The sequence below is a fragment of the Oncorhynchus keta genome, chromosome 36 (assembly GCF_023373465.1).
Source record: "Oncorhynchus keta strain PuntledgeMale-10-30-2019 chromosome 36, Oket_V2, whole genome shotgun sequence".
In the NCBI taxonomy this organism is placed as follows: Eukaryota; Metazoa; Chordata; class Actinopteri; order Salmoniformes; family Salmonidae; genus Oncorhynchus; species Oncorhynchus keta.
The window spans coordinates 3,279,594-3,401,371 of record NC_068456.1 but is presented as its reverse complement, the minus strand read 5'-3'; the positions used below and the strand labels follow the sequence as shown (position 1 = coordinate 3,401,371).

Sequence of the window (121,778 nt, the reverse complement as noted above, 5' to 3'; positions counted from 1 at the left end):
AGGTCGCTGACCTCCTCCCTATAGGCTGTCTCATCGTTGTCAGTGATCAGGCCTACCACTGTTGTGTCATCGGCAAACTTAAGGATGGTGTTGGAGTCATGCCTGGCCATGCAGTCATGAGTGAACAGGGATAACAGAAGGGGACTGAGCACACACCTCTGAGGGGCCCCTGTGTTAAGGATCAGCGTGGCGGATGTGTTGTTGCTTACCCTTATCACCTGGGGGCGGCCCATCAGGAACTCCAGGATCCAGTTGCAGAGGGAGGTGTTTAGTCCCAGGGTCCATAGCTTAGTGATGAGCTTTGATGGCACTATGGTGTTGAACGCTGAGCTGTAGTCAATGAATAGTATTCTCACATAGGTGTTCCTTTTGTCCAGGTGAGAAAGGGCAGTGTGGAGTGCAATAGAGATTGCATCAGCTGTGGATCTGTTGGGGTGGTGTGCAAATTGGAGTGGGTCTGGGGTTTCTGGGATAATGGTGTTGTGAGCCATGACCAGTCTTTCAAAGCACTTCATGGCTACAGACTTCGAGTGCTATGGGTCGGTAGTCATTTAGGCAGGTTACTTTAGTGTTCTTGGGCACAGGGACTCTTGTGGTCTGCTTGAAACATGGTGTTAGTCAGGGACAGGTTAAACATGTCAGTGAAGACTCTTGCCAGTTGGCATGTGTGCGTAATTAAGATTAATAAACTGGCGACAACCAGCAGCAGTGAGGGGAGCGGGAGTAGACTTGACATGGATTTAAGTAAAAACAGTCACTCAGAATCATTGTCTTCTTGGTAAGCAACGCCAATGTATATTTGGACTTGTGTTTTAGGTTATTGTCCTGCTGAAAGGTGAATTAGACTCCCAGTGTCTGGTGGAAAGTAGACTGAACCAGATTTCTTTCTAAGATTTTGCCTGTGCTTAGCGCCATGTATTTTTTATCCTGAGAAACTTCCCAGTCGTTACTGGTACTCAGTATTTGTTTTATTGGATTTGACCCAAACACTTTGTTAAGTGGAGCAACACATGGGAACCCAAGAGCAGACTCAGATGAAGAAACGGGGATAAATGAACCAAAATATTTATTGTTACACAGGGAGATATGGTGTGCAGCTCCGGGGAAGCTCGGTTGAGTTGCAGAAAAAAACAGGTGTGGAGACTGAGGTTGGAGTTAGCCGAGTAGAACAGGGTAAATAGGTCCTGAGGGGAATCCAAGGTAGTGGTGAGGAGTAAAATCCAGAGCAAGGTGGTGAGATGTGGAACAGGAGCTAGAGCAGTAACTGCAATGAGAGGATAAACAGAGCCAGGCAGAGTAACAGGCGCTTGAATAATTATAAACGGCTAGAATCATGAACTGACTGAGCAGAGATTACAAAAGGCAGAGAGGTAGTGGCAGGACTGAGTATTTGTAGAGGCCTTGATTATGGAACGAGTTGCAGCTGGTAGGGATCTGCTCTGACTCCAGCACACCTGTCTCCAACCACACAATCACACAGAGAGGGAGAGGGAGAGGGAGAGGGAGAGGGAGAGAGAGAGTGTACAAGGGGAGTAATTGCAGGTCAAGAAGACACCGGATGAACACCAGAGGGCGTAGCAGGAGCAGATGTGACAGTATTCATGACAAAATGTTAATTGCTTTGCCAATTTTTTTGCAGTATTACTTACTTTAGTGCCTTCTTGGCAAACAAAATGCATGTTTTGGGATATTTGTATTCTGAACAGGCTTCATTCTTTTCACTCTATCAATAAAGTTAATATTGTGGTGGAACTAGAATGTTGTTGATCAATCCTCCATTTGATCCTATGACAGCCATTACACTCTAACTGTTTTAAAGTCACCATTGGCCTTATGGTGAAATCCCTGATCGGTTTCCTTTCTCTCCGGCAACTGAGTTTTTTTCCCGGCAACTGTATCTTTGTAGTGACTGTTTAATAGTGATTTTACCCAAATCAAAATTGCATTTGACTAAGAATTCCAGACCACCAACTTGTTGTAATATTAAATTAGGGAATATATTCCAAATGCAATCATTATTTCTTCGATCATTTTGGATCTCTTTGATCTTAAAGATTCTGTTAGAGGTTTTAAAATCTAGAGCATTCAACACTCACTCACCTCGGGTGTTATATACAACCTATTCTCTTAAACAATTAGGTTTATTCTTCATATCAATTTAAATGATTTTGTATAAACCATTTTAGTTACTGACAAAGGAACATCTAAGGCAAGGGAAGTATAAACTAATCTGGACTAACCTTCAGATTTGGATAAAGGTACAATTACAATCTCTTAATAACCAGGAGTTAAATCTCTTTACAATTTTATTTTACCTTTATTTAACTAGGCAAGTCAGTTAAGAACAAATTCTAATTTTCAATGACAGCCTAGGAACAGCCTTGTTCAGGGGCAGAACGACAGTACCTTGTCAGCTTGCAACCTTTCAGTTACTAGTCCAACGCTCTAACCACTAGGCTACGCTGCCTCCCCTATCTACAATAGGAGATACATTTAAATTGTCCTTTTCTTTTTGATCTTTGCAAACTTTAATTCCAAGATATGTTATCATGTCCTTTACAGGAATATTACATTTTGAGTTCAAGTCACATCATTTCAACGCTCATAATTCACATTTCCTATTATTCAGAAGAGACTTGATTGGGCCAAGATACACGAGCAATGGATATTAGACTGGTGTAAATCTTCCTTTGGTTTGATGAGTCCAAATCTGAGATTTTTGGTTCCAACCGCCGTGTCTTTGTAAGACGCAGAGTAGGTGAACAGATGATCTCCGCATGTGTGGTTACCACAGTGAAGCATGGAGGAAGAGGTGTGAGGGTGTGGGGATGCTTTGCTGGTGACGCTATCTGTGCTTTTTTTAGAATTCAAGGTACACTTATCCAGCATGGTTACCACAGCATTCTGCAGCGATACGCCATCCCACCCCGTTTGCACTTAGTGGGACTATCATTTGTTTTTCAACAGGACAATGACCAAACACACCTCCAGGCTGTGTAAGGGCTATTTGACCAAGAAGGAAAGTGCTATATCAGATGACCTGGCCTCCACAATCACCTGATCTCAACCCTATTGAGATGGTTTGGGATTAGTCAGACCGCAGAGTGAAGGAAAAGCAACCAACAAGTGCTCAGCATATGTGAGAACTCCTTCAAGACTGTTGGATAAGCATTCCAGGTGAAGCTGGTTGAGAGAATGTGAGAGCGTGCAAAGCTGTCATCAAGACAAAGGGTGGCTGGCTACTTTGAAAAATCAAAAATAGAAACACTTTTTTTGGTTACTTCATGATTCCATATGTGTTATTTCAGTTTTGATGTCTTCACTGTTATTCTATAATGTAGAAAATAGTAAAAAAAATACATAAAAACTCTTGAATGAGTAGGTGTGTCCAAACTGTTGACTCGTACTGAATATACATAAAATAAAGATTAAATAAAAACTAAGTGGTGTAGTTTTTCTCAAGTGCAAAAAATGTTTCATGAAAACTAGTCAGCTCTCGTTGAATGGCAACAAACAGTTAATGTTCCCACTCTAGTTAGGAGTAGTACTGTTGACCAATCACTGACGAAGGGGCGTAGACTTCGGCAACTGATACTCGACTTGCCTCAAGAACATTTTTGGTGTGCTGGAACAGCTGAAAAAAAACCCTGCCGAAGACCAAAACGAACAACAAAAAGTAATAGTACTGTATATGCACGAACAGTTTTGACTGGCAAGCAACACGGTAAGCTTTAGGATGGAATCAGTGTAGCCAACTGTGTGATTGATCGTCAAAGCTTAGCTTATGTAAAAAAAAAAAAAAGACATATTTATGAAGTATGTGTAGCTAGAGAGGCCTAATAGGAAAAGGGGATACCTTGTCCGATAGTACAATTTGTGTGCTCATAATGATGATGGTGATCACTAGAAGTACTGTAGTAAAACAGTAATAAATGTGGTTTTGTGAGAATCATTCATTTGCTTACATCAACAACAGTAGGCATGGTTAAGGTAGGCTAGGCTACTACTAGGCCTATAGCCTAATCTAATTCTTCACTGGTCCAAAAAGTTGTACCTGACATGAACTGGAGCTGTGGATATTCTACTCGAACCGAATGATTAAAAAAAAGACCCGACCAGATCGGACCTGAGTGACAAATGAAACGTTATTCAGCTAATTTGCCCTACAATATGTAAGCCATACAAAGCTGTGGTCAGGTTCGGAGGGGTCCACTCGAATATATCAGCTCTACAACATAGACCTGATCCATGACAATTGACAACTCAACCTGACTTGGACCGGAGGGACAACTTGAATTTTGGACCCTCATGGTACACTAACCCGAATACTGGACCCAGGACCAGAACAGGCCCAAAATTCTAACTTGTCCCTCTGCCCTGGGTCTCTTTTTTTTGTTTTGTTCTTTTGCACAACTTTTTGGACCCTTGAAAACCTTCACCTTCTCATCATCAATTGATACATAAAAAAAAATAAAAAAAAGCCATTTTGGTGGTGGCTTGAGGTACGACATGGCATTGCATTATTGCCAAAGACCAGCCTCTTTCCAGAGATTACATACCTCCCCAAAACTTATTCAGAAGCTGAGAGGGGCAGATGGAGGGAGGGGGACCCTAAATTCGGTCCCCTTGTAGTGTGGTAGTCTGTCATCATTAGGACATTCACTGCTGCTCTGGAGGACTAGAGGGAATCACACAGGCTGTGTGCATGTCAGGAACAGACTGAGATAGCGTGCTCATTAAAGGGAGAGTGTGTGTGTGTGTGTGGGGGGGGGCTGGGGGCTGGGAGAGAACACTGCTGTGCCCCAGCGAGCTCAGTAACCACCGCTTACTGCTGCTCTGTAGTTGCCATGGATACAGTGCCCTCTCTCTCTCATGGGTATGGAGGGATGGGGTGGAGGAGAGGAGAGGAAAGAAGTGACTCTGGCTGCTGCCTCTGCGTCATATTTATACCATCGGAGAGCTAGCTGTCTCCATCCCTCCTCATCATCTCCGGGATCCATTTCATCTCTCTGTTTCGCTCTCTCTCTCTTTTTCTGGCGGTCTATTTTTCTTTGCGGTTGACCTGGTGGATGTTATAGTGAACTGACTGGTGTTTCTACAGCCAGCCAAGGACAGAAGACTGGAGGAGACAAAAGGGGGGAAAGGTAAGCATGGATGGCGTGTGTGTACATGTGCCTGTTTGTGTAGTGAGGTGCCAAGTCGACAGACCGACAAAGAGGAGAGGTAAAGATTTTTTTTTCGTGTTTTTTTGTTGTTGTTTTTTTGACCTCACCCGAGATGTACTGGGAGATGGATGTCATGCCCCTCAGGCTAGACTATGCCAAAGTCCTTATTTTGTGTGTGTAAAATGTAATGTTCATAATGAGTGTTTGTTTACCTCCAGAGGTCAACATGTTCTTCACATGTTGTGTGATGCCTCTGTGATGAGGTGTGATGCCTCTGTGATGAGGTGTGATGCCTCTCATTCAGTTGTGTTTGTGCTTGACTCCTCCTCTGACATTACTGTTGTGCTGTTGCTGCATGCCTTATGACAGAGAAAGACAGAGCGACACCATCTTTGTTTTCGGAGAAGCTGCTTTCGGAGGGTGAGTGACAGTGTGTGAGTGTGAGCGCCAGTGTGATCAACATTGCCTGTTTGTGCAGTCAGTGGTGAAGTGTATATCTCTAGGCTTAAAGCCTACCTGGTATATAAACAGGAGCCATTTCTCCAGAGCTGCAGTGGAGACAGACACACAGACGTACTGTACTGTACATGCAAACAAAAACACACATACAGACACAGTGTGTGTGTGTGTGTGTGTGTGTGTGTGTGTGTGTGTGTGTGTGTGTGTGTGTGTGTGTGTGTGTGTGTGTGAAAATACTCATATCTGCCTTTGTTCTCAGTTCGCCATTTCAAAAACAAGAGTTCTACTGCCAGCTGAGAATTCTGTTTTGGTCTGGCTAGACTGAGAGAGAAGGGGAGAGAGAGAGAGAGAGAGAGGAAACAGAGTAGAGAGATGTGAGGACTGACAGTAAAAATGCCTCAGGGAGGGTGGCGATAGTTCCTCGGAAATGTGTCTTAACAGCATGTATGACATTCAGCTCTGATGGCTCGGTCATCGACACGGCGCTTGATAGTTTGTAGAGAATGTCGTGTCCCACTTGACGTTTTTGTAAAAATGGTTGTTGTGTTTTTACTCAACGCATTCATCCTGACTGACGGATAACAAAGAGCTGTAGCTTTGTGAAGAGGAGCCCCACTCCTACTGTGTGTATATGTGTGTGTCACTGCGAGAGTGTGTGTGTGTGTGTGTGTTAATATCCTCTCCTCACCATTCTTGATGTCCCTAAGATATGATGTAGTGGAGCGAAGGAAGAGTAGACATGGGGCTCAGAGGAGTGTGTGTCTGTTTGTCTGTCTGTGCACGTGTGTGTGGTGGACTGTAAGAATATTGGGTTTCGAGAGCAGACATGCTTGATGGAGAGGGGAGGCTAAAGAGACGAGAGCGCTAGCGTGTGTGTGCATTTTCTATTTTTTATTTCGCCTTTATTTCACCAGGTAAGCTCGTTGAGAACAAGTTCTCATTTATAACTGCGACCTGGTGTGTGTGTGTGTTATTAATTAATTTTTATTTATATATATACATACAGTTCAAGTCGGACGTTTACATACACTTAGTTTGGAGTCATTAAAACTCGCTTTTCAACCACTCCACAAATTTCTTGTCAACAAACTCATGTTTTGGCAAGCCGGTTAGGACATCTACTTTGTGCATGACAGAAGTATTTTTTCCAACAACTGTTTATAGACAGATTATGTGACTTATAATTCAAGTGGGTCAGAAGTTTACAATACACTAAGTTGACTGTGCCTTTAAACAGCTTGGAAAATTCCAGAAAATTATGTCATGGCTTTAGAAATTTCTGATAGGCTAATTTGAGTCAATTGGAGGTGTACTTGTGGATGTATTTCAAGGCCTACCTTCAAACTAAGTGCCTCTTTGCTTGACATCATGGGAAAATCAAATGAAATCAGCCAAGACCTCAGAAAAAAAATTGTAGACCTCCACAAGTCTGGTTCATCCTTAGGAGCAATTTCCAAACGCCTGAAGGTACCACATTCATCTGTACAAACAATAGTACAGAAGTATAAACACCATGGAACCACGCAGCGTCATACCGCTCAGGAAGGAAGAAGCCACTACTCCAAAACCACCATAAAAAAGCCAGACTACAGTTAGCAACTGCACATGGGAACAAAGATAGTTTTTGGAGAAATGTCCTGTGGTCTGATGAAACAAAAATAGAACTGTTTGGGCATAACGACCATCGTTATGTTTGGAGGAAAAAGGGGGAGGCGTGCAAGCTGAAGAACACCATCCCAACCGTGAAGCACGGGGGTGGAAGCATCATGTTGTGAGGGTGCATGCTGCAGGACTGGTGCACTTCACAAAATCGATGGCATCATGAGGAAAAAAAATTATGTGGATACATTGAAGCAACATCTCAAGACATCAGTCAGGAAGTTAAAGCTTGGTTGCAAATGGATCTTCCAAATGGACAATGACCCCAAGCATACTTCCAAAGTTGTGGCAAAATGGCTTAAGGACAACAAAGTCAAGGTATTGGAGTGGCCATCACAAAGCCTTGATAGAACATGTGTGCGAGGAAGGAGGCCTATTATTATTAATGCTACTCGGTTACACCAGCTCTATCAGGGGGAATGGGCCAAAATTCACCCAACTTATTGGGGGAAGCTTGTGGAATTCTAGCCAAAACGTTTGACCCAAGTTAAACAATTTAAAGGCAATGCTACCAAATACTAATTGAATGTATGTCAACTTCTGACCCACTGGGAATGTGATGAATGAAATAAAAGCTGAAATAAATCACTCTCTACTAATATTCTGACATTTCACATTCTTAAAATAAAGTGGTGATCCATACTGACCTAAGATGGAATTTTTACTAGGATTAAATGTCAGGAATTGTGAAAAACTGAGTGTAAATGTATTTGGCTACGGTGTATGTAAACTTCCAACTTCAACTGTATACACTACCGTTAAAAAGTTTGGGGTCACTTAGAAATGGCCTTGTTTTTGAAAGATAACTGATTTTGTTTTGTCAATTTTTAAAGTAACATCAAATTGATCAGAAATACAGTGTAGACATGGTTAATGTTGTAAATTGCTATTTGTAGGTGGAAACGGCAGATTTTTTAAAATGGAATATCTACATAGGTGTACAGAGGCCCATTATCAATGACCATTACTCACTCCTGTGTTCCAATGGCACGTTGTGTTCGCTAATCCAATTAGCTAGTTTTAAAAGGCTAATTGATCATTAGAAAACCCTTTTGCAATTATGTTAGCACAGCTGAAAACTGTTGGTCTGATTTAAGGAAGCAATAAAACGGGTCTTTCTTTAGACTAGTTGAGTATCTGGAGCATCAGCATCAGCACACTCATGTACTTGTCCTCTTCCTCAGTTGTGCACCGGGGCCTCCTGCTCCTCTTTCTATTCTGGTTAGAGCCCATTTGCGCTGTTCTGTGAAGGGAGTAGAACACAGCGTTGTATGAGTTTTTTTCTTCTTCTTTTCTTTCAAAAACAAGGACAGTTCTAAGTTACTCAACTTTTGAACGGTAGTGTGCATGTGTGTTTGTGTGTGTGTGTGTGTCAGAGGAGGCTGGTCGGAAGAGCTATAGGAGGACGGGCTCATTGTAAAGGCTGGAATGGAATTAATGGACCTGTATTAAACACATCCCAAAAATATGGAAACCACACGTTTGCCTCCGGTCCATTGATTCCATTCCAGACGTTACAATGAGTCCGTCCTCTTATAGCTTCTCCCACTGTGTGTGCCTGTGTGTCTCCCTTGGTCTCCAGTGTCGCAGTGCTCCAGGAGGGCTTTTGCATTTTTAATCGATGCTGACTGTAGTGATTAACACTGCTGTTCTACACACGGATGCAACAAAAAAAAGAGGGAGGACAAGGGAGAGAGTGAGAGGGAGTGTTTTTGAGGTTATTCCTATTTACACGAATGAACATTACAAATGGACACTCAAATCAATGAACTGCACATCAAGGCCACCAATTAAAATACGAGAGCCGGCACTGGCTGATCAATGTTTGCAAAGCACATAGCCTCTGCGTGACATCATACATATAGAACAAAAAACAGGAGATTTCCCCCGTCTGTTGCCCTGTATAGTCATGTTGTTGCTCTGCACAAGCACTGATACGTTTGCCCTGTATCATCATGTTGTTGCTCTGTACAAGCACTGATACGTTTGCCCTGTATCATCATGTTGTTGCTCTGTACAAGCACTGATACGTCTGCCCTGTATAATCATGTTGTTGCTCTGTACAAGCACTGATACGTTTGCCCTGTATAATCATGTTGTTGCTCTGCACAAGCACTGATACGTTTGCCCTGTATAGTCATGTTGTTGCTCTGTACAAGCACTGATACGTTTGCCCTGTATAGTCATGTTGTTGCTCTGCACAAGCACTGATACGTTTGCCCTGTATCATCATGTTGTTGCTCTGTACAAGCACTGATACGTTTGCCCTGTATCATCATGTTGTTGCTCTGTACAAGCACTGATACGTTTGCCCTGTATCATCATGTTGTTGCTCTGTACAAGCACTGATACGTTTGCCCTGTATAATCATGTTGTTGCTCTGTACAAGCACTGATACGTTTGCCCTGTATAATCATGTTGTTGCTCTGCACAAGCACTGATACGTTTGCCCTGTATCATCATGTTGTTGCTCTGTACAAGCACTGATACGTTTGCCCTGTATAATCATGTTGTTGCTCTGTACAAGCACTGATACGTTTGCCCTGTATCATCATGTTGTTGCTCTGTACAAGCACTGATACGTTTGCCCTGTATCATCATGTTGTTGCTCTGTACAAGCACTGATACGTTTGCCCTGTATAATCATGTTGTTGCTCTGTACAAGCACTGATACGTTTGCCCTGTATAATCATGTTGTTGCTCTGTACAAGCACTGATACGTTTGCCCTGTATCATCATGTTGTTGCTCTGTACAAGCACTGATACGTTTGCCCTGTATAATCATGTTGTTGCTCTGTACAAGCACTGATACGTTTGCCCTGTATAATCATGTTGTTGCTCTGTACAAGCACTGATACGTTTGCCCTGTATAATCATGTTGTTGCTCTGTACAAGCACTGATACGTTTGCCCTGTATAATCATGTTGTTGCTCTGTACAAGCACTGATACGTTTGCCCTGTATAATCATGTTGTTGCTCTGTACAAGCACTGATACGTTTGCCCTGTATAATCATGTTGTTGCTCTGTACAAGCACTGATACGTTTGCCCTGTATAATCATGTTGTTGCTCTGTACAAGCACTGATACGTTTGCCCTGTATAATCATGTTGTTGCTCTGTACAAGCACTGATACGTTTGCCCTGTATAATCATGTTGTTGCTCTGTACAAGCACTGATACGTTTGCCCTGTATAATCATGTTGTTGCTCTGTACAAGCACTGATACGTTTGCCCTGTATAATCATGTTGCTCTGTACAAGCACTGATACGTTTGCCCTGTATAATCATGTTGTTGCTCTGTACAAGCACTGATACGTTTGCCCTGTATAATCATGTTGTTGCTCTGTACAAGCACTGATACGTTTGCCACAATAAGCCATTTCAAGAGACCTATGGTTTGTCTCCTTCTCTCTCATGTCTTTCTCCGCCCACCAGTGTTGCAATTTGCATATTAATGAACCAACCAGTGCACTCTTATTTCCTACTTCCTGATTCTCAGAGAGCGAGAGAAAGTGAGGGAGTTCCGATCCAGTTTTGTTTCATTATATTCCCTGTTGTTCTACACCTTTTTTTTTTTCACACTCTTCTCCTTGTTTCTTTCTCTTTGCACGTGTCCAGTGTGTCCATGCGTACGGAGGGAGGACTGAAGGCAGCTGTTTCCAGCAGAGCAGAGACCTACAACATGTGAGAAGATGTCTGTTGGAGGCTGCGCTTGCCCGGGTAAGTCCACCCATCTCTATCTCTCTCTCATGTGACCTCTCGTGTCTTTGCTGCTGTAAAGGTTTGATGGTATCCACATATTTGTTTAGAATGTACTGTTAAAAAAAAGTCCAACTGGACAGTTTTTTTTTTTACTGAGTCAATATTCAGGGTACTTTATACTGTATCTCACAACAACTTACTAGCTGTTACTAACTCACATCTGTACACATATGTGGCTTTCCCCCATGTTGAATGAGGTACAGATTGTAAACAGCTTGGGAGCAATGTTTTCTTGCTGGGACAAGTTTAGGCCAGTGAAGCGCTCCTGCGCCCACAGAACAATCAGGTTCCTTATGGAGGGAGGTGGGGGTGGGTCGAGGAGGAGAGACTGAGGGAAAGAAAGTGAGAGAGAGAGAGAGAGAGAAAGGGATTAAGAGGGGACACACAGTAACTCAGTGGTCCTGTTTGAAAGCTAGTTTGTTTACATTCCTGTTTGATGTTGCACTGATGGATCCTCCCCCTGTGTGTGTGTGTGTGTGTGTGTGTGTGTGTGTGTGTGTGTGTGTGTGTGTGTGTGTGTGTGTATTTGGCTCTGAGTGTGGGCTGTGCTGTGGAACACTGACATGACTACATCCTAACAGTCCGTGAGAGTCTGATCTGTAAGTACTGCAAGACAGATCTCACTGCTCTATCGTGGTGGAGGTAGTCACAGCCTGGTAAAAATAGAACGCACGTGTGCTAAATTACACCCCCTTCGCACCCTCTCTCGCACATGCACACACAGGTTTGATGGTATCTTTCCCCTCTCATGTCTCTTCCTCTACCACTCTCCTCTCTTTACCTCTCCCACTCACTCCCTGTTGTCTCTCTCGCTTTCTCACTCTCCTTCGCCATCGGTGGCACCAGCTCATGCAGAATGTCACATGGTCTGCCTCCTTGATTGAAGGGAAAAGGACTTGACGCAGAACTAAGATGGCAGACAGGGGGAGTGAACCGATCCACTCTTTCCCCGATAGATTGGTACTGCCTCTGCTGACTGATACCACTCTCCCATTTTCACCGTCCCCTCCCGTCAGAAAGAATGCAGTCCCCCAGGGATGATGAGAGGTACAGATTGTAGAGAGGAGAGGGAGGGGAGAGGGGGGGGATGCAGAGAGGAGAGGGGGATACAGAGAGGAAGGGCTGGGATACAGAACAAGAGGGTGGGATACAGAGGAGAGGGGGATACAGAGAGGAGGGGGGATACAGAGAGGAGAGGGGGGATACAGAGAGGAGAGGGGGATACAGAGAGGAGAGGGGGATACAGAGAGGAGAGGGGGATACAGAGAGGAAGGGGGGATACAGAGAGGAGAGGGATGTAGAGAGAACTCAGGGGGATACAGAGAGAAAGAGGGGGATACAGAGAGGAGAGGGGATGTTGAGACTGATGGGGATACAGAGAGGGAGGGGATGTAGAGAGAAGAGGGGGATACAGAGAGGAGAGGGATGTAGAGAGAAGAGGGGGGGATACAGAGAGGAGAGGATGTAGAGAGAAGAGGGGGATACAGAGAGGAGAGGGATGTAGAGAGAAGAGGGGGGATACAGTGGAGAGAGGGGATGTAGAGAGAAGAGGGGGGATACAGAGAGGAGAGGGGATGTAGAGAGAAGAGGGGATACAGTGGAGAGAGGGGATGTAGAGAGTCTGAGGGGGGGATACAGAGGACAGATGTAGAGAGAATCAGGGGGGATACAGAGAGGAGAGGGGATGTAAAGAAGAGGGGGATACAGTGGAGAGAGGGATGTAGAGAAGAGGGGGGATACAGTGGAGAGATGGGATGTAGACATGAAGGGGGATACAGTGGAGAGTCTCTTCCTGTAGAGACTCTCCTCTCTTACAGTGGACTCACTCCCTGTTGTCTCTCTCGGGGATACAGTGGAGAGAGGGGATGGCAGAGCTCATGCAGAATACAGTGGAGAGCCTCCTTGATGTGAAGGGAAAAGGGGGATACAGAACTAAGATGGGAGACAGGGGGAGGGTGGGATACAGAGGAGAGCCTGGGATACAGAGGAGAGGGTGGGATACAGAGGAGAGGGTGGGATACAGAAAGAATGGGATACAGAAGAGGGATGGGATACAGAGGAAGGAGAGGGGGATGAGGAGAGGGTGGGATACAGAGGAGAGGGTGGGATACAGAGGAGAGAGGGGGGATGCAGAGAGAAGAGGGGGGGATACAGAGAGGAGAGGTGAGATGCAGAGGAGAGAGGGGGGGATGCAGAGAGAAGAGAAAGGGATACAGACAGCTTTCGATGTGCAAGGAGAGAGGAGAACAGAGGAAAGTTGGCACGAGCCACTGACTGGGGAGAGGAGAGGAGGAATGAGAAATGGGGTTTTCTACATGGTTGAAAATTAGATGGCAGGTAAACAAAGTCACTCAGTGGAACACAATCCTTCCAGTGTTCAGAGAAAGCTTCGTTGTGACGAATAGGTGAGAAGAAGAGCACAAAAAGATGAACAACAACATCCTTCAAGCATTGCATAGCTTTATTTTATAATTAGCCAGTGAGGTATGTGGTTTAGCACTGAAGGAGAGGCAGCCTATGGTGAGTAATACAAGCAAAGAGACAGCAACTATTTGCTGTGCTTTTAAATTCCATCTCAGTGGATCATGTTTGTGCGTGCGGGGACGGTCACTCGGCATGCCCATGATTGTGCCCGGCCTCAACAACCCCTGCTACCCCATATAGACTCAGTAGAAGGGACAGAGTAGATATATAGGCTCTCACTCTTTCTTCCCCACTGTCTCCCTCTTTCAGCTTCTAACTACTTGCTTTGTTTGCCGTTCTGTTGGCCTCCTTGTTGCTATCGCAACCAGTGAGCAGCTATGACAATTCTGACGGGGCTTGTGTTTTGAGAACCGTTTGTATGTAACTAAGGGGTTATATAACGGTAACTAAGTCTGAGCTTAAATCGCTTTTTTTCATCGCTTACCCTTCTTCATTTTTTACTTTTCCACCATAAGTGGACAAACAAAGTGGACACACACTCCAACTATGCTGTTTCTCTGAGACCTAAAACCTGGAGACGTTTAAAAGATAGATTCACGGGGTGTGTGTGTGTGTGTGTGTGATTGCGTGTGTATGAGAGAGAGAAGTGTGTACATATGGTCTTTGCTTGTCGAGAGAAATTGTCAGTGACTTTTTGTACAGTTCACCTCAATCACTTATCTCAGTATCTTTATCAGGGTCCGTTTTCATTTGCAAGTACAAGTCCGAATCACTCTATTCAGAACAAGCGTGATGCCTACCAGGGCGTGGGAGTCAACGTCCATCCCTTCAGGAAGTGAATTCAAATGTCATTAATGAACGGACAAATCATCTTTAATTCAATGATCATTAACAGCTATTGGAGGGGACATGTTGTCATCTTACAGCAGGGTCATGATCAATAGGCACCAATCGGAAGAAAGTCGACAAACAAGGACTAACCTGAAATATCAATAACAAACACTAATCCCAATAACAAATGATACATTTTCGATTCGCATTACAAAACCTTTTAGATTGGACGCCATACTAATACTCATCCCCGAGATGTGTTTTGCTGAAAGCCTGTTGGCCAGTGAAGCACACAGTGACGTCCATCATCAGCTCTGCCTAACCTTTTACAAGACACATGCGTCAGGCTTCTAGGGTAAAGGTTAGACTTGTGAATGAGACTACAGTGGGCCCCCTTTTCAGCGCGGTCTGTCTGGGTTTGAACCTGGGCCGTCTGAGCTTCACTGTGAGTTTTCCATAGGGCCTTCAAGGTTGTAAATTCCATCAGCATTCCAGTTGAATACAACTAAGTTATATTGAGCATTCTGATATGATCTAGAATGGTTTGATGAAGCAGAGCACAGTAAGTAGATATTCAGGACGATCACAAGAGGACGCCAAAGCATCCGTTTCATGCGTGTCATGATTTCTAAAATGCACTATATTGCCAAAAGTATGTGGACACCTGCTCATCTAACATCTCATTCCAAAATCATGGGAATTAATATGGTGTTGTCCCCCCCTTTGCTGCAAAAGTAGCCTCCACTCTTCTGGGAAGGCTTTCCGCTAGATGATGGAACATTGCTGCGGGGACTTGCTTCCATTCATCCACAAAAGCATTAATGAGGTCAGACACTGATGTTGGGCGATTAGGCCTGGCTTTCCAATTCATCCAATGACGTTTGATGGGATTGAGGTCAGGGCTCTGTGCAGGTCAGTCAAGTTCTTCCACACCGATCTAGACAAACCATTTCTGTATGGACCTCGCTTTGTGCACAGGGCATTGTTATGTATGCTGAAACAGGAAAGGGCCTTTCCCAAGCTGTTGCCGCAAAGTTGGAGGCACAGAATCGTCTAGAATGTCATTGTATACTGTAGCATTTAGATTTCCTTCACCGGAACTAAGGGGCCTAGCCTGAACCATGAAAAACAGCCCCAGACCATTATTCCTCCACCAAACTTTACAGTCAGCACTATGCATTGGGGCAGGTAGCGTTCTCCTGGCATCCGCCAAACCCAGATTCGTCCGTCGGACTGGCAGATGGTGAAGCGTGATTCATCACTGCAGAGAATGCGTTTCCACTGCTCCAGAGTCCGGCGGTGGCGAGCTTTACACCACACTAGCCGACGCTTGGCATTGCTCATGGTGATCTTAGGCTTGTGTGCGGCTGCTTGACCATGGAAATCCTTTTCATGACGCTCCGGGCGAACAGTTCTTGTGCTGACGTTGCTTCCAGAGGCCGTTTTGAACCTAGTAGTAAGTGTTGCAACTGAGGACAGACTATTTTTAAGCGCTAACAGCACTTACAGTTGACCGATGCAGGTCGAGCAGGGCAGAAATATGACTTGTTGGAAAGGTTGCCTCCTATGGCGGTGCCACGTTGAAAGTCACTGAACTCTTCAGTGAGGCCATTGTACTGCCAATGTTTGTCTATGGAGATTCTACGGCAGTGTGCTCGAGTTTGTACACCGGTCAGCAAAATAGCCGATCGAATCCCAAAATTTGAAGGCTTGTCCACATCATTTTATATATATTTAGTGGCCCCTATAGCAACATAACCATAACCAACGCGTGCTTAACTGGAGTTAAACAGACAGGGTTGGCTTAGACCTTTGACAACATGTCGAGGATTTCTTCTCAAAATGTTTATTGAAAACACAAATACATTTGCACAACGAGCACTTGTTGTCTTTCAAGTACATTATTACAGTTTTGGTTAGCTCGGTAGTGGATGTTAGCCATATTAGCATAGACATGGCATCAGTCAAAACAAAAAATGGCATCAGGAACGAGATGAGACGAGCCACCTACACTTCCCCACATGGTAGCTTCTTGTCATTATTGCTAGCTATCTGATTCATATCAATGTATCTCTCTACCTGGCCATATCTATGCACGCACATCATTTCCATGACGTACTTAGTCAACCCGTATATTGTACTGAACACACAATGGCACAGTGGAGGGCATAGGGATTACTGGCTTTAACAGGCTGTGCTGGCATACCAGCACATTGTCCTGCTGTTTCCAAGAACTCGCTCACGCACGGGTGCAAGCTTGCACACACACACACACTCCCGCAAACACACACACACACGTGCACACTTGCATGCATGCACACGTACAACCATATTGTTTGTGTCTTTCTCGGTCTCTGAGATAATCCCAGCAAAAGAACCACAGAAAGGGCAAGTTGTGTGTGTCTACAGTATTCTACATTCTCAGCCTGATGTGACTTTTATTCACCAGTGATGTACAGTTCTCGGAAAGTGCATTTTTTTCCACCAATCTACACCCAAGTCCCTAATGATAACAAGTAAATAAAAAATTGTTTTTGCTAATTTATTGAAAATAGAGCTATCCCCATTTAGTCGATTGTTTTGTTGATGGGCTGTTGGTCGACCGAGATTTCTTTAGTCGAGCAAAAAATATGTATAATGTGGGGCAAGACATATAATGGGGTGCAAGACATCTGTATGAAAAATTACTACACTACCGTTCAAAAGTTTTGGGTCACTTAGAAATGTCCTTGTTTTTGAAAGAAAAGCACTTTTTTTGTCCGTTAAAATAACATGAAATTGAACTGCCTAGAAGGCCTGCATCCCGGAGTCTTCACTGTTAACTTTGAGACTGGTGTTTTACGGGTACTATTTAATGAAGCTGCCAGTCGAGGACTTGTGAGGCGTCTGTTTCTCATACTAGACACTAATGTACTTGTCCTCTTACTCAGTTGTGCACCGGGGCCTCCCACTCCTCTTTCTATTCTGGTTAGAGCCAGTTTGCGCTGTTCTTTGAAGGGAGTAGTACACAGCGTTTGTATGAGATTTTCAGTTTCTTTGCAATTTCTCGCATGGAATAGCCTTAATTTCTCAGAACAAGAATGTCCTTCTGTAGCTCAGTTGGTAGAGCATGGCGCTTGTAACGCCAGGGTAGTGGGTTCGATTCCCGGGACCACCCATAACGTAGAATGTATGCACACATGACTGTAAGTCACTTTGGATAAAAGCGTCTGCTAAATGGCATTTATTATTATTATTATTATTATTACTGACGAGTTTCAGAAGAAAGTTATTTGTTTCTAGCCATTTTTAGCCTGTTATCGAACCCACAATTGCTGATGCTCCAGATACTCAAGTAGTCTAAAGAAGGCTAGTTTTATTGCTTCTTTAATCTGAACAACAGTTTTCAGCAGTGCTAACATAATTGCAAAAGGGTTTTCTAATGATCAGTTAGCCTTTTTAAAATGATGAACTTGGATTAGCTAACACAACGTGCCATTGGAACACAGGAGTGATGGTTGCTGATAATGGGCCTCTGTACACCTATGTAGATATTCCATAAAAAAATCAGCCGTTTCCAGCTACAACTAGTCATTTACAATTTACAACACACTATTTGTGATAAATTTGATGGACCAAAAAAAATGGCTTTTCTTTCAAAATCAAGAACATTTCTAAGTGACCCCAATCTTTGGAACGATAGTGTATATTTATAATAATATTAACCCTTCTTTTTTTAATCTCCTTATTGTTATTGTTATTATTTATTGTTATTATGATCCTCATTATAATAATAAGTAATGTCATTGTCATTAGCAGGCTTAGTATTGCAGCTCCATATGAGCCATTCATGATTTGAATTGCAATTAAGCATTTTAGTAATTAATAAATAAATAAATAAATAAAGTGACCCTTGAATAATTAGCCTTAACACATAAATAAACCGTTCCATGTAGCCAGGCACTGGCCAGGCACAAGCAAATCAATTGCGTCCCTCTAGTTATTTGTGCGTCTTAATTTTTTTCATCAAACAGTGCGCTTAAAGCATCAGACAAGCTCAGGGCATATAGTTGATTTGATTAAAACACATAGGATGTGTCTATATGTTGAAACATTTCGACCAAACGATTGGTCAGATGACTCTGTCGACCAATATTATTTTTTTTTGTCGGGGACAGCCCTATTTGAAAATGAAATACAGAAATATAATTTACATGATAAGTATTCACACCCCTGAGTCAACATGTTACAAAAGCCTTTGGCAACGACTACAGCAGTGAGTTTTCATGGATAAGCCTCTAAGAGCTTTGCACACCTGGATTGTACAAAATTCAAAAATTATAAACAGAAATACCTTATTCAGACCCTTTGCTATGAGACTTGAAATTGAGCTCAGGTGCATCCTGTTTCCATTGATCATCCTTGAGATGTTTCTACAACTTCATTGGAGTCCACCTTTTGGTGCCTTTTGGCAAACTTGTGTTTATATTAATGAGGAAAACAAAATAATTTGAACCATTTTAAAACAAGGCTGTAACGTAACAAAGTGTGGACAAAAATCAAGGGATCGGAATCATTTCCAAATGGATTGTACAATATGTGCATTATTATTAGTTGGCTGTCGATCATTGCTAGACAGACATTTTGAAGTCTTACCATAGAAGTTCAAGCCGATTTAAGTCAAAACTGTAAGTAGGCTATTCAGGAACATTCAATGCCATATTGGTAAACAACTCCAGTGTATATTTGGCCAAGCGTTTTAGGTTATTGTTCTGCTAAAAGTAGAATTTGTCTCCCAGTGTCTGTTGGAAAGCAGACTGAACAACGTTTTCCTTTAGGATTTTGTCAATGCTTAGTTAGCTCTATTCCATTTATGTGTATCCTAAAAAAAATCCATTGCCAGTGACCAGCATACCCATAAAATGATGCAGCCCCCACCATGCTTGAAAATATGAAGTGGTACTCTTGTATTCAGGACATAAAGTACATTTCTTTGACACATTTTTTACAGTTTTACTTTAGTGCCTTATTGCAAACAGGATGCATGTTTTGTAATATTTTTTATTCTGTACAGGCTTTCTTCCTTTTCACTCTGTAGTTACTCACAATAATAACCTAAATTATAATGTAATTAATACAAGACTAACTGTTTTAAAGTCACCATTAGCCTCATGGTGAAATCCCTGAGCAGTTTCCTTCCTCTCTGGAAACTGAGTTAGGAAGGGACGCCTGTTTCTTTGTAGTGACTAGGTGTATATAACTTCACCTTGCTTAAAGGGATATTCTATCACATTTTTAGGAAAGACCCAGATGCAGACAGTGTCGAAGTAACAAAAGTGTATTACTAGAACAGGGGGCAGGCAAAACGACAGGTTGCGGGCAGGCAGAGGTCAGTAAATCAGATCAGAGTCCCAAAGGTACAGAACGGCAAGCAGTCTCAGGGTCAGGGCAGGCAGAGGTCAATAATCCAGTGTGGTGGGACAAGGTACAGGATGGCAGGAAAGCTCAGGGCAGAAAGAATGGTCAAAACCGGGAAAACAAGAACTAGAAAAAGTCAGGAGCAATGGGGAAAAAACGCTGTTAGGCTTGACAAACAAAACAAACTGGCAACAGACAAACAGAGAACACAGGTATAAATACACTGGGGATAATGGGGAAGATGGGCGACACCTGGAGGGGGGAGGAGACGAGCACAAAGACAGGTGAAACAGATCAGGGTGTGACATATTCAATGTCTGCTTTTTTTTTTTTTTACCCATCTACTTATAGGTTCCCTTCTTTGCGAGGCATTGGAATCCTTCCTGCTTTATGGTTGAACCTATGTTTGAAATCCACTGCTCGACTGAGGGACCTGATAGATCACTGTATGCGTGGGGTACAGAGATGAGGTAGTCATTCATACATCATGTACACAGAGCAAGTCTATGCAACTTATTACGTGACTTGTTAAGCAAATCTTTACTCCTGCACTTATTTAGGCTTATCATAATAAAGGGGTTGAATACTTATTGAAGGCGCTGTATCAAATCACACAGTCTATTATTGAGTTCCACAGAAAAAAAGAGAGGAGAAGCTGTTTTTCATCCGGTCCAGTAGAGGGGGATGCTTTTTCACAAGTCTCTCGCTTTAACCTGGAAGAGAGAGGACACAGAGAGTCCGTGTTGCATCGTCATCGGAGGACATGACAGTGTACATCAAAGTGGGCTATAAGGCTATAAATATTGAACAAATAAATTGCAGTACACAACTTGAATTTGAACCCTTTACATGAATTCATAACAATTTTAAAGAAAGAGTTGTGCATGAATTTGCAATGTATCCATTGTAAAAATTTCACGACCTAATATGCAAACCATGAAACCCAGCCCGTGTCTACCCTTGTACTCTCATGGGATGTAAAGACATCATCACCATTTCAGGGTGCACTTGATTGATCATTTTAATCACACGTCTTCATCATGATTAAAATGACACAGTCACCACTTCATTATTGAGATTATTAACATTGATTGATCGGATAAGATAGAGACTGGCCAAGATGGCGATGCTCCAGCTAGACTTAGAGCGTGAATGGACCCTGATGCTTGTATTATGTGTGACTCTGAAGCCAGTCACAGCTACGAATCATCAAGTCTCTCGCTCTACCTCTCCACCCCTACCTCTACCTACCTCTTCAGAAGGCAACAATTAGTGAGGCGTGACTGCCTCTCATATGGAACAAACAACAGGCTGGGAATTAGGCTAGTAGTGGGATTCTCATTATTGTTTCATTAAACAAGAAAAAAATATGCTTTCCTCTGCTCCTTACAGTCCCCCTCTCCTTCCATCCCCCTCTCCTTCCATCCCTCCTAACTTTCTTCCTTCCTAGCTTTCTTCACACCTTTCCTCCCTCCCTGACCAGACCACTAAAGAGTAGAGATTGGGTGGATTGGGTTAACACAGATTAGTGATCACTGGTCATGAGTGAGTGTGTACTAAGACGGAGCCCTGTTTGCCATCTAGTGCCTGCCTTTTAGGACCCCCCAAAAATATGTAAAAACATTTGAGAAAATATTGAATTTGGCCTTTACTACTATAGCCCAGATAAATGCATTAAATAACATATAAATGGCAACAAAAAAAAGACGGTCAATAAATAAATCGTAAGAATCAACGTTTAAACCGATACCGTTTTACCTTCAGACGAGTAAGAGCAAAACAGAGAATCTACCCTTTTCACGATTGGGGTCTCGTTAGTTTGTAGCCCAAACGGTTCGGATGCTACAAACTGAAGTTGGCACATCGACGGTGCAGACTTCAGAGTCCCGACACTTGTGGGGGTTCGAGAGCAAAACTGTGACCAACATCGTGTTTGTGAGTCTCGCGAAAACATCCGTAGCATCTGAACGGTTTGACCTATAGAACTATTATGACCATTCTATTGACAGGGGTCAATAGAATGGTCATAATAGTTCTGTAGGTCAACCCGTTCAGATGCTACGGATGTTTTCGTGAGAATACCGATTTTTCAGGATGTCTCAAGGTCTGTCCAACACCGCTCTAGCTCTGCCACCTTTCACGACATCGGCGCATGCGGAGGATTGAGACACATCCAATGCAAAAACAACAACAATATCTCTAGCTTTAATATGTTACTTAGATTGATACACCAGTGTGTTAATTGACTCGAGGGGGTTAAACACAGAGGGGAAATGTGTACAGCTGTCCCGACGCTCTGTAACCATTAATAATCACTGCGTGATTAACCTCGAAACTCTACTTTCATATCGCCACGAAATAACTTTACAAATACAAAAGATCCACTTACTGTGCGACATTTGAACACATATTCCCACAAAGATGTTTTGCGTTGCACTTCCTGAGCTAATTGAAACTCTGGAAGGAAAAAAAACAACATAGCAATCAAGGATAAATTGTTTCTAGATACAGGATTTCACACCAAATCAGCTCCGCTATTCATCAAAAGAGAATTTTTGGCCCTGACGAAGACATGGTCACCCCACAAAAACACTGCTACTTCAGCTGCGCTCTCTTCATCTTACTATGTGTTCTCTCATAGTCTGAGAGCATCTGGTTGTCATGGTGGTGGCATAGGGCTACTCATTTCTCCTAAGTGGAGATTTTCTCTTTTCCTCCACTCATGTCCATCTCCTCATTTGAATTCCATGTTGTCATCTATCGCCCACCAGGTGCCATTAGAGTTCCTCAATGAGCTTGACACCTTGATAAGCTAATTTCCTGACGATGATTCGCCACTCATAGTACTGGGCGACTTCAACCTCCCGACGTCTACATTCGATTAATTTATTTCCCAGTCCCCTCCCACTTAAGGCAGGCCACTTTACTATATGCTGTTCGCCTCCTAATCTCACTGCAACCACCCTCCAGGTCTTTGATCACTACTTAGTTTCCTTTTCCGTCTTGCTCTCCTCCAGCCCCTACCAAGATGGTCAAGTGTCGTCGCAATCTTAACTCTCTTAACTCTCGCCCACTGCTCTCTCCTCTTATCCAATCATCTCTCCCTTCTGCTAAATCCTTCTCCCCTCCAGTCTCCTGATTCTGCCTCTTTGATCCTACTCTCCTCCTGTTTCGCATCCTACGACTCTCACTGTAACCTTTCCTCTCAGCCGGCTTGGCCCTCTCCTCCTGCTCCGTGGCTGTGACAACATTGTGAGATCACAGAACATAGCTGCGGGCAGCTGGGCGAAACTTCCGGAGTATCTTTCTCCATTTAAGTTATCATCCTTTCCCTACCTTCTCTTCCAGCTGCTAAAGCCACTTTCTACCACTCTAAAATATCAAGATTCTGCCTCTTTGCCACCTTCTCTCTTCCTTAATCCTCCAACACCTAATTCCCCTCCCTCTCTACAGATGACTGTCAACCACTTTGAAAAGAAGGTATCCGCTTCTCATTCACTCAGCCGATTGACTATTGAGTCCACTGGTCCCTCTCACACAAAACATGCCTTGGTCTCTTTCTCCCCTCTCTTTCCAGATGAAATCCTGCGACTAGTGATGTCAGTCCATCCGACAACTTGCACATTCAACCCAATCCCCTCTTCCCATCTCCAGACCTTGTCCTACAGTTAAAGTCGGAGGTTTACATACAGTTAGGTTGGAGTCATTAAAACGTATTTTTCAACCACTCCACAAATTTCTTGATAACAAACTATAGTTTTGGCAAGTCGGTTAGGACATCTACTTTGTGCGTGACAAGTCATTTTTCCAACAATTGTTTACAGACCGATTATTTCACTCATAATTCACTGTATCACAATTCCAGTAGGTCAGAAGTTTACATACACTAAATTGACTGTGCCTTTAAACAGCTTGGAAAACTCCAGAAAATGATGTCATGGCTTTAGAAGCTTCTGATAGGCTAGTTGACATCATTTGAGTCAATTGGAGGTGTACATGTGGATGTATTTCAAGGCCTACCTTCAAACTCAGTGCCTCTTTGCTTGACATCATGGGAAAATCTTTTAGAAATCAGCCAAGACTTCAGAAAAAAAATTGTAGACATCCACAAGTCTGGTTCATCCTTGGGAGCAATTTCCAGATGCCTGAAGGTACTACATCTGTATAAACAATAGTACGCAAGCATAAACCCCATGGGACCACGCAGCTGTCATACAGCCCAGGAAGGAGCGGTCTGTCTGTTAGAGATTAAAGTACTTTGGTGCGAAAAGTGCAAATCAATCCCAGTACAGAAGACGCTGGAGGAAACAGTTACAAAAGTATCTATATACACAGTAAATACGAGTCCTATATCGACATAACCTGATAGACCGCTCAACAAGGCAGAAACCACTGCTCCAAAACCACCATAAAAAAGCCAGACTACGGTTTGCAACTGCACATGGGGACAAAGATGGTACTTTTTGGAGAAATGTCCTCTTGTCTGATGAAACAAAAATTGAACTGTTTGGCCATAATGACCATCGTTATGTTTAGAGGAAAAGGGGGAGGCTTGCAAGCCGAAGAACACCATCCCAACCGTGAAGCATGGGGGTGGCAGCATCATGTTGTGGGGGTGCCTTGCTGCAGGAGGGACTGGTGCACTTCACAAAATAGATGACATCATGAGGCAGGAAAATTATGTGGCTATATTGAAGCAACATCTCAAGACATCATTAAAGCTTGGTCGCAAATGTGTCTTCCAAATGGCCAATGACCCCAAGCATACTTCCAAAGTTATGGCAAAATGGCATAAGGACAACAAAGTCAAGGTATTGGAGTGGCCATCACAAAGCCCTGACCTCAATCCTATAGAAAATGTGTGGGCAGAACTGAAAAAGTGTGTGTGAGCAAGGAGGCCGACTAACCTGACTCGGTTACACCAGCTCTGTCAGGAGGAATGGGCCAAAATTCACACAACTTATTGTGGGACGCTTGTGGAAGGCTACCTGAAATGTTTGACCCAAGTTAAACAATTTAACAGCAATGCTATCAAATACTAATTGAGTGTATGTAAACTTCTGACCTACTGGGAATGTGATGAATTAAATAAAAGCTGAAATAAATCATTCTCTCTCTATTATTCTGACATTTCACATTCTTAAACTAAAGTGGTGATCCTAACTGACCTAAGACAGGGCATTTTTACTGGAATTAAATGTCAGACATTGTGAAAAACTGAGTTTAAATGTATTTGGCGAAGGTGTTTGTAAACTTCCAGACTTCAACTGTATATCTCACTTCCCTCATCAACTCCTCCCTGACCACTGGCTGCATCCACTCGGACTTCAAAATGGCTCGAGTCTCTCCCCTCCTCAAGAAGCCAACAATAGACCCCTTTGACGTCAAAAACTATAGACAGGCATCCCTTCCTTTTCTGTCCAATAACACTTGAGCGTGCTTCCTCTGACCAACTCTCTTATTATCTCTCCGAGAACAATCTTCTTGACCCTAACCAGTCAGGCTTCAAGACGGGTCACTCAACCGAGACTGCTCTTCTCTGTGTTACGAAGGCTCTCTGCACTGCCAAAGCTGACTCTGTCTCTCCTCTGTTCTCATCCTCCTTATCCATATTAGATCTCATCATCTCTCTTTCCCTCTGATACTGCCTACAATGTAGCAATACGTGCTCCACGGCAATAATCACAATAGTCTTATTCAACCGGCTGTGTCCCACCCTTAATCTAGTAAAAAATTGCCTGCTCTCTTCTGTCCCTTTCTGCCGCCCTCCCCTCCACGACTTTCCTCTGTGCTTTGAAATAAATGCCTGCCCTTAGTATCTCTTTTCCATTGCTCCTGTCATCTCTGCACCATCACTGTCCATATCAGGCTTTTTGCCTCTGCTTTGCTCATTGAAATTTCAACATCCCCACTACTAAGTGCTTGTTTAGCCAGTACATCAACTGCCTTGTTCCCCTCCACCCCCACATGGGCTGGGATCCAAGTAAATCTTATCTGTATACCCATCTGTCTAATTGTCAATGGGTTTGTAGTACCTCAAAGCAGGTCTTGTCTGTTACGTGACCTAAAGGACTGCAGACTCATCAACACTGCACATGAATCAGAGCAAATAACTACTTCTGTCTGTCTTGACTTCCTCCACCCACTGCAAGGCCAACAGTATGGCCATCAGCTCCGCCATATATCCAGACAGATTATCTGTAACACGTTTTCTGACTTCCACTCCACATTCCTGCACGGCAAATGCTGACCCAGTACGTCCTGTCCTTGGATCTTTTGATCCATCTGTGTAAATGCCACAAAATCCTGATACACAGTATCCAGACTTCTCTTAAACAAATCAGATGGATCAACACCCTCCCTATCTTTATATAGTCTCTACAACACTTCTAGATCAACTACTGGAGGTAGGAGGGGCCATGGTGGATTTACAGGAATAGCTACCGTTGGACAAAACTCCCTTCCATTACAGTCCCATCTCCTTCGCCTGGGTATTACCCCACACACCCAAAGCTTGTATTCTGTTCTCGCTCATGTTCCTAGCACGCCCGTGAAATCCCTTTCGTAAGATGAGACAACCCATGTAGGTTGACCCAATAATTAATTGCCAGCTGCTGTCTCCTTATTTGCAATGGCATATCCCAACATCTCCACCTGTGGCGCAGCCACTGGAGAGGTGCGAAACGCCCCACTACATATTCCCGAGCCCTTGCCAAAGTGTATGACATCTAGCCTTTCCAATGAGGTCCGGCCTTCGAACCATACCCTTTACTGCCATAGTCTATTACAGATCAGATCAATGCAACACACATGGTCCTCAATGAGGAACACCCCCCACTCCTTCCCCGTCAGACAGCGCATCACATTTAGCACCTTCTTACACTTTCCCACCACTCTTTCAATGTGTTTTTACCAAGGTCGGTCTGGTGTCAAAATATACCCCGAGGAAGCTAAATGACCCCACCTGCTCCAAGTTTCTTCCATAAAAACCTCAAGCATACCTCATCTCCCATCTTCCTCCTGGTAGAGAACACTGTCTGAGTTCTCTACAGAGAACCTGAATCCCCACATGAATGCCCACCGTTCTACCTCATCATTTGCATCATTTCTCTTCTGCAAATAGCTACCTTCCAATATCCATCTGTACTTGAGAGTAAACATTATTGATCATGATTGAGAACAACAGAGGACTAATCACGCTCCCCTGCGGTGTACCGTTATCCACCAGGTAGCTGCCTGGTATATACTTCCCAACCCTCACCGGGACAGCTACAACAGTCTCCTTGTTCACCTGAGTCTTCCTGTCCTCTGCTTCTAAGCAGAGCACTGGTTCCATAGTTCCCCTTCCCTTCCTGAACCCACTCTGATGTGTCGATACTAGCCCCCTGCTCTCCAGGAAGTAAGTTAACCTCTACATAATCACGTGTTCCATAATCTTACATACATGTGATGTTAAAGCTATTGGCCGATAGCTTGTTGGCCTCGTTGGGTCCTTCCCTGGCTTACGGATTGGTACCACTACGGCCTCCTTCCAGCTTCCTGGTAGTTTCCACTCCTCCCACACTCTATTGTACAACACCAATACATTATCCAGTGCCTCATCACTAAGATGTGATAACATAGCACACCTCAGCTTTCCCAGGTGAGGTTAACCCAGCCTTACTTATTGCCCTTTTCATCTCTGCCATGGTAAATGGTGCATTCAAAGCAGCATTTACGTCCTCCCTCCTATCCAGGTGCCCCTCCCTCATTCACCCTCTGACCCTCCTCTGACAAATTGTCCGAGCTATGCACTTCGACAAACTATTTGGCCATCGTCTCTGCCTTCTCCTCATCTGTTACTGCCACATCCTTCCCACTCCTCAACACTGGATAATCCCACTCTCTTCTGACCCCTCTCATCCTCTTAATCATCCCCCACACTTCTCCCATGGGTGTCGCCCTTCCAATTGTGTCACAAAACCCGTCGCCAACGTGACCTCTCTGCCTGACGGATAGTTCTCCTCGCCTGGGCCTGCTGATACTGAATCAGATGTTGGAAGTTATGCATCCTGGTCAGTACTCTAGATGCCCTGTTCCTACTCCTCACCATTGCCCCTCACTCCAACCATGGGACGGCTTTCCTCCTCCTCCTTACTCATAGGTATTGCCTCAGCAGCTACAGCAACTGGAGCTGTTCTCACCCAGTTATTCATACGATCCACATCCCCTCTCTTATCCACTTGAGCCATCACTCGCTCCCTCGGCTCCTGAAACTGATCCCACTTTGCCTTTCAAAACACCCACCTGCCTACTCCATCCACAGACACCTCCTCCTCTTCCCTCCGGTCCTACTGTGCATACTATGGGGTAATGATCACCCCTTACAGTGGACTCCTCCCATACCCCACAGATTCCTGCCATTGCACTATAGATACCAGAGTGAGGTCCAAGGCCGACTCTCTCTATGGCTACATCAATCCTGGTCCCACAACCATCATTCAGGCACATCAGATCTTTCACTTCTTTCCGATTTTACATTGCTGGTTTCAGGGTGGGTGAAATGAGAGTTGGGTGCTGTGGAATTGGTGAGGGTAACCAGAAGTGGTCTTGTGATTATTGTTTGTGTTTCTGCTGGTCAAAGGGAGAAGGCGCTCCGCATTATACGAATGGGGGAGAGAATTGTGAATTGTTTTGCCTTCAAGAAAAGGGTGATTACTGGGGTAGCAGTAAATGTAAAAGTTTACCAACTTGAAGGGGAATATTCCCGTTGTTTGTGATGCTCGTCGTTCGGTGTGAAGCAGACAGGGTAGCGTGAGTGGTGAAACGGAAGAGTCGTCCTCTGTTCTTTTGAGCTTTAAATGTTGAGTCTTTTCCCAACAAAGTGATGTTAGGATATACACTACAGTTCAGAAGTTTGGGGTCACTTATAAATGTCCTTGTTTTTGAAAGAAAAGCTAATTTCTTTGTCCATTTTAAAATAACTTGATCAGAAATACAGTTTCGACATTGTTAATGTTGTAAATTACTATTGTAGCTGGAAACGGCTTATTCCATAAAACAAAATATCTACATAGGTGTATAGAGGCCCATTTATCAGCAACCATCACTCCTGTGTTCCAATGGCAGGTTGTGTTAGCTAATCCAAGTTCATCATTTTAAAAGGCTAATTGATAATTAGAAAACCCTTTTTCAATTATGTTAGCACAGCTGAAAACTGTTGTTCTGATTAAAGAAGCAATAAAACGGGCCTTTCTTTAGACTACTTGCAATAGCATCGAATAGTCCCCGCGATATGCAACTATTCAGGGAAGTCAGGAACCAATACACGCAGTCAGTCAGGAAATCAAAGGCCAGCTTTTTCAAGCAGAAATTTGCATCCTGTAGCTCTAACTCACAAAAGTTCTGGGACACTGTAAAGTCCATGGAGAACAAGAGCACCTCCTCCCAGCTGCCCACTGCACTGAGGCTAGGTAACACGGTCACCACCGATAAATCCGTGACAATCGAAAACTTCTCAACGGCTGGCCATGCCTCCCTCCTGGCTACTCCAACCTCGGCCAACAGCTCCGCCCCCCCGCAGCTACTCACCCACGCCTCCCCATTTTCTTCTTTACCCAAATCCAGATAGCAGTTGTTCTGAAAGCGCTGCAAAACCTAGACCCATACAAATCAGCTGGGCTTGACAATCTGGACCCTCTATTTCTGAAACTGTCCGCCGCCAATGTCGCAACCCCTATTACCAGCCTGTTCAAACTCTCCTTCGTATCATCTGAGATCCCCAAGGATTGGAAAGCTGCCGCGGTCATCTCCCTCTTCAAAGGGGGAGACACCCTGGACCCAAACTGTTACAGACCTCTATCCATCCTGCCCTGCCTATCTAAGGTCTTCGAAAGCCAAGTCAACAAACAGATCACTGACCATCTCCAATCCCACCGTACCTTCTCCACTGTGCAATCTGGTTTCCGAGCCAGTCACGGGTGCACCTCAGCCACGCTCAAGGTACTAAATGATATCATAACCGCCATTGATAAAAGACAGTACTGTGCAGCCGTCTTCATCGACCTAGCCAAACCTTTCGACACTGTCAATCACCATATTCTTATCGGCAGACTCAGTAGCCTCGGTTTTTCAAATGGCTGCATTGCCTGGTTCACCAACTACTTTGCAGACAGAGTTCAGTGTGTCAAATCGGAGGGCATATTGTCCGGTCCTCTGGCAGTCTCTATGGGGGTACCACAGTGTTAAATTCTCGGGCCGACTCTTTTCTCTGTATATATCAATGATGTTTCTCTTGCTGCGGGCGATTCCCTGATCCACCTCTACGCAGACGACACCATTCTGTATACTTCTGGCCCTTCCTTGGACACTGTGCTATCTAACCTCCAAACGAGCTTCAATGCCATACAGCACTACTTCCGTGGCCTCCAACTGCTCTTAAATGCTAGTAAAACCAAATGCATGCTTTTCAACCGTTTGCTGCCTGCACCCGCCCGTCCGACTAGCATCACCACCCTGGATGGTTCCGACCTAGAATATGTGGACATCTATAAGTACCTAGGTGTCTGGCTAGACTATAAACTCTCCTTCCAGACTCATATCAAACATCTCCAACCCAAAATCAAATCTAGAGTCGGCTTTCTATTTCGCAACAAAGCCTCCTTCACTCACGCCGCAAAACTTACCATCGTAAAACTGACTATCCTACCGATCCTCGACTTCGGCGATGTGATCTACAAAATAGCTTTCAATACTCTACTCAACAAACTGGATGCAGTTTATCACAGTGCCATCCGTTTTGTTACGAAAGCTCCATACACCACCCACCACTGCGACCTGTATGCTCTTGTCGGCTGGCCCTCGCTACATGTTCGTTGCTAGACCCACTGGCTCCAGGTCATCTACAAGTCTATGCTCGGTAAAGCTCCGCCTTATCTCAGTTCACTGGTCACGATGGCAACGCGCTCCAGCAGGTGTATCTCACTGATCATCCCTAAAGCCAAAACCTCATTTGGCCGCCTTTCCTTCCAGTTCTCTGTTGCCTGCCACTGGAACGAATTGCAAAAATCTCTGAAGTTGGAGACTTATCTCCCTCACCAACTTTAAACATCTGCTATCTGAGCAGTTAACCGATCGCAGCAGCTGTACATAGTCCATCGGTATATAGCCCACCCAATTTACCTACCTCATCCCCATACTGTTTTTATTTTATTTACTTTTCTGCTCTTTTGCACACCAGTATCTCTACCTGCACATGTTCATCTGATCATTTATCACTCCAGTGTTAATCTGCTAAATTGTAATTATTCACTCCTATGGCCTATTTATTACCTACCTCCTCATGCCTTTTGCACACAATGTATATAGATTATTTTTTTCCTACTATGTTATTGACTTGTTTATTGTTTACTCCATGTGTAAATCTGTGTTGTTGTCTGTTCACACTGCTATGCTTTATCTTGGCCAGGTCGCAGTTGCAAATGAGAACTTGTTATCAACTAGCCTACCTGATTAAATAAAGGTGAAATAAAATCAAAATAAAATCTGGAGCATCAGCATTTGTGGGTTAGTGGTTAGAGCGTTGAACTAATAACCGAAAGGTTGCAAGTTCAACTCCCCGAGCTGACAAGGTACAAATCTGTCATTCTGCCCCTGAACTAGGCAGTTAACCCACTGTCCCTAGGCCGTCATTGAAAATAAGAATTTGTTCTTTACTGACTTGCCTAGTTAAATAAAGGTAAAATAAATAAATAGGCTCAAAGTGGCCAGAAACAAATAACTTTCTTCTGAAACTCAACTGTCTATTCTTGTTCTGAGAAATTAAGGCTATTCCATGTGAGAAATTTCCAAGAAACTGAAGATCTCATACAACGCTGTGTACTACTCTCTTCACAGAACAGCGCAAACCGTCTCTAACCAGAATAGAAAGAGGGGTGGGAGGCCCCGGTGCACAACTGAGCAAGAGGTCAAGTACATTATTTTTTAATTTGACCTTTTATTTAACTAGGCAAGTCAGTTAAGAACAAATTCTTATTTTCAATGACGGCCTAGGAACAGTGGGTTAACTGCCTTGTTCAGGGGCAGAACAACAGATTTTTACCTTGTCAGCTAGGGGATTCGAACTTGCAAGCTTTCGGTTACTTGTCCAACGCTGCCGCCTCATTAGTGTCTAGTCCTCAACAGGCAGCTTCATTAAATAGTACCTGCAAAACACCAGTCTCTGCCTAGACGGTCAGCATCACGGGGTCACCTCTTCACTGTTGACGTTGAGACTGGTGTTAGGCAGCTGCAGTGGTATTTGGGTGTGCGAGACTATAACTCCTCTGATGTACAGAGTGTGGTAAGTGGTGGTGTCCCATCCTTTCAGATTGTTGGCCTGAGGTAGGACTACGTAGATTTATATAATGGAGTTGGGTGGTATTTTTTAAAGTTGTTTTTTTGTGAGCGTAGTGTTCGATGGTAGGGTATTTGTTTATTCCTTTGTTTTTTCAAGCAAAGTACAAGGGAGTTGTACTCCAGTCTAGTAGGTGGCGGTAATGCAATATTTATTAGTTGCCAACCGCTGTTAAACTTCATCGAAGAAGAGCAAGTGCCGAGACTGGGGGGGGGGACATTGTTCGCTGCTGGCTAGGAACAAAGGGGTTGGCTCCTTCACCACTTCTCAACAACTGTGTTGCTAAAAAAAAACGCTACCTCGGAGGAGTAAAAATAACGCACCTGAGAAAGTACTGATTATTGCCACTTTTTTGTTTTGCTTTTCTTTTTGTTTCGGAGGAGCACTGAAGTAACGGCTATTTTTTTAAAGCTGAGCCTGAAGGTGCTTCAAATTGGGACAGCTAGCATTCAAGCTAGCCTGCTAACCGAGCAGTGGTGTTGGAAACCCCCCCCCCACCGCGTTTCGTTTAACCATTCGGTGCAGGTATGGTGGCTTGAAGTGTTCGCAATTAACTCTGGGTACTAGTCTTGTTGCAATTTTAAGTAGCAATGGATTATTAGGATGCAAACGTGAAATTTCGAATGCGGCTCGTGCGGCTAGCTAACGTACTTAGTTCCTTAACAGTTAACGTCAGATGGCTAACGCCACAGCTAGCTAACTTCACTGCCACTGGTCAACACAGGCAATCTTGCTGTTGTAGCTAGCATGCTATCAGCATCCAGTCAAACCTTGTGTTCAACTGATCTCACGCGTCAGTATTCATCAAGATTAGACAATTAATGAAGACTTCATGTAGTTGGCTGCGAGCTTCTCAGCCCTGTCACTTCGATGTTTAACTAACGTAATCTGTACTAGGCTCAATGCTGTCTTTCGGTGTGTTTAATTGAGCAAATGTCAATTGGCGATTGTTGTTTTGTTATTCAAATCTCATTCTAATCAATCATAACCCCCAGACTACAGATAGAGTATAAGCTCATCCAAATCTCTTTGAGTGGAAAATTCAAAACAGGCCGTAGATCAGTTTCTCTAGTAGTAGAGGCAACTTCACCCACTCCAAGATAGGTCAATGGCGTTTTCATTGGATAGTGTGTGTCATCTGGGGAATATAGGAGAATATTGTCTGTGACTCCTCTATATATGACATCTCTCAGACAGTGACATGATGCTCCTCCAGTGTTACTCTATGCTTCTGCCCCAGATCTCTGGAATCTTGGACTGATGCCATCCATCTACATCTTGTCATAAAGACAGGATTGACCCCAGAGTAGAGTGAGTGGATGCCACCAACTGCTTATCCATTCTATTCTCATGTTGGCATGGCTATATGCAGAGGTTGAAGGCTTGAAGCCAGTCTGCAATGAAAAGTATTTTTATTGATTGTAGGATGATTAATGAGTAATTTAATATGACGTACCTGGCTAGCCTAGAGAAAGGCTGAGTGTATACAGGGGGATGTCTGGTGTACCATCTGGTGTACCAGGGTTTGGGGTTGCTGCCAGGTCAAATGTCATGCCAATAGAACTACAGTGAACCCTGTAGAGAAGGGCCGGAGAGGGGAGGATAGACGGCCTCTCTGGGGTGCAGTGAAACAAGGGGGATTTGTGTGCATTTTTGGGAGGGGCTATGGGGGGGGGTATATGATATGGGTAATGTTGTTCTCCAAACAATGCTTTATTGGTGAGATGCAGGATTCTGCTTTTGGGAGCATATTAGAGTTGTTGTAGTAGAAGCTATCGTTTTTCCTGTGTTAAGGCCTCAGCATGCTTCAGTTCGGCTGGTGCCGAGTTAAACTCGGCTAGCCGAACATGTGTACTTGCATACTCCCGTAAAAGACCTTCCCTTGAAAAACGAGAAAAAAGCGGCAGTAGTACTGTTTGTCCATATTGAGAAGCCGTAGCCAGATCCTCAAAATAGTCCGAATTAATCTATGATAACTCAAGATATCTGTTATTAATTTGGATGTTTTTGCAGAGGAGATATTTTTCGTGCAATTTCACATCGAAATGAGAATTTTGGTGCCGTATTTCTCAATGAAAAGGGTATTTGAAAACGAGTCGTCTCTCGTTTAAAAACAATACTTTATTTAAGAATCCCTACTGTTGACCAATCACAGAGGAAGGGGCGTAGACTTCAGCTTGCCTTAAAAAAGTGAGCCGAACAGCCAAACCCAAAATGCCATAATATATGCAAACTCTTCCGAACAGTGTTGGCTGGGAAGCATTTGGATGCCTTTTATAATGACCTAGGCTGGCTGAGTTGTGCACTAGAGAGGAAGGAGGGCAGACAGCTCAGGACAGTGCACATAACCCCATCTCTCCCTCTCTAATCTCTCTCTACGCCCCCCCCACTCCCCCGTTGTTGACGAAGTAGGCCACAGAGAGTAGCCTATTTTTTTTATTCCAGCCTTACTTCTACAGATGGAGATGGGATGTTATTGAATACAGGTTGAGGTTCAATGCAGTGTTTCTTTGTCTTCAAATTCAGTAAGCCTTAGATGGGGTGTTTAGTTACAGCAGCGTTGTAATGAAGGCCTGAGTGTTTCAGTATGCACAGATCTAGGCAGGAGAAGGGTTACACCACAGCAAGCTAGAGGGCGGGGTGGGGGATGGGCAGGACAGGACACCACACACACACACACACAACAGGACTGTGATCACATGCTTTTAGGCTGCTGTATGCAAGAGAGGGGCTTAGTGTTATATGGTATACTGAAACTTCTGTATGTTTTTTTATTTTAAAAAGCTGTTTGGTACTGTCTGGGCTGCGTTAGCCCCTGACTCATGCTGCACATAAATTAACACTTGAATAATGCAACATGGCATGTAAGAATTACTGTTGGCAAAACAATGTTCACACAGGCTAGAACACTTTTACAACGCAAGACGATACTAGCTTTAATTGAAGGCTAACTTTACTTGCTAGCTTACAGCTGAAGCAACACAAATTCACTACCCTAGTACTTTCTTTCTTTGTGATAATATGCAAGTATAACGAAAAATATGCACATTTCAAAGCTGATTTTCACCCAAAACTTGACTCATTCACTTTGTCTCATTCACTTTGTCTATCTCGCCACCATAAACTCATTAACTTAATTTCCCTCCTGCCTGGTTTCCCCTATATTCCATAGCCACCCACAAAGCCAGAATCCACCGCCATGTTCTGCCTCACAAATGACATCATTGCCTTCTTAGAGACAGCGCACACTTTTATAAAAGACTGCTTCTATGGAAATGTTAAGTACAATAGAATAAGTCCTACATGGAAGGGATCTGTAGCCCCACAAAATCAGTGAAAACAAGTTCGATAGCTCAATGCATTCACACACTCGTATTGAATAACATGCATTAATCTGTATCATGAATAGACCTAGGCTACATCTTGATTTACCCTGTTTATAAAGAGAGATTTAGAGCAATTCCATATTAAGGTCAATTTGAGCATGAAATGGCTTATTTACCTAGCATGTGTGTATTTTGAAGTAGACTACATTTGGCCTTTTTATATTTGCCTAGTTTAATGTTGTTTTTACTACAAAGTAGGATACAAAAGTCTAAGTAGTTTCAGTCAACCAGATTGCATAGCTTTTGGCAATGGCTGAGGGCATATGATTGGTTTGTATTTATTTGCACACAAGAAAATACAATATTGGTAAAATTTCCATAATGTAGTCAACTTTTTTTAACCTGTTTTCTCATCTGTACTCTGAAATATGCTATAAAGGAATTTATTTCAGTCAACCTACCTGGTAGAGTAAATACGATTTAAAGATGCATATTTGTCTAATAGTCTGCTTTCACACATGGAGGGGCAAAAACAAGCAAGTAAATGAGTTGGCTGTAGCTGGCTTAATGGTGGAGTGTGTTGGTGCGAGGCTGCAATTCATTGGTAGATTCTTTTTGTGAGCACGGTCTGTGTAATCAGGCTGTAATCAGTTTGTACAAATCGCTCAATCTCTCTTTCTCTCTCTCTAGGCTGTTCGTCTAAGTCGTTCAAGCTGTACTCCCCCAAGGAGCCCGGCCCTAACGGCAGTGCCTTCCCCCCCTTCCACCCCGGCACCATGCTGGACAGGGACGTAGGGTAGGACACGCACGCATTTGCAACTTAACTCGTACTGTTAGTACATTACTATTAGTACCTATATAGTACTGGGTTGTTTTAATTTGTACTTGTCTTTCCGTCTGCAGGCCAACACCAATGTACCCCCCGTCATACCTAGAGCCTGGCATGGGGTGAGTACAACGACTGACGATCACAGCATCAACCTTGACCCCCAGGCCTCAAAATAGTGTTAGAGCAAATGTTTTAATTAGAAAAAAGTTGTTAAGTCCAGTCCATCTGAACTGACCCTGCTCTGGCCTGTTGCAGAAGACCAACACCATACGGCAACCAGACAGACTACAGGATATTTGAGCTCAACAAACGGCTACAAAACTGGACAGAGGTGGGCGATGATGGCGATTTGGCTGTGCACTTAGTCTGTGGTGGGAGATTGATTTATTGAATGATTGATTCACTGATGGTGGGAATATCTTCTCTCCCCTCTACTGTTGGACTGATTTGCTTGTGTGTTGTAGGACTGTGACAATCTCTGGTGGGATGCCTTCACCACAGAGTTCTTTGAGGATGATGCCATGCTCACCATCACCTTTTGTCTGGAGGACGGGCCTAAACGATACAGTACGACATATTTTGAATTCCAGGGCGGCTATGCTTTATTATGGGATTGCATAGATTTCACCCTCTAACCATAACGTGTTAATCTGCATTTGATACGAAATAATTTTATTGAAACAGTAAATGTATCCTCTTCCTAGCTATCGGCCGGACATTGATCCCGCGGTACTTCCGGAGTATCTTTGAAGGCGGCGCCACTGAGCTGTTCTACACATTGAAGCACCCTAAAGAGTCCTTCCACACGAACTTTGTGTCTCTGGACTGTGACCAGTGCACCATGGTTACACAGAACGGCAAGCCCATGTTCACACAGGTACGAAAATACACTTTCTGGTACATTTGAACATTTGCAAATACACATTACATTCCCCACTTACAATTCCACAACTCCACCTTTCATTTACAAATCCAAACATGTATTTGTCTTTCTCCCCCTATTTTCTGTGCACTGTATGATAAGAAACCATACCTTGCTCTAGGTGTTGGACCTCTAACCTCTCTCTCCTTTAGGTGTGTGTGGAGGGCCGTCTGTACCTGGAGTTCATGTTTGACGACATGATGAGGATCAAGACGTGGCATTTTAGCATCAGACAACACAGAGAAGTCCTGCCTCGCAGCATACTGGCCATGCACGTGAGTCGCACACACACCAGAGTTTCCGTTAGCAGGCGGTTGGTCAGTAGATGTTAAATTGGCACCGGCCAATTGTCCCTGAGAAGAAGAGAGAAATCCTATTGTGAAATCATTTATGGAAATACGAGTCGATCGGTCATGCTTATTGGTCTATAGGTTAATTTGCATAATTTTGTTTGTATATTCGTTATGTTTCAGCATACAGAGCTTTTGAGCGGAATCTCTGTCAGGCAGCGCTAGAGCTTCTGCTACAGAATCTCAAACAAATGCATAGGCAACGGAAGTTGGGCTTCATCGTTGCGTCACACCACCTTACACTGAGCTGGAAGCAGTATGCATTTTGAAAACATAGTGCCTTCGGAAAGTATTCAGACCCCTTGACTTTGTTCACATTTTGTTAAGTTACAGCCTTATTCTAAAATTCATTAAATAAAAAAATATCCTCAGCAATCTACACACAATGACAGACATTTTTACAAATGTATAAAAATTTTAAAAAACACATGTAAATAAGGTAAGTATTCAGACCCTTTGCTTTGAGACATGAAATTGAGCTCAGGTGCTTCCTGTTTCCATTGATCAACCTTGATCATGTTTCTACAACTTGGAGTCCATCTATGGTAAATTCAATTGATTGGACATGACTTGGCACACACCTGTCTACATAAGGTCCCACAGTTGACAGTGCATGTCAGAGCAAGCCATGAGGTCGATGGAGACTAATCAGGATTGAGGCGAAGATAAACAGAGCAAATTACAGAGATCCTTAAATGAAAACCTGCTCCAAAGCGCTCAGACTGGGGCGACGGTTCACCTTCCAACAGGACAACGCAGGAGTGGCTTCAGGACAAGTCCTTGAGTGGTCCGGACTTGAACCCGATCGAACATCTCTGGAGAGACTTAGAAATAGCTGTGCAAGCAACGCTCCCCATCCAACTTGACGGAGTTTGACAGGATCTGCAGAGAAGAATGGGAGAAACTTCCCAAATACAGGTGTGCCAAGCTTGTAGCGTCCTACCCAAGAAGACTCGAGGCTGTAATCGCTGCCAAAGGTGCTTCAACATACATTTGACTACGTATTGAGACATGTCTTACCTTGCTTCAAAGTAGCCTACCCAAAATCAGACCATATCCGTGGAGGCAATTATTTTATATAAACTTTCTTTCATTGTCCAGTCGCCTAAAGGCACAATCCTAGTCATATTAGCAACCCATGCTAATTGTTGCATATTATTAGATTTCCTCTCTTTTCAAAATGTCTAACTGATATTTTCATCTGTCGCATGAAACAGCTTGCGTGTGCTTTGACAATGGTCTTATCCCCACTATGGAATGGACATTGCTGTGCTAATAATGTGAAGAAATAATAGTTGAGCAACATTTTAAGCTAAACGTTCTGATCTGTTGCATCAGGCTACATAGGCTAGTCTATCCTCCCACAACGGTCCCAGAGTCTGTTTAACCTACCAATAGAATAGGTTAACTTCCATTGGGGCATAGTAGATTCATGTAGGCTAGTGATTTTGCCGTTACTCGTCTTGTTGGCTGAAGAAAATATGGCTGCCCAGGGGAGTCAGAGGTGAAACTCACAATAAAATAAGACCGTGGGAGACCATTTTGCTGTGCTCAAACAAAAGTTTGAAAAAGTTGTTCCTTACTAAATTTTGGGGGGAATGGGGAGAAATGACTGAAAGGCGTCTCAAGTAACGGGTGGGTCACTTGGTGTTCAGCGTGGCGGCTCCTCGGACCGCCTGTGGTAATGAACAACTAAAGAGAGCGATGAGTCCAGTGTTTCAATACTTGTTCTCAACTTGCACCAGGTGGCATGCTGCCTGGGAATGGGTCCTCTTCTCCAGTTCTTCTAAGGTCTAGGCATACCTTCTGCCTGTCTGCTCAAGCGCCCGAGTAACTGCACCTCTACTTATACTCATTTGGGTTAACGAGGGACAGGTGGGACCAATTCCAGGTGCCAATTGGTTTGTATCACCTGGACTGGGTAGTATTAGTGTTGGATCACCAGCCTCAGTTGGTGCCTGTAGAGCTGTCCATGGTGCTGACTCAACTTGGCCTCTCTAGCCCTCTGGTGCTGACCATGGTCCTGCTCCTTCCTTTGTAGCTCCCTGCTGGCCCCTGGGTTGCCACACAGTAAATGTGGACAGTTATTCTAACATCTTCAAAGTACGCATCAGATTTCAGTAAGAAGGACTGCACATCGTTGGCTCCTTGGCCTGCATGTTCTGTTAATATGAATGACCATAATCTAAATGTGATTTCTGTCATTCTGAGCACGGTGGGTGGACGCCCTAATCAGGTTACGCAATGCATATGGTCCGGTATAAATCTCAAATTTCCGGCACCACATTTTCGTAACGGAAACCCTGACGCGCACCCACAGATTTGGTGCATTGATTTCCAGACCAGTGTTTACTGACCACCTTCCCATGTTTGTTCTCTGCTCTCTTTCCACCCTTCTCTCTTCACTCTCTTCCAAGGTGCAGGACCCTCAGATGCTGGATCAGCTGGCTAAAAACATCACAAGATGTGGCCTGTCCAACTCCACACTCAACTACCTCCGGGTATGTCCAGTCCAATGGAGGCTGGTGGGAGGATCTATAGGAGGACAGGCTCATTGTAATGGCTGGAATGGAATTCATGGAACAGTGTCAAACATGTTTTCCATGAGTTTTATTTTGTTTGATACGGTTCCATTAATTCCATTGCAGCAATTACAATGATTCCCTCCTCCTATAGCTCCTCCCAACAGCCGCCACTGGTTGTCTCGTTCAGTGCTTTAGTCAGTGGAATGGTAAATGTGGTTAGAGATGCTGGTACTTAAGCAGTATTGGTAATCTGTTTCTCTGACCCTCTTTCTCTCATCTAGCTGTGTGTGATCTTGGAGCCGATGCAGGAGTTGATGTCCAGACACAAGACCTACAGTCTGAGTCCCAGAGACTGTCTCAAGACCTGTCTCTTCCAGAAGTGGCAACGCATGGTGGCCCCACCAGGTAACAATCAAGGCTTTACACAGACAATCCACTTCTACACATGTTTGGTAGGGATGGGCATTTGACATTTTTTGACTGTTCCAGTACTCACATAAAAAAATAATTCTGAGTACTAAAATACATTTGAAAATGTATTTTTAGAATGCAAGGCCCAAACATTTATCTATAGGCCTATGCCAACAGTGTGCGACAATGCCTAATTTATCATAACCATTACAGATATATCTATTCAGTCAATAAAAAAGCAAGTACCATTAACCTCTTGCTCCTACCTGACACGCAGGCGTCCCATCTAGACATCTGGAAATGCAAATGCGCTACGCTAAATGCTAATAGTACTAGTTAAAACTCAAACGTTCATTAAAATACACATGCAGGGTATTGAATTAAAGCTACACTCGTTGTGAATCCAGGCAACAAGTCAGATTTTTAAAATGCTTTTCGGCGAAAGCATGAGAAGCTATTATCTGATAGCATGTAACACCCCAAAAGACCCGCAGGGGACGTAAACAAAATAATTAGCATAGTCGTCGCTACACAAACCGCACAAATAAAATATAAAACATTCATTACCTTTAACCATCTTCTTTGTTGGCACGCCAAGATGTCCCATAATCACTATTGGGTCTTTTTTTCGATTAAATCGGTCCATATATAGCCTAGATATCGATCTATGAAGACTGTGATAAATGAAAAAAAATAGCGTCTTATAACGTAACGTCATTTTTTTAAATTAAAAAAGTCAACGATAAACTTTCACAAAACACTTCGAAATACTTTTGTAATGCAACTTTAGGTATTAGTACACGTTAATAAGCGACCAATTTGATCACGAGGCGATGTATATTCTTGAGCTGTCCGTCTGGAAATAATGTCCGGGTAAATCACAACCAAAATATCCGGTCGGAGACCGGAAGAAATGGCTTGTCTCTTCTTCGTTTGACCAAGAAACAAAGCCTAGGCAAATGACAAGACTGTTGACATCGTGTGGAAGCTGTAGGTATTGCAACCTCAGCCCCATTTATTGTGGTTCGCCTTTATCAATGGGATGAAGTGGCGGATGGATATATATTTCCATTTTCAGTGATCAGATTTTCCTGCGCTTTTCGATGAAACGCACGTTCTGTTATAGTCACAGCCGTGATTTAACCAGTTTTATAAACGTCTGAGTTTTCTATCCACACATACTAATCATATGCATATACTATATTCCTGGCATGAGCAGCAGGGCGCTGAAATGTTGCGCGATTTTTAACAGAGTGTTCGAAAAAGTAGGGGGTAGGAGTAACAGGTTAAGATTAATTTATTGAAATCGTAATCTCAACTGTCTATATTGTTCAATAATCTTCAAAAAAGGCAGTAATCTCAGCAGTGGCGTTGGTTTGTAGAAGCCAATGGCTATGCAATGGCATAGTTTTGTTAATTATTTCCTGATCCCTTAGCAGTCAAGACAACTTTTTTATTGTTTAAAAAAAACATGATGTAATATAACAGAATAAAATAGAATATTTTTCCAAATTAAAAAACGAGGAAGTGATGCGCGTCTCACATCACATTATCAGTGATAATTTGAAACAGGACTCAATTTAGCGAGTTGAAAGAAGATTCAGGGTTACAAAACAATCTGTCTTTTCGATATACAGACTGTAATTTATTTATTTTTTTCCATATTTTTTTTCTCAATGTATTAAGAATTTCACAGTAATTACGGCCAATGCATCTGTTCGGTGAGTAGGCCTAGGCTTAATGATTCTGATGAAAATACAATTTTGTGTATTTTCAGTGTGGAACCTGTCTATGTTTAGAGGGTAATAGCATTGGCTAACCAATTTGAAATGGCACTAGCATTTTGCAGAAAACTGACAGGACACAATTATTCCAAAACTACAGCTCGTTGTTGGATCACATATCTTCCTACTTCAATCAACCAGTCTATTTAGAATGTGATAACTGTCGCCATTTGGCAATGAATGTAGCTTGTTTATCCCATCAGTTAGATATGTTTTTATAGGCTTTTATTTTTGTAGGCCTAACGGGAGCTTGTGTGCAAGCGATCCCAGGCTGTCACAGCTGGCCGTGACTGGGAGACCCATGAGGCGGCACACAATTGGCCCAGGGTTGTCCAGGTTTGGAAAGCTGATATTTCCTTGTCCCATCGTGCTCTAGCGACTTCTGTCGCAGGCCGGGCGCATGCACACTGACACGGTCGCCAGGTGCACAGTGTTTCCTCCGACACATTGGTGCGGAACGACACATTGGTGCGGCTGGCTTCCGGGTTAAGCGGGCATTGTGTCAAGAAGCAGTGCGGCTTGGCTGGGTCGTGTTTCAGAGGACGCACGGCGCTCTGCTTTAGCCTCTCCCGAGTCCGTACGGGAGTTGACGCGATGGGACAAGACTGTAACTATGAATTGGATATCACGAAATTGGGGAGGGAAAAAGGGGTCCGGATTGAAGTGCCCGTGGGCCCGAATATGTCCCGTGGGCTGTACTATGCCCCCCTTGCTCTAAGCTGTGCACGGGCGCGCAGCTCCCCGGAACTGCTGTGCAGAAGAAATATCAGCCCGCTTAGAGAAGCACGAAATTGAACTTCACCCAACTTTCTAGTTAACACTATCAACGTTTTCCTCTACTGTGCAAATTGTGGTCGAATCAACGTAATATTAGTCACTTTCAATGCATCATACCAAAACAAACTAACTATCCAAGAGATTTTCTTGTAGTCAGAGAGCATTGGAGTTGGATTCTATTGCATTGACGGGCACGACTCAGGCCTATACTCTACACAGACTGGTGTGCCATAACCAACCAAATGAACCAATGCCACATGGATCTGTGGGTAGCATAATTTGTCTCATTCTCTGTAATAATGAATTGTATTTTTGCATCAAACAACACATTTCAGTCACCTTGTCTGAAGTGCAAGTGGATAAACAGGTTGTCACTCCCTACATGTTTTTTTTTTTCAAAAGTCTCATGGAATGTAGACCTACATTGAGCACAACACATTTGGCTGCTACTGTTGGCTGAATGATAGAACAGTTGTTAAAATGTTATTGGATGCATTTTCCCCATTGTTTTTGATGGTAGGCCTACATTAGGATCAAATAGCCATTGTTAAAACTAGAGGTCGACCGATTATGATTTTTCAAAGCCGATACCGATTATTGGAGGACCCAAAAAAAAAGACGATACCGATTAATCGGCCGATTTAAATAAAAAATAATAAATCATAATAATTTAAAAAATAATAAATAAATAAAATATTTATTTATTTCTAATAATGACAATTACAACAATACTGAATGAACACTTACTTTAACTACATCAATAAAAATCTATTTAGCCTCAAATAAATAATGAAACATGATCAATTTGGTTTAAATAATGCAAAAACAAAGTTTTGGAGAAGAAAGTAAAAGTGCAATATGTGCCATGTAAAAAAGCTAACGTTTAAGCTCCTTGCTCAGAACATAAGAACCTATGAAAGCTGGTGGTTCCTTTTAACCTCTTAGAACCACCATCCCGGATCCGGGAGAATTGTCATCAACGCTGAATAGCATAATAGCAAATAATATTACTAGAAAATATTCATATTCGTGAAATCACAAGTGCAATATAGGAAAACACAGCGTAGCCTTTTGTTAATCCACCTGTCATCTCTGATTTTGACATTATGCTTGACAGCGAAAGCAATACAAGCTTTTATGTAAGTTTATTGATTGCTCGACAAAACAGTAAGTACACCTAGCATCAGGTAACTTGGTCACGAAAATCAGAAAAGCAATCAGACTTCAATATTCCAAGGTAAGAGGTTTTATGTTGTAGTTATAGTATTTATAGGACTATTTCTCTCTCTACCATTTGTATTTCATATACCTTTGACTATTGGATGTTCTTATAGGCACTTTAGTATTGCCAGTGTAACAGTATAGCTTCCGTCCCTCTCCTCGCCCCCACCTGGGCTCGAACCAGGAACACATCGACAACAGCCACCCTCGAAGCAGCGTTACCCATGCAGAGCAAGGGGAACAACTACTCCAAGTCTCAGAGCGAGTGACGTTTGAAACGCTATTAGCGCACACTACTAAATAGCTAGCCATTTCACATCGGTTACACCAGCCTAATCTCGGGGGTTGATAGGCTTGAAGTCAAAAACAGCGCAATGCTTGAAGCACAGGGAAGAGCTGCTGGCAAAACGCACGAAAGTGCTGTTTAAATGAATGCTTACGAGCCTGCTGCTGCCTACCATCACTCAGACAGACTGCTCTATCAAATATCAAATCATAGACTTAATTATAACATAACACACAGAAATACGAGCCTTTGGTCATTAATATGGTAGCATCCGGAAACTATAATTTAGAAAACAAAACGTTTATTTCAGTGAAATACGGAACTGTTCGGTATTTTATCTAATGGGTGGCATCCCGAAGTCTAAATATTCCTGTTACATTGCACAACCTTCCTGTTATATCATAATTACATAAAGTTCTGGCAAATTAGTTCGCAACGAGCCAGGCGGCCCAAACTGTTGCATATACCCTGACTCTGCGTGCAATGAACGCAAGAGAAGTGACACAATTTCACCTGGTTAATATTGCCTGCTAACCTGGATTTCTTTTAGCTAAATATGCAGGTTTAAAAATATATACTTCTGTGTATTGAAGGCATTGGTGTTTATGGTTAGGTACAGTCGTCCAACGATTGCTTTTTTCCGCAAATGCGCTTTTTGTTAAATCATCCCCCTGCGTTGCATCGATTATATGCAACACAGGACACGCTAGATAAACTAGTAATATCATCAACCATGTGTAGTTAACTAGTGATTATGATTGATTGTTTTTTAGAAGTTTAATGCTAGCTAGCAACTTACCTTGGCTTCTTACTGCATTCGCGTAACAGGCAGGCTAATCGTGGAGTGCAATGACAGGCAGGTGGTTAGACATCCAGCGTTCGACTAGTTAACTGTAAAAGGTTGCAAGATTGAATCCCAGAGCTGACAAGGTAAAAATCTGTCGTTCTGCCCCTGAACAGGCAGTTAACCTACTATTCCTAGGCCGTCATTGATAATAAGAATGTGTTCTTAACTGACTTGCCTAGTTAAATAACGGTGTAAAAAAAAAATTGGCCAAATCAGTGTCCAAAAATACCGATTTCCGATTGTTATGAAAACTTCAAATCGGCCCTAATTAATCAGCCATTCTGATTAATCGGTCGACCTCTAGTTAAAACTGTAACTTAAAGCGGGTACAGCTTCAGTGTTCACAGTGAACACGTTCCAATTGCACAGAATTTTGCACTCAGCAGACTTGAAATTTGCTCAGTGCCCCAAACAAATACAGGGAACTTTTGCTTTTCAGCCAAGGGAGTGGGCTCACTCACAATTTTGCCTAAAGACCACAGCCATGAATAAAGAATGGTACCAACATATCCTCCGAGAGCAACTTCTCCCAACCATCCAGGAACAGTTTGGTGACGAACAATGCCTTTTCCAGCATGATGGAGCACCTTGTCATAAGGCAAAAGTGATAACGAATTGGCTCGGGGAACAAAACATCAATATTTTGGTTCCATGGCCAGGAAACTCCACAGACCTTAATCCCATTGAGAACTTGTGGTCAATCCTCGAGGTGGGTGGACAAACAAAAACACACAAATTCTGACAAACTCCAAGAATTGATTATGCAAGAATGGGCTGCCATCAGTCAGGATGTGGCCCAGAAGTTAATTGACAGCATGCAAGGGCGGATTACAGAGGTCTTGAAAAAGAAGGGTCATCACTGCAAATATTGACTCTTTGCATCAACTTCATGTAATTGTCAAAAGCCTTTGACACTTGTGAAATGCTTGTAATTATACTTCAGTATTCCATAGTAACATCTGACAAAAATGTCTAAAGACACTGAAGCAGCAAACTTTGTGAAAATTAATATTTGTGTCATTCTCAAACCTTTTGTCCACGACTGTACAAATAGAAAACTAGAGTCAAAGGAAATTAACATTTGTTTTCAAGAGACAATAAAAAAACGTTTTACTTGCCTGTTTGGGCAGCCACAAATGACATTCCACCAAATAGTTTTACGATGTTTTTTTACATTTCTGGTTAAAGATCGAGCTTTGACGACCGTTCGAGTTCTCGATTACTCATGCCCATCCCTAATGTTGGGTAAACCACACAACCGTACTTTTAGAATTGAACCCTTTAGCTTGATGCACAGATGAATTGGATTCTCTCTCACACACACACAGCATATGTTTAACTAGCCTTGTGGGGACCTAACATTTATTTCCATTCAATCTTATTTTCCCCCACCCTAATTGTAAGCTAAAAAATAGCCCTGGGGAATGTCCCAATAAGGGCAAATTTTCCTTGTTTTTCTATCCTTGTGGGGACTTTTGGGATTCCGGTACACACGAAGATGGGTAATACAAGCCACACACTCACACGCTGCAGATCTGTTACACTACTCCTCCTATTTCTTTCCAGCTGAGCCAGCCAGACAAGCCCCCAACAAGCGGAGGAAAAGGAAGATGTCTGGCGGAAGCAACATGAGTGCTGGTGGAGGAAACAACAGCAAGAAGAAGAGTCCTGCAAACAACTTCCCTCTCTCCACACAGGTACCTGTAAGCATCCCATCTTTACATATGGTTTTGTTTGTTTTTAATTTAACCGTTTATTTAACTAGGCAAGCCAAGTTAAGAACAAATTCTTATTTACAATGACGGCCTACACTGGCCAAACCCGGACGACACTGGGTCAATTGTGCACCGCCTTTATTGGACTCACAATCACAACCTTTTGACAGGTAACATAGGGGTAGACATTTCTGGTCAGATGGGAGTGATAGGACACTTGAGAAAGGAATAGGGCGGGTGTGGGGGCAGGAAATACGGGGCTGGTATGATAAGGATATGAGTTTAAGACAGGTTTGTAGTCGATAGGAGAAGGCAGGATATGGGGTTGAGAGGAAGAAGGGTGGAGGTAGGGCCTTTTGGGTTTAGGATCAGATTGGGGAAATAGGCTATGGGGAATGGTGGAAGTGTATTAGGTTTATGATGCTAATGACTCCCTGTCTGACGTGAGCCAGTGCTGGGCAGTCCCTGTTCCTCTGGCCTACGGGTCACACACACATACAGGAGGTAGACATTACCACTGGTCCTGGATCAGATACTATATAAACCCTCTAAATGTTAGTTAGGAGTGGAGATGCACCAATCTGATTCTAGGTCTGTGGTTAGGGGTAACTTCTACTTGGAGCAGGTGAGGCAATCTGCTCAATCTGCTTTATTGTCCTACAAACTTAGGCACAGCGGTAGTAGCTGGTTTTATCAAAACGTAGAATTCACAGACAGCTTAGGTGCTATTGGTTGGTTAAGTGAGCCAATGAGACCCGAGGTGGAATGAAAAACCCCATGATGCAGCACTCGAGGATCAGGGCTGCCCACCGCTGACCATGGGGGGAAGGGCAATACTACCCAAATCCCTGGAACAGAGGCTGGCATTGGGCCTGCTGTAGATGGTGTTGAATATTTGGACTGTATGCCTGAAACCCAGAGCTATGTCTGGTTGTGAGTGGGGTGAGCATTGATGGACACACACTGAAACATGAGTTATCCTTATTTTCATAGGTACTGAAAGGCTTCATTTTAAAATGTCCATATCATTTTAGGCCTTCAAGGACCTAAAGTTATGTAAAATATTAATCATAAGTTTCATCTAGCCTAAAATCCACCATTACATGTAACCACGGTAATCCCAGCCCCATCCATCCCATTTTCGAAGTCCTTTGGGATCGTCCATGCTCGGTTCTCCCCCGTGGTTATGGGGATAATGTTCCGGCCCTTGCTGTCCCTCTCTAGGACGTGATGATGGTGGGCGAGCCCACACTGATGGGAGGGGAGTTCGGAGACGAAGATGAACGTCTGATCACGCGGCTGGAGAACGGCCAGTTCGACACGGCCAACGGAGCGGGGGGCCTGGAGGATGAGGACAGTTTTGGTAGCTCCCCTGCTCTGGGGGGCGCACACTCCCCCTGGAACAACAAGACGCCCAGCAGCCAGGACAGCAAGAATGACGCACAGTAGAGCCACAACCATAAACCCTAACTCACCACCCAGATACGCTACTCATCTACCTGCAAAATGAATCCCACTCACGCTCTCTCTCGCACATGCTCAGTGGTGCTCAACCCCGACCCTCTTCCCCTTGCTCATCAGTGCTAGGCCTGGCTCTGTTCTGTTTGTGTGTGTGAGGGAGGGAGCCTGTGCTTACTGGTCAGAGTGTTTGAGTCAGAGCTGGGTTCGGCCGTCTATGATCAGTGCTAGCCATGTTGGCCATTTTGCTGGCTGACATATTGGCGGGTTCTTGTTCCAACCTCGGGTCTCTGGGTGTGTTGCCTTGACAGCGTACCTCTATTTCTGTTGTGCTCACCTCACAGGGAAGGAATACTTATTAGTTTTATTTATTATCTCTTAGATTTTAGCAGAGTAAAACGTATTGTGTGCACTACAGCATAAATCCAACGTTCAGTTTTTAAAAACTAAATTATTTGTTTTGTAGGACCTGGTTGGAACAAAAACCTGTACACTGCCGGAGCTTGAGGACCGGAGTTGAGAACCGCTACGCTAAACCTAAAACACACAACACAACACGCATGCAACACACACACACACATACATACACACACACACACACACACAACTCGCTCGCACGCACACACACGCAGACACTCTGAGGTACTGGAGAGAGGTCCTACTTCCCCACCTGGACCAGAGCACCAGGCCATACAGAAGTGGGTTTTAATTTTCTATGTTTTTAGTTTGATTTAAATTTTTTATTTTTATATCAATTTCTAAAAATGAAACCGATGAGCAAACAAATAAATGAAACAAAAATGCACCCCAGAATATTCTTTACTGTTTTCCACTATCGTCAATCTATATTTCTTATGAATTGATGGTGTATTTTGTTCTTTTTATTATGGCTTATATAAAGAAATTGTAAAGCATCAGAAACCTGTGACTGGAGGGGAGAATCTACGGTATGTAACTGTATAAATATTACTGTTAGATCATTTGTATTATTGTCATTAAGATACTACATCTATGTAATATTGAATTGTCTATGCCTGATACAGTATGTTGCCTGTTAGTGTCAGACATGGCAATGACATTATAACGAATCCCAGTGATTCGCATCTGAAGGGAAAAGCCACCTCTTTTAATGTCCAAGCCTGCACCTTAAATGGCACCATATTCCCTGTGAACTACTTTTGACAATGACCCATAGGGCTATGGTCAAAAGTGGTGCACTATATAGAGCAGTGGTTCTCAACTGGTTTGTCCTGGGGACCCAATTTGAACCAGGTCTGTCGCGGTCCAGTATTTGCATTGCGTTGTTTGTTGTTGCCAAAATGCATACGATTTTCAATGCTATATTGATAGTAAATGTATCAATTATATGACAAGGGAACTGCAGTCCCACCTAAATGTTTCAATTTTGCCCCTATTCTTGAATGTTAAACTCACTTGTTTGAGATGACAAAATCAACCCAATCTGCTAAATAGTGCTGCTAATAACTCTATATTGAAAATACTGTGGTTTAAGACTAATAGTTGAGATTAAATTAAATATAGGTTAATTATAATTGTTTGTTGCTTAACTTCAGACTTGAGGATGTATTTTATTTTTGAACTCAGACACACATTCGACCCATTCAAAACCTCACGAGACCCACCAGTTGAGAATCGCTGATTTAGAGGATAGAGGGTGCCTGTTGAGATCCATCCTAACTCCCTGTCTACTTATCTGCTCAGTACCTCATGTCCACACCTCAGACAGTACAGACACGTATTTTCTCTCTCCGATATGTTACGAAAACTTTTGAAGACAATTTTGGCACGGCATTGTAAGATATAAGAAAACAACACATTTTGTATTGGCTTGCGTTTCCCAATAATTTGTAATCACTATTTTTGAAAGCTACAAACCAAGAAGCTACTTTGCAAGATCCTTTTAAATATTGATCCCCGAATATGCTAGTTGTTTGTATTAAGAATAATTTTGTGCGCTTTTTCCTCTTATGTTTTTGTGTCTTTGTGCTTGTATATTTAAGGTAGTTTCTGTATAATTGTTATTCTACGTATACTTCCTTAGATCAACACCCTATGGCATCTCTCCAATGTAAAGATACATTTTTTTCTCCATTTAAAAAAAAAAACTGTTTGGAAAATACATTCAAGGTTACAACCACCATTCACGAGAGCTGGCTATGAATTTTTGTTCTACATACAATTTATTTATTTTGATACCGATGCCAATAGCTAGGTTTCCATCCACTTTGCGACAGATTTTCATGCGAATATTCTAAAATCTGCATAAAACAATATTGGCATTTTCCTACCAGAGATGTTTCCATCAAACTGACCTTTTGATCATTAAAGGCTTTGTGCGATGACGTAGTAGACAGTTTATTTTAAATTTTTATTTTACCTTTATTTTACTCTGCAAGTCAGTTAAGAACAAATTCTTATTTTCAATGACGGCCTAGGAACAGTGGGTTAACTGCCTGTTCAGGGGCAGAACGATAGATTTTGTACCTTGTCAGCTCTGGGATTTGAACTTGCAACCTTTTGGTTACTAGTCCAATGCTCTAACCACTAGGCTACCCTGCTGCCCCAAATTCAAGTTCAATTGGTTTCCATTACATTTTCAACTCTACTAATGGTTTTGTCACAAACATCGTTGTGTTTATATAGCAAATGTGCACGCTCTAGTTTTGACACGTGCACTCTAGCCAACAGCTCACAGATAGTGCGGGTAGGCTACCTACATAAGATGATTATGGATAAGAGCGATTTTTATTATTTTATTGGTTAAACTGCAGCCAAATATCTATCATTTCACCAGAATAAGACTCAATATTTAGTGGAAAGGAGCATCAAGTTCATCACTTTGCACATTCACCACCCTATGAAGTTAATTTATTTAATCTGAAGCCTACTTTAAACTGCATGGTTTCCCGAGTTGTAGTGGGAGAACCAAATATTATGGTTATTATATCAATATTTGCGCATTATGGTGTTTCACCCCCATTGCAAAATTCATTTTAGAGACACAAAAAGATGCCACCATAAAATTGTACCAGCATTTCCTGTTTCCATCAGCCCTGTCAATAATTTTATGCGTCAGGTAATTAATCTGCATGAAATGGTTGGATGGAAACCTGGTTAATGAGTTTGCAAGTTCATGTACAATATCTATGCCTTTGCCCCCAATGTCATTTTGTAGGCTTTTCTGGCTATGTCATCTCAACTATACCTCACATTTTCAATAAATGACCCCAATATCACGATCAACAGTCAGATGTCTGAAAAGACTAGAAAATTACATTATTTTCACATGATTTTCCATACGTTCCTCATAGGTAACTTGACATGATTTCCAGTCAAGTCAATAGGAAGAAATCACCATAGGTTGAAAAAAGATTATAGAAAAAGGACTACTTAAAAAAAAAAAAAAATCTATGTAAAATCCATCAGGACCTAAGTTGAACGAGTAATGCATTTCTCGCTCTCTATATATTAATCTTTAACGCTGCATTGTTGAAAGACCTGTAAGTAAGCATTTCACTGTAAGCCTACACCTGTTGTTTAGGAAGCATGTGACAAATAAAATTTGATTTGACAGTGATGAATGATTCCTCTGATTTCTCTGTACATAACTTGGTGTAGATGCTTAGTTTCACCACCAGGGGTCTCCAGAGCTTTAGCACCCCACAAGAATGTAGGATCAACCCTCTCTTTCCTAACTCCCAAACGGTCTCTAAATCCATTCAGACATCACCAGGCTTAACTGTATAATGTTTTCAACTTTCCAGTCATGTTCCCTTCAGCAGGCTGAGTAGAAACTGGCACGTTTCAAATCACACCCAATACAGGGCACTATCAACGTTTGGCGCTGGTCAAAAGTAGTAGCGTCTGAGTGGTGTGATGTACCCATACATGTCCCTGTTAGCGCAACTTAGGCGTGGTTTGATATATGCGGTTTATATGATATTTTGCCGAGTTTCTGCCATTTTATTCATGTAACGGTATCAATAAAGACACTTTCAAATGAGCGCAGTTGACTGTTCTTCACTTGCTATGTTTGTTCTCAGCACAGAGGCAAATCCGTTTAAGTCGACTTTTTTTATGTTCACAGGAGACAGTGAAAATGTGACTTAAGTGGAAGTTAGGTTTTGCCCTAGAGTCAGCGGGTCGGTAAATAAGTGTTTCCGTGGCCTCAGGCCTTCGAAGATATAGAGACAGACTGACTTTTGGCAAATTGTCCTTCATGTTAGCACGGAAAGCCCAAGAATAGAATGTAATTACCAAGAATGTTATTTCCGTTCTAAAATATCACGTCTGGTTATAAGAAGACCGTTGATATATTTTGGCAGATGTGGGAGATGATAATGAGTAGAATTGATTATGACTGACATTTCCTCACCGGGGTGCCACTTTGGTTTTTAAGTGGGGGGGTCTTCCCCAAGCATTTAATATATATATTGTCTAAAGCTCATTTCCTGCATTTTTACACAATCCAATATGCCGTCTATATTTAGAACAAAAAGTACGCAAAAATGCCCACAGTCATCAGGCTTGGTAAGAGATTTAATATGAACTAGATCAAAGGGAATTCAATAATACATATTGTGTTGCACCTTTAAACAATAGCCAAACAAATGAACAACTCTTTAAAAAAAACGAAGACTTTTGATTATTTTTATTAAGACATAATATATCAAATTTCAGCCAGACCGACCAGCCAGCCCCAACCGACTGCACGCCAGACCCCCACCAGTGTAGTCAATAACTCAAATGATCTAACATTTAATATACTGCAAAATTCACCTGAGCTCTATAGACTGGTCTTCCCTGGTTGTCTGATCATGTTAACATGATGAGCATAGTGTTTGCGTACTGACTGCACGAGATGGCTGTATTCCCACAGGATGCCAGGTCCTGAAAGATCATTGCGCGCGAATGGCATTTTTCATGCTGCCGGTCAATACAGACGAATTCAGGATGATTATTTGGAAACGATCCTCTTTCTGCTTTGTATGAGTTAGCCTACCAATTGTATTAGAAGCACACATTTTTCAAATTGTACACACACACAGAATTCGCTGCTTCAATTTCAGTAGCCTACTTCTCCTAGTTGGGCGTGAGAGTCCAAGTGGGCTTAGTATGTGTGGTCTCATTGAAATAGAGTTGGCAGCAAATTCAGAGAAGCACGTCGCAGTTAACCTGAATATGAAATGAACTTAAATATGATTAGACTAGTTTTACTGCAGTGTCTAAATGCGTATTGATAATGGAAAGTAGGGGAGGGCGCTCAGCCAACGTCAAAGTACAATCACAAAATGTAATAATTGAAAAGGAAAAGGCACAACGCGCATGTAGGTGAGGCTACTATGGTGAGTGAGCATTGCGCCTTTTTGATTTTCAAAAAGTATTGATTACCTATTTATTTGTATCTGCCTGCAAATCGTCCTCCTAAAAAGTAGGCCTATGCTAAATGTATCAAGTGTCATCATTCTCGCTGCTTCCAGTTCAGTAACCATACCTGCTAGATCAGGTGCGCATGTGGTCTCAATGAAAATATGCAGTTGTGGACAAAAGTTTTGAGAATGACACAAATATTAATTTTCACAGTCTGCTGCCTCAGTTTGTATGATGGCAATTTGCATATACTCCAGAATGTTATGAAGACTGATCAGATTAATTGCAATTAATTGCAAAGTCCCTCTTTGTCATGCAAATGAACTGAATCTCCCCAAAAACATTTCCACTGCATTTCAGCCCTTGCCACAAAAGGTTCTTGCTGAGCTATGCTCAACTCTCCCATTCTGGTCCAGCCAGCTTTCCAGAAGCTTTGCCTTCACACAGCCTAAATCCAACCAGCTGAACACTCCAAACAGCCTACCTGACTACTCGAAGTCATCCGCATGGACCTAAAGCACACTGTTGCAATGTGATACAAAAAGAGGCAATTATAAAACTGGAGAGGGGATGCAGTTTCAGAATGTGGGGGGGGGCATGACCCCCCCTCCCCCCAGTGAATGAGGATGGGGTGTGAGTTTTGGCAGACGCTCTCCTGTGCCAAGTGTATGCTTTAGATTAAGGTGAAATTGACTGCATAGCCTAAATGTGCTATGTGTATATAAATGTGATAAGTGATCAAATTAAGTTAGTTGTGAAAAACATTTTCTAGAGAATGTTTGCATGTTTTTCTTCTCTGACAAAAACAAAAGCTGATTCAAAGGTGTGGCAGATATAAAAACTATACTCGGTGAATTGAGGAGGGAAGGACTCTTCCGTTCGCCTACTAAGAAATTGACACTCTCCTCGACCACTTATCGGTTTCCGGGTCTCGAGGAGAGAGGACTGTCTTTTGGCCCAAACTAGAGAACCCCAGGGCCTGTATGTTTTTGAGGCTGAAGGGTCATCGGTCACAGTCAGCAGTGGCTGGTGGGAGATGGGGGCAAGTTTGGTTAAGGGATCATTGTATCAACGTGTCATTTACTTTACATTTAAGTCATTTAGCAGACGCTCTTATCCAGAGCAACTTACAAATTGGTGCATTCACCTTATGACATCCAGTGGAACAGCCACTTTACAATAGTGCATCTAAATCTTTTAAGGGGGGGAGGGTGAGAAGGATTACTTTATCCTATCCTAGGTATTCCTTAAAGAGGTGGGGTTTCAGGTGTCTCCGGAAGGTGGTGATTGACTCCGCTGTCCTGGCGTCGTGAGGGAGTTTATTCCACCATTGGGGAGCCAGAGCAGCGAACAGTTTTGACTGGGCTGAGCGGGAACTGTACTTCCTCAGTGGTAGGGAGGCGAGCAGGCCAGAGGTGGATGAACGCAGTGCCCTTGTTTGGGTGTAGGGCCTGATCAGAGCCTGGAGGTACTGAGGTGGCGTTCCCCTCACAGCTCCGTAGGCAAGCACCATGGTCTTGTAGCGGATGCGAGCTTCAACTGGAAGCCAGTGGAGAGAGCGGAGGAGCGGGGTGACGTGAGAGAACTTGGGAAGGTTGAACACCAGACGGGCTGCAGCGTTCTGGATGAGTTGTAGGGGTTTAATGGCACAGGCAGGGAGCCCAGCCAACAGCGAGTTGCAGTAATCCAGACGGGAGATGACAAGTGCCTGGATTAGGACCTGCGCCGCTTCCTGTGTGAGGCAGGGTCGTACTCTGCGGCAGTTGTAGAGCATGAACCTACAGGAACGGGCCACCGCCTTGATGTTAGTTGAGAACGACAGGGTGTTGTCCAGGATCACGCCAAGGTTCTTAGCGCTCTGGGAGGAGGACACAATGGAGTTGTCAACCGTGATGGCGAGATCATGGAACGGGCAGTCCTTCCCCGGAAGGAAGAGCAGCTCCGTCTTGCCGAGGTTCAGCTTGAGGTGGTGATCCGTCATCCACACTGATATATCTGCCAGACATGCAGAGATGCGATTCGCCACCTGGTCATCAGAAGGGGGAAAGGAGAAGATTAATTGTGTGTCGTCTGCATAGCAATGATAGGAGAGACCATGTGAGGTTATGACAGAGCCAAGTGACTTGGTGTATAGCGAGAATAGGAGAGGACCTAGAACAGAGCCCTGGGGGACACCAGTGGTGAGAGCGCGTGGTGAGGAGACAGATTCTCGCCACGCCACCTGGTAGGAGCGACCTGTCAGGTAGGACGCAATCCAAGCGTGGGCCGCGCCGGAGATGCCCAACTCGGAGAGGGTGGAGAGGAGAGGGTGTCCTGTCATCTACTCCTCTCACCTCCTCTGACTCATACAGAAGCACCCTACACAGAGGGTCACATATCTTCAGGTAAGGATGCTCTAAATGACACTAAACAACACTATCATGATGTTCAAACAAAACTTTCATGTTCTATTTTAAAACAGTGTTTTATTGTTTTAGTTAAATAAAGGTTACATTAAAAAACAAATGCACTGGTCCATGTTGCAAAGTGACTCTCAGAGCTACTGGTTATATGGCCACTATAAAATCAATATTATATTCCAGTAGAGGCATGTTCTTTTGACAATGAAGGCTTTTATATGTGATATCGACATTTGATATAATATGACCTTTTTGATTGACTTTTTCCATAATGCACATTACACCAAGTGATGGAAGAGGGGGTTAGGCGAGGCCTGGGTTGTGTTCATTAGAGCACGTAAAAGAAAATGAGCAGTTCTTATTGGTCAAGTCCAGGTAATCCCTCCCTGTTTCAGTCCATTTTCTTCTGTTTGGTACCTAATGACAATGATCCTTTTTGTTTTGACACTGACTGCCTCTGTGATGATGATGGGAGGAGATGAGCGATGGATGTGTCTCAAATGGCACCCTATTCCCTATACACTGCACTACTTTTGAGCCCCAAGGTCCAAAAGTAGTGCACCAAATAGGGAGTAGAGTGCCATTTCGGACTTGACCATGGACTCTGTGGGTTAATGTTTACCTCCGCTTCACTCCTGAGTCCTGTTCTGCTTCCTGAGGGAGAGAGATGGGAACATTGGCCAGCGTAGGGTCGGTGGACGAGTTGATGGACGTGTTGTTCTGCAGATATTAAAATACACAAAGGATTACCTTGTACAGCTGATGAAACTAAAACTATAAGAGGGGAGAAATGTTTCGTAGTGCCCTCTTCCCAACTGCCCTCTTCCCAACTGTCTTGGTGTGTTTGAACCATGATAGTTTGTTGGTGATGTGGACACCAAGGATCTTAAAACTCTCGACCCGCCCCACTACAGCCCTGTCGATGTGAATGGGGGCACTTTCGGCCGTCCTTTTCCTGTAGTCCACAATCATCTCCTTTGTCTTGATCACGTTGAGGGAGAGGTTGTTATCCTGGCACCAAACTGCCAGGTCTCTGATGAGCTGTAGTCAATGAACACCATTCTCATAAAGGTGTTCCTTTTATCCACATGGGAATGAGCAGTGTGGAGTGCGATTGAGATTGCTTCATCTGTGGATCTGTTGGGGGCGGTATGCAAATTGTAGTGGGTCTGGGGTTTCCGGGATGATGGTGTTGATGTGAGTCATGACCAGCCTTTCAAAGCACTACATGGCTACCGACGTGAGTGCTGCGGGGCGGTAGTCATTTAGGCAGGTTACCTTCGCTTTCTTGGGCACAGGGCAATGGCATTCTGCTTGAAACATATAGGTAATACAGTCAGGGACAGGTTGAAAAGGTCAGTGAAGATACTTGCCAATTGGTTTGCGTATGCTCCGAGTACACTTCCTGGTAATCCGTCTTGCCCCGCGGCCTTGTGAATTTTGACCTGTTCACATCGGCTACGGAGAGCGTGATCACACCGTCGTCCTGAACAGCTGGTGCTCTCATGCATGCTTCAGTGTTACTTGCCTCGAAGCGAGCATAAAAGGCAGAAAGCTCATCTGGTAGGCTCACTGGGCAGCTTTCGGCTGGCTTTCCCTTTTGTGTGATATTGATATATATTTTTTTGCATTGGGCCTTTAACATTTATTTTTAAATGTAACCTTTATTTAAATAGGCAAGTCAATTAAGAACAAAATCTTATGTACAATGACGCCATACCGGGGAACAGTGGGTTAACTGCCTTGTTCAGAACGACACATTTTTACCATGTCAGCTCGGGGATTCGATACATCAACCTTTTGGTTACTGGCACAATGCTCTAACCACTAGGCTACTTGCCGCCTAACATTCATGTTTATGATAATAGGGAATCTTTTGTGTAATATTCCCCCCTGGGATATCCCATACAGTACTATTTTCAGCACAGGGCAGTGTACATTGTAATCTCTGGTGACAGACTGTTAAAACAAACAAATAAGTTACAGCCATATGAGTAACCAAATCGTGTAGCTGGCCAGCAGGCATGTGGGATTTGGTTCTGGGTTCTCAATATTATACATTCCTACTCCATCTCCTCACATAACAATAGTCTTGTCATTTAAAGGTTATCACTGAAATGACTGAGTATATTGTTTGTTAATATTTACAAGACAAATGAATGACCTTCAAAGGTAACTCACATAGTTTTTAATGTACCATTGTAATCGAACTTCCTGAAACCCGGCCCTCATTTCCTCTGCATTTACCTGCCTATGTTCCGCTAGTCACTACCTGCATATTTGGGCTGTGTTGTTACACGTATAAGCACCTTATCACTGGTGATGTGAATTTGTGGTGGTGTTTCTTCAGAGAACTTATCTATTCCAAACCCTTTGTCTCATTTTTTAGCCTGTTGAATGAATGAGTGAATGGGTAACACTTTAGAATAAGTATCATGAAAAAACATATTTTTTCTGCTCCAAGAGAAGGATCTGAAGTTTGGACAGCTGCTTTCTTAGCATAAAAAAAAAAATTAAGAAGGGAGTTTCCCTTAACTCCATGCTTTTGACAGAATTCTGGATATGTTTTAGATAACTACTTATTTAAAGTAGGCCTTTAAGCATTACGCACAAGTCATACGCCTTTATAACATTTACAATAATTGATGAAGCATGTAATAAGCATTTATAATGGCATATTTATGTGTTACAAATGAAGGTATACATATTGTGTGGCTTTGTGTGACCCATCCCTTTATTAGACACATCTTCAGGAAATCAAGTTACAATGATAAACACACTTCGAGTGATACATTATACTTTTTACTTAAGCACTTTACACCACTGCTGCTAAGCGACCACCCCCTCCTCAAAGTATTTGTTTTGCTCACACCCTCCCCCCACCTTCCCACTTCTCTCTCTCTCTCTCGCTCTCTCTCTTGCTCTTGTCCAGTTAAAACCCTCCCTTTCTCCCTCCTCCAATCCCTTCTTCCCTCCCTCTATTCTCAGTGCCAGTATTTCACAGGCAGGCAGGGAGAGAGGCAGTCAACTTGACCTTCACCAGAGCAGTTGTCGACCCTATCAGATTGATCAAGGAAGGGACTAATACATACTCCCTCACACCGGGGACACACATACTAACACACTAGTGGGGAGACCAGGGCAGAGACCAGACACACACACTCACTCACCTGGACTATATTCTTTACGCTCCAGCTCTACTGGTTCACCTCTTTCCTGACTCGACTGAAGGAACAACAGGTAAAGTCCTGTTTTCGGTCCCTTCCTCTCTCCGATGTCACTATCCTCTCTAGTCTCCAACGCACTCTACTTTCTTTCTTCTTCTTTCCTGTCCTCTCACTCTCCAGTTATCTGTCTCCCCTTCTCCTCAAAACACTCCCAGAGCCTCATACAGGGACAGGGAAAGTAGGCTAACAGCTCTGCAGTTAGCTCCCAGAGATACTGAGGTAAACACCCAGAGGCAATAGCAGTAGTTAAGGTTGTTGAGGTAGCTGTACAAGTCTGCTGTTGTAATTAATAAAGCCACTTTTCTATAGAAGAGCTATGGAGTAGTTATATACAGCTGAAGCAGCGGTAGTTGGAGAGCGTTGGACTCCAGGACTGGTTGACTGTGTGTTCTGTGTTCCAATAGGACTGTGTGTGTAGTGTACAAAGGAGCCTATCATCCTGCTCTCTCTCTCTCTGCTCTACTCTCAACAGAACTCTGTTTACACTGTGGGAAGTGAGTGAGAGCTTTTCAGTCTGTACTTTCTCTCTTGCTTTCTTTTATTCTTTATTTCTTACTCTCTCTCCCTACCTATGTTCTCTCTCCATCTATTTTATCTCTCGTTCCGTTGTCCTAGTACTGTGTAATCAAGTGACAATGCCAGAAAAGCCGGTGTTTGGAAGATGTATTGGCACGGGTGTTGTTAGGCCCGACTCTATTCCTCCAAACACTGACTCCAAGGTCATTGTCAACGGTTACCGACATATTCAAATAATGATTGACATGTGTATATTAAAAATATTTTAATTTATTCATACTATTTCATCCTTCCACAAGATATAGTCCCGACACAAATCTAGGGTTGCTACCCAAGCCGGCTGGTCGTTTGTTCTATCAGTTCGGTTGTCAGAGAGACGACGACCCGGTCGTTCAGTCTTTTTGTTCTGTATCTATGGAACAAAAACACCCAGTCCATACTGGCTGGCAACGTTCTTAACCCTTGCTTGCTAGCTGGCAAACTATGGATAACTTACAGCCATGTCAAACAGCTAGAATAACAACAGTAGCTGCATTTGTTTAAGCTTTTTTCTAGTGAAATTTATTTGAATACTTCCATAACAATTTCACCTGGCATAGAAACTGTGCTCTCTCGTCAGGACACTGTTGTTCAGAGGAGCTAGCCAACAACACAGCTAACACAATCACTTCAAACTGAAGCTGTAAAAACTGCAAACTAGCTGCACTTTGTTTCTTTGAGCTTTTTTTTCAATTGACATTTTTTTGTATATATATCCATAAAAATGATGCCAGCTGATTCATCTTTTCGACTGGCTGAGAAATGCGGCCTGCCGGTCTGTCACGTTCATTACTATGGGACAGCTGGAGATCGAATTGGAATATTGAACCAATGTTGCAAATGTCTGATAGACAGACAGCAATATACTCCACTGTTGACAGCTAAATATTAGTCTGAAAGAAATGTGAGAAAATGTCTAGATGCTCTTAATAGTGGAGATTAAGTTTACACATTTCCCGACTGGGCTGATGAGACAGTGGATTGCGCAGTCAGATGGAACAGAGTAAATAGGTATTTTAACGTTATAGATTTAGCCGGTGGTAACTTATGGCATAGACACCGGCTCGAATGCGGTTTCAACCAATCGGCATTCAGGAAAGGAACCACCCGTTGTATAAATAAATATAATGTACTGAAACTTGTTGGACAAACAATGACATTGCAATACTGTGTTTGAGCTCATGCAAAACCAGTAAAAGCGTTTCTCTTTACTTTACAAACAGAATACCGGTATGTCCAGTCACACAATCTTAGTAAGCAGGACCAAGGTCAAGTTTTTTTAATGTCACATGCACAAATACAGTGAAACTCCTTTCTTGCAAACTCAAAACCCAACAATGCAATAATCAATAACAACGTAAAAAAAAAACTACTATAACTAAACTACTATAAAAAAACACGAGAAATAAGATGAAATATGTAAGTAAATAAGCATACTATATACAGGGTCCGTTCCAATACCGTATTTACAATGTGCAGGGATACTGTAATGATGGAGGTAGATATGAATAGGGGTAAGGTGACTAGGCAACAGGGTATAAGATAAACAGAGTAGCAGCAGCTTGTATGTGAGTGGCTACGCGGGCGTGTAGAGTCAGTATAAATGTATGGTCATGGTGTGTGAGTGAGTGAGAAGATGACGATGGAGTGAGTGTGTGTAGAGCTCTGTGAGTGTGCATAGAGACAGAGCAAAAAAATATATAATATAAGGTCAATGAAGATACACGGTGAACTCCGTTATTCCGTGTAGCTATTTTGTTAGCTATTTATCAGTTTTATTGCTTGGGGATAGAAGCTTTTCAATAGCCTGGTAGTTGATGCACTGGTACCGCTTGCAGTGCGGAAGTAGAGAGAATAATCTGTGGTTTGGGTGGTTGGAGTCTATCAATTTTCCGGGCCTTCCTTTTACACCGTCTGATACAGAGGTCCTGGATTGCTGGCAACTCGGCCCAAGTGATGTACTGGGCTGTCCGCACCACCCTCTGTCGTGCCATGTAATCGAGGGCGGTGCTATTGCCATACAAGGCAGTGATGCTCTCAATGGTACAGCTGTAGAGCTTTTTGAGGATTTGAGGGCCCATGCAAAACTCTTTCAACCTCCTGAGGGCGGAAGAGGCTCTGTCTCGCCTTCTTCACAACTTTGCGTGTGTTTGGACCATTTAAAGTCTTCAGTGATTTGGACACCGAGGAACTTCTCAACCTGCTCGACTGCAGCCCCGTTGATGTGGATGGGGGCGTGCTTGCCCCCATCCACATGTCACATGTGAAATGCCTTTCTTGCAAACTAAAAATCCAATAATCAATAACAATGTACAGTTGACGTCGGAAGTTTACATACACCTTAGCCAAATACATTTAAACTTAGTTTTTCACAATTCCTGACATTTGATCCTAGTAAAAATCCCGTCTTAGGTCAGTTAGGATCACCACTTTATTTTAAGAATGTGAAATGTCAGAATAATAGTAGAGAGAATGATTTATTGCAGATTTAATTTATTACATCACATTCCCAGTGGGTCAGAAGTTTACATACACTCAATTAGTATTTGGTAGAATTGACTTTAAATTGTTTAACTTGGGTCAAATGTTTTGGGTAGCCTTCCACAAGCTTCACACAATAAGTTGGGTGAATTTTGGCCCATTCCCTCTGGCAGAGCTGGTGTAACTGAGTCATGGTTTGTAGGCCTCCTTGCTCTCACATGCTTTTTCAATTCTGCCCACAAATTTTCTATAGCATTGAGTTCAGGGCTTTGTGATGGCCACTCCAATACCTTGCCTTTGTTGTCCTTAAGCCATTCTGCCACAACTTTGGAAGTATGCTTGGGGTCAATGTCCATTTGGAAGATCCATTTGCGACCAAGCTTTTACTTCCTGACTGATGTCTTGAGATGTTACTTCAATATATCCACATAATTGTACTGCCTCATGATGCCATCTATTTTGTGAAGTGAACCAGTCTCTCCTGCAGCAAAGCACCCCACAACATGATGCTGCCACGGTTGGGATGGTGTTCTTCAGCTTGAAAGCCTCCCCCTTTCTCCTCCAAACATAATGATGGTCATTATGGCAAAATAGTTATATTTTTGTTTCATCAGACCAGAGGACATTTCTCCAAAAAGTATGATCTTTGTCCCCATGTGCAGTTGCAAACCATGGCGGTTTTCTAGAAGTGGCTTCTTCCTTGCTGAGCGGCCTTCCAGGTTATGTCGATATAGGACTCGTTTTTACTGTGGATATAGATACTTTTGTACTTGTTTCCTCCAGCATCTTCACAATGTCCTTTACTGCTGTTCTGGGATTGATTTGCACTTTTCTCACCAAAGTACGTTCATCTCTAGGAGACAGAACGCGTCTCCTTCCTGAGCGGTATCACGGTTGCGTGGTCCCATGGTGTTTATACTTGCATACTATTGTTTGTACAGAGGAACGTGGTACCTTCAGGCATTTGGAAATTGCCCCCAAGGAGGAACCAGACTTGTGGAGGTCTACATTTCTTTTTCTTCTGAGGTCTTGGCTGATTTAAAAAAATGTTCTAATGATGTCAAGCAAAGAGGCACTGAGTTTGAAGGTAGGCCTTGAAATACATCCACAAGTACACCTCCAATTGACTCATTATGTCAATTAGCCTAACAGAAGCTTCTAAAGCCATGACAATTTTCTGGAATTTTCCAACCTGTTTAAAGGCACATTTTAAACTTCTGACTCACTAGAATTGTGATACAGTGAATTAAAAGTGAAATAATCTGTCTAAACAATTGTTGGAAAAATTACTTGCGTCATGCACAAAGTAGATGTCCTAACTGACTTGCTAAAACTATAGTTTGTTAACAAGACATTTGTGGAGTCGTTCAAAAACGAGTTTTAATGACTCCAACCTGTCATGTCTGCTCCTGCTCTTCTCTTCCCCTGGCGCTTGAGGTCACAAGGTTGGCATCCATCACACACACCTTCCTTCCGTCTTCACACGCATCAGCGAAATTGGGCTCACCTGGACTCACTTACCATCTGTGTTTTTTCCTCCCTTATATTTGTCAGTTCCCCAGCTCTTATTCCCCACTGCCTCATTGTATTGTTTTTGTATTTTTTTAATCAATTTGCTGACGCTGTTCCTGTCTCGTTCACTTCGATGCTTCTTTTTCGAGCATATCAAAATGCTAATCAATAAATCGTTCCAGATTCTCTATTATCCAGAATGTTTGTTTCGTAGTTATCAGATAATCCTCAATATTTGTGATGAATTCACGGGACAAGATGTGCCTACCACGCTGCCGCATACCATGTCATCACCCTATATCACCCTATATGTTTGTAACCTCAGGTTGCACTGTGGAACATCCAGATGCTCTTTTGCGAACTTCAGATGTGCAGCAAAGTTTTTTGTTTTGACAGCAGTGGCTTCTTTTGTGGTGTCCTCCCATGAACACCATTCTTGTTTAGTGTTTTACGTATCGATGACTCGTCAACAGAGATGTAAGCATGTTCCAGAGATTTCTGTAAGTCTAGCTGACACTCTAGGATTCTTCGTATTGAGCCTTCTGCGCTGTGCTCTTGCAGTCGTCTTTGCAGGAGGCCACAGTGCTGAACATTCTCCATTTATAGACAATTTGTCTTAGTGAACTGATGAACATCAATACTTTTAGAGATACTTGGAGGGGACAATGGTTTAGAATGCTAAACTGTAGTCGATGAACAGCATTCTCTCATAGGTATTCTAGGTGGGTGACGGCAGTGTGGAGAGCAATTGAGATTGCATCATCTATAGATCTGTCGGGGCAGTCTTTGTTTCTCTACGAACATTACCGATTTTATGACTCCGAATAGTTTGTTGTGTGTGTGGTTTTGCATTATGGAATTTTTAATGTTTTTGGTGATCTGTCTCAGGGTTTTATGTGTATCATCTTTATTGATTTAGGAAGAGGATGTGGAATTGCAAGATTCAAGTAATGTATTGTGTGTTGGTGGTTAATTGATCAAAACTGTGGTAGCTCAGTTGGTAGAGCATGGCGTGGTTTCGATTCCCGGGACCACCCGTAAGTTAAATGTATGCACGCGTTACTGTAAATGCATCTGGGTCGTTCTTGAATTGTGGTGTCACTTGGTAATGGAAATGTGTAAAGAAGTATTTACAAATCTAGGTCCATCTTCCTTTTCTAAATAAACTAACATGGCAGCGTAGCTCTTTCCACTCACAGCCTCTGTCATCCCATATAGGCGTTGAAAATGGGAGATTTTGTCATTGATAAACTACTACATTTGAACGCAGTGGCTGTACAGTAACATGCTATACGTGACGTCAGAGCTCAGGTTCTCCACCACAGCGCTTCATTAGTTTTGACTAATAGCCGTTAACTTGAACACAACAAGAAGATGCCCTCATCCCTCCCGCTAAATTGGGCTACTTTTGCACATTTGTTGTTGTCCGAGTCAGGGAAATGCTGTAAACCGAGAGAAGCCTGTGTTCTGAAAGATGAGGCGTTGAGGATTTAAATAAATACCACTTTGTTGTCATACAAGCAAACCACACACCCACGAGTCCAAATTTGCATTCCACATTTCATATTTGAAAACATGTCTTGCTATATTTGATCCCACATATACAAGGAGGACATGCGTTATAACCTGGGTTGTCCTTAAAATAACGAGCCTATGTTTGTAGTATGGTGAAAACTTGTCTCGGAACACTCAATTGAATGCACTCAACTCCATTCTATGCGCACCAAAATTACAATATGCTTGTCTGAAGTGCCTTTTGAAAGCCTAACACTGCAAGATCGTATTCTATAATTTAGCTAGCCATGTTGGCATTAGAACAAGATTTCAAATTATGCCCACTTGACCCAGATTGTGATTGATATTGGAAGGTTTTGGGATTGCGTAAACAACAACAGTAATTGTGTGACGTGGGGACGCAGGGCTGTTTTCCAAACAAAAAACTTGCTACAGTTCCTCAATGTTAAAGCTAGGAGAGATAAAAATAAATAAATAGCACTTTATAGTTAACGGCGCTTTCCTTTTGTCATAAAAGTACATTTAAATGACTTAACTGTGCACAGTTTGGAAAGGTGTTTGGCCACTTAGAGACAACAGTTAAACCTCTCATTCAAACCATTGTAATCGTTTTTGTTTTTTTAGCTTGCAATTTCTCCAACATTCCAATGAATAATATTATGTTACTGAATGTTTCCGGAGTATTTTCAGATTTCATTATTGACAAATGCTGTGAAAATGACAATAAATGTAAAATGCACATAAAATCATAGTGTAATGTTTGGATGCAGTCTTGTCAGGTGAACTGTTGTGTCCTCGCCTTTAGTTGGACAATTTCCCCATAATCTTCAGTGTTCTCTTTCAATTGCTACCATGGTTATGCATATGCTTTTTAGAGTTCTTCTTTTAAAAGAACATTTCAATTTGACCCTAATCATATGCTCTCGACAAATTTCCACGAGTGTAAGGGGTTAATGACTTTGAATAATTTTGACCATTATGATAATATTGTGCCACCAGTAGGAGTAGTAAAACCAATGATGGTAACACCAATGATGGTAACACCAATGATGGTTACACCAATGATGGTAACACCAATGATGGTAACACCAATGATGGTTACACCAATGATGGTAACACCAATGATGGTTACACCAATGATGGTAACACCAATGATGGTAACACCAATGATGGTTACACCAATGATGGTAACACCAATGATGGTAACACCAATGATGGTAACACCAATGATGGTTACACCAATGATGGTAACACCAATGATGGTAACACCAATGATGGTAACACCAATGATGGTTACACCAATGATGGTAACACCAATGATGGTAACACCAATGATGGTTACACCAATGATGGTAACACCAATGATGGTAACACCAATGATGGTAACACCAATGATGGTTACACCAATGATGGTAACACCAATGATGGTAACACCAATGATGGTTACACCAATGATGGTAACACCAATGATGGTTACACCAATGATGGTAACACCAATGATGGTAACACCAATGATGGTAACACCAATGATGGTTACACCAATGATGGTAACACCAATGATGGTAACACCAATGATGGTAACACCAATGATGGTTACACCAATGATGGTAACACCAATGATGGTAACACCAATGATGGTTACACCAATGATGGTAACACCAATGATGGTAACACCAATGATGGTAACACCAATGATGGTAACACCAATGATGGTAACACCAATGATGGTAACACCAATGATGGTAACACCAATGATGGTAACACCAATGATGGTAACACCAATGATGGTAACACCAATGATGGTTACACCAATGATGGTAACACCAATGATGGTAACACCAATGATGGTAACACCAATGATGGTAACACCAATGATGGTTACACCAATGATGGTAACACCAATGATGGTAACACCAATGATGGTTACACCAATGATGGTAACACCAATGATGGTAACACCAATGATGGTAACACCAATGAAAAACAATTGGAGGTTATTGAGGATTTTCTTAAACGGAGGCCACAGATGCGCAAATCTAAGGTCATTAACAGTTTGAAAATCCTTTACTTAAGCGATATGATTAATAATTTAGCTCACAATGTAATAATTTCCCTTCATTTAAATTGAGTAACATCAAGTGCTTTTTCACATTCAAGTGACACATTTAGACACCAAATTATAAATGGAATCCTCAAATGTATTACCTACTAAAAGGGTGTGATTAGAAAAGAATTGTCTTTAAAATCGACCCTTAACAGTTTGCTATGGGAGGGAATGATTTTCAAGGTGGTAACACCAATGACATAGAACTGGGGGACAGACATTATACTAGTAAAAAAATTGGTATTGTAATAGCCACCTTCGTTGTTATTGATCTATACAATATATGAAATACTTTTGTTTCACTTTCTAGCATTCAAAATAATAGATATCTCTAAATCCCCCAAAACATCTCTCTACAACTCTACACGTCACTACTGGGACAAGCCCATTTTCTAACCCTAAGTACTTTAAACAATGCGTAAACAACGTTTTGCAGTATGTTTTTATCATTGATATATTCAACGTAAACAAAAACGTGTGATGTGTAACTATTTGTCATTTTAATGTGTTTTTCATGGTTGCAATAGGCAAGGGACACAAATGCCACCACAATTCAAGAATGACCCGTCTGTGAAATGGCATGTACTATGGTAGAGCCTAAGATAGACATATGGTCTCTAGAAAGATGTTGTGTCAAATGTTTACAGATCATTAGGGAAGCGCTTTACACATGAACAGAAGAACGTTTCCCTTGTTATCACGTTTATGGTTTCCTTCAATGCAGGATTTCTTACAATTGCTATACAATACTTCACAATACTTTACTATACAATACTTTACTATACAATACTTTACTATACGATACTTTACTATACAATACTTTATTATACAATACTTTATTATACAATACTTTATGATACAATACTTTACTATACAATATTTTACTATACAATATGTTTCCTTTCCAGTGCCTGCACTTTTTCACAACAATCTCATTACTTCTGTGTTTTTCTTGGCTTTCTCCTCAGTATCTGTGTGTGTTTCCACCCTCACCCCAGTCTCTCTCTGCTCTGTGCGTTTGCAGGCCCAGCAATACTGAGATTGTGCCATAAGTTGATTGCTCCACACGAATTTCTCCATCCTTACCCTAGCACACCCTCCGGCCCTGTCTCCAGCTGCAGTGATGGGAGCATATAGGAGAGTTTGGAGGTTGGGGGGCTGCGTCGGGGCGGTGTTGGCCTGGATTGGGGCACTGTTCCTGGGTTCCAGCTTGGCCCAGCCTCCCGCTGACTCCTGTCCTACGGGAGTCACTCCCTTGAACCTGAGCCAGCCCCAGTACCAGTCAGTCCCAGGAGCAGACACAGGCTTCATGTCCGGGGTGGTCCAGTCCTTCCTCCACACCGTCCAGCCCAACCCCTTCCCCAAAGGTCAGTCTAGGGCTGAATTTGTCTGGTAAAAAGTAGTGTACTACAGTATACAAAAGGGAGCAGGGTGCCATAGTCAAAAACAAAACAAGTGCACTATAAAGGGAATATTGTGCCATTTTGGACATAGCCTAGTCTGACAGCGCTCCTTTTCTACAGCAGTCTATATATCATACTGACCTCATATTGACCTAGCCAGTTGTGTGTAGCCATTATGTACATCCCATACAAATACATGGGCTTCCTCCAATTTGCAGAGTGAAAATGGTATAGAGCTATAGGGGAATTGTATTATAATTTTTCTTCTGTTGCCAACTAATCTCTTGTGAACAGACTACGTAAACATTAGGCAATATTTTATTTCTAGTTTAACTGAGATTAGTTTCCATCAGGAAATGCACTGTTTGCTTTCCTCCTAACTCTCCCCAAAGATTTGAGCATGTGTGCCTATAGTGATGTGACGAGGTTAAACATTAGAGCCAACCAGCGCTCTTTAACCATAGAAACTGGCGACGCCGTTAGCCAGTAAGTGTGTTCATGGGAATGCCTTTGGTGTGTTGTGGGTCAGGCTGTCAATGGTTAACTACTGTAGTCAGATGAACGTGTTTTGTAGATGGTGTGTTTCCTTGTATTTAGTGAGTGACTCATACACTTATGGTTAACCCAGAAACCACAGAGCAGAGTAACAGCGTAGGCCTGTGGACAGTACTCCACTGTAGTTTGTCTCACTGACAGAATCTGATTGTCCATCTCCTTTGTCACGACAGTACATTTCATTATTGATTCTGTTTGACAAACAACAGTGAAGGTCCCTCAGGTATACACACACACACACACACACACACACACACACACACACACACACACACACACACACACACACACACACACACACACACACACACACACACACACACACACACACACACACACACACACACACACACACACACACACACACACAAGTTAATCAGTCATTGACCTTTGCCCAGGTGAAACCCGTCTTAGATCAGAGAGCTCTCAGGCTGCTATGCACGGATTGGATAGCGATAGTCTCTCTGATCATGGCTTCTATCCAATCAGGATTGGAGGTATTATTGCTGCTTAGTATTTCAAACCTTGTTTGCGCATGTTTTGGTTTTATGTTCGTTGAGAACACTGACATTTGTCTGCTATTATGTGCCAGGCAATGAGCAGTAATTTAACATTTTAAGAACTTTACATTTCTGAACCCAACTGTAAATACGGACAATGGCTTCTCAGCCTAGCGCGCAGGAGATGCTGTCTATACAGCATGGGTTCAGGTGTGTTCCTGAGAACGGAGTTAAGGTGGAGGAGGTTCTGCTCGCGGTCGGTGAACAGGTAGGAGCAGAGTTTATACATTCTGCTTCTAGAATGAACAAAGCTGTGGTTGTGTTCATGAAAAGGGCTAATTTGGTCGGTAGGCTAATTGCTAGCGGAATATTTGTAAGGGATGTGTTGGTGTCAATTTCACCTCTCTCTACCCCTTCAACAAGAGTTGTAGAGGCAAATGTGCCTCCGTTTATTACGGATGATCAAATTAGGAAAGAGCTGAGTCGTTTTGGTAAGTTTGCTAGCGGTTTCCGTGTACTGTCAGCAGGTTTTCAGGCAGATGCCGTTAAGCACGTTGTTTCATTCAGGAGGCAAGTGTTTATGTTTCTGAACAATAATGAGCAACAGCTAAATGTGCATTTTAAAGTGAGGCATGGGGAGGGGCTCTATGCAGGTTTTGCCAGCACAGATAGTCTACAGTGTTTTGAATGTGGGGATTTGGGGCACAAGAGCTTTGCGTGCCCACATAAAGGCCATAGACAAGGGGAGGGTACGAGCGCAAGGGGGGGAAATCGAGGTCAAAATGCAGGGGGTAAGGAGATGCAGACAGCAGAGGCTGGGCCTAGTCAGTCTAGAGATGGTGGTGTAGATGAGGCTGGGTCTAGTCAGGCTAGAGATGGTGGAGAAGCAGAGGCTGGGTCTAGTCAGGCTCGAGATGGTAGGGTAGTAGAGGCTGGGTCTAGTCAGGCTAGAGATGGTGGAGAAGCAGAGGCTGGGTCTAGTCAGGCTAGCGATGGTGGGGTAGCTGAGGCTGGGCCTAGACATGCTATGGAGGGTGGTATAGCTGAGGCTGGCCCTAGTCATGCTATGGAGGGTGGTGTAGCTGAGGCTGGCCCTAGTCATGCTATGGAGGGTGGTGCAGATGATACTGCGTCTAGTCAGGTTATTCTAGTGGATGAGGAGAGTATAGTGGGGAAGTGTAAGAGATTAGGGGAGGAGGAGGAGGGTGTCAAGAGGAAAAAGAAAAAGGGTGTGGACAAAGGCACCATGGAAATGTTGCCTGTTGCTGTGGGTGAGGCCCTAACCAGAGAGAAAGGGCAGGTGGTCAGGGTGGGAGATAGAGAAGAGGAGGAAAGTGAGTCTGAGGAAGAGGATGAGGAGGTATTTTTTTCAGACTCCTCTTCAATTGGCCCGGAGCTGACAGCCAGTCAACCAGAGGGGTCTAAGTACACGTTGAGAGAACTGACAAGGTTCCTGAATGAGACTAAGGGGAAAAAAGTTAATCTTGAGGCTTTTTTTTCCTGATCCTAGAAAGTTTGTAAGATCAGTACAACATGCTATGAGAAATGAGGGGCATGGTGTCCTCTCACCCAGGAAACGGTTTAGGTTGAGGAAGTGGGTCACAACAGTGCGTAAAGGTTTACCTTCAGACACTGTTTAAATGTTTAATTTCTTACTGACACTGGGGCTTTTTGAGCTTTGCTATTGGTCTATTTCTCTGCTGGCTTTTCTCCCACTTCTTATGGAGACTCTTCGGGTAGGCTCGCTCAATATAAATGGCGCCAGAGATGCGGGAAAAAGGAGTGTGTTGAGTGAATATGTGAAACAAAAAAAGTACAGGTGTTGTTTCTGCAGGAGACGCATAGTGATGTGGTGAATGAAGTTGATTGGGGGCTCTGGTGGAAAGGGGCAAGTGTGTTGAGCCATGGGACAAATCTTAGTGCAGGGGTGGCAGTCCTTTTTGCACCGGGTCTGGCTGTAAGAATTTGCTCCTCAAAGGAGGTGTGTAGGGGTAGGTTGCTTGTTGTTAAAGCAGAAATTAACAACATGTGTTTTGTCTTTATAAATGTGTATGCGCCTAACACAGGGAGAGAAAGAGGGGTTCTATTTGGGAGTCTTAGACAGGAACTCTCACAAGTAGCGCCTGAGGAGACGCTGGTGATCGGAGGTGACTGGAACTGTAAAATGGATTTGACAAAAGACAGAAATGGGGAAGAGCCTCATGCAGTGTCAGTGGGAGTGTTAAGGGACATCTTTAATCAGTTTGACCTAGTGGATGTTTGGAGAACTAAACATCCAAACACAAGACAGTATACGTGGGTGAAGGTTTTTAGGGCTAGGGTGAGTGCAGCTCGACTTGATCGTTTTTACATGTCCAGGAATCAGAGCAATAGGCTGCTGGGTGCTACCATTCTCCCAGTGGGGTTTTCGGATCACCACATAACCATGGCTCGGCTGTCTATTTCACCAGGGCCTCGGCAGGCATCTTATTGGAAGTTCAATGTAAAGCTCTTACAAGATGCCACTTTTTGCTCAGGTTTCCAGACTTTTGGGAAAGATGGGGGCAGCGAAGAGAGGAGTATGAGTCTCTGAGTCAGTGGTGGGATGTGGGGAAAGTGCAAATTCGGCTTTTCTGTCAACAGTACACAGCTCTCTCATCCTCAGAGGCTAGGAGAGTATTGGGGGAACTAGAGCGGTGTATTAGTGAGATGGAGGTAGAGATGGTGGTGCAAGGCAATGTAGGCCTCCAGGCTAACTTAGCCGAATACGTAGGGACCTGGGCAGTTTTTTCCAGGTTAAAGCAAAGGGAGCACTTGTGAGAGCTAGATTCTCCATGCTCAAGGAGATGGATGCTCCCAGCTCCTTCTTCTTTGGTTTGGAAAGACAGAGCAGTGAAGCCAAGGGTATGCATTGTCTACGGCTGTCTGATGGGCGGGTGACCTCTGTGGTGGGGGAGATGCAGGAGCGGACTGTGGAGTTTTATACTGAATTGTATAGGGCAGAAATGTGTGATCCTATGTGTGCTCAGGTCTTGTTCGCAGGACTCCCTAAGCTCTCTCGGGAACAGAGGGATGAAATGGACATTCCTCTGTTGTCACATGAACTGGCAGAGGCAGTAACCCAGATGTCCCCCTGTCGTGCACCCGGGGTCGATGGACTTCCAGTGGAATTTTACAAAAAATTCTGGGGAACAATTGGACAGGATTTATTTTGCGTGTTGCGAGAATGCGTCGGGGTAGGAGAGTTGCCGATGAGCTGCCGTCGGGCGGCTCTGACTCTCCTGCCCAAAAAAGGGGACTTGTGTGAACTTAAGAACTGGAGGCCTGTGGCATTACTCTGTGCGGACTACAAGATTTTTGCCAAGGTCCTCTCTAACAGACTGAAGTCCCATCTGGACTCTATAATACACAAGGACCAGACATATTGTGTACCGGGACGCTCAATCACGGACAACTTGTTCTTGATTAGGGACATGTTGGACTTGTCGAGAGGTTCTAATGTGAACTTTGGACTGGTCTCTTTAGATCAAGAGAAGGCTTTTGATAGAGTGGATCATGAGTATCTGTTTAATGTGATGTCTGTGTTTGGGTTTGGGAAGAGTTTTGTGACCTGTGTGAAGCTGTTGTATGCTGGGGCGTCATGTATGGTTAAGGTGGGAGGGGGGCTCAGTAGGCCAGTCTGGGTGAGACGGGGCATTAGACAAGGATGCCCTCTATCTGGGCAGCTGTACACACTAGCCATTGAGACTTTTTAGGACTGCTACGCAGGAGACTGCGGGGAGTGTGCTGGACAGGCATGGATGTGGTGACAGGAATTGCAGTCTCAGCATATGCAGATGATGTTTCTGTGATGGTCAGGGATGGGCAAGATATGCAGGAACTAGAGACCAGTCTGAAGGTGTACGAGGGAGCTTCATCAGCTAAGGTAAACTGGGGAAAGAGCAAAGCTCTGTTATGTGGGGCATGGGGGATAGGGCTCCTCCTCTGCTTCCAGGGGGTTTGCAGTGGGGTTGTGAAGGGCTTAAAGTGTTGGGGGTGTACCTGGGCTCGGAGAGGTGGGTCAGCAAGAACTGGGAGGGGCTGACACAGGCAGTGGTGTCAAGACTGGCCAGGTGGAGGTGGCTCCTGTCCCAAGTGTCATATAGAGGGAGGGTGCTGATAATCAACAACCTGGTGGCATCTTCCTTGTGGCATAAACTGGCTGTCCTCAACCCCCCCGCCGGTCTGCTTGCAGACCTGCAACGCAAGCTGGTGGACTTTTTTTGGTCGGGACATCACTGGCTGAAGGCAGCAGTTTTGTACATGACCGTCCACGAAGGAGGACAGGGCCTGGTGGAACTGGAGAGCAGGATGGCTGCTTTCCGACTAAAGGCGGTGCAGAGACTGCTGTACCACACTGATGTTGGCTGGAGGGAACCAGCATGTGCGCTGCTGAGGAGAGCTGGCGGATTAGGGTTGGACCGGCAGCTGTTCCTCATGAAGCTGGAGAGGCTGAGTACAGCAGGTCTCTCAGAGTTTTACTCTGCGGTGCTGAGGGCCTGGCAGCTGCTAAGGCTCACACGAGAAGGGGTGTGGAGCCTGGGCAGTGGGTGTGGGAGGAGCCCATCTTCCACAACCCAGCCATCCCTTTGAGATCGGTTCAGTCGGCCACCCTGCAGAGGCAACTGATGGCAGGGGTTTACAAAGGCTGGGTGACCTGAGACTGCTGGGAGAGGAGGGGTGGAAAACCCCGGAGGTCTTGGCGCAACAAACAGGAATAACGTCTCTTAGGCTGCTGGAGAGATTCCTGGAGGAGGTCCAGGAGGCACTGTCTGAGCCGGTAAGGGGGTGTTTGAGAGGCCAAAGGGAGAGGGGCCACCAATGTTCCCGCCACTGCAGGTGACGGCAGAGACTGGAGACTGGCAAGGGGGTCTGGAGGACTTGTTAGATTTTAACACTCCGAGCCTGGGGGAGTTTGAGGGGTGGGAGGTAAAGCCCTCTACAACCTCTGCGTTAAGGTGAGGAGCATTAGAAGCCTAACAGGAGTGAAGGCACATCAGTGGCAGGGGGTATGTGGGGCGGAGAGTATGGTGGGTTTTAGATGGAGGGCGCTCTACAAACCCCCAGTACCAAAGAGGTCAGGGGACCTCCAGTGGAGGGTTCTTCATGGAGCCCTGGCCACTAACAGCTGGTTGGCACGGGTTGATCCGGGAATTGGGCAGGGGTGTCCTTTCTGTCAAATGAAAGAAACTGTAATTCATGTGTTTTCTGTGTGCACCAGGTTAATGCCATTAATGTCTCTGTTGGAATGTCTGTGTGACAGGTTGGGGGTGGTTTTTGCTGTTGGGATGTTTATAATGGGATACAGGTATTCGAGTAAGGAGAAAGAAAAATGTGTTTTGTTGAATTTTCTGTTTGCGCAGGCAAAGTTAGCTATTTGGCTAACAAGGAGGAACAGGAGGTCAAAGGTGGGGGATAACAGACCCTTTACTACTGTTTAATGGGATGGTCTCTGCGCGCCTTAGGGTTGAGTTTGAGTTCTATAAAATGATCAAATGTGTGGAGATGTTTGAGGAGATATGGTGTGTTGGGGGGCTGTCTGTATTGCTGGGGAAGATGTTTTGGATATACGGTTGTAGGAGAGGGTTTTTGTGTATGGTGATTTGTATCATGTGGTAGATGGAAAGGTGAGTATGGTACATGTATGCAGTATAGGATATATTTTTATTTATTTTTTATTTTAGGAGTGTGGGGGTGAGTTTTAAATGAATTAAGAATGTTTCAATAAAGAAAGACAAAGTCAAAAGTCTCTCTCTCTCGACAGTAAGTAGCCTGTTCTAAGCTTGATTTCTTGTGCGTTTTATTATTTAGGGTTTATCATCAAAACACAAGTGATGGTGACAGCTCTTCCGTAGTTGATTTACTCAACATGTGTGGTAGTCACCAACACACATTTGTGCAACAGAGAAGAAAAACACTAATACAAAATAATAAAAAAAAGTGGTTCACACCTCGTTGTTACTCTGTAACAGTTTTCACAATTCAATGCAACTTATCTAGTAGAGTGGCCTCTGTGTGAGAGAGAGAGACAGAAAGAGGGAGCGAGAAATGCAGAATTAGAGAGAGAATGTGAAAAAGCAGAATGTCCTCCTTCCCAACTAGACAGTAATATATCGCCTCTCAGGTTTCTCTCCAGAATGCCAGCCGTTGGTGTATGAACAATAACCATAACTACCAGGGTTAGACAAGACAATGGTGGACAAGCAGTTCTTTAATGTGTGGTTGGCTCAGGTCTTACAACACCGGTATGGTTACCCATGGTTTCATGATCCTTAGGTTAGGTTACATCTAAATAACATACGGGTAGGTTTGATTTCCTATCTCACTGTTGTCAGAGAGAGAGAGAGAGAGGGTGAAGGAGGAATGAACGAAGAGAGGGAGGGAATGCGGGTGGGAGAGATCAGAGGGTTGCTGTAAAAATGTGACGCCTGATCTCCATTCAGCCTTGTGAAAGTGTGAACTCTGATCCTCTCACATGAACACACCAGAAGATGTTTATAAAAAATAAACTTCCCTTTATCAGGACCCTGTCTTTTAAAGATAATTCGTGAAAATCCAAATAGCTTCACAGATCTTCATTTGTATAGTGTTTAAACACTGTTTTCCACGCGTGTTCAATGAACCATAAACAATTAATGAACGTGCACCTGTGGAACGGTCGTTAAGACACTAACAGCTTACAGACGGTAGGCAATTAAGGTCAGAGTTATGAAAACGTAGGACACTAGAGAGGCCTTTCTACTGACTCTGAAAAACATCAAAAGAAAGATGCCCAGGGTCCCTGCTCATCTGCGTGAACGTGCCTTAGGCATGCTGCAAGGAGGCATGAGGACTGCAGATGTGGCCAGGGCAATAAATTGCAATGTCAGTACTTTGAGATGCCTAAGACAGCGCTACAGGGAGACATGAAGGACAGCTGATTGTCCTCGCAGTGGCAGACCTCGTGTAACAACACCTGCACAGGATCGGTACATCCGAACATCAAACCTGCGGGACAGGTAGAGGACAACTACCCGAGTTACACCAGGAACGCACAATCCCTCCATTATAACACTGGATGGATGGATGGAAAGCTGGCAAGTTACTTAGATCCAGAGGCTACAAAGAGGGCTAATCCTAGCACGATGAATACATAATGCTGGTTCTCGACGGATCAGCTGGACAAAGTGTACTTCACTGAGGGTGTGGCGGCCCGGTCATTGAATGTACAATTTGTAAGTCGCTCTGGATAAGAGCGTCTGCTAAATGACTTAAATGTAAATGTAAATGTAATGTGGTCACAATGCTGCTGATGTATTATATTGATTTGCTACAGGAGCTGAATAAGACCACAGAGTCGGGGAAGTCGGTTTCAGAGCTTCTCGATGAAATCCGTGCTGCTGTTGATTTTGTACTGCGTCCGTCCTGCTGTACTATCCTGGCCATGGTGAGAAGTATGGGTTCACCACCACCTCTGCTTGACATTGTCCTGGATTCCTGACAGGGACAGGAGGATGTATTTGGATGAGCCAGTTTCACCAACAAAGTGCTCCCAAGTGGCTCAGTCAACGGGGACAAGTTACTGGTTTGCAAAGTCCCCCAAACCCGGTGTGGGCTGGGTATCAGAACAGCAGTAGCAAGAAAGCACATTGTTTCTACAAAAGTTCCTCTGTGTTTATTGGGTATCAAGAGTGCGGTCTCATCCAGTTGTGGCTATAATAAACAGTTCCTTCCCCTAGTTCAGACACACGGTTGGCAAGTAGTGGATATTAAAACAAGCATGACAATTTTTTTTTTAAATCCCAGTTCTCTGGGTGGTGCTCCGCCCATTCAGGAGACAATGCATGGGAGACTGGCAGCGTGCTCCATCCAGTGGCTGGCATGCACTGTTTCACCATGGGCGATGAGGATGGTGACCAGGGGGTACAGTCTGTAGTTCGCTGTGCGTCCTCCTTTTCTTGATGTCATTATGTCAATGGTCTCCGAGGTCCTAGCGCCTGTCTTGAGAGAGGAGATTTCCTCTCTCCTTCAAAAGCAGGCTATTCTGCTGGCTATTGCAGTCGGTGTGTCCCAGCATTTGGTTTACGCACATAGATCTGAAGGATGCATGTTTTCATGTGGCTACACATCCTCCCCACAGAAGGTTTCATTTCAAGAGGTTTCACTTCGAGGGTGTGGCCGACGAGTTTCTGGTCCTGCCTTTCGGACTCTCCCGATCGCTCTGCACCTTTTCTATGGCAGTGGAGGCGACTTTGGCACCGGTGCAGTGCCAGCGGATCAGAGTATTGGCCACCCTGCCACGCTGGTTTCCCATATTAAGTCTGTGGTGCAAAGTGGATTACAAGAACAGTTGTTTGACTCCGGCTCAGTGCTTTCAGTGTCTGGGTCTCATTCTGGACACGGTTCTGAATCCTGTGTTTATTGTCCCAACAAAGGAGGGTCGCATTCCGGCTCCGTCCGGCACGGTTTCAGCTGGGGCACTGGTTAGAGCATTGGACTGTAACTGAAAGGTTGCAAGTTCAAATCTCCGAGCTGACAGGGTACAAAATCTGTCGTTCTGCCCCTGAACAGGCAGTTAACCCACTGTTCCTAGGCCGTCATTGAAAATAAGAATTTGTTCTTAACTGACTTGCCTAGTAAAATAAAGGTAAAATAAAATAAAAAGGAGATTCTCCTTTTCAGAGCTCTTTGGTGGACTTTTTGATGTCCTTCCAAGAGCTTTTTGAGCAGGGCCTTTCTTTTTATACATTTGAAGCTTATGTGGGAGCCATCTCGGTGTGTCATGTAGGTATTGTCAGTTCTAACCCAGGGTTTCAAATCTCATTTTATTTGTCACCTTTGTCACATGCGCCCCTCCCCTCCTCTCCTGTGTGTGCATGGGCCGTCATAGGCGTGCTAGGCTTGGGGAGTGATTGTATGTTTCCATAGTATGCTATACAGAGTGACCAACTGAAAAGGAATGTACGGTTATGAATATAACTACTATTCCCCGAAGGAGGGAACGAGGTATAACATACTATGGAAACATACAATCACTCCGCTCCTACAGTGGAATTGGGCTCGCAGAAGAGCGGTACTTAATTGAGGAAATGTATGCGACCCCCAGTATTATAGTCAGGAAGGCGGGACTTCCGAGGGCGGGCTTGGCATCCGTTTGGTGGGATTTCAGTTCTTCAGGTGAATATGATTGGTTGTTGATTCCCCATAGTATGTTGTTGTACCTCATTCCCTCCTTCAGGGAACAATAGTTACATCATAACTGTACGTTTTCACAATTGCTTTCATATGCCGTATGATTTCAAGACCCTTACATATATACGTATTGTGTAGTGCTTATCCAGATCCGTCTTCTTTTTTTTTCTCCATCTCTCTCTCCCTCTCCATCTCCCTGTCCATCTCCATCTCTCTCTCCATCTCCATCTCTCTCTCCATCTCCCTCTCCATCTCCATCTCTCTCTCCATCTCCATCTCCCTGTCCATCTCCATCTCTCTCTCCATCTCCATCTCTCTCTCCATCTCCATCTCCCTCTCCATCTCCCTCTCCATCTCCTCTCCATCTCCATCTCCATCTCCATCTCTCTCCATCTCCCTCTCCATCTCCCTCTCCCTCTCCATCTCCATCTCTCTCTCCATCTCCATCTCAATCTCTCTCTCCATCTCCCTCTCCCTCTCCCTCTCCCTCTCCATCTCCCTCTCCATCTCCCTCTCCATCTCCATCTCCCTCTCCATCTCCATCTCCCTCTCCATCTCTCTCCATCTCCATCTCCATCTCCATCTCCCTCTCCTCCATCTCCATCTCTCTCTCCCTCTCTCCCTCTCCATCTCCCTCTCCATCTCTCTCCATCTCCATCTCCCTCTCCATCTCTCTCTCCTCTCCATCTCTCTCTCCCTCTCCATCTCTCTCATCTCCATCTCCATCTCCATCTCCATCTCCATCTCCTCTCCATCTCCATCTCCATCTCTCTCTCTCTCCATCTCTCTCTCCATCTCCATCTCCATCTCCATCTCTCCATCTCCATCTCCATCTCCATCTCCATCTCCATCTCCCTCTCCATCTCCCTCTCCATCTCTCTCTCCATCTCCCTCTCCATCTCTCCTCTCCATCTCCCTCTCTCTCCCATCTCTCTCTCCATCTCTCTCTCTCCATCTCTCTCTCCATCTCCATCTCCCTCTCCCTCTCCCTCTCCCTCTCCATCTCCATCTCCCTCTCCATCTCCCTCTCCCTCTCCTCTCCATCTCCATCTCCATCTCTCTCTCCATCTCCCTCTCCCTCTCCTCTCCATCTCCATCTCCCTCTCCATCTCCCTCTCCCTCTCCATCTCCATCTCTCTCCATCTCTCTCTCCATCTCTCTCTCCATCTCTCTCTCCATCTCCATCTCCCTCTCCCTCTCCCTCTCCCTCTCCATCTCCATCTCCTCTCCATCTCCCTCTCTCTCTCTCTCCATCTCCATCTCCATCTCTCTCTCCATCTCCCTCTCCCTCTCCATCTCCATCTCCATCTCCCTCTCCATCTCTCTCTCCCTCTCCATCTCCATCTCCCTCTCCCTCTCCTCTCCATCTCCATCTCCATCTCTCTCTCCCTCTCCCTCTCCCTCTCCCTCTCCATCTCCATCTCCCTCTCCATCTCCCTCTCCCTCTCCATCTCCATCTCTCTCTCATCTCCATCTCCATCTCTCTCTCCCTCTCCCTCTCCCTCTCCATCTCCATCTCTCCTCTCCCTCTCCATCTCTCTCTCCATCTGCATCTCCCTCTCCATCTCCCTCTCCATCTCTCTCTCTCCATCTCCATCTCCATCTCCCTCTCCATCTCTCCCTCTCCCTCTCCATCTCCCTCTCCATCTCCATCTCTCTCTCCATCTCCATCTCCATCTCTCTCTCCCTCTCCATCTCTCTCTCTTAGATTTGCTGGTGAATATATTGGAGGAAAATGGCAATATATACCACGACGACAAGACCATTAAAGAGGTGAGAACAGATGCGCGTGAGACTCCTGTCCACATCACAGTCAATCTATTGTCTAGTGATATTTGACAGAGTGCGACGTCACATCGGACAACAATGACTCTTCGTTGTTAATGATAGAAGATTGGTCTCATGACTATTTCTGGTCATTCGGTTTTCATAGTATTGCATGAGTAGTAGATGACAGTGTAAAGTACGCTAACACTACACAGTAATGTGCAATGTTAATTATATTTCAGCAAAGTGTCACCATCCTTCTCTTCACCAATGTTGAATCAGCCAACTTTTCTTCTTCTTCTTATTTACACTCTGCTCATAATCCTATATATTCTACTAGTGTATCTGTGTGTTTATGTTAATGTGTGTGTGTGTCTGTGTATGTTAACTGTGTGTGAATCTCCTCAGGTCCTTCTCTATGAAGTTGGTTTCCTAGTGTGTGCTGCTATAGGGATCGTGTACATTATCCTGATGCCCCTGGTGGGGTTCTGCCTGGCCTGCTGTCGCTGCTGTGGACGCTGTGGAGGACACATGTACCAGAAGCAGACTAAAGCTGTCCACTGTCACAGGAGAGGATTCTACTGGGCTACGTTACTCACCACGCTAGTCATACTGTAAGCGCGCGCGCATATTTTAAGCTTTTGGATAAGAAAAAAAAAACGAGCATTTTTTTTATATGAAGTGAAACAATGAACACACACTAATTTTTCTGTGCATGTGTGTGTAGTTCAGGGAACATCTGCATGTTCTTCAGCAACCAGTTTCTGAAAGGGAGTGTCGAGGACAGCTCTGTGGAACTCAACAATACACTTGACAACCTCCAAACCTACCTCACTGCTGTCCCACAGGTGTGTGTGTGTGTGTGTGTGTGTGTGTGTGTGTGTGTGTGTGTGTGTGTGTGTGTGTGTGTGTGTGTGTGTGTGTGTGTGTGTGTGTGTGTGTGTGTGTGTGTGTGTGTGTGTGCGTGTGTGTGAGGACTTACCTGTGATTTTTCAGAAGGGAGTAGAAAACCTAAGTAATAAATGAAGAAGGAAGACCAGTTTAGTTTCTAAAACATTATAGACATACATGTCAATACAGACAGTTTTATAGATTAACAGTGGGGTCTGAAATGATTGACACCATTTGATAAAGATGAGCAAGAATGACAATAAAATAAATCATTCAAATACTGGAGCTATGGAGTATGCTCTACAGGCAGCAAGTGGCACCTTCATTGGGGAGGACGGGCTCATGGTAAATGGCTGGAAGGAATAAATAGAATGGTATTGAACAAATCAAACATGTTTTCCATGTGCTTGATACCATTCCATTCACTCCGTTCCACCCATTATTATGAGTTGTCCTCCCCTCAGCTGCCCTTGGTAAGCAATTTTTTGGCGGGGGGGGGGGGGATTACATTGTTTTATACTAATACAATTGCTCAGAGAAAGAGATTTTGTTTTGATATGATATGTTTTTTTTCTGAAGAAGGTTAAGGGTCAAATGTATTGACACCCCTAAAGATCATTATGAATCAAGCTGTCACAGGTTTAAATCTTGGCCCCATGTACCTAGGACGCGATGACTACATCAAGCGTGACTTGACCACAAACTTGTCGGATGCATTTGCAGTTCGTTTCGGTTGTGTTTCAGATTATTTAGTGCCCATTAGAAATCAATGGTAAATATTGTATTGTTATTTTGGAGTCTCTTTTACTGTAAATAAGAATATAATATGTTTCTAAACACTTCTACATTAACGTGGATGATACCATGGTTACGGATCATCCTAAAATGAATTGTGAATAATGACGAGTGATTTAAAAACAGTGGGTCAAACATCATACCCCCAAAACATGCTAACCACCCATGTTATTTGCAATGGTGAGAGGTTAGCATGTCTTCGGGGTAGGACCTTCGATTCTCTGTCACACCATTAGTCGCCCATTCACCTTAATGGTTAACGGACGGTCAGGCCTGTCAACACTTTTATCTGGTACAACAGAGGGAGAGGGACGCCGGGGGAAGAGTGGGAGAAGGGTGAAGAAGGCAGGGGATAGAGAGGGAGAGAAAGGGGACTGGGGAGAAAGGGAGAGGAAGAAGGGGGGGAAGAGGGAGAAAGAGAGAGGGAAAGGATGGAGAGAGAAGGATAGGTTAATGGTAGGGCAGGTTGTGTTGTTAGAACATGTCAATCATTCATTTTGGCTGTCGGTAGTGGCTTTGAAGTTTCAGTTTTGTGTTTCAATTTTATGTCGTCTCTCCTGTGTCTACGTGTGTGTGTGTGTTCTATCTCTGCTCAGCAAATTGATAGTGTGCTGACAGGGAGCAATGAGACAGTGGATGAAGTCACCAGAAGCCTCAATAGTGAGTACCCGAGCTTCTAGTCACATAATGCATCACACGTTCTGCAAAGTACAAACACACTGAAACAACTGTAAATCCAATTGTCGTTTTGACCCAGTAGTGACTAGCTGCCATTCACAATTTGGGAAACACCAATGACATACATCTCTACCTTCTCTCTCGCTCCCAGATATAGGTAATCTGCTGGGCAAGGAGATCCAGAGAAGGCTAGAGGGCCCCCTGAAACCTTCCCTGCAGTCTGTCAGAGATATAGCCAATGGTACAACTCCATCCTGTGTGTGTGTTTTTGTGTGTGTGTGTGTGTGTATTCCTCTTCTGATATTCTAACGGGGTTTTCTGTGTGTGTGCGCTTGTGTGTGGTGTTTGTGTGTATATTCCTCTTCTGATCTAGGTTCATTTGAATTATCTACATTAATTGTTTAACAAAGTGCTTTTTAAAGCCTTCTGACATTTTAAAATGTGTGTATGTTGTATTTGTATCCTAGTGGTGAACAGTACCAGTGTCCTGCTGGTGAGGTTAGACTCTACTCTAACCCAGGTCCGGTCTGATGTATCTGTGGTCCAGGCTAATGTTAGCTCTGTCAGAGACCGCATCAACAGCACACTGAGAAACCCTAACTGTACTGCGTGCTCGGCCTTTCAGTCAGAGCTACAGAAACTAACATTTGCCACCACTATCGCTGTGAGTACAACTTAGTTTCGTGTTGCCGTCTCTTTCCACGTTTCCACGATTGTTCTGGTTCCCCCCGTTATCACCCTGCACCCACCGGCGTGTGTCTTTTCATCCTACTGGTTTGTTCGTGATAAGGAAGGATTCAGGCCTTTTGTTAAACACAATCAAGCTCTTCTGTGTTCCTGATAACATGCGTGCGTGGTTTTCGACAGTGTGTGTTGTGTGGTGATGGACTGTGTCTTGAGTAAACTGCCTTGCAACAGGAGGAACACATTGCTGGGTTAACGAGATCGACGCGACACAGGCAAACGAGTAGACCCATCGACTCATGGTGTTATCTTTGGATGCCAGGTTTCAGTCTGTAAAGCTGACCTGACTTGTCCTTTCTTCCGCCTCCTCCTTCTACTCCCTCTGACGCACTCCCCCCCTCAAACAGGCTACCACCAACGAAGGGCTTGGGTTTCAGGAAAATGACCGCTCATAATGCATCCTCACGTGTACACACACCTTATCAGTAACACAAGACGAAACCAGACATTTTTGTCTGTTAGCAGTTGATGTTACTCTTCAATAACACAGGCCCTTAAGCATATCAGGGGGGAGAACAATTGGTTTATTCAAAGAGGAGGACAAATCATAGATGTTATGCTGAGAGGTAGATGTTCATTCTCCCCTGTCCTCAGTGATTCTCTCCACAGAACAAAGGGACAGGATGTAGTTTTATAACCCAGCTCTAGCCTGTGGTTGACCAATTAGAATTCCTTGCAATTAAACTCTGCCAATGGCCAAGTAACAAGTAACATGTATACCAATGAGAATTTGCCATGTAGCTATGAGTCCCAGACTGAAATTCCTCCCATGTCTCTGACCCATTGGTCTTTAATCCCCATTACAGAAAATAACACTATTTCCATTGATCGTTAGTACTCTATTGACTTTTAGTCCTCTTGACCTTTAGTACTATATTGACCTCTCATCCTCTGCATTGTGTATTTATCTTCTAAATACATGTCCAACAAAAGGCCTGAATAGTTCCATATAAATGTTGTTTTTAGACTTCAGTTTATTTTATCATAGACAATGCAGTATTTCATTCATCCCTATCACTGATCTACTTCGATAACGAGCATCGTTTTAAAATGCGATGATCTAGTTTCGTGGGTGGAGTTGAAATACTTGATCGATGTATATAGCATAGAAGGGTGTAATTGTCTTTAGGACGGCTGTTTTTTAGTCAAGACGTTCGTGTTTTTAACGTAATTGTTGTACTGTATTGTGGGTTTATAGTTTTGTTTAATGTTGTGTATGTAAGTTGTTCTGTCTGAAACGTTGTTCCCCCTGCTGCTATTGGACCAGGTCTCTCTTGGAAAAAAAAGACCTGGTTCAATTTCTCAATGAGAAAAACCCGTATAAATAAAAGTAAAATCAAAAATAAGGCAGGCGATGTCAGCATAGTTGATAGTTCTGGCTTTGCTGCCCCCTTCTGCCAAAGCATAATAATGACATTTACTGCAAAGAAGTCATTTGAAGATTTTGAGCAGTTTGCAATCTAAAGTGTGTGTGTGTATGTGTGTGTGTGTGTATGTTCCACAGGTCCCCAGTCTGAGTGAGCTGCAGTCGGCCGTCAATAACGTCACCGAGGCTGATCTAAACTCTAAAGTGAAAGAGGTGAGTCTGTCTGGACTAAATAGACACATTTTTTCAAGACTACGTATTTGGAATGTTCCATATGGGCTATGGAAGCGAAGACTATCAATTAACTAGTTGATTGTATATGCAACAAATGTTCAATATCCAAATGAGGTGTTTTGTGGCATGCCAGGCAAAGGAATCGTACACAACGGCACCTTTCTTGCTGTGTCAGTACTGCGTACTGTATGCCGTTGTGGAAAACATGAGTAGAAATAGGTCAGGTCAGTGACCACAGATAATGTGTGTTTTTTCCCCCCCCCACATTGTTTGTTACTTATTTTGTACATAATGTTGATGCTACCATCTCTTATGACTGAAAATAGCTTCTGGATATCAAAACAGTGATTACTCACCTCGAACTGGATAAAGATTTTTTTTTGTTTCGTGAGTTTTGACGCGAAGGATATAAAGGCCCAAATCCCCGTCGTTCGCATGAAGAAAATAAGGAAATACAGGGGGGCGCAGATCAGGGTGCCTTGTGAGAGTTTGTCGGCGAGTGAGTAACCCACCTCTACCATCCATTCTATTGGCCAACATGCAATCACTGGAGAATAAACTGGTTGAGCTCCGTTTGAGACTACCCTTACCAACGGGACATTAAAAAGGGTAATATCTTAGGTTTCACCGAGTCGTGGCTGAACGACAACACGGATAATATACAGTTGGCTGGGTTTTCCGTGCATCGGCAGGACAGAACAGCTACGTCCGGTAAGACGAGGGGTGGTGGTGTGTGTCTATTTGTCAGTAACAGCTGGTGCGCGATGTCTAAAATTAAGGTAGTCTCGAGGTATTGCTCACCTGAGTACCTCATGATGAGATGTAGACCACACTATCTACCAAGTTTTCATCTATATTTTTCGTTTACGTCTATTTACCAAACACAAACCGAGGCTGGCATGAAGACCGCACTCAACGAGTTGTATAAGGCCATAAGCAAACAAGAAAATGCTCATCCAGAAGCGGGGCGCCTAGTTGCCGGGGACTTTAATGCAGGCAAACTTAAATCAGTTTTACCTCATTTCTACCAGTATGTCACATGTGCAACCACCTTTACTCCACACACAGAGATGCGTACAAAGCTCTCCCTCGCCCTCCATTTGGCAAATCTAACCATAATTATATCCTACTGATTCCTGATTACATACAAATACTAAAGCAGGAAGTACCAGTGACTCACTCAATACGGAAGTGGTCAGACAGGACTGTTTTGCTAGCACAGACTGGAATATGTTCTGGGATTCAACCAATGGCATTGAGGAGTTTACCACCTCAGTCATCAGCATCAATAAGCGCATCGACGACGTTGTCCCCACAGTGACAGTATGTACATATACCAACCAGAAGCCATGGATTATAGGCAACATTTGTACCTAGCTAAAGGCTAGAGCTGCCGCGTTCAATGAGTGGGACACTAAAAAATCCCGCTATGCCCTCAGACAAACCATCAAACAGGCTAAGTGTCAATACAGGACTAAGATTGAATCCTACTACACCAGCTCTGACTCTTGTCGGAGGTGGCAGGGCTTGCAAACTATTACAGACTACAAAGGGAAACTCAGCCTTGAGCTGCCCAGTGATGTGAGCCTACCAGACGGACTAAATGCCTTTTATGCTCACTTCGAGGCAAGCAATACTGAAGCATGCATGAGAGCACCACCTGTTCCAGATGACTGGCTGATCACATAGCCAATGTGAGCAAGACATTTAAACAGGTTAACATTCACAAGGCTGCGTGGCCAGACGGATTACCAGGACATGTACTCAGAGCATGCACGGACCAACTGTCAAGTGTTTTCACTGACATTTATTTTATTTTATCCCCACCCCCTTTTTCTCCCCAATTTTGTGGTATTCAATTGTTAGTAGTTACTATCTTGTCTCATCGCTACAACTCCCGTACGGGCTCGGGAGAGACGAAGGTTGAAAGCCATGCGTCCTCCGATACACAACCCAACCAAGCCACACTGCTTCTTAACACAGCGCACGTCCAACCCGGAAGCCAGCCGCACCAATGTGTCGGAGGAAACACTGTGCACCTATCGACCTGGTTATTGTGCACTGCGCCCGGCCCGCCACAGGAGTCGCTAGTGTGTGATGAGACAAGGATATCCCTACCGGCCAAACCCTCCCGACGCGTCGCCCAATGGACCTTTATCCAGTCGCGGCCGGCTCACTGACCTTTTCAAACTCTCCGTGACCGAGTCTGTAATACCTACATGTTTCAAGCAGACCACCATAGTCTCTGTGCCTACAAAAGCAAAGGTAACCTGTCTAAGTGACTACCGCCCCAAAGCACTCATATCGGTAGCCATGAAGTGCTTTGAAAGGCTGGTCATGGCTCACATCAACACCATCGTCCCAGAAACCCCAGACCCACTCCAATTTGCATACCTCTCCAACAGATCCACAGATGACGCAATCTCTATTGCACTCCACACTGCCTTTTCCCACCTGGACAAAAGGAACACTTACTGTGCCTTGCAAAAGTATTCATCCCTCATGGCGTTTTTCCTATTTTGTTGCATTACAACCTGTAATTTAAATAGATTTTTATTTGGATTTCATGTAATGGACATACACAAAATAGTCCAATTTAGTGAAGTGAAATGAAAAAAGTAACTTGTTTAAAAAATATATATATATATATATATATATAAAAACAGAAAAGTAGTGCGTGCATATGTATTCAACCCCTTTGCTATGAAGCCACTAAATAAGATCTGGTGCAACCAATTACCTTCTGAAGTCACATAATTGGTTAAATAAAATCCACCTGTGTGCAATCTGTCACATGATCTGTCACATGATCTCAGTATATATAGACCTGTTCTGAAAGGCCCCAGAGTCTGCAACACCACTAAGCAAGGGGCACCACCAAGCAAGCGGCACCATGAAGACCAAGGAGCTCTCCAAACAGGTCAGGGACAAAGTTGTGAAGTACAGATCAGGGTTGGGTTGTAAAAAAATATCTGAAACTTTGTACATCCCACGGAGTACCATTAAATCCATTATTAAAAAATAGAAAGAATATGGCACCACAACAAACCTGTCAAGAGAGGGCCGCCCACCAAAACTCATGGACCAGGCAAGGAAATCATTAATCAGAGAGGCAACAAAGAGACCAAAGATAACCCTGAAGGAGCTGCAAAGCTTCACAGCGGAGATTGGAGTATCTGTCCATAGGACCACTTTAGGCAGTACACTCCACAGAGCTGGGATTTATGGAATTGTGGCCAGAAAAATCCATTGCTTAAAGAAATAAATAAGTAAACACATTTGGTGTTAGCCAAAAGGCATGTGGGAGACTCCCCAAACATATGGAAGAAGGTACTCTGGTTAGATGAGACTAAAATTGAGCTTTTTGGCCATCAAGCAAAACACTATGTCCGGTGCAAACCCAACACCTCTCATCACCCCGAGGTCACCACCCCCACAGTGAAGCATGGTGGTGGCAGCATCATGCTGTGGATATGTTTTTCATCGGCAGGGACTTGGCAAACTAGTCAGAATTGAAGGAATGATGGATGGCGCTAAATACAGGGGAATTCTTGCGAGAAACCTGTTTCAGTCTTCCAGAGATTTGAGACTGGGACGGAGGTTCACCATCCAGCAGGACAATGACCCTAAGCACACTGCTAAAGCAATGCTCGAGTGGTTTAAGGGGAAACATTTAAATGTCTTGGAATGGCCTAGTCAAAGCCCAGACCTCAACCCAGTTGAGAATCTGTGGTATGACTTAAAGATTGCTGTACACCAGCGGAACCCATCCAACTTGAAGGAGCTGGAGCAGTTCTGCCTTGAAGAATTGGCAAAACTCCCAGTGGATGGATGTGCCAAGCTTATAGAGACATATCCCAAGAGACCTGTAGCTGTAATTGCTGCAAAAGGTGGCTCTACAAATTATCGACTTTGGGGGGGGGGTGAATAGTTATCCACGCTCAAGTTCTCTTTTTTTGGGGGTCTTATTTCTTGTTTGTTTCACAATAAAAACTATTTTGCATCTTCAAAGTGGTAGTTATGTTGTGCACTGCAGGTCCTGGATGAACCTCTACATCACCAGAGGAACAGAGGAGAAGTAGGATAAGGGTACGTCTAAAGACTATGCGAACTGGCCATCTATCACGTTCAGAACAGAGAGTAAAAGGAGCAGGTTTCTGGGCAAGATAGCATAGATTCAAGGCATAATGTACAGACAAAGGTATGGTAGGAAGAGAGTACATTGGAGTTAAACCTAGGCATTGAGTACTGATGAGAGAGATATAGTCTCTAGAGATGTTTAAACCAGGTGATGTCATCGCATATGTAGGAGGTGGAACAACATGGTTGGTTAAGGCATATTGAGCAGGGCTAGAGGCTCTACAGTGAAATAAGACAGTAATCACTAACCACGACAGCAATGGACAAGGCATATTGATATTAGGGAGAGGCATGCGTAGCCAAGTGATCGTATGGGTCCAGTAAGTGGTTGGGCTGGCTGGGGACACGGCGAATCAGACAGTTAGCAGGCCGGGGCTAGCAAGCTAGGAGTTAGCAGGCCGGGGATAGAAAACTAGGAGTTAGCAGGCCAGGGCTAGCAAGCTAGGAGTTAGCAGGCCGGGGCTAGCAAGCTAGGAGTTAGCAGGCCGGGGCTAGCAAGCTAGGAGTTAGCAGGCCGGGGATAGAAAACTAGGAGTTAGCAGGCCAGGGCTAGCAAGCTAGCAGTTAGCAGACCGGGGCAGGCAGAAGGGCCTTAGAGGGACGTCATGATGGGGGAGAGTCTGTTTTTGCCTCCACGTGCGGTGACGTCGATAGACCTGTCGTGGATTACTAGGGTTCCAAGTAGCAGAGGGGTCCAAGTCCAATTGGCAAAATGGGTATAGTGGTCCAAGAAACTGTCTGATGGATCAACTAACAGTCCAATATTTGGCCTGGGTCCCCAGATCCTCAAAAAGTTATACAGCTGCACCATCGAGAGCATCCTGACCGGTTGCATCACCGCCTGGTATGGCATCTGCTCGGCATCTGACCATAAGGCGCTACAATGGCGTACGGCCCAGTACATCACAGTGCCAAGCTTATTGCCATCCAGGACCTTTTTCAAAGATTCCAGTCACCCAAGTCATAGACTGTTCTTTCTACTTCGGAGCGCCAAGTCTAAGTCCAAAAGGCTCCTTAACAGCTTCTACCCCCAAGCCATATGACTACTGAACAATTAATCAAACGGACACCCGGACTATTGGAATTGACCCCATTGACCCCCCCTTTGCTTTTACACTGCTCTGCTGGTACTCGCTGTTTATCTATGCATAGTCACTTTACCCCTACCTACTTGTACAAATGACCTCGACTAACATGTACCCCAGAACGTTGACTCGGTACCAGTACCACCTGTATATAGCCTTAGTATTGTTGTTTTATAATTATTATAATTATTTTTTTCCCTGTAGTTTATTTAGTAAACATTTTCAATACATTATTTTCTTAACTGCTTTGTTGGTTAAGGGCTTGTAACATAAGCATTTCATGTTAAGGTCACATTTCACATTCGGCGCATGTGGCAAATACAATTTCATTCGAGTGTTTTTGTGTGTGTGGGGGGGAGAAATACACAATGCACTGACGTTTACACACGGTTGCCATGGATTAGTGAAGTGTTACTGACATGATACAGTAGTATGCACGGTCCTGTTCTGAGGGGGAATTTGAGATCCATGCTTGATACATTTTTCATGCAAGTCCTCCATTGACTTCCATGCATCATTTATGCTGGGAAACTCCTTGGAGTGTTACTGAGGATGCTTCTGACTGTGTGTGTGTCAGGGAGAAGACTTCTTTGCCAGTATTCCCCAAAAAGTGACCAACGACACCAAGGACGTGGTACAGAGTGAGTATATTACCTTCAATGTCACTACTAACTGTTATAGGACTAAGACACCGCAACTACTCTGATTATTATTTGACCCTGCTGGTCATCTATGAACGTTTGAACATCTTGAAGAACAATATGGCCTTAATGGCCATGTACTCTTATAATCTCCACCCGGCACAGAGAGAAGAGAACTGGCCACCCCCCAGAGCCTGGTTCCTCTAGGTTTTTTTTCCTAGATTCCTGCCTTTCTAGGGAGATTTTCAGAGCCACCGTGCTTCTACATCTTGTGGCAGGCCAGGTGGTTGGGTCAAAACGTTTACACAGGACAGACACGGACAGAGTTGGATAAGCTCAGTTTCAAAAGGTGTTTTATTAAAATAATAGTTCAAAAGAAAAGAACAGGTCTCCCCCATGAGACCCTCTCCGGGATACCGTCTTCTGGGCTCCGGGTCTTGCTGTATCCTGTGGGGATAAAAAAAAAAATGAATTCCCTCCTGTTACGTTTCGAACTGTCCCCAACTACACAGGAGTCCTTTCTTCCCCCAGTCTCTCTCCTGTGTGCTGCTCTTCTGGCAGCTTTATGGGAAATCAGCCCTTGATTACTCACCAGCCCCAATTAGTCCTGGCCAGAGAGCCCGTCGAGACCTGGCACGTCCAGCAGAGGGAGCCATCGCCTTGTGATGTGTACTCCGTCTGTCACAAGACCTCGACGAGTCTCCCCCTGGTGGCAGACCTGCTGTACGCCACAATCTGCATTGCTTGCTGCTCTGGGTTTTAGGCTGGGTTTCTTTATAAACACTTTGTGGAACCAGCCTATGTAAATATAGCTTTATAAATCATGTAGATTCAGTTAAACTTCTACCTTGTATAGGTTATTATGCACACCCACACTATCAAGATTATGTATACTAGCCTTATAGCCACATATTATGCTTTAACCTTACCTAAATACCTTTAAAACTGACCTTGGATCAGTGTCTAGAGGTATATTCATCCTTCTCCCTCAGATGTGAAGCAGCAGCTTGAAGACATCAAGAGGCAAATCTCTGAGGTGAAGGGAAACATCCCTGTCTCTGCCCTCAGAAACATCTCAGACACACTGGGAGAGGCTCAGAGATACATCGGCATGTACTCACAACAGTCAGAGAGGGTAGAGATGATCAGGTAATGAACACACTTACACTCACATGCACACACATACACACACACTGACCTGACGGGACTGAACAGATAAGGTCAAGATCCTCTGTTTTTGTCTCTCTAAGGTGGGGTGTGTGTATTGTCCTGAGCTGTGCAGTTCTCCTGGTTGTAGTGTGTAACCTCCTGGGTCTGTTTTTGGGCCCGGTTGGACTAAGCCCAAAGGACAAGCCAACAGAACGATCCAGCACCGCAGACTGTGGAGGAACCTTCCTCATGGCGTATGTACTGTCTGTGTGTGTGTGTGTGTGTGTGTGTGTGTGTGTGTGTGTGTGTGTGTGTGTGTGTGTGTGTGTGTGTGTGTGTGTGTGTGTGTGTGTGTGTGTGTGTGTGTGTGTGTGTGTGTGTGTGTGTGTGTGTGTGTGTGTGTGTGAGTGAGTGAGCGAGCGAGCATAGGCATAAGTGACGCCCGTGCCCTTAACAAAAGTAATCTAGTGAAAGAGTGATCTCAACAAATTTGTGTGTGTAGGGGTGCAGGGCTAAGTTTCCTGTTTTCCTGGCTCTTCATGCTGGTGGTGTTAGTACTGTTTATACTGGGAGGAAATGTCTACACACTCATCTGCCAGCCCTGGCGCAGTGGACAGCTACTACAGGTACACAAACACACTCACACTCATACATCCTCACACACAAAATGGATTCATTGATTGTGTGTCTCCCCCCTCGCCAGTTTGCTGACACTCCAGGCCTGATACATGGCTTCAATTTAGGAAAGACACTGGGCCTGAAGAGCAACCTGACACTCACTGAAGTATACAAGTATGTAGAAACATTATAAAGGGTTCTACAAATGAAAGATCTGCTTTCTGGTTACTATGAGTCACTCTAAATGTAATGTTGTTTTTGTTCTGCTATTGTGCTATGTAATGATGTATTGTTGTGTGTTTGTAGTGATTGTGAAAAGAACAGGCCTCTATGGACAACACTCCATCTGTATGATCTCATAGACCTCAATGCTTTGCTCAACGTGTCCAAAGTACGACTGTCACACTACGATTTCTATTGTTTCTACTCTGTCACGTAGGGTTCCTACTGTTTCTACTCTGTCACGTAGGGTTCCTACTGTTTCTACTCTGTCACGTAGGGTTCCTACTGTTTCTACTCTGTCACGTAGGGTTCCTACTGTTTCTACTCTGTCACGTATGGTTCCTACTGTTTCTACTCTGTCACGTAGGGTTCCTACTGTTTCTACTCTGTCACGTCAGGGTTCCTACTGTTTCTACTCTGTCACGTAGGGTTCCTACTGTTCCTACTCTGTCACGTAGGGTTCCTACTGTTTCTACTCTGTCACGTAGGGTTCCTACTGTTTCTACTCTGTCACGTAGGGTTCCTACTGTTTCTACTCTGTCATGTAGGGTTCCTACTGTTTCTACTCTGTCACGTAGGGTTCCTACTGTTTCTACTCTGTCACGTATGGTTCCTACTGTTTCTACTCTGTCACGTAGGGTTCCTACTGTTTCTACTCTGTCACGTAGGGTTCCTACTGTTTCTACTCTGTCACGTATGGTTCCTACTGTTTCTACTCTGTCACGTAGGGTTCCTACTGTTTCTACTCTGTCACGTATGGTTCCTACTGTTTCTACTCTGTCACGTATGGTTCCTACTGTTTCTACTCTGTCACGTAGGGTTCCTACTGTTTCTACTCTGTCACGTATGGTTCCTACTGTTTCTACTCTGTCACGTAGGGTTCCTACTGTTTCTACTCTGTCACGTATGGTTCCTACTGTTTCTACTCTGTCACGTAGGGTTCCTACTGTTTCTACTCTGTCACGTAGGGTTCCTACTGTTTCTACTCTGTCACGTACCTACTGTTTCTACTCTGTCACGGGTTCCTACTGTTTCTACTCTGTCACGTAGGGTTCCTACTGTTTCTACTCTGTCACGTAGGGTTCCTACTGTTTCTACTCTGTCACGTAGGGTTCCTACTGTTTCTACTCTGTCACGTAGGGTTCCTACTGTTTCTACTCTGTCACGTAGGGTTCCTACTGTTTCTACTCTGTCACGTATGGTTCCTACTGTTTCTACTCTGTCACGTAGGGTTCCTACTGTTTCTACTCTGTCATGTAGGGTTCCTACTGTTTCTACTCTGTCACGTAGGGTTTCTACTCGATCACACATGGTTTTAACTTTTTCTATCACCATATACTGTCTATTGATGATCACTGGGAATCACTTTACATGGGGATTTAATTCCCAAATGAATCATCTTATGTTTCCACTTCCAAATTGGTGTAAAGTCCATATGTTAAACCATCTGCTCTCCTAGGACAATTTTTCCTCTAGTCCTTCTAATCATGTGTTTACCTCTCCCCTCCCAGTACACAGAAGAGATTCAGCAGCACTTTGACAGGAATGAGATCAAACTGTCGACCGTCACCCTGCTCACCCGCGACATACGCAATCAGCTACACAGCTTCTCTGACAAGGCCCATGATGTCGACTTCAGCTCTGTCACACAGCAGGTACAAAGTGTGTGCGTGTGTGTGCGCATCCGTCTGACCTTTGGTCTCGTAGTTTGTACCGAATTTGAGTATACACCAGATCACATGACACACCGTAACGGTTTTCGACGTCTGTTTTTAGATCAACAATATTTCCAGCATTGATCTGAATGAAACAGCAGACAGGCTAGACCAACTGGCTGCTGCTCAAGTGAGTAGTAAAACCCACTCAGTCATCATCGTATAATGTACTCCTCAATGTTGGACTGTACATTTGTAGAAAGACCGTAATGTGAAGCATGTCCCACCGTCTCCCTCCAGACTGGTGTTAAATTAGAGATGACACGGGAGGCTACAGACCTGAGAGAGATCCAGTTCTACATTAACACTGCCATCATCCCACAACTGGTACGTCCGACCAGCCTGGCGCTGTCGGCTTCTGCTCTGGACAACGTCAGCGAAATGTCCCATGCGTGTGGCCGTATGAAATGTACAGCTATCTGAACTGTCTGTGACGTGTTTTCATCAGTTCTTCGGAGGTCATTATTCAGAGCAGAGTCACGTTGTGTGTACGTGTGGATATAGTATCGGTCGGTCTTTTGTGTTTCAGACTCATTTGAACTCCACCATAGATGCCCTCGGTGTCATAGCGTCACGCATCGATGTGAGTATACTGCAGGGTGTTCCGAAAGCATGAGCAGCGCGTGTTCTTTCGTTAGACCACGTCACCATGTAGCTGTGCAATGCGCGCTCAGCCCTCTCTTTCTCTCTCCCTCTCTCCTTTAGCGCACAGTCGGAGATGTGTTGAGGGAAGTGGGAACAGCTCAAGACTTCCTCAACACTAACACTTCACAGATTGTCAAGGCCGTGAGTAGCCACACAGAAGCGCATCCCGTCACGGAAAAAAATACTTTACAACCCAGAAAACGACGTCATTAATGCCACATTCTGTATAGTGAAGAGGGAGAGATGAGTTCCGATGAGTGTGACAAGCACAGCTCTCTGTCTGACTTAGCCTGTAGCACCACAGCCATTGCTCACAGCTTAGCTCACAAGGTCCACTTCACATAGTTACAGGGAAGTCCACCTGATTCTCTGCTGCAAAGCTCCACTGATTCTCATGACTTCTGAGTGTGTCGAATTTACATCTGTCTCTCTCTCTCGCTCTCTCTCTTGCTCTCCTCGCTCGCTCTCACTCTCCTCTCACTCTCCTCTCTCTCTCGCTCTCGCTCTCCTCTCTCTCTCTCTCAGGAGAGTAGGGGGTTCCTAGACTGTCAGATGGGGTACTTCACGGCGTATGCTGACTGGGCTAATTTCACGGTGTGTTCACTTAGTGTACTATTATTACTGTATCACTAAATTACTCTACCGTGTGTTTGGTTTAATTTGAGCTTTAGCCTCAACCCTACGTGTAAGAATGTGGGGTTGATCATCTTCTGTTAAAACAGGCCTGGGTTTCAGGCTGGGTATATCAAATACATTTGATTGATACATTTGATTGATTGACACTTCTGTGTGTGTTCTGTAGATCACTCAGCAGGTTGGTCTCTGTGGCCCAGTGGCTGAAGCTATGGACTCAGCTGAGGTTATAGTCTGCTCAAACATGGTGCAATCTCTGGTGAGTTGAGTGAGTGAGTTGAGTGAGTTGAGTGAGTTAAGTGAGTGAGTAAGTGAGTGAGTTAAGTGAGTGAGTGAAGTGAGTGAGTTAAGTGAGTGAGTTAAGTGAGTGAGTTAAGTGAGTGAGTTAAGTGAGTGAGTTAAGTAAGTGAGTGAGTGAGTGAGTGATTCACTGTGCTAATCCAACATGGTTTATTAACCTACGTGTGTCTGTTTGTCCAGAATGCATTCTGGTTCAGCCTGGGCTGGTGTATGATCTTCCTGGTCCCCAGCATCATCTTCTCCATCAAACTGGCCAAGTTCTACAGGACGATGAAGCACAGCGATAACTACGAGTGAGTCGCTAAGATATTTACACGCATGCATCCGATGATTGTACTTAGGTACTCGGTGGGCCCCCATATCATCTTATCTTCTTATTCAATACGACATAAAAGGCTGAACTGATCCTTTGTCAGCACTACTACTGCGTGACTCGGGCCCAGGACACTATGATCGATTGAAACGTTGTTGCAGTAAAGGTGGTGTGGAACCAAGATACAAACTCTTTTTTTTTTTTTTGTTGTTCTTGTTTCATCTTTCTCCCCACAGCAACCACATAGCCATGAGCATCATCCCCCGAGCCCAAGTCCAACCCTACTGAGCTGAGGGAAAGAGGACTGGCCAGGCCTGTTACTGCTCTCAGGGACTATAACCATGACTGTCACAACTCCCTGACAAAGAGGATCATGGAACATTTCAAACAGAACTCTGTCGCCTAAATAAGATCTTTTGTTCTTAACGGACTTGCCTAGTTAAATAAAGGTTAAATAAATCTAATTAAAATCAACCTTCATTTGAAAATGAAATGATTGTCACTACCAGGACTCTGGCACCCCTACCTAAAACTACTACATGGGACATTCTGAACAGGACTAAAGCCAGTCGCATGGTGTATTTCAATAAGGAAGTGCTACTCTCCCTCGGTGATGGACTGAAACGCAGGAGCGATCTCTCCCTCACGATGGACAGAGGAACTGTTTTCTGTCGACAGCATATGCGCCACACATGCACCTCATGTTTCCATGCTGTGTGTCAGAAATTAAAGGCCACATTCTCAATGTCTGCAGTACACACACACACACACACACACACACACACACACACACACACACACACACACAGTGTTGCAGGATAAAATGCAATCTACATAACCTCAACATTTCCCACATGTGGTTCATGATATCTAATGGATTGACTGTATGTATATTGTATGTTTTCAACCAATATTTTGGTTTGAATGTACCATAAAGAACATCACTGGCATTTTTTTTTTTTTTGAAAGGATTTCGTTATGGGAAATGGGACAAACCCTGCTAGTACCACCTGAATAATGATATATTTGATATAATGATAAAGTATATATGAAATCAAATAGGGTAGGTATTCAATATAATGTTTATGATCATTTGAGTTGTTTTTTTTAAGGAATTATACTGACTGAAATATGTGATTCCGCTATGATAAAATGGTGTGCCAAATAATGAGTAGGATGTTTGTATGTTACGAAGCACTTTATTTAGGTCTGTTTTATATACATATATATATATATTTTAGCATTGTGCAAATGACTGTAATTAAAGATTTTGCTCCTGACAGAGATGTCTGTGTGTCAGCTAATTCTTTCTCAAATGTGTCACTGTTATGGTATTTTGTACTAGAGCATGTTTCTGATAGGATAGCATCAACGGCCAACACAAACGACTTCTGCATTAGACTATTGTTTACAGGATGCAGTCTAAAAATGGAACAAATCAATCGATGCGTGTTGTTTTACAGCACAGATCCACCTGAATCAGTGAACACAGCCTCTCAGCATCACCATGGGGAAGAGAGGGAGGAGAAGGGGATGGAATCATAGATATCAGGGGTGGAATTTGAACCCCAGTGACACATCTGCAGTGTGTTCTAGCCTCTTGGAGCAGCCTTGCTCTCTCTCACCCTCAGTCCTCCTCTCTCTCCCCACAGCAGGATTTTCGAACAAAGAGATAAAAGAGTCCCCATTGTCTTCAGGCTGTTGGCATCACTCCAAGGGCTCCTCGACTTGAGAGTGCAGACTCAAATCTGACGCAAGACAATGAGTGGGTGCCTCCGCCACCCTTGTCCTCTGTGCACCTCCCTTCCCTCCCACCATTCTCTCCCTTCTCCATAGACGCACACACACACACACACGCGGTTCCATAGCCGTGACAATAAGGAGTGGTGCCGCTCAGCAGACATGGTATGGTCATTCTTCTCATAGTTAACCCGAAAAGGAGAAACACAACGTTTAACCAACTGTACTGGTTCACACACAAGGCTGTGTGGAGCTGTAAAGAGATTTGGTCATTGCTGGGCTATGGCCATGTTGAGGTTGACATCCCAAGTTAAGGGAGCAGTGGGTCATGTGTGAATATAAATGTAGTATTTCCTCCATTTCTGTGACTGGTCTGTTATCTTGCCAACTCCTATGGCACGAACAGATCTGGTACCAGGCTAGTTTAAACAAAGGGTAACAACAATGTTTTTGTAACTGGTGACGTCAAGGACCTATCAAACACAACGACCTGTGGGAGCCATGCCATATGGTGAGGATGACAAACTGTTCACAAAACAGAAAAGGGTCACTTCTCACAGTGACACACGTACTGGGCACATTCCAGATCGACAAATCCTAAGGCCTGCGTAGAATATCAGATCTTTACAATCTTTACCACATCACCGTGTTATAATGTTCTTGTAAAACTTTGCAAGCTTGCACATAATATGGTTATCTGGAACGCACCCAATGACACAACTGCTGTAGTTAGCCTGGGTACCTGACTGTTTCTGCTGTTAGAAACACTACATTGTTGCCTTGGCAAGACAACGACCAGTTAGCGTAAATCAGAAATAGCCTGGCAAAATACTATACAATCCAATCAAACAGTTTATTCCAAAATAGCAAACATACACAAACACGAGACCATGTTGAAGTCGTAACTCTGACTGAATAACACACGTATGTTGCACTCATTCATAAATACGCAAAACATGTATCTGTGTGGCTGAAAATGAAACACTGCAGGACAGTTTTCAGAACTGATCGGAAAATAAACATTTTGATAATAGGCCATACAAATGGGGAACTCAGCCTGTCAAAACGGAGCAAAGGCAAATAAAGAAAGACTTCATTTTCAGAGCGCATTCACCTGGAGCAGCTGGTAGTCTAGTGGTTACAGCGTTGGGCCAGTAACGGAAAGTTTGCTGAATTCAATCCCCGAGCTGGCAAGGTAAAAATCTGTCGTTCTGCCCCAGAACCCCACTGCTCCCCTGGTAGGTTGTCATTGAAAATAAGAATTTGTTCTTAACTGACTTTCCTAGTTAAATAAAGATTCAATTTAAAAACATGTCTGGATTGAACAGTAGGATACTAGGCAATGGGATTTTCTGTTATTGTCATGTTCTAAAGCTTTTACACATCAATTCAAGTCATTGAGCCATCTAATCCTACTGGTTTCAATTTCATTCTGGCACAAGCTTCACTTATTGATCAGTCAATGTCAATGATTGGCCAGAGAGAGAATATAAGACAGTCTGTGATTAAAAGGCATTGAAAATCAAGAGACATTTTGGCCTTCCAGGACCTAGGACATACTCATCATTTGCACAGTGAAACATCAGAGCATCGTCACAGCATCTCATGAGTCATATCCTGCGTTCCAATTCTCAACCCCTTTCGCTCTGGTATGCACTCCCCCACATGGATTTAAAAGCATAGGATTGGTGTAATAACTCGTGCTTACACTAGCCCTATGCTGTTTAATCTATGTGGGGTATTTCCTTGAACCACTTGAAGGAAAAAGGAGGGAGAATTTGGGCACAGAACAAAATCATCTTTGGCTCTCAGAGCAGACGACCGGTTTTTCCTGGCCGAGTCATGTGATCAGGAAAAGCTCATCGCCCCGTCTCACACACCATCCCATGGTCCTGACTGCTGTATCTATAGCGGTGGTGGTGACTGCATTAGAGCAGACATGTGTGAGGATCAGCAGCTCTCTGAAGGAACTCAGTCTGTCCAGTAGCATTCTGGACCGTGTCTGCTTCAGCAGGCCACATTTGGTGAGCGCTGCATTCAGTCGGTATATATTACCAATATATATATATATATATATTACCAATTATATATTACCAATTTACAGTATACAGGGCCTTCAGAAAGTATTCACACCCCATGACTTTTTCCACATTTTGTTGTATTACAGCCTGAATTTAAAATGGATTGAATATAGATTGTGTGTTACTGGCCTACACACAATAACCCATAACGTCAAAGTGAAATGATGTTTTTAGACATTTTTAACAATTCATTAAAAAATGTAAATCTGAAATGTCAATAATTATTCAATCTCTTTGTTCTGACAAGCCTAAATACGTCCAGGAGTAAAAATGTGCTGCATGGACTCACTGTGTGCAATAACATGATTTTTGAATGACTTCCTCATCTCTCTACACAGTGAATTTGAAACAGATTCAACCACAAAGACCAGGGAGGTTTTCAAATGCCTTGCAAAGGGCACCTATTGGTAAAAAAAACAACATTTAATATCCTTTTGAGTATAGTGAAGTTATTAATTACATTTTGGATGGTGTATCCATATACCCAGTCACTACAAAGATGCAGGCGTCCTTCCTAACTCAGTTGGGGAAAGGAAGGAAATCGCTCAGGGATTTCAGCATGAGGCCAAGAGTGGAAACAGTTACAGAGATGAATGGCTGTGATAGGTGAAAATGAGGATGGATCAACAATACTAACCTGAATGACAGTGAAAAGAAGGAAGCCTGTACAAAATAAAAAATATTCCAATAAATGGATCCTGTTTGCAATAAGGTACTAAAGTAAAACTGGAAAAATATTGGCAAAGACATGAACTATTGGTCCTGAATACAAAGCGTAATTGATAGAGGAATTCTAAATTCCTGTATGTTTTATTGCCAAAACCAATTCGCACTCATTTCTAATTCATTAATGAATTGTAAGTTCATTAATTATGCATGAAGTAGATTGAGACCAGTCTTAAAAGCCAAAGGTAACAGCGTTTATTACATGAGAGTACTAAACGCATACACATTTTTCCACAGGTTATAAACTGAACATGACATCATCAGTTTCCCACCCTCTCTCCGATTCTCACAAGAGCCCATTGTTTTTAGGTCTGGAACTATCTTTCTGCTCCTCCCATAAAACTACATTCCAAACTGTCTGAAAAGCTATAGCATCTCTCCCCCTTAAACTTCCCGAGAGGCACAGACAATTCATTCGTTTCTGCTTTCATTTTCAGTAACAGCCAAGAACCAAGAACCCATGCATTTCATATCATAACATAATAGTATTAGAATAAATGGTTCTAATCAATAATGTATACATAATTAATCATTTCAACAATAATTTCCTCTAACAATTATGTTTGGGGAAAATCCAGCACAACATGTCACGGAGTACCACTAGTCATATTGTCAAGCATGGTGGTGGCTGCATCATGTTATGGGTATGCTTGTCATCGGCAAGGGAGTTTAGGATTAAAATAAACGGAATAGAGATAAGCACAGGAAAGATCCTAGAGAAAAGCCTGGTTCAGTCTGCTTTCCAGTAGACAAATTCACCTTTCAGCAGGGCCTCAACCTAAATCAGTGGTTCCCAAACTGTGGGGCACCCCCCTGGGGCGCGAGGGGTCAGCAGTGGGGGCGCAGGGGTCGGCAGGGAGCGCTATTTATAACTTGCCCGAAATGTCCAGATCAGCTAGTCCATGTCAGCTAATGTTTTTTAGCCCAATGATTGTTGTAATGTTTGAGTCCCTCAAATACCACATGAATACACATTAGACATGGCAAAATGTATAGAATTGCAAGAAAATAAGTTTTAAAACAGCAAAATATTCTCTGCATCTCATGACAAAATTGTAAGAATTGCGGGAAATAAGCTTTAAACCTAAAAGAGGGGTGTGAATAGTGCCTGTGCTCATAGAAATAGACGTGGCATGCATGGGGGCCTGAATGAAAAAGATTGGGAACCCCTGACCTAAAACACAAATATACACTGTTGCTTACCAAGACGATATTGCATGTTACTGATCAGCCTAGTTAAAGTTCACTTATATCGGCTTGAAAATCTATTGGCAAGACTTGAAAATGGCTGTCGGGCAAAGATCAACAACCAAGCAGAATACGAAGCTTGCACTGAAAAGACTGGTATAGAGGCACAAAAGTATTTTAGTGGTATGATATTGTTCAGATCTATCTGACCACTTCAGGAGGGGGTCAGGGATGCACTGTGCCCGATTTCTCCTCTGCAATCAGGCCACCGAAAGTGCATACAGTGGGCAACATCATCAGCACTCCTCCCACGTCTCTAGAAAAACGAGAGTCATCTCTGCATCATAACGTTGGAGAAAATATGTTCCTAGAATGTGGGGAATGTGTTTGCTGGCCTCAAATGCTAGCCAGCTAGCTACTATTTAGAATAAAAAATGTGTTTGGCTAGAGTTATGCTAACTTGTTTGCAATCCCTTTAGCGTTGCTTGCTAGCTTGTTGGCTAACTAGAGGTTAGCTGGCTACTTACATTAGCTACAACCATCAGTTGTTGTATTATCCACCGTTTGTAGAATGCACACTGTCATTAGAATATAGCACCGGAATGGACACAATGTGGACATGGTGGACAAATGTAAATGTAGACAGATGAGGTGTTCAGAACTCCATTCTCAGAATACAAAAGCTGCATAACTGTCAAGTCTAGACACGGCCTTAGAGATTTACTCAGAAAGAGACTCACAGCTGTAATCGCTGCCGAAGTTTATTTTACCAGGCATAGACTCAGGAGTGTCAAAACGCAAATTAGATATTTCTGTATTTAATGTAATACATTTGCAAAAATGTCTAAAAACATGTTATCTTTTCATTGTGGGATATTGTGTACATGGGTAAGAAAGAAAATAATATATTTAATCAATTTTGAATTCTAGCTGCAACTATAAAATGTGGAATAAGTCAAGGGTATGAATACTTTCTGAAGGCACTGTATTTAAGTGCTAACGCACACATCAGTGTTATCGGATTCACATGGAATTGTTGTACAATTTAAATGTTTGAATATGAAATTATTCGTGATGGGATGAAATGTGATTTTAGCTTCTAAAATGTGATTTTAGCTTCTAAAATGTGAGAATTGGGTTTTCATAAGTTTACGGCTCTGCTCTATCAGTGGCCCGCCCCTGTGAAGAGTCATGGGTTATGAAACTTTTCAGACACACCCTTCTCGCTCCACTATATAAAGCCTTGACGAAAATGTAACCTCCTGTTCTGAGGATGTGAGGACGACGGTCCGATGTCAGAATGGTTCAGATAATAACTACAGAACGAAGCCAACATCAGCGTGAGCTTTGGTTGCGAATGGTATGAACTTTGAACTCTTATTCAATACAGAAGTGATACCTTCTAGCCGTTAAGTTAGCAACAGCAGCTGCAAACGAGGGTTAGGAAGGAACAGACAGAGTATCCCGTCAATCAAACAACGACGTTACTACAACGTATCCAATTGACCACCAGAGACATTCTTCAAAGGACAAAGGACTCGGTTTGGCAACACGGCCTTCTATCTACCACCAACCTACCGAAGCGCAGCTCAGAGTAAATATTTATTGCATTTTCCTTTTCCAAATGGGCGGTAATTTAGAATACATAAGATACTGTATCTACGATAGCACAGCTTCTTCCTTTGTCACTAAGTCTTCCCGCTCTTTCACACAAACCCAGCCCCTTTTCTTTTGTGTAACAAGCTGTCATATCTGTTCCGCCCGCTAGGGACGTTTTCCTTTATGAAGTAATTTGTAATCAAGTTATGATAATTATGTGTATGTGTAATTCTGTGTGATTAGCTAGGTATTTAGTAAATAAATAATTCAACCCAATTTTGTATTGATGATTCAACTTGTTAGCCAGGGTTCGTGAAGATAACCAGGAATTTACAACTTTCAGATGAGACTGAATTAAGGTGACGATTAATATTGACTGCTATTGATGTAAAATATTACTAGGTCTTTAAGAGTTTATTCAGAAGATAACAGCTCTATAAATATTCTTTGTGGTGCCCCAACTCTCTAGTTAATTACATTTACATGATTAGCTCAATCAGGTAATATTAATTACGGAGAAATTATTTTATAGAATAGCATGTCATATCACTTAATCCGGCATAGCCAAAGACACGACACTAGTCTGTGGGCGTGTACACTTGGTGTGTGCATGTCTGCCTTGTGTGTGTGCGCGATGTGCCTTAGTGGGGTTGGGGTAGACCCAAACCAAGGGCATAACAGTTATCCCTAATTCAATGACACATGCTTGAAGATGGTTAGTCACCTCTACTCTACAGGGATGTTTGGTAGGAATGTACTAGGCGGGACTGAAGAAAGGTACTAGAGAGAAGGACAGGGGAGAGATTGGAGAGAGGGCTAAGAAGAGAATGGAAATAGAGAGAATGCAGAGAGTGTTTTAAGAAGTAGGAATATTTTATTGTGTTATATTCGTAGGATATTCATCTACCGCTAGAAGAAAATGGGCATACTTTTTTTTACTGAAGAGCTGTATACATTTCTTGAATAATATGTTTCACCATAGATTTTTTTCCACTGCTACTGGAAAAGGTGTCACTATGTCAATGTTATTGTCAAACAGACAACGGTTCAGTGCAAGAGAGCTGCCATAGGTGAGTTCCACTGCTAATGCTTGTGTTCAAAATAACTGGGAACTCGGAAATTTCTGAGAAACTACAATGTTGTTGATCCATCCTCAATTTTCTTCTATCACAGCCATTAAACTCGAACTGTTTTTCTTGGTGAAATCCCTGAGCGGTTTCCTTCCTCTCTGGCAATTAAGTCAGGAAGGATGCCTGTATCTTTGTAGTGACTGGGTGTATTGATACACCATCCAAATATTTATTAATAACTTCCCCATGATCTAAGGGATATTCAATGTCTGCTTTAAAACATTTTTACCCATCTACTAATTGGTGCTCTACTTTGTGAGGCATTGGAAAACCTCCCTGGTCTTTGTCGTTGAATCTGTGTTTGAAATTCACTGCTCGACTGAGGGACCTTACCAGTGGCGATTTTAGCATGTAAATCTTGGTGGGGCAAACTAAAAAAATGTTTTTAGATGCATGCCAACAAAGCCACAACACAACACTAAACAATACATGAATTGCACTATAACAGTGACAAACGATGCCAATAAACTGTTAGGGCCTACATAAAACTGTCCCAACAACAGAGCTTTCTTTTCAGCACCATGGAGTGAATCCTTACTACTGCTACACCTGGCTGTCAGCGCAGCCTTGTCTGGCAGCAAAACAGTTAATTCAGCCTCATTTACTGCCTTTTAAAAATACATAGCTGATATCGCTGACTTGCTTAAACAAATGTGGTTTCTACTGACAATTGAGATGTACAAACTACGGCATAAGGGAACAACAAGCGGATACGAGGTGTCATGACTTTCTCTCCTTGGTGAGGATCAAAGTGCCAGATCAACTGACAATGGCTGACAGATAGTTGGGCCGGTTTTATGACATAACAGCCGGTCGTAAATTTAGAGAGAACTTTCTCTCTCTTGCCCTGCAGTATTGGGAAGGTAAAATCCCTTTGTTACCGAGAGACTCTTGCCACCCAAAACATCAACATTAAACTATTTTTAATTTTTTAAAATTTACTTTACCTTTATTTTACTAGGCAAGTCAGTTAAGAACAAATTCTTATTTTCAATGACGGCCTAAGAACAGTTGGTTAACTGCCTGTTCAGGGGTAGAACGACAGATTTGTACCTTGTCAGCTCGGGGATTTGAACTCGCAACCTTCCGGTTACTAGTCCAACGCTCTAACCACTAGGCTACCCTGCCGCCCCGATGGATACTGGGACAATGTATTTCAACATCCAAATGTTAGGAATGATGAGAGATGGAATATGGAAAATGTATGTCTGTTTTGTGATGCCATTAAAATTGTTATGAAGATGTTATAACGGAAACATTGCAACTTGAAGAGATTTTACACCCTTTACGTTGTGTAGAAAATATCAAGAATAAAGAGTGTTTTTGCGATGATAAGATTGTGATTGGAGTTCTCTAACGAGATCATAGTAAATTATGATACCTTGCCTCGTAACTAGCCACACCCCAGGGAGCCAAGAGAGCGTGTCAGCATGACGTAAATGCCCCCTTTCTACCCGAGGGTGTAAAAGGATTGAGCTAAGAATTAACATATCAGACTAGACGGACCACAAGCTGCAGCTTGATCCACATTAGTCACGACCCCGAAAGATGCAGCACAAGGTTGAAGAAGAGGAACCTCATAACAATCAATGCTACGGTTGAGTAGCTGTACTGTATCTAAGAAGGGGGATTTAAGTAGGACCATCCAGTTATTCTCTTCAAATCATCGTTACCTGCACTGCTTTCATGACCACTTTGGGATCATCGACGCGGCTGAATAGCCCGTTCTCAGAAGACCACTCTTCCAGAACGAGCGCAAGTAAACAGACAACCAAGATGAAGGACATTGAGACCTCTTGTGGCCAATCAGAGACTTACACCTGAGAACGAAGGAGAAGGCCATGCGAAGAACAGGCTCCCCTTCTCACCAAGTGGAACCCTGCCCATTAAGGCCTGGGCCCAACAGAGATACCCAACAGAGATACCCAATGAAGACCTTCAACACGTAAATCTGGAACCTCTCTTTCTAAAATTATCTGCCGACCATTGTTGCAACCACTATTACCACTCTGTTCAAACTCTCTTTTATATCGTCTGAGATTCCTAAAGATTGGAAAGCTGCCGCGGTCATCCCCCTCTTCAAAGCGGGTGACACTCTAGACCCAAACTGTTAGTTCACTGACCATTTCGAATCCTACCGTACCTTCTCCGCTGTGCAATCCGGTTTCCGAGCTGGTCACGGGTGCACTTCAGCCACGCTCAAGGTCCTAAACGATATCTTAACCGCCATCGATAAGAAACATTACTGTGCAGCCGTATTCATTGATCTGGCCAGGGCTTTCGACTCTGTCAATCACCACATCCTCATCGGCAGACTCGACAGCCTTGGTTTCTCAAATGATTGCCTCGCCTGGTTCACCAACTACTTCTCTGATAGAGTTCAGTGTGTCAAATCGGAGGGTCTGCTGTCCGGACCTCTGGTAGTCTCTATGGGGGTGCCACAGAGTTCAATTCTTGGACCGACTCTCTTCTCTGTATATATCAATGATGTCGCTCTTGCTGCTGGTGAGTCTCTGATACACCTCTACGCAGACGACACCATTCTGTATACTTCTGGCCCTTCTTTGGACACTGTGTTAACAACCCTCCAGGCAAGCTTCAATGCCATACAACTCTCCTTCCGTGGCCTCCAATTGCTCTTAAAAGAAGATAAACTAAATGCATGCTCTTCAACCGATCGCTGCCTGCACCGCCTGTCCAACATCACTACTCTGGACGGCTCTGACTTAGAATATGTGGACACCTACAAATACCTAGGTTTCTGGTTAGACTGTAAACTCTCCTTCCAGACCCACATCAAACATCTCCAATCCAAAGTTAAATCTAGAATTGGCTTCCTATTTCGCAAACAAAGCATCCTTCACTCATGCTGCCAAACATACCCTTGTAAAACTGACCATCCTACCAATCCTCGACTTCGGCGATGTCATTTACAAAATAGCCTCCAATACCCTACTCAACAAATTGGATGCAGTCTATCACAGTGCAATCCGTTTTGTCACCAAAGCCCCATATACTACCCACCATTGCGACCTGTATGCTCTCGTTGGCTTGCCCTAGCTTCATACTCGTCGCCAAACCCACTGGCTCCATGTCATCTACAAGACCCTGCTAGGTAAAGTCCCCCCTTATCTCAGCTCGCTGGTCACCATAGCATCACCCACCTGTAGCACTCGCTCCAGCAGGTATATCTCTCTGGTCACACCCAAAACCAATTATTTCTTTGGCCGCCTTTCCTTCCAGTTCTCTGCTGCCAATGACTGGAACGAACTACAAAAATCTCTGAAACTGGAAATACCCTCACTAGCTTTCACTCACTAGCTTTGAGCACCAACTGTTAGAGCAGCTCACAGATTACTGAACCTGTACATAGCCCACCTATAATTTAGCCCAAACAACTACCTCTTTCCCTACTGTATTTATTTGATTTATTTTTCTCCTTTGCACCCCATTATTTTTATTTCTACTTTTCACATTCTTCCACTGCAAATCTACCATTCCCGTGTTTTACTTGCTTAATTGTATTTACTTTGCCACCATGGCCTTTTTTTTGCCTTTACCTCCCTTCTCACCTCATTTTCTCACATCGTATATAGACTTGTTTATACTGTATTATTGACTGTATGTTTGTTTTACTCCATGTGTAACTCTGTGTCGTTGTATGTGCTTTGCTTTATCTTGGCCAAGTCGCAATTGTAAATGAGAACTTGTTCTCAACTTGCCTACCTGGTTAAATAAAGGTGAAATAAAAAATAAAATAAAATAAAAATGAGAGACAGAACACTGAGCCAGTTTGGAGCTGCCTTACTCAAGAAATCAAAAAAGAGACCATGTTTGTATCCGGCTTTATCAACTCAAAGATGATTTTTTTATACATTATTTGCAAACTGATATGTGATGCGTATTAAAGGAAAAAATATCATGCAAAACAGGCCAAAAAATTATAATAATAAAAAAATAGTTGGCTAAACAGGTGGGGCTCAAAACTGGTGGGGCTCTACCCCACCTGCCCTGAATGACAGGTCGCCATTGGACCTTACAGATAATTGTATATGTCGCGTACAGAGATGAGGTACTCATTCAAAAATCATATTAAACACTATTATAGCACACAGCACATTTTTAAATGGGTACTTCTAAGAACTTATATTGGACCCCCCTTTTTTTGTCCATAATGGCAAACACAAATATAACTTAACTTACATTTTTCAAAAATGGTGATATAAAAAAAACTTGGATCATGAGTAAATTCATGCAGTGTATTATTTGTTCTCTTACAACTTTGAACCAAACGTGACATTTGCCCAATGGTGTGACTGTCCCAGGTAAGGTTGGGGAACTTTGAACTTCAAGTAAATTAGTTGTAAAAAAAGTATACAATTCCCTTCCCCTACTCTTTTAGTTCTAACACAGAAGTTTATTTCATACACAATAGTTCCCAAGTCTATTCGTGAAATCAAATTGTTTTTTTATAGAGTACATTTTGTCCCTAAAAGCGATGTCCACTTTGTGTGTCACAATACTGTGTCACTCTCTTGCAATGAGGAAGTACAAAAGACATGGCTGGAGCACATGGCCTGAACAGATTTTAAGCTTTATCAGAATGATGTATAAAAAATATGTCACTTCTCTGCCATTGCCTCAAAAGGGGTCAGTTTCTTAGTCATTTAGTGTGTTGCCATTTGAATGTATATACAGTATGTAAATAACAATATATATATATTTTTTTTTTATTACAATTTAAGTATAAAAAGCAATGAAAACATGTTTTGGTGAAATCATATGGAAGGCTTACTGTTAACAATAAGGCCCAAAATGGACCATACAGCCTCAGATTTCCAACGGTGTGACAGCTTTTCTTCAGGGCTGGCGTTATGGGCGAGCCTTAGTTGGCCTGGCCCACCCTACCGTACCTCTTTGCCCCTCTGTCTCTGTCTCAGTATGTGTAGACCATGTCTCTGATGCTGTTTGGACCAAAAGAGTATGGCATGTCATACTATTTCTGTCCAGACAGATTCAGATACATATGGGCTACATACAGAGGTTGCGCTGTTTTGCTCGCTTAGATGCATTCTTTGGCGATATAGTTTCAGAAGAGAGAAAGAGGCAAAGTGATATCATGCCAAATGTATTCACAAATGTAAGTCACCAATCCACAAATGTAAAACGTTATCCACAAATGCAATTCACTATCCACAAACAAACACCTTTTGATTTTGTATTTGTAAATCTACATATTGCATTATACATTTTTTTATAACGGCAGATATGCAGGTCATTTCCAAGGGTCTTGAGTAAAATAACTGCCATAAAGACAAAAAGTTATCACTCGTAGAAAGCAATCTGTAGTTGTAGAAAACAGTTGGTCGCATAAATATTGATGCTGTTGACCCGGATCACTGGTTGCTGAGAAAAGCAGGAGGTGTGTAATGGCTAGCTAGGTAGCGGTGTGCGCTAATAGTGTTTCAATCGGTGACGTCACTCTGAGACCTTGAAGTGGTTGTTTCCATTGCTCTGCAAGGGCCACGACGTTTGTGGATCGATGGGTAACGATGCTTCGAGGGGGACTGTTGTGAGAAGCCCCTGACTGCATTGCACAGTTCGGGGCTTGGCTCAATGTGGGCGGAGTCAAACTCATTTAACCCGAACCCTTCCCGTCTCCTTCAAGGTCACCCAAGTTGAGGTTCACGACAAAGTTATCCAAGTCAACAAAAGCGAATCTTATTTGAACCTAACCTGCACGAATGAAAATATAAACCATTGAAGTGAGACTGTCATAATGTATTTCAGAACATTCTTGTTATACCAGTGCAGTGGTATGTTTTTATATAACCAACTACCACACCGATGTTAGCCTAGCCTTAATTAGCACCCATGTTCGCTAGCTAATTGCTTACAATGAGGGACTCTTATTTGGACAAATTTGCCTACTTGAGCAGTAAGCCTAGGTTTACATGTACAGTTATGTAATCGATTCGATCATTGATTTTCTGTGTTTCTTCAATGCATGCCTTGTTGTGTTTGGCTCTAAATGTGTATCGTTGATGCCGACGGCCATTCCCTAAATTACACATAGCAAGTCTACACAGCCGACACATAGGATATACAATAATGAAATGAAATGCCTATTGTATTATTTTATGCCTTTCTAATTATCATGCCTTTTATGTCTATGCTTATTTTCTTTAGAGACATGTTAGTGTGTTATTGGAGGGCGAGAGACCCAGAATTTTAAAAAAATGCAGTAGCAGTCATCTTCATCACTCCTGTCACATCTCTCGTCAGAAGGCATGGACCAAAGCCCAGCGTGGTAAGTGTTCATGGTAAATGTATTACTCGAACAAAATAACAACGAGTGAAAACCGAAACAGTCCTGTCAGGTGCAGACACTAAACAGAAAATAACTACCCACAAAATCCAAACAAAAAAGGACAACTTATACATGATCCCCAATCAGAGAAAACGATAGACAGGTCTGATTGGGAACCACACCAACATAGAAATAAAGCAACTAGAATGCCCACCCTAGCCTAACCAAGATAGAGAATAAAAGCCTCTCTATGGCCAGGGCGTGACAACTGCCCCTTCTGCACATGTAAGGCTGAACAATATATGGTCAACAATCACATCAAAGGTCAACAACCACATCAAAGGTCATGCTTCAGTGAGGCACAGAGGTACTATTTCTATGTTTGTTTATTGAATAGATTTGATGTTCACGTGTTTTTGATTTTTTTTGTTCAGTTACAGCAGCGTATTTAATTTAATTGTATAACTTGTTACTATAGTATTATTCCTCTCTTTCAGAGTTCACAATCAGAAAGTGTGACTTCAGTTGTAGAAATGCGACACACTTTCATTGTCGCTATTGCACAGCAACAATATTCAACAGAGCAGTTTCTGAAGCACCTGACATACCATCAGCATCCAGTGTCCCCTCAAGAGCACCCTTCAATTCACATCCCTAGTGGATTGAAGTTATTTTAGCGATACCCATCGGGTTGTGTGGTTTTCGTTTTCAAAGGAAAACACGCCGCAACTTAGGCGCCGGTGGTACCTAGTTCTCCTGCAGAACATTCCCATGCCGTAAGCATTGAACATTTAAAAAAAAAAACGTTTAATTTGCATCCTTAAAATCACTTGTTTCACTGTAGCCAGACTGACCTGAATATATTTTCATTTTGAATGTATGTCATGTGTGTCATTCACAAAGGTCTGAAGAAGAGAGGTTGAAAGATCGAAAAAGGCGGAGAAAAAACTAAACACGCTACAGGTAGGTGTCATATGATGAGTGGTGTAGTCTTAAACCAATGTTTAAAGACGTAAAACCCCTCCCTCTCCAATATATTGCAGGATGATGTAGAAGACGACCCCCCCCCCCCCACTGAAAACAAAGTGCACAGCGAACTGGAAGCGGTCAGCTGGGTAAGTAGTCTACTGTGTGTAATGCTGAAGGCTTGATGCATGGCAAGATATACAGTGCCTTGCGAAAGTATTCGGCCCCCTTGAACTTTGCGACCTTTTGACACATTTCAGGCTTCAAACATAAAGATATATAACTGTATTTTTTTGTGAATAATCAACAACAAGTGGGACACAATCATGAAGTGGAACGACATTTATTGGATATTTCAAACTTTTTTAGCAAATCAAAAACTGAAAAATTGGGCGTGCAAAGTTATTCAGCCCCCTTAAGTTAATACTTTGTAGCGCCACCTTTTGCTGCGATTACAGCTGTAAGTCGCTTGGGGTATGTCTATCAGTTTTGCACATCGAGAGACTGAAATTTTTTCCCATTCCACCTTGCAAAACAGCTCGAGCTCAGTGAGGTTGGATGGAGAGCATTTGTGAACAGCAGTTTTCAGTTCTTTCCACAGATTCTCGATTGGATTCAGGTCTGGACTTTGACTTGGCCATTCTAACACCTGGATATGTTTATTTTTGAACTATTCCATTGTAGATTTTGCTTTATGTTTTGGATCATTGTCTTGTTGGAAGACAAATCTCCGTCCCAGTCTCAGGTCTTTTGCAGACTCCATCAGGTTTTCTTCCAGAATGGTCCTGTATTTGGCTCCATCCAACTTCCCATCAATTTTAACCATCTTCCCTGTCTCTGCTGAAGAAAAGCAGGCCCAAACCATGATGCTGCCACCACCATGTTTGACAGTGGGGGTGGTGTGTTCAGGGTGATGAGCTGTGTTGCTTTTACGCCAAACATAACGTTTTGCAATGTTGCCAAAAAGTTCAATTTTGGTTTCATCTGACCAGAGCACCTTCTTCCACATGTTTGGTGTGTCTCCCAGGTGGCTTGTGGCAAACTTTAAACAACACTTTTTATGGATATCTTTAAGAAATGGCTTTCTTCTTGCCACTCTTCCATAAAGGCCAGATTTGTGCAATATACGACTGATTGTTGTCCTATGGACAGAGTCTCCCACCTCAGCTGTAGATCTCTGCAGTTCATCCAGAGTGATCATGGGCCTCTTGGCTGCATCTCTGATCAGTCTTCTCCTTGTATGAGCTGAAAGTTTAGAGGGACGGCCAGGTCTTGGTAGATTTGCAGTGGTCTGATACCCCTTCCATTTCAATATTATCGCTTGCACGGTGCTCCTTGGGATGTTTAAAGCTTGGGAAATCTTTTTGTATCCAAATCCGGCTTTAAACTTCTTCACAACAGTATCTCGGACCTGCCTGGTGTGTTCCTTGTTCTTCATGATGCTCTCTGCGCTTTTAACGGACCTCTGAGACTCTCACAGTGCAGGTGCAATTATACGGAGACTTAATTACACACAGGTGGATTGTATTTATCATCATTAGTCATTTAGGTCAACATTGGATCATTCAGAGATCCTCACTGAACTTCTGGAGAGAGTTTGCTGCACTGAAAGTAAAGGGGCTGAATGATTTTGCACGCCCAATTTTTCAGTTTTTGATTTGTTAAAAAGTTAGAAATATCTAACGGCTCCGGGCAGCCGAGCGGAAATGGAGGAAAACTCGCCTCCCTGCGGACCTGGCATCCTTTCACTCCCTCCTCTCTACATTTTCCTCCTCTGTCTCTGCTGCTAAAGCCACTTTCTACCATTCTAAATTCCAAGCATCTGCCTCTAACCCTAGGAAGCTCTTTGCCACCTTCTCCTCCCTCCTGAATCCTCCCCCCTCCCTCCTCCTCTCTGCAGATGACTTCATTTTGAAAAGAAGGTCGATGACATCCGATCCTCGTTTGCTAAGTCAAACGACACCGCTGGTTCTGCTCACACTGCCCTACCCTATGCTCTGACCTCTTTCTCCCTCTCTCTCCAGATGAAATCTCGCGTCTTGTGACGGCCGGCCGCCCAACAACCTGCCCGCTTGACCCTATCCCCTCCTCTCTTCTCCAGACCATTTCCGGAGACCTTCTCCCCTTACCTCACCTCGCTCATCAACTCATCCCTGACCGCTGGCTACGTCCCTCCCGTCTTCAAGAGAGCGAGAGTTGCACCCCTTCTGAAAAAACCTACACTCGATCCCTCCGATGTCAACAACTACAGACCAGTATCCCTTCTCTCTTTCTCTCCAAAACTCTTGAGCGTGCCGCCTTGGCCAGCTCTACCGCTATCTCTCTCAGAATGCTCTTCTCTGTATCACGGAGGCGCTCCGCACTGCTAAAGCTAACTCTCTCTCCTCTGCTCTCATCCTTCTAGACCTATCGGCTGCCTTCGATACTGTGAACCATCAGATCCTCCTCTCCACCCTCTCCGAGTTGGGCATCTCCGGCGCGGCCCACGCTTGATTGGACAGGTCGCTCCTACCAGGTGGCGTGGCGAGAATCTGTCTCCTCACCACGTTGGGTGTCCCCCAGGCTCTGTTCTAGGCCCTCTCTTATTCTCGCTATACACCAAGTCACTTGGCTCTGTCATAACCTCACATGGTCTCTCCTATCATTGCTATGCAGACGACACACAATTAATCTTCTCCTTTCCCCCTTCTGATGACCAGGTGGCGAATGCATCTCTGCATGTCTGGCAGACATATCAGTGTGGATGACGGATCACCACCTCAAGCTGAACCTCAGCAAGACGGAGCTCCTCTTCCTCCCGGGAAGGACTGCCCGTTGATCTCGCCATCACGGTTGACAACTCCATTGTGTCCTCCTCCCAGAGCGCTAAGAACCTTGGCGTGATCTGGACAACACCCTGACGTTCTCAACTAACATCAAGGCGGTGTCCCGTTCCTGTTTCATGCTTCACCCTGGAAGCAGATCCTAATCCAGGCACTTGTCATCTCCCGTCTTGATTACTGCAACTCGCTGGGGCTCCCTGCCTGTGCCATTAAACCCCTACAACTCATCCAGAACGCCGCAGCCCGTCTGGTGTTCAACCTTCCCAAGTTCTCTCACGTCACCCCCGCTCCTCCGCTCTCTCCACTGGCTTCCAGTTGAAGCTCGCATCCGCTACAAGACCATGGTGCTCGCCACGGAGCTGTGAGGGGAACGGCACCTCAAAGGCTCTGATCAGGCCCTACACCCAAACAAGGGCACTGCGTTCATCCACCTCTGGCCTGCTCGCCTCCCTACCACTGAGGAAGTACAGTTCCCGCTCAGCCCAGTCAAAACTGTTCGCTGCTCTGGCCCCCAATGGTGGAACAAACTCCCTCACGACGCCAGGACAGCGGAGTCAATCACCACCTTCCGGAGACACCTGAAACCCCAAGCTTCAAGGAATACCTAGGATAGGGTTGTTGATTTCTCACCTTCTCCCCCAACAAGATTTAGATGCAAGAGGCTGTTCCACTGGTTGTCATAAGGTGTATGCACCAATTTGTAAGTCGCTCTGGATAAAATGACTTAAATGTAAATGTAAATGTAAATGTAATGTCGTTCCACTTCATGATTGTGTCCCACTTGTTGTTGATTCTTCACCAAAAAATACAGTTTTATATCTTTATGTTTGAAGCCTGAAATGTGGCAGAAGGTCGCAAAGTTCAAGGGAGCCGAATACTTTCGCAAGGCACTGTACTAGTTGTGATGACTTGTTGAGTAGTTATATATATCACTGAAAACCCCTTTAGTAATAGTGGCTTTTGCTTGCATGGTGGTATTGTGAAAGTGGTGTCATTTGTCTTGATCACTACTCTTAATATTTATTTTTCCTTTTTCTTCAAGGAAGCAGATGTTCTTCTAAGGGACACCCTAGAGCAGTGGTTCTCAATCCTGGTCCTGGGGACCCAAAGGGCTGCACATTTTGGTTTTTGCCCTAGCACTCCACACCTGATTCAAACCATCAAAGCCTGATGAGGAGTTGTTGATTTGAATCAGGTGTGTAGTGCCAGGACAAAACAGAAATGTGCACCCCTTTGGGTCCCCAGGACCAGGATTGAGAACCACTGATCTAGAGGCAGCAAGGTGGTGCAAATGCCAAACATTTTAAAGGCACCGTTTCCCTCCCCTAGTGTAATTGGGATGGACGGGGAAGACCGCATTTCAACCCTTAAAGGACTACGGTTGTATGATGGCCTGGATGAAGATTAAAATTTTATCCTCGAGGAATCATTCATGTTCTCGTTCCAGTTAAAGACAGATAATGAGATGTTCTATGTGGAGATGTTTTTGATGAGCAGGGGTGAAGCCATTTTTGAGGAGTGGTCAAATCTTGTTTTTGTCTGCTGTGTTAATTGTGTTATGTTGTGTAGTAAAGATGATGTAGAAGTCACCCGAGTCTCTGATCTCTTTATTGGAGATGGTATAACTTAATATACAATGCACATTCAGCTTGTCAGTATGTCTATATGGTATAGTCTCTCTCCATTCTCATGAGGAAAGTAAATAGCATTATGAATCAGGATAGGTAGTAACTGTATGTATATATATGCTCAATGAAATAATATAGTTAAAACATTTATCAACACAATTTTAACAATACATGACATACATAATAAGTCTGTTGTTCACTGCAACAATATCAGTAGCTTCTCTCAAATATAGCATGAAGCAAAAAGTGTTACAACACATGTTCTGGTTCCACTTTATATAATATTTCTTACGATCTTCAAAAATGAAATACGTTTGTACTCAACATGTACCTTGCACAAAGGTGTGTGTTTGTAGTCAGTGTGTGACTGTCAAACCTCAGATCAGATGGACGGGAAAAAAAACACTGGTGGGCGGGGTCAAACGTTTGACTCCGCCCACACTGAGTCCCACCCCGAACTGCACACTGCAGTCAGGGGCACTTGACTGTTGTCGACGTGTGCAGAGGGTCCCTGGTTCAAGCCCAGGTTGGGGCAGAAGCAATGCTGTTACAAAGTCTGGTTCCATATCCTTCACCTCCCCTCTACCTTTTACATGCCTCTCCTGGGGAAACGGTTAGAGGCCTCAGGAATACTTATGTCTCCTTAATCATCGTCTGTGCAACATGAGACAGCGGATGGATTATAATCACAAACAATGTATGACATATCCTTCACATTTAGTGGTGCTATCACACTGGCCAGCTAATTCAATCAGTTTGGGTGAAGAATGGGTGTACACCGCAATAGTGTTGCAAATATAGAGTAATCTAGGGTTAGGGTTTTGATTATTTACGTTGGACAAACTATGGTTACACATATGGCTGACATGTTATGGTTACCGTACTATAATTTCTGATTTATAGAAATCGCTTTCTATGGGTACAAACTTTTTTTCTATGAATACAAATCGCTTTCTACGAGTGTTAACTTTTTTTTTCCACTCATGAGAAATGTTTGTATTTTTCTTCTCGTCAATGCACATGTTTGTGCATATCTCTCCTATGTGCAAATCTTTATGGCAGTCATTTTACTTAAGGCCCTTAGAAATGACCTGCATATCTGCAGTTATAAAAACATTTCAATGCAATATATCGATAAACAAATATAAATTAAAAGGTGTTTGTTTGTGGATATTGAATTGTATTTGTGGAGAGCGATTTACATTTGTGGAAAGTGATTTACATTCATGGATTGGTGATTTACATTTGTGAATAAATTTGGCATGATATTGATCCCATATGGGCCCCTTACTACACATGGGCTAGGAACGTGTGCTGTGGCACAATTTCACGAGTCTGAAAGTACAATATTCAAACGTTCTAATCCCTTGGTGTACATTTTTATATGTGATTCTTCCACATGTTGTGTTTGCATTTAAAAGAGTAGAAAACGCGTGTTTTCTGTGAAGTTGCTTTTCAAAGTAGGAAAATTGTATATGGTTGATTTTCTCTTATCCAAAAGCCTTTATATATTTATATTTAAAATATATATATATACAGTACAGTACATCAATATAGAAGCCCACTGACTGATTCCTTCAAGCAAGTTAAATTACCTCCGGCTAAATCAAGAAAAGGCAGTGGTACTTATTATTGAAGCCAAAGCACAGAGAGAATTTGGCCGGACATGTTAATTCACGGCCACCAAAGATAAAACACTAGGTAAAAAAACCTAGGTGTAATCTTTTATTCTGAACTCAATTTCTAATCACATTACGAATGTGACCGAAATAGCTTTTCACCCCCCTCAGGCGCCTGAGCAACAATGCTTCATTTACAAGCTGTCTTGACTACTGTAATGCTCTACCCAAGAAAGCCATTGGTCAGCATGGTTACTGACCAAGACCAGACGGAGATCACACATTACACCGGTTTTAAAGTCTCTGCACTGCCTGCCTGTGAGTTTTAGAATGAGTTTTAAGATTCTTCTATTGGTTTTCAACTCCATCCATGATTTTTCACCTCAATTAATGTCATACTTGCTTTTGAGTTATGTACCCAGTAGGTCCCTCAGGTCCTCTGGCACGGGCCTTTTAACTTTCCACCTTGTGGGGGGTCAAAGGACCAAGAGGTATGGAGAGGCAGCTTTTAGTTACCATACCCCCAGCCTCTGGAATAGCCTGCCAGAGAACCTGAGGGGGCCTGAAGCTGTGGACATATTTAAAAGGGATCTTAAAACACACCTTTTTAGCTTTGCTTTTCCTTAAGGTTGATTTTTAGTCTATTAGTTTAAAATTGTTATTCTCTTGTTTATGGTGTAAATATTTACGTTTTTATTTTCATATTTTTTTTCCCTGTGAAGTGGATTGTGTTGCGTTCATGTCTGAAATTGTGCTATATAAATAAAGCTTTATTTGATTTATAACTCTGTTCCAGAATAAATGGCCTTTGAAATGACCCATGTCCTTCCTCCACTGCAGACAGGTCCTTTCCTCCAGGCTTTGTGGCTTGGAAAGGGTTTGTGATTATTAATACATTCATTTAATAATCAAACAGATGAGGTTTTGGAAAAGTAAGTACTTTAGTCAAAACATCCCCATCTAGTGGATATACAGTGTCATTAGAATGAGTAGAACATCACTATTCAAGACAGGCTGGAGGAACATATTGTTACATTTACATTTACATTTAAGTCATTTAGCAGACGCTCTTATCCAGAGCGACTTACAAATTGGTGCATTCACCTTATAAAGTAATGAATACACAATGGAGGGGATTTGTTTTCACATGGACTTATAGCTTGTTACTTCAGAGGCCAAATTGTTGATATGCAGAAAATAGAAATGAATGTATCACGGAACAATATTTGACAAATAAGGCAATTGATATGTTATTAACTTGAGGTATGACACAAGGTATAAAATAATTGGAATGTTAATGACATCTCCATGGGTCAACTTGGGGGGGTCAAAGGTCATACAGTACCTGTATGCATTTTGGGGTATATTGATTTGACAGAATGGGGAGCATTGGGATGTGCTTTATTATCACATGGTACCCTAGACGATAACTACACTAAACTTCCCACAGAACAAGGAGACTCATTGGAAAAGTTTCATAGAGGCATCATGGATTCAGTGTAAAATCAGTCACACCAGCCTTTTTTCAAGTTGGCCACCATTTATTTCAATGTGGAGGGACTGAATAGATTATTCTGGGCCGAAATTAATTAATAATTTGTGTAACAAGACCAATAAAGAGTGAAAATGTGTGTTACTGTGAGGAAAATGCTAAAAGATGGCCCAGAGACGCGAGTTACAGTATATGTATTTAGCAAAATATTACCAGAACGTCTGCTTAATTACTCAAATGTAAATATAATAATGGTAGAAATATGACAAAACCCCTCAAATAAAGTCAGGTTAAGATCTTATATGTTTTCTTCTATGAGATAATATCATTCATTTAACATGACCTTTATCAATTATTAAGCTTTTTTAAAGCTTTTTTTCAATACATAAATGTTTTAAAAAATCACAACATGTGACGTTAGATACGAAATAAGTTGTTTTCGACAATTATCCAAAGTCAAGTACAAAACGCCATTCCTTACCCAATAGGCTGAACGCGTGTAAACATGACCATAACAAGCATCCTAATCGCCTGTAAATGCACACTGAACAGGTGTAAAGAACACGTGTACAAAAAAGAACATTTGACACTTGAAAAAAGCAAGTGAAAAATTATAATTACAAGTGTGTTCCCGGGTAAGACGATTTGAACCTTCTTTAGTGCGTTAAAGACAACTGGGAACTCGGGCATCTTTGCAGAGCTCCGAATTTCCGACCTGAAGACCATCGACGTCATGATTTGACCTTGTTTTTTTTGTCAAAGTTCCCAGTTGTCTTGAAAGCACTATAAACCTATGTCAGTATATATTTTTCTGGTCACAAACTATTTAACATTTTCTATGTATTTTTACTGACCCGAATATGATGTATTTTTAATTGTGTCCTCTATCATAATTTTGACCACTAGGCCATAATGTGCTATATTATGTACTGTCATGGTTAAGACCTCATCATAACCTGGCAATGACCACCTGTCTACAGCTTATTACCTACTGTAAAAAGTATTGCAGAGGTTAAAGTTGAATATTGAAAACATTGTTCATTACATTTCTATTTGTTTCCATAGGCACCAATTCAAGTTTAAATCTGCAACATATTCTTACATTTAGATCAAGCAATGGCATAAACAAATCTACGTCACATTTTTTTAGCACATCTGCTTACAGTAATTGTTGCATAATTCACCCACA

General features: G+C 43.3%; 2 protein-coding genes and 1 long non-coding RNA gene across 14 annotated transcripts; 2 read left to right on the top strand and 1 right to left on the bottom strand.

Moving 5' to 3' along the window:
- The first annotated feature begins 3,565 nt into the window (after nt 1-3,565).
- LOC118369468 (LIM domain-binding protein 1) lies at nt 3,566-52,119 on the top strand. Of its 8 annotated transcripts, none has more exons than XM_035753864.2 (12): nt 3,566-3,724; nt 10,902-11,003; nt 36,087-36,192; nt 36,300-36,344; nt 36,481-36,556; nt 36,690-36,792; nt 36,930-37,102; nt 37,300-37,422; nt 39,921-39,998; nt 40,304-40,427; nt 46,915-47,051; nt 48,288-52,119. In XM_035753864.2, the coding sequence occupies exons 2-12, from the start codon at nt 10,976-10,978 to the stop codon at nt 48,510-48,512; spliced, it is 1,218 nt and encodes a 405-aa protein (XP_035609757.2). In that variant the 5' UTR covers nt 3,566-3,724; nt 10,902-10,975; the 3' UTR covers nt 48,513-52,119. The 8 variants fall into 8 exon arrangements, with proteins under 8 accessions (XP_035609757.2, XP_035609761.2, XP_035609758.2 ...); XM_035753868.2 differs by having other exon boundaries at nt 39,915-39,998; nt 46,915-47,045; nt 48,988-52,119; XM_035753865.2 differs by having other exon boundaries at nt 39,915-39,998; nt 46,915-47,045.
- Nucleotides 52,120-59,300: 7,181 nt separating this feature from the next.
- On the top strand, nt 59,301-98,568 carry LOC118369379 (prominin-1-A-like). Of its 4 annotated transcripts, none has more exons than XM_052498309.1 (24): nt 59,302-59,551; nt 68,797-69,072; nt 81,061-81,125; nt 81,528-81,733; nt 81,847-81,967; nt 83,402-83,465; nt 83,635-83,724; nt 83,951-84,147; nt 85,732-85,806; nt 91,630-91,693; nt 92,686-92,842; nt 92,944-93,096; nt 93,345-93,468; nt 93,546-93,634; nt 93,767-93,851; nt 95,194-95,337; nt 95,459-95,527; nt 95,638-95,724; nt 95,927-95,980; nt 96,103-96,183; nt 96,568-96,636; nt 96,845-96,934; nt 97,156-97,268; nt 97,525-98,568. In XM_052498309.1, exons 2-24 carry the CDS (start codon nt 68,829-68,831, stop codon nt 97,574-97,576), a joined length of 2,493 nt encoding a protein of 830 aa, XP_052354269.1. In that variant the 5' UTR covers nt 59,302-59,551; nt 68,797-68,828; the 3' UTR covers nt 97,577-98,568. The 4 variants fall into 4 exon arrangements, with proteins under 4 accessions (XP_052354271.1, XP_052354269.1, XP_052354268.1 ...); XM_052498308.1 differs by having other exon boundaries at nt 68,730-69,072; XM_052498311.1 differs by lacking the exon at nt 96,568-96,636 and having other exon boundaries at nt 59,301-59,551; nt 68,730-69,072.
- LOC127916491 (uncharacterized) lies at nt 92,029-92,784 on the bottom strand. Of its 2 annotated transcripts, none has more exons than XR_008095023.1 (3): nt 92,644-92,784; nt 92,286-92,414; nt 92,029-92,140 (listed from the first exon to the last, which is right to left on the bottom strand). It is a non-coding gene; the product is annotated as an uncharacterized LOC127916491 (long non-coding RNA). The 2 variants fall into 2 exon arrangements; XR_008095024.1 differs by having other exon boundaries at nt 92,286-92,411; nt 92,644-92,747.
- Nucleotides 98,569-121,778: the final 23,210 nt, after the last annotated feature.

Coding starts and splice junctions, on each gene's coding strand:
- LOC118369468 (XM_035753860.2), top strand. CDS start 10,976: ATGTCTGTTGGAGGCTGCGCTTGCCCGG. Junction 37,103..37,299: donor GCAAGCCCATGTTCACACAG/GTACGAAAATAC, acceptor TCTCTCCTTTAG/GTGTGTGTGGAGGGCCGTCT. Junction 47,052..48,287: donor CTCTCTCCACACAGGTACCT/GTAAGCATCCCA, acceptor GTCCCTCTCTAG/GACGTGATGATGGTGGGCGA.
- LOC118369379 (XM_052498309.1), top strand. CDS start 68,829: ATGGGAGCATATAGGAGAGTTTGGAGGTTGGGGGGCTGCGTCGGGGCG. Junction 81,126..81,527: donor ACGACAAGACCATTAAAGAG/GTGAGAACAGAT, acceptor GAATCTCCTCAG/GTCCTTCTCTATGAAGTTGG. Junction 83,725..83,950: donor TGTCAGAGATATAGCCAATG/GTACAACTCCAT, acceptor TTTGTATCCTAG/TGGTGAACAGTACCAGTGTC.